Below are 144179 nucleotides of genomic sequence, written 5' to 3' on the forward strand. Positions count from 1 at the left end.
GAATGACGTCACCGACAGGCGTGGAAAAACTCACGCATGTGCACGAGGGTTCAAGCATGTCTGACGTAAAAACATATGAATGAAATCCATATAGTTTTTGAAAAAAATAAAAAGGACCTATACTTTATTGACAGACCTCGTATGTCACATGTCATAGAATCCAATGGACGTCGACATTGCTCTACTTTTACCTTGCAGACCAAGCATTCAACACAGTCAAAACTATTTCATTTATTAATTCTATTAGTTCAACCAATAATTTGCACCACTTTTTACCAAAATTGGAGCAACTTTAACTTCTAACCCCTGTACAAACTGAAATTGACCTTTGTCACCATTTTTGCTGTTTTTACCCCATAACTCCATAACATTCAGTCATAGATAGTCCAAACTATACCTTTTTGGTATCGTTGTGATTAGACAAATAATGTGGTATAGCTGTCAATATGATTGGAGCATTTTTAAATTTTGACCCCTGTGTAATTCTTCAATTGACCCCTACCTGGCCGCCTACTGAAAATTCAAGTGGCTACTCAGTTTTTTCAAAAGAGTAATGTCTACGGAGTATTTGTGCCGACTTTGGTGCTTCTTTCCAGAAATGAACAATTGTTGCAGTTATCTGCTCCACTATGAGTGGTTTTCTTTGTGTCTGATAGGAGTTTCTTTGTTGCTGCCACTAAATTTGTGTCGTCTTCTGGTAATCTGTCCTGTGGCATGCCCCAAGGTTCTGTTCTGGGACCGAAAATATTTACGTTGTGTTTGCTTCCACTTGGACACATCTTGAGTGCCCTTCAGTGCCACATATCATTGGTTTGCAGATGATGTCCAGCTATATATTGGATTTACACCTCAGAATGTAGCTAAATTTTATATTCTTCAGGACCGGCTTAACATTTAAATTTCAATTTATTTTCATTTATATAGCGCCAAATCACAACAAAGTTGCCTCAAGGCGCTTCACACAAGTAAGGTCTAACCTTACCAACTCCCAGAGCAAGCACACAGGTGACAGTGGTAAGAAGAAACTCTGTTTGATAATTTGAGGAAGAAACTTCAAGCAGACCAGACTCAAAGGGGCGACCCTCTGCTTAGATTATAAAGAACTGTATGGCCGCTGATTACCTGTCACTTAATAAAAGGAAAACTAAAGTTCTTGCTTGTGCCCCGGACAACTTTGTTCCCCCTTAGTGATTAAGAATCTTGGCTCTCTGACATCACTAGTTCATTTGACAGTTAGAAATCTGGGTGTTACCTTTGACCAGGCACTCAGGTTTGATAACCATGTTAGTTGTCTCATATGAACTTTTTTTTTCCCCATTTCCAGAACATTGGCATCCTCAGTCACACTGTATCTCCATCTAAATTGGAAATTATTATTCATGCTTCATTTGATCATATTTGGATTAGTGTAATTCATTATTCTTTGGCCTGAGCAAGTATCCTCTGGATTGTTCACAAACCGTGCAGAATGTAGCTGTAAGGCTTCTCATGAGCTCCTCAAAGAGGTCTCATTTGACACCTATTTTGTCATTTTCCCACTGGCTTCCAATAAAGTTTAGATCTCAGTATACCGGTAAAACCATGGTTACCACTTTCAGAGGTCTGGATGGTCAAAGGCCTCTCAGTGACCGTCTGCATCCATATTTAACAAGTGGACACTGTTGAAACTTTTACAATGAAACCCACTCATACAGACTTACTTTTCATTCATTCACAACTATAAGATGTGCTTGTGAAGAGATATTCTATCCTTCTGGCAAACTTTCATATATTAAAACTTAAAAACCATAAAACTTTCAAAATGAAAATCTTTACACTTTAATTCTGGGAGGTCAAAGCTCTGTCTCAAAAAAAATAAAAAATAAAATAAAATAAAAATAATCATGCATGTCTGACATTTATGTGGACAATGCTTTTTTTTTTTTTTACTGAATTGTAGGTGTCAAGTAGGAAATGTACCAGAAACCCTGAAATGCTCACGCCGCCCACTAGATGGCGATGGCAATACATAAATAAATAAATAATAAATTACATGGACTGACTGCCAAAAATCAACCTACAGTTGTGTCCTTTGCCTTTGTGAGCAACTTACTTGTTACTTTTTGTTGTGCTTTAATTTCTGAATTAAATCTATTTTGTTAATTACTTGCTCTTGTGTTTGCTCAGCATGAATCTGTGGGAGGTGGCTGATTTTCTGAAAAAGAACGGCGTGATCAATGCGATCAATCTGGATGGAGGCGGATCTTCAACCTGTGTGATCAACAGCACTCTGACCAGCTATCCTTATGACTTGTGGTGAGCAAATTAAACTTCGGTTCAGTGTTGTGTTTTCTCGTTAAGGGTTTTTTATTACATGTATTGAACAGGTTGAACAGGTTATTTATTTCAGAAACAACACAGCAGCATAAAGACAACATATCAAACAAATCAAAAAAACAAGATCAAATTTAACACCGTGTGCCTGAAAAGGGGGTGGGAAGAAGCAAAGCTTATAAATTACCCACCCCTCATACCCCATCCCAAAAGTCCAAGTCCAACATATAATTACACTTATGCTCACACTCCTATATATACAAATAAGCAAATTAAATACATACATCCACAAATGTATACATCTTTTTTTTTTTTTTTTTTTATTATGATTTTCTTTATATCCAGAAATTATGAATTTCTTATAATGTTTCTTAAAACAGACTAAAGAACTACATAATCTAATTTCCACAGGACATTTGTTCCAAATCTTCACCCCTTTAACTGAAACACAAAAACCCTTGACATTAGTACGTACGGGAGGCTTCTTAAAAACCATACATCCTCGTAAACTGTATTCAGATTTCCTGATCTTGAACAGGCTCTGGACATAAAGTGGCAAGGCCTGGTTATTAGCTTTGTACAAAGTTTATATGGTGATATAATCCACTAAATCTCTAAATTTCAGTAAATTTAAAGTCATAAACAGAGAATGCGTTGGCTCAAGATAAGGTTTATTACAGATGATTCTGATGGCATGTTTTTGTAAAAGAAATACATGATTGGTATTTGATTTGTAAGTGTTACCCCAGAGTTCGATACAATATGTCATATATGGTACAATTAAAGAATGATATAATCTGAGTAGCCCATCCTGGGACCTTTATCCTAGCCCATCCTGGGACCTGGGATCCTTATTTCAATTTAAAATGCTTTTGCTTTGAGCATTTGTCCTGCAGAACATTTTTTTTTACATTTGTTCAAAATATTGACAAAGTGTAAATTATTATATGTTAACAGAGAATTTCCAGGTATCTATGAAGACAATTTGTTTAGACAGTTTTTGGATTTTGTACTTTAAAAATCATAATTTTGCATGTTAAATATAGAGATGTCAATGAAAATTCTCAGTAATCCAGAGTTTTAATCATTCATTTATTTATTTATTGCTATTTGAATCAAAAGAAACTGTAGCTTATATATCTTTTACTACTAATATAAGTGCCTTCTTCAGTCTAAACTAGAGATCACCCACCCTGCTCCTGGAGATCACCTGCCCTGCATGTTTCCCAACACTTCCTGTTCCATCCACTGCGAAAGATCTAAGTCAGGTGTACACAGCCAATCAAAAGACTTGACTGATCAGCTGTGGTTGCAGCAGGTACACAAAGAAAGCATGCAGGGAGGTCATCTCCAAGAGCACTACTGGTTATGACCCCAACACAAGTGACTGACCCAACACAGAAGGACAATGGACATTCCTGTGGAGGAGCACATTTTACTGCAGGCTTTCTGATGAACTCAAGCAAACTGTGATGGCGTTTATTTATTTACCTACTTATTTATTTCATAGTGACAAATCACAACAAAGTTACCTCAAGGCTCTTCACACAAGTAAGGTTTAACCTTACCAAGCCCTAGAGCAAGCACACAGGTGACAGTGGTAAGAAAAAACTCCCTCTGATGATTTGAGGAAGAAACCTCAAGCAGACCAGACTCAGAGGGGTGACCTTCTGCTTGGGCCATGCGACCGTCACAACTGACAATACAAACAATGCATCCACCAAAGTGGCAACAGCGAAAGACACACATGAAGGCCAAGTGAGCAGAATATTGCTCCTGAAAATGCGGTCCTTCTAAAGCCTGGGTCCCAGCAAATAATAACCATGAATAATGAGCCATGCATGGGTGTGTCACCGATTATTCAAAGAATGACCCAAATTTTCACCTATCACGTATCTGCTACTAAGGTGCCTCTATGTGCTTTTCTGTACCCCGCATGTGCCATGTAGCAGCCTCTAGTGAGCCATGACCGACCTGTCATTAGAGCCTCGACTGGCTTGCATCAGCCACGTTAAGCCACATAGTGCCATGATAACGCGATGTTGGCGCACATTTAGGCATGGGTTTGGTCCACACCTCCAGCCCTTCCACACCTGGTTTTCAAGTCACACAGCATTTAAAGATGATACATTTTTTAAAAGCAGTCCAAAAACAGACGCTCCGGTACAGTCCCGTGGTTGTGCACTGTGCGCCAGGTTTCTGTCCAGACCAAGAACCGGACCAAGGCTTCCTGGACAGCCGCCTCTGTGCTTCTCGTTGGCTCCGCGACTCGCTGGCTTTATTTCTTCTGCAGCTTTAAACACACACATCATGATCCCACTTCTTTTTTTTTTTGGCTTGGGACTCCGGCGAGAGTGGTCACATCTCCTCCTCTCTCCCTGTATCTCTGCTCCAACCTTCAAAGTCCCTACTTCACCAGACTGTGAATTCTTCAAACTATATTGGATTAACCATGGAATTGATCAGCTGGTCTCTGAATGCTATTGACACCATTTTTTCTACAATAAGTTCAGGGCCGGGGACCCTGCGTGCCCAGATGGTACCTACCCTGCGGACTATGTTCTCGACACCTGGGAGACATGGCGAGTCGCATGCTTTGCGCCATTCTCTGTGGAGGATGTCGAGGATTTATTTATATTTGGTTTCATAGTAGGAGGGCTGGTACTTATTGGCTTATGTGCTGCCCTGACCTACTGGAAAATTGGCAAGATGGCTGCCACCAGAACCACGACCCCTCACTTATCCGTCATGATTAATGAGTTGGGCAAGACGATACATTCTCAGACTGCGTTAACAAACTCAAACACAAGTTGGATGCCATCTTGGAGCAAATGCACCTTGCAGAAGAAGATTTCAGAGACCAGGGAATATTCATAATTTGGGATCTGGTTTGTTCATGTGAAACTGTAAAAGTGTTTTTCACTGCTCAACCACAAACATGGCAGGCTTATCAGCCTCTGAAGGACAAAATGCCCCGTTGTTTTCCTCCAGAAGAATGTCTATGGCCTTGGTGAACACTCGGCTGCCCCTTATCTTAACTCCCACACGGACAGAACTGACTCACACATGGACAGAGACTGGAAGCATGCTCTATTTCTCCTTCCCCCTTCCTGCTCCCTACCACACACCCCACCCAGGCCCCTGCTCACGCCACTCCCCCCCCAAGCTGATGGTGGCGTGACTCACGTTTGCTGCGGCCTTCACCCACTTTGCCTCAATTCAGATGATGGACTGCTTCAAGTTTAGAGCACATAAACAATGTCAAATGTATATGTGTTGTCTTTAATTTTGATGTGTGCCATAATTACAATAAACAAGTAATAATTTTGGATTATTGCTGTATTTTGTCTGAGGTAATTGGAGTGTAAACGTAATCTCGTTGTTGTTGCATTTGTAATGACAATGATAATAAATCTCATTCCATTCCATTCCATTTCCACTTTTAATTTTATGTTTGTCTGTTTATTTCTGCAAAATCGCTCTTTTGCGAGAGCGCTGCTGTTCTGCATTCCTGGACAGCCGCCACTCTGCTCCTTCTCACAGGCTTCTTTCCATCCGTGGCTCGCTGGCTTTATTTTTTCCCTGGCTTTAAATGTAGTCATTTTGACATTGTGATCCCACTTTTAACTTTGTGTTTGTCTGTTTATTTCTGCAAAATCACTCTTTTGCGCGCAGTGCCGTTCTGCATACAGAATGAGGTGGTTGCTTTAATTATATGCACCTGCTGCCGTAACTCGTGTGTTGTGTGGGCCGCCAGAAGAGGAGGTACTGCTGGCCCACCACCAGAGGGCGCCCTGCCTGAAGTGCGGGCTTCAGGCACGAGAGGGCGCCACCGCCTCAGGAACAAGCCGTGGTGACAGCTGTCACCCATCATCCATGACAGCTATCACTGATCATCTAATCCACATCTGGAATAAAAGCAGGAAGACACCTCCACCACATTGCCGAGATATCACCTTCATCAAGAGGTAATTTCCTCAGCCTTAATCTGTGCCATATCGCACGTAATCGTTGTCTGATTCTCTACAGGAGTTCCTGGTAGCTTGTGTCAGCTGGAGGCTGAGCTGGTCGCGGACGACAGGGTGACAAGCCGCACCCTTCCGGACCCGTGAAGACAAACGTCTGTATCAGAACTGTAGAAAGACTGTGTATATATTTGCGGAGGTGGAGGTGTAATTCCCACCAGGATTGTTACTGGGTGTTCACACACCCACTCTTGACTGTCTTTTGTTTTCTGCCAGCAGTACCAGATCCGACACGCCGAGACGGTGGCCACCTGGGGACTTCGGGACTTGGCGGCTCCAGTATCCCTCGGGTTCGGTGGCGGTGGAAATCGTGTGGTTCCGGTTCGTCTCCGGACGGGCGTCTCCTATTGTCGAGCCTGCCCACACGACACCTTTATTAATTGACTTGTATACATTCTGTGATCTGCTGTGTTTGGTTGTGTCATTCACAACAGTAAAGTGTTCTAATTTAACTCCTTCCATTGTCCGTTCATTTACGCCCCCTGTTGTGGGTCCGTGTCACTACACTTTCCCAACAGGATATCTCGGCCAGCGTCATGGACTCCGAGGGGCGTCACCCGGCTGTTGAACGACCAATGGGAGAGCAGGGAGCGCAGGCGTCTGCAGGAGGCGTGATTGGTGAGCTACAGCACATTCTCACCGCCTTTACGGCTCGGATGGATCAAATAGCCGAGCAAAACATCCTCCTGAACCGCAGGGTGGAGGCTCTCTCCGCGCAAGTGGTGGCGAACGCTCAGGGCGCTGCTGCAGCTCCTCCTCCTGCCGACCCTGTGCAGGATATGAATGTTCCAGTGGTGGTTCAACAACCCCTCCCACCATCCCCTGAAGCATACATAAGCCCTCCTGAGCCGTACGGAGGTTGTGTGGAGACGTGCGTGGACTTTCTCATGCAGTGTTCGCTCGTCTTCGCACAATGTCCCGTCATGTACGCGTCAGACGCTAGCAAAATAGCTTATGTGATTACTCTGCTTCGGGGAGAGGCACGCGCTTGGGCTACGGCGCTTTGGGAGCAAAATTCACGGCTCCTTCACACATACACTGGGTTTGTGAGGGAGTTCAGAACTGTGTTGGTCACCCTAACAGGGGAGAGACCGCCTCAACTGTGCTGCTGTCAATGAGACAGGGACGCCGGAACGCAGCCGCTTATGCAGTCGACTTCCGCAATGCGGCTGCGAGGTCCGGCTGGAATAACGCTGCGCTCCGCGCCGCCTTCGTAAACGGACTGTCGTCAGTCCTGAAGGAGCACCTGGTGGCCAAGGATGAACCGCGGGAATTAGATGGGCTTATCAATCTTGTTATACAGTTAGACAATCGGTTGGAGGAACGCCGTCGGGAACGAGACGAAGGGTGTGGCCGGGCGCGCGCCGTCCCTCTTCCTTCCGGGTCTGAGAAAGGTCCGCCCTTCCCACGCTCCCTGGCCTCTACGTCCCGTGGGGCGACAGCTCCCCCTGCTGACGAAGCTATGGACACGAGCAGGGCCACATTCAGACCACCAAATAGACAGAGGAGTTTTCCCCGCGGGGCGTGTTTTGTTTGTGGCTCAATGGAGCATCAATTGAGCAATTGCCCCGAACGGTTAAACACCAACGCCCGCCCCTAGAAACTGGGCTTAGGGTGGGCCAAGAAATTCACGTGGGACACACACATATTTCCACACGGCTCCCAGTTACAATCCTTAGTGGGGATTTAACCCTTCAGGCCCCAGCACTGGTAGACACAGGGTCAGTGTTATGTGTTGGACGCAGCTCGGAGAACCGACCAGCGTTTGAAGGACCCAGTATGAAATAAGCAGAGCACGGTACAAAGGCTAACTGAATTTAATACATAACAGTGATGTGATACAAAAACAACAAAAGAGTGTGCGGTCTGGCGTGGTGGTGATACGGTGCGCTCCCAGCAGCGCTAACGGTCCGGAGCCAGAAGCCGTTCGGACCCAAGGACCCCGCCGACACCCCCCAGGTGGCCGCAACAAACCGAGTCTGTGAAAGAAGGAACCATTATGTGAGTCCACACTCTACACACAGAGAGACCACTCAAAGGTGTACAAACAGCAAACACTTCCTGGCTTAATTACTAATCAGCTTCCCAACCTACAGGCACGGAACATCCAGTTCACAAAACTCCACTGCAGTGGAAGCCGATACATGACTAACATACAGCTCAATATAATAAGGTGTGAGGGACACCACATTTACTGACTGTATAAACGTTAGTCACAAAATCTGACGTACCTCAGGAAGTGTGCTGACGAGCGTGAGACCTCACCCCCTCCTCTTTCACAGACCGTGCATCAAACCCTGGACGTTCTCTGCATCCACTGATGATGAGATGGCTCTTGAGACGACGATCTCACCCATCTGGTCACAAGGTCGAGTCTCTGGCAAATACACACTGTATACTCCAGTCTTAAATGCCACCATGTTCCGATCCATATAGATGCACCACAGCTGTGAGTCCTGACGAGCCGCAGGTGATCAGGGTGAGGTCCTGATAACCTCAGCAACACAGCCACTCAGTCCCAAATGCAAGCCACCTGGAAGGAAAAACAAAAGACAGAAACAAAAAGGCAGCCAGGCCCCCCAGCCATACAACAGTCAGAAGGGAATCTGCTAGACAGCAGATGGGCCAGGGAGGTAGGGCTCCCTCTGGTGGCGCTACCTTCACCATTGCAGGTGCGAGCACTAGATGGCACCCTACTCCCTTTAATCACACACAGGACACTACCAGTAACTCTGGTAGTGTCAGGGAATCATAGGGAGGAGATTGAGTTTTTTGTAACTCCTTCTACCTCCCGTGTGATTCTGGGGTTTCCCTGGATGCTAAAACACAATCCCCGGATTGATTGGCCGTCCGGGGTGGTGGTACAGTGGAGCGAGACCTGCCATCGGGTGTGTTTGGGATCCTCGGTTCCTCCCGGTTCCCAGGCTAAGGAGCAGTCAATGTTCCTCCCAATCTGTCGGCGGTGCCAGGTGAGTACCACGATCTTGCTGACGTTTTTAGCAAGGATCGGGCACTCACCCTTCCCCCGCACCGTCCGTACGATTGTGCCATCGATTTGTTGCCAGGTGTGGAGTTCCCGTCCAGCAGGCTGTACAACCTCTCCAGACCTGAGCGCGAATCGATGGAGACCTACATCCGGGACTCCTTAGCTGCCGGGCTGATCTGTAACTCCACCTCTCCGTTGGGAGCAGGTTTCTTTTTTGTGGGCAAAAAAGATGGCGGTCTTCGTCCATGCATTGATTACCGGGGGCTGAACGAGATCACGGTTTGCAACCGATACCCGTTGCCTTTGTTGGATTCGGTGTTCACCCCCCTGCATGGAGCCAAAATCTTCACAAAGTTGGATCTTAGAAACGCATACCACCTTGTTCGGATCCGGAAGGGAGACGAATGGAAGACGGCATTCAATACCCCATTAGGTCATTTTGAGTACCTGGTCATGCTGTTCGGCCTCACTAACGCCCCCGCGACGTTCCAAGCTTTGGTTAATGATGTCTTGCGGGACTTCCTGCACCGATTCGTCTTCGTATACCTGGATGATATACTCATCTTTTCTCCGGACCCTGAGACCCATGTACGGCATGTACATCAGGTCCTGCAGCGGTTGTTGGAGAACCGGCTGTTTGTGAAGGGCGAGAAGTGTGAGTTTCACCGTACCTCTTTGTCCTTCCTGGGGTTTATCATCTCCTCCAACTCCGTCGCCCCGGATCCGGCCAAGGTCGCAGCGGTGAGAGACTGGCCCCAACCTACGAGCCGTAGGAAGCTGCAACAGTTCCTCGGCTTTGCAAATTTTTACAGGAGGTTCATTAAGGGGTATAGTCAGGTAGTTAGCCCCCTGACAGCCCTGACCTCACCAAAAGTTCCCTTCACCTGGTCGGATCGGTGCGATGCTGCGTTCAGGGAGTTGAAACAGCGCTTCTCGACTGCACCTGTCTTGGTGCAGCCTGATCCCAGTCGCCAGTTTGTGGTTAAAGTGGACGCCTCTGACTCAGGGATAGGAGCCGTGCTATCCCAGAGCGGAGAGACCGATAAGGTTCTTCACCCGTGTGCCTATTTTTCCCGCAGGTTGACCCCAGCAGAGCGGAACTATGACGTGGGCAATCGAGAGCTCCTTGCGGTGAAAGAGGCTCTTGAGGAGTGGAGACACCTGCTGGAGGGAGCGTTGGTGCCTTTCACGGTTTTTACTGACCACCGGAACCTGGAGTATATCAGGACCACCAAGCGACTGAACCCCAGGCAAGCCCGCTGGTCACTGTTTTTCGGCCGTTTTGACTTCCGGATCACCTACCACCCCGGGACCAAAAACCAGAGATCGGATGCCCTGTCCCGGGTGCACGAACGGGAAGTCAAGACCGAGCTGTCGGATCCACCGGAACCCATCTTACCGGAGTCCACTATCGTGGCTACCCTAACCTGGGACGTGGAGAAGACCGTCCGGGAGGCCCTGGCACGGAGCCCGGATCCCGGAACAGGACCGAAGAACAGACTATACGTCCCACCAGAGGCCAGGGCTGCCGTCCTGGACTTCTGTCACGGGTCCAAGCTCTCCTGCCACCCAGGGGTGCGTAGGACCGTGGCAGTGGTCCGGCAGCGCTTCTGGTGGGCGTCCCTGGAGACGGATGTCCGGGCTTACATCCAGGCCTGCACCACCTGCGCCAGGGGCAAGGCAGACCACCAGAAGGCACAGGGACTCCTACAGCCACTTCCTGTGCCTCATTGCCCCTGGTCCCACATCGGTCTGGATTTTGTCACAGGCCTCCCGCCGTCCCGGGGACACACCACCATTCTCACGATAGTGGACCGATTCTCCAAGGCGGCCCACTTCGTGGCCCTCCCGAAGCTCCCGTCGGCCCAGGAGACGGCGGATCTCCTGGTCCACCATGTCGTCCGGCTGCATGGGATACCTACAGACATCGTTTCGGATCGCGGTCCCCAGTTCTCCTCGCAGGTATGGAGAAGCTTCTGCTGGGAACTGGGGGCCACCGTAAGCCTCTCATCTGGGTATCACCCTCAGACTAACGGACAGGCCGAACGGGCCAACCAAGAGTTGGAGCAAGCCCTTCGGTGTACTACCTCCGCACACCCGACGGCTTGGAGTGAACATCTGGCCTGGATCGAGTACGCTCATAACAGCCAAGTGTCCTCTGCCACCGGCCTCTCCCCGTTTGAGGTGTGTCTGGGGTACCAACCCCCTTTGTTTCCTTTGGTGGAGGGAGAGGTCGGTGTGCCCTCGGTCCAGGCCCACCTGCGGAGATGCCGTCGGGTGTGGCGCACCACCTGTTCGGCCTTGTTGAGGGCCCGGATGAGGGCGAAAGCCCATGCAAACTGTCGACGGTCCCCGGCCCCCGCATACCAGCCCGGGCAGGAGGTATGGCTTTCCACCAAGGACATTCCACTCCAGGTCGAGTCCCCCAAGTTGAAAGACCGATTCATTGGACCCTTCACCATCCTTAAGGTCCTCAGTGAGGCCGGGAGTTGGAGCCTCACTGCGGATCCATCCGTCTTCCATGTCTCCAGGATTAAACCGCATCACACCTCACCCCTCTGTGCACCCGGTCCGGCGCCGCCTCCTGCCCGTATTATCGACGGGGAGCCGGCTTGGACAGTACGCCGGCTCTTGGACGTCCGTCGAATGGGCCGGGGCTTTCAGTATTTGGTGGACTGGGAGGGGTATGGACCCGAAGAACGCTCCTGGGTGAGGAGGAGCTTCATCCTGGACCCGGCCCTCCTGGCCGATTTCTATCGTCGCCACCCGAACAAGCCTGGTCGGGCGCCAGGAGGCGCCCGTTGAGGGGGGGGGTCCTGTTGTGTGGGCCGCCAGAAGAGGAGGTACTGCTGGCCCACCACCAGAGGGCGCCCTGCCTGAAGTGCGGGCTTCAGGCACGAGAGGGCGCTGCCGCCTCAGGAACAAGCCGTGGTGACAGCTGTCACCCATCATCCATGACAGCTGTCACTGATCATCTAATCCACATCTGGAATAAAAGCAGGAAGACACCTCCACCACATTGCCGAGATATCACCTTCATCAAGAGGTAATTTCCTCAGCCTTAATCTGTGCCGTATCGCACGTAATCGTTGTCTGATTCTCTACAGGAGTTCCTGGTAGCTTGTGTCAGCTGGAGGCTGAGCTGGTCACGGACGACAGGGTGACAAGCCGCACCCTTCCCGACCCGTGAAGACAAGCGTCTGTATCAGAACTGTAGAAAGACTGTGTATATATTTGCGGAGGTGGAGGTGTAATTCCCACCAGGATTGTTACTGGGTGTTCACACACCCACTCTTGACTGTCTTTTGTTTTCTGCCAGCAGTACCAGATCCGACACGCTGAGACGGTGGCCACCTGGGGACTTCGGGACTTGGCGGCTCCAATATCCCTCGGGTTCGGTGGCGGTGGAAATCGTGTGGTTCCGGTTCGTCTCCAGACGGGCGTCTCCTATCGTCGAGCCTGCCCACACGACACCTTTATTAATTGACTTGTATACATTCTGTGATCTGCTGTGTTTGGTTGTGTCATTCACAACAGTAAAGTGTTCTAATTTAACTCCTTCCATTGTCCGTTCATTTACGCCCCCTGTTGTGGGTCCGTGTCACTACACTTTCCCAACAATGTGGATCACTTTAAAAAAAAAAAGGTCTTTATTTCTTCCGCAGCTTACAAGTCACCGTGATACAACTTTTAACTTTGTGTTATGTCTTCAAAATTGGTCTTTTTGCGCGCTCTCCTCCTGTGTTGCTGCACAGCTCTACGCTGCTTTTAGCGGCTTCACTGGAGTTATTTCTTCCGCGGCTTTCAGCTTTCATCTTCATTTAGGGAGTGAAGGTGTGGTAAAAATGTAAACGTGCAATACAGCTGTGCCAGTCTTATGTGCTGATTGATCAACATCTCCCACGCTCTTTATCACAGTTTCTCTCTTGGACATAGGGTAGACATCAGTAAAAATGATAACTGTACTACAATGATGAGGAAAAATAGTGAACTGTGAGGATGACATACACAGGGAAAGCTCCTCCCACCTCCTGTGACTTTTTGGACTGAAGAGGCCACTTGGATGAGTGTCCCAATGTTTTGTAGAAAAGAAATCCACACTGCTTTATGACATCACTGTCTGTGTTTAATTGGCCGGGCTGATGGGTCCTGATGCTGCTGATGCATTTTTTGTTGGGTTATTTTTAATGTGCTGGATATACTGAGCATGTGGTGGGTTTGACCCATTGCCTGTCCTCAGTCATTTGGGTAACTCCCAAGGACCAAAGACACAATGGGACTTGTGCTGGAATTATCCAGTAAGTGCCGCACATTTCTAACATTTGACTTAGAAATTTGTATTCTGTGAGTTTTAATTCACTTTTATTCTCACCTTCCAAGTGAGCCAAACAATGTCTGGCGCTGTGCCCGGCGTGTGTCCACCATTCTGTGTGTCCACCAGCGATGTTGCCTGTTGGGAAACTGCAGCGGTCATGGGGACTGTGTGAATGGATGCTGTGTATGCCACCAGGGCTGGCAGGGTGACACCTGTGACACACTGCAGTCTCAGCCACCAGCCTCTGGCCTCCATGGAGTCTGCACCACTCGTAAGTGCAGACATGGAGTTTATGAATGGTACAGTTGTATATAATAATTGTCCATGGGCCAAACAGGTTTTCGGTACCACGTAAAGGGACTAAACAACACTAACAAGTCAGGGTCAGTGTAGCATGGCCTACACAAAATGAATGAAGGCCATCCCAGGGTGGCAGCTGTAACCAGGTTGGGGTTCTAATCATATTGAAATCTATACCACATTATTTGTCTGATCATAAAGATTCCAAAAAGGTATAGTTTGGACTATCTGTGACTGAATGTTATGGCATAAAAAACAGCAAAAATGGTGACAAAGGTCAATTTCAGTGTGTACAGGGGTCAAAAGTTAAAGTTCCTCGAATTTGGTAAAACATGATTCAGACTATTGGTTGAATTGACAGGGTTTTAAAAAGGAATAGTTTACACCATCTGTCATGCTTAGTTATTGCATCACGGGCTAACGTGATAGAATACAATGGACATCCACCTTGTTTGACCTTTAAGGCCCCCTTCACACATAACATGAATGGCGCACGAAGGAGAATTTGAATGGCACTCATGAAAAATCAGAGCCGCACACAAACACCTTGCACAGCAGTCGGCACAACCATTCAGCCACAGCACATGCACTCCACATTTGCATTGTGCTCGTGCTGGAAACCCAACTGAACAGCGGTGAAGATGAGGTTGTACTACCATCTGACCGTGGTCGCAACATTGGTACGGCATGTCATACGCAGGTCAGACCATTTCGACCGCGGTCAAGGGGCTGCACAAAATGATTGGCCATGCCAATCTCTGGCCGAATGTCGTGATCGAGCCAACCTTCAGACCAATGGCCAAAAGAGGGGGAATGGCAGGCAAATGCCCATTCGGCCCCCACTTGGCCACAGTCGAGGTGCTACCCATGAATGTCCAACAGCAGTTGCGTGCACTTAGAAAATGCGGGCCCATTCATAGGCCACAGGAATGTGGTGCCAAGTACACCACTGTCAAGGACAGTCGAGGTGGCAACATGGTCATGTGAGCGCTTTGCTGTTCCGGGCGGGGGGCGTGTCTGTATCACACTCGATCACATCCACTACATTTATGCATTTGTCAGGGGACTGTGGTTGACATGTAATTATGTCATGGGTTGGATGTCATTCAAAATCAAGCAGGGAAGGAGCTGACCATGGCCCACAGCCAGTGACTGCATTCCTGTGGCTCTTTGCACCACTCCACATCACAGCTACCATGTCAGCGCAACACAAAGCTGGAGAACATATTGTCACATATACTCTAGTCACCCATGTACAAGGCACAGTGGTGCATGCATGTCTGCAAACGATGACGACATGGGGAAAAATAAAAAACAAACAAAAAAAAATCACCTTTGGATCACCCCCAACCACTGGGCACTAACACACCCCCATACTATCACAGATGCTGGCTTTTGAACTTTGCGCTGGTAACAATCTGGATGGTCTTTTTCCTCTTTTGTCTGGAGGACACGACGTCCATGAGTTCCAAAAACCATTTGAAATGTGGACTCATCAGACCACAGCACACTTTTCCACTTTGCATCTGTCCATTTCAAATGAGCTCGGGCCCAGAGAAGGCGGCGGCATTGCTGGATGTTGTTGATGTATGACTTTTGCTTTGCATGGTAGAGTTTTAACTTGCACTTGTAGTTGTAGAGATGAACTGTGTTAACTGACAATGCTTTTCTGAAGTGTTCCTGACCCCATGCGTTAAGATCCTTTACACAATGATGTTGGTTTTTAATGCAGTGCCGCCTGAGGGATTGAAGGTCACAGCCATTCAGTGTTGGTTTTCATTCTTGCCACTTACCATAGAAAGTTCTCCAGATTCTCTGAATCTTCTGATTATATTATGGACTGTAGATGATGGAATCCCTAAAATTCCTTGCAGTTGAACATTGAGAAACATTGTTCTTAAACTGTTGGACTATTTTTCACACAGTTGTTCACAAAGTAGTGATCCTCACCCCATCTTTGCTTGTGAATGGCTGAGCCTTTTGGGGATGCTCCTTTTATACCCAATCATGACACTCACCTGTTTCCAATTAACCTGTTCACCTGTGGTGTGGAATGTTCCAAACAGGTGTTCTTTGAGCATTCATCAACTTTACCAGTCTTTTGTTGCCCCTGTCCCAGCTTTTTTTGAACTGTGTTGCAGGCATCCATTTAAAAATGAGCAAATGTTTGCACAAAAACAAAAAAGTCTATCAGTTTGAACATTAAATATCTTGTCTTTGTGGTGTATTCAATTGAATATAGGTTGAAGAGGATTTGCAAATCATTGTATTGTGTTTTTATTTACATTTCACACAACGGACCAACTTCATTGGAAATGGAGTTGTATTTTCTTCCCATTCCGTATAAATTATGAACTTCACTTTTTTTTCTGAATGTAATTTACACTTTGATTTACAGCAACAAAGCTTTAAGAAGCTTCTTCTGCTAACAGACTAAGTGGAGCTGTATCAACATTTTGTCTCTGTGTCCTCGAGGTGTGTGTGGTCCAGTGTGCACCAGAGAGTGTCAGTGTGAAGACCAATGTACATGTGACCATCTGACTGGAAGCTGTGGTTCCAGTAAGAGTCCAGGTGAGGTTCATTGACAGAGCAGATTTACTCTTCTTGTGACAGCTGAAATTTGTTATCTAAATTTTAAAGTCAGAATAAAACAAAAACTGCAAAAGTATTTCTTTTTGTCTACATGTTTATTATTTATTATTGACGTCCACTGTTCTTTGGAGGGTGAACTATTTTCGGGGTGGGGGGGGGGGGGATTCTGCAGAAATGTAGTAATAAGAAATTAGGATATGTGTGTGTGTGGTGTGTGTGTGTGTGTGTGTGTGTGTGTGTGTGTGTGTGTGTGTGTGTGTGTGTGTGTGTGTGTGTGTGTGTGTGTGTGTGTGTGTGTGTGTGTGTGTGTGTGTTTTCTCCCCCTTTTTTTCTTTTCTGTCCAGCTGCACACTGTCTGGCCAAACAGGTGATTAAAGAATACAGACAACTGGATGAACCTTATCTAACAGAGTAAGTGTCAAAGGTCAAGTCACATGATTCCTGAACTCCTGTGTTTGTTTTTTTCTGTCGGTCTTTTTCTTTGCTTTTCATGTTGACCCTCATTTAGGTGTCATTTTTGTTGTTTATTTGCTTTCCTGTCTGCTTTCTCCTTGTGTGTTGTTTAGTGGGCATGCCCTGTCTTGGTTTTGTCTTGTTCACACACCTGTGTGTTGTCTGTAACTGTGCTCCTGTCTCACATTCTGCGTTCTGCCTGAGGTGTTTACTGTCATTCAGTGTGTGGAGCTCCTGATTAACCTTAATTTTAGGAGTAAAAGAGTTTTTATTTACTCAGATAGTCAGACGTGTAGAATCAGAATCAGAATTGAATTTATTGCCAAGTAAGTTCTCACTTACAAGGAATTTGATCCAGTGTCATTGGTGCATAAACAACAATAAAAGTTCATAATTCTGTAAGAAGTGAAGGAGTCAAATAGACAAAATGGGAAAAACTGCTCAAACATGACTGCGTTTTTGCCTGATCCTGACTGTACCTCTGCTCGGCTGATTGACCACGTGTACCAAACCTGAGCCTGAAATAAAGACCATGTTTTCTCTGGGAGTCTGCATTGTGGGTCCAGCTGCTATGGTTGCCAGGCAGTCACCTGACCTGACACTTTAAGAGGTCTTAACTTGTCATCTGATGGTTAATAATCTCATTAATCCATTTGATCGCTTTGGGTGAAGACAATCCATCCACAGGAGCTGCTGAGCTCTGAAATGAAGCCTGCGCGGTGTAGGCAGGGCGGGCCAATTTTTAGGGGAGCTGTTCAGTCAGCGACACCGGTAGAGCTGATTTCACTCTATCATAGAGTGTACTTTATTCTTTATGATGAAATAATGCTGAATTTATGTGGAAATAATTGTTGTATAAAAGCTTCAGATAGATATCTGTCACTAAGACAGATGATGACTGGAGTGCAGTTTGAAGCAGAAATGAGGTGAAGGCAGGGCAGACCGAGTTTTAGAGGGGGCCGTTTGGTCGGTGACACCGTCTCGTCAATGCAAGTAGTTCTTCTCCAATAAGAGCTGATTTTACACTTTGTTGAGTTGATTTAGCTGTGTGGTAGAGTATATTTAACTCTATTTAGACTGGGACCAAATGTTATCCCAGCAGAGTAAATTTTACTCAGCAAAATTTGTTGTGTGGCATGTCTCCATTGAGGTGTTGAAGACATCTGTGAACATCAGGGACAGTTGGGTTGGAGCTGGTTGTTGTTGGGGATGGTAGTAAAGGTGCACTGACATGTGCATCTTTGATTCACGCACTTGCATGACCTGTGATGTGCAGAAGAGTAAACTCATCTTTAACGGGTGTAGATTGAACATGAGAGGGGCGCCGGTGCGTGCAGTTGTGCAAAGAGAATTTTGAAATGTTCAAAAAATCCTTCACGCATAAATGTCATGCTATGTGGCGCGACTTGCTCAACAACACGACGTGCAGCTCGTCAAGTGGGGTAAAGAAGTGAACAGAGTGAGCGGTTGTCAGCGGATCACATCAGAGCGCAGCTCATCTGAATGATTATAACGAGATGTTAAATCTATCATAAACATACTTTAACAACTGCAGACAAGAAGGAAAGAACATGCAACTGTTTTACCAAGCCATGACAATGTAAACATGACAAATTCCCTTTTTAGATGGCTCCAAATGCTTTCTCCAGCTCATTCAGTGCGCACTGAATGAATGGCGCTGCTGGAGCGGTCCTCTGTGATTCAGGAAGCGATTAGAGCTGTTTTCAACAGACAAGTTGCAGAGAAAATGATTAATCCACTACAAAACAACTATTTTATACATGCAGAGTCCAGCGTAGAGCATGTGGTAGGCGGTGGAACAAAGCACGGCATCCAGCTGGGAACACAGCGGGTGGGATCATCGTGATGATGTGCGTGAATCAGAAGTAATGCACGTGTCAGTGCATGTGTCAGACTCTCATTGTCTTTCAAATCTGCAGTAAAAGTTCAACTGATTTGCTAAATGAGGGTTGTTGGCAGAGTGGGGGGAGGTTTGATTTGTTGGTGATTTCTCTTTGAGACTTTTCAAGTGGAGTCGTTGGCTGAGAATTGATGTTGGAGTTTCTCAGAGTACAGCCGTTTAGCTTCCGTGACCGCCTTCCCAAACATGAACTTTGACTCTTTAAACCTAAAGAGTCACAGCTCTTTTCAGGTTTGATCAGGGCGTTTGATGAGCGCACCGACATGCAGCGACGAGGCTTTTATTTTAAAGTCACAGGTTTGATCACACACACACACACACACACACAGAGAGAGAGACTGACTGAGCGCCGTGTTGCACAGACCTGCTTAAAACTGTCTCCAGCGCTCTACGCCGAAGAAAATTAAACATGTTTAATTCCTTCTTCCCTTTTCACATTGGCGTATTCGTAGAGCTGCTCATTGTGGCGTATCATCTGTGCTGAGTTGAGCAGCTCTACGGCCACTTTTAGCAGCTCTACATTGAGTTTTTTCTCCCTTCGCAGCAGTATGTAGAGGGCTACGCACGTAGGACAGAAGAAATTAAACATGTTTAATTTTCTTCGGCGTAGAGCGCTGGACACAGTTTTAAGCAGGCCTGCGCAGCACAGCGTTACTGCAAGTCTGTGCAACACGGCGCTCCTGTACACAACCAAAAACGGAGTGCTGCACCCAGAGGAATCAGTTGAGAACATGATCACACAGCCCACAGCACCTGTGTGCTCAGAACAGGGAATCGAATCTCAACTCAGAAATCCAGAAACAGCAGGTCAGTCGCTCGCTCTCTCTCGCGCGCGCACTCTCCCTCACTCTCACTCTGTCTCTCTCTCTCTCCCTCTGTCACGCTCTCTCGCTCTCTCTCTCTGTGTGTGTGTGTGTGTGTCTGTTCAAACCTGTGACTTTAAAATAAAAGCCTCTTGGCTGCATGTCTGTGCGATTAAGCCCTGATCGATCAGGTCTGATCAAACCTGAAAAGAGCTGTGACTCGTCAAAATAAAAGTCTCGTCGCTGCATGTCTGTGCGAATAACTACAGATGAGTCTGCTCCACATGCAATATCTGGTCGGCGCCCATGCGTTGTGCCTCGTGCACGTTAGCCGGTGGTGGGATGTTAACAGAATGGCCAGAATGGATGAGGAGAACTCACAGGGCGAATTGAACAGTTTGCAGTTAATAAAAAAACATTTCCAGAGCAGGAGAGCAGTGCTGATGGATCACTGTCACGTCGCTGCACCAGCTCTTGATGTAAAAAATTCTACCACCCTTCATTTTTCCAGAGACTTGCGTCTCATTAAGAGCCATTAGAGGGCCACTCAGCTCATCAGCTTTGGTGAGGGAGTGTGCCCAGGTACTTAACAATCTGGGAGACTCAAATGATGTAGCTGTAGTGTGGGTACCTGGTCACACAGGAACTGGATCAGGAAGCAGCACCACAAACGATGGTAGCGTTGGAGTAATCAATCAATCAATCAATTTTTTTATATAGCGCCAAATCACAACAAACAGTTGCCCCAAGGCGCTTTATATTGTAAGGCAAGGCCATACAATAATTATGTAAAACCCCAACGGTCAAAACGACCCCCTGTGAGCAAGCACTTGGCTACAGTGGGAAGGAAAAACTCCCTTTTAACAGGAAGAAACCTCCAGCAGAACCAGGCTCAGGGAGGGGCAGTCTTCTGCTGGGACTGGTTGGGGCTGAGGGAGAGAACCAGGAAAAAGACATGCTGTGGAGGGGAGCAGAGATCGATCACTAATGATTAAATGCAGAGTGGTGCATACAGAGCAAAAAGAAAAAGAAACAGTGCATCATGGGAACCCCCCAGCAGTCTACGTCTATAGCAGCATAACTAAGGGATGGTTCAGGGTCACCTGATCCAGCCCTAACCATAAGCCTTAGCAAAAAGGAAAGTTCTAAGCCTAATCTTAAAAGTAGAGAGGGTGTCTGTCTCCCTGATCCGAATTGGGAGCTGGTTCCACAGGAGAGGAGCCTGAAAGCTGAAGGCTCTGCCTCCCATTCTACTCTTACAAACCCTAGGAACTACAAGCAAGCCTGCAGTCTGAGAGCGAAGCGCTCCATTGGGGTAATATGGTACTACGAGGTCCCTAAGATAAGATGGGACCTGATTATTCAAAACCTTATAAGTAAGAAGAAGAATTTTAAATTCTATTCTAGAATTAACAGGAAGCCAATGAAGAGAGGCCAATATGGGTGAGATATGCTCTCTCCTTCTAGTCCCCGTCAGTACTCTAGCTGCAGCATTTTGAATTAACTGAAGGCTTTTTAGGGAACTTTTAGGACAACCTGATAATAATGAATTACAATAGTCCAGCCTAGAGGAAATAAATGCATGAATTAGTTTTTCAGCATCACTCTGAGACAAGACCTTTCTGATTTTAGAGATATTGCGTAAATGCAAAAAAGCAGTCCTACATATTTGTTTAATATGCACTTTGAATGACATATCCTGATCAAAAATGACTCCAAGATTTCTCACAGTATTACTAGAGGTCAGGGTAATGCCATCCAGAGTAAGGATCTGGTTAGACACCATGTTTCTAAGATTTGTGGGGCCAAGTACAATAACTTCAGTTTTATCTGAGTTTAAAAGCAGGAAATTAGAGGTCATCCATGTCTTTATGTCTGTAAGACAATCCTGCAGTCTAGCTAATTGGTGTGTGTCCTCTGGCTTCATGGATAGATAAAGCTGGGTATCATCTGCGTAACAATGAAAATTTAAGCAATACCGTCTAATAATACTGCCTAAGGGAAGCATGTATAAAGTGAATAAAATTGGTCCTAGCACAGAACCTTGTGGAACTCCATAATTAACTTTAGTCTGTGAAGAAGATTCCCCATTTACATGAACAAATTGTAATCTATTAGACAAATATGATTCAAACCACCGCAGCGCAGTGCCTTTAATACCTATGGCATGCTCTAATCTCTGTAATAAAATTTTATGGTCAACAGTATCAAAAGCAGCACTGAGATCTAACAGAACAAGCACAGAGATGAGTCCACTGTCCGAGGCCATAAGAAGATCATTTGTAACCTTCACTAATGCTGTTTCTGTACTATGATGAATTCTAAAACCTGACTGAAACTCTTCAAATAGACCATTCCTCTGCAGATGATCAGTTAGCTGTTTTACAACTACCCTTTCAAGAATTTTTGAGAGAAAAGGAAGGTTGGAGATTGGCCTATAATTAGCTAAGATAGCTGGGTCAAGTGATGGCTTTTTAAGTAATGGTTTAATTACTGCCACCTTAAAAGCCTGTGGTACATAGCCAACCAACAAAGATAGATTGATCATATTTAAGATCGAAGCATTAAATAATGGTAGGGCTTCCTTGAGCAGCCTGGTAGGAATGGGGTCTAATAAACATGTTGATGGTTTGGATGAAGTAACTAATGAGAATAACTCAGACAGAACAATCGGAGAGAAAGAGTCTAACCAAATACCGGCATCACTGAAAGCAGCCAAAGATAATGATACGTCTTTGGGATGGTTATGAGTAATTTTTTCTCTAATAGTTAAAATTTTGTTAGCAAAGAAAGTCATGAAGTCATTACTAGTTAAAGTTAATGGAATACTCAGCTCAATAGAGCTCTGACTCTTTGTCAGCCTGGCTACAGTGCTGAAAAGAAACCTGGGGTTGTTCTTATTTTCTTCAATTAGTGATGAGTAGAAAGATGTCCTAGCTTTACGAAGGGCTTTTTTATAGAGCAACAGACTCTTTTTCCAGGCTAAGTGAAGATCTTCTAAATTAGTGAGACGCCATTTCCTCTCCAACTTACGGGTTATCTGCTTTAAGCTACGAGTTTGTGAGTTATACCACGGAGTCAGACACTTCTGATTTAAAGCTCTCTTTTTCAGAGGAGCTACAGCATCCAAAGTTGTCTTCAATGAGGATGTAAAACTATTGACGAGATACTCTATCTCCCTTACAGAGTTTAGGTAGCTACTCTGCACTGTGTTGGTATATGGCATTAGAGAACATAAAGAAGGAATCATATCCTTAAACCTAGTTACAGCGCTTTCTGAAAGACTTCTAGTGTAATGAAACTTATTCCCCACTGCTGGGTAGTCCATCAGAGTAAATGTAAATGTTATTAAGAAATGATCAGACAGAAGGGAGTTATCAGGGAATACTGTTAAGTCTTCTATTTCCATACCATAAGTCAGAACAAGATCTAAGATATGATTAAAGTGGTGGGTGGACTCATTTACTTTTTGAGCAAAGCCAATAGAGTCTAATAATAGATTAAATGCAGTGTTGAGGCTGTCATTCTCAGCATCTGTGTGGATGTTAAAATCGCCCACTATAATTATCTTATCTGAGCTAAGCACTAAGTCAGACAAAAGGTCTGAAAATTCACAGAGAAACTCACAGTAACGACCAGGTGGACGATAGATAATAACAAATAAAACTGGTTTTTGGGACTTCCAATTTGGATGGACAAGACTAAGAGACAAGCTTTCAAATGAATTAAAGCTCTGTCTGGGTTTTGGATTAATTAATAAGCTGGAATGGAAGATTGCTGCTAATCCTCCACCCCGGCCCGTGCTACGAGCATTCTGACAGTTAGTGTGACTCGGGGGTGTTGACTCATTTAAACTAACATATTCATCCTGCTGTAACCAGGTTTCTGTTAGGCAGAATAAATCAATATGTTGATCAATTATTATATCATTTACCAACAGGGACTTAGAAGAGAGAGACCTAATGTTTAATAGACCACATTTAACTGTTTTAGTCTGTGGTGCAGTTGAAGGTGCTATATTATTTTTTCTTTTTGAATTTTTATGCTTAAATAGATTTTTGCTGGTTATTGGTAGTCTGGGAGCAGGCACCGTCTCTACGGGGATGGGGTAATGAGGGGATGGCAGGGGGAGAGAAGCTGCAGAGAGGTGTGTAAGACTACAACTCTGCTTCCTGGTCCCAACCCTGGATAGTCACGGTTTGGAGGATTTAAGAAAATTGGCCAGATTTCTAGAAATGAGAGCTGCTCCATCCAAAGTGGGATGGCTGCCGTCTCTCCTAACAAGACCAGGTTTTCCCCAGAAGCTTTGCCAATTATCTATGAAGCCCACCTCATTTTTTGGACACCACTCAGACAGCCAGCAATTCAAGGAGAACATGCGGCCTAAACATGTCACTCCGGTCTGATTGGGGAGGGGCCCAGAGAAAACTACAGAGTCCGACATTGTTTTTGCAAAGTTACACACCGATTCAATGTTAATTTTAGTGACCTCCGATTGGCGTAACCGGGTGTCATTACTGCCGACGTGAATTACAATCTTACCAAATTTACGCTTAGCCTTAGCCAGCAGTTTCAAATTTCCTTCAATGTCGCCTGCTCTGGCCCCCGGAAGACAATTGACTATGGTTGCTGGTGTCGCTAACTTCACATTTCTCAAAACAGAGTCGCCAATAACCAGAGTTTGATCCTCGGCGGGTGTATCGTCGAGTGGGGAAAAACGGTTAAAGATGTGAACGGGTTGGCGGTGTACACGGGGCTTCTGTTTAGGGCTACGCTTCCTCCTCACAGTCACCCAGTCGGCCTGCTTTCCCGGCTGCTCGGGATCTGCCAGGGGGGAACTAACGGCGGCTAAGCTACCTTGGTCCGCACCGACTACAGGGGCCTTGCTAGCTGTAGAATTTTCCACGGTGCGGAGCCGAGTCTCCAATTCGCCCAGCCTGGCCTCCAAAGCTACGAATAAGCTACACTTATTACAAGTACCATTACTGCTAAAGGAGGCCGAGGAATAACTAAACATTTCACACCCAGAGCAGAAAAGTGCGGGAGAGACAGGAGAAGCCGCCATGCTAAATCGGCTAAGAGCTAGTAGCTACGCTAAGCTAGCGGATTCCTAAAAACACGCAAAGCGAATAATGTGTAAATAATTTAGAGGTGATTCAGCAGAAGGAGTGCTTTAGTTAAGGCACGTAAAGATTACACTGGGAAACAAATCGTAATCTAGATAACTAGATCAATCTAACTGCGCAGATCAAACAGCTAACAGATACAGAAAAACACCGCTGTGCTCCGGAACAAGAAGTGATACAACACCGCAGCGAGAGCCGACCACCAGCAGAGTCAAGTAAAAAAGTAAAAAAAAAAAAAAATAAAAAATAAAAAGGTAAAAAAGTAAAAAAGTCTTGAAAAAGACTATTAGTTCAAAGTCCAAAGCAGCAGGTAGCAGTCTCTGTGTAAACAGTCCCAACAGAGAGCCAAAATTCTTTGAAGAGGAGGAGGAGACAACCTTCTGAAGGGGATGGAATCCCACCAAAGTAACTGCAGGCAAGACAGCTCAGGGAAGGACTAACCCTCAGGTTTTCCAGGGAGATAGTTGATCTGCCTAGAAGTACAATAAGTACAGAGGTTCAGAGTCCCACAGGTCAGAACCTCTTGAACAGACACAGAATGGTAATGAGACTCCAACAGGTCAGTACATGTACAGCCTGTGAGGGGGAACCTGAGACGTCGCTCCACTTTTCTGGGTCAGTGTCCAGCATGGGGTAGACTGAAGCAGAGTGCAGCGGTCTTTGCCTCTCCTTATCCCCCTCTTCAGCTCCTTCTGCACCTTTGTCAGCTCCTGCTTGTCCCCAGATCTGAAAACCCTCCACATACAGCAGGGCCTTTAATTCAGCACATTGATGTTGTGCAGCGCTAACAGCTGCTCCCAAGTGTAAACGATGGAGCCGTGGCTGAATGGGTCTACTAATGTCGATTTAAGTCGTTCGGAAAAAATAAGAAAATAAATACACTGTCTCATAAGTTGTACATCCATAGGTGCACACTTCCGACTAGTGATAAAGAAGACACTAAAAGAATGCAAAAACCACAAAAACACAGCAAACGCTCGGTGCTTCTGCGGCAGGCTGCCACACTGTAAAACTCAATGAGTTAGTTGAACTCAAACCATTTGAGGAAACCGATTGCCTTAAACCATTTGAGTTTGCCACCTTAAATAAAATAATTTTCAAAAATTGAATTGTTAGTTTTAGTAACTTAACAATTTATAGTTCATTAAACTTATGTAAATCTAGTTTATGTTTTTCTAATAAAAAAGTGACAAATTTCTGCCTAAAAAATTAGCATTACATTTTGGATTAGATGTTTTGATGCATTCTTTGGTTTACTTGTTGACTCTGCGTTGTGTTGTTATGACTCTGCCCATTCGCTTCCCTCGGGATGCGAACTCATGATCCCCGGCATGGGAGTCAGACTCTCTAACCAGAAGGCTAAAACCCAGGGCTCTGGCCTTGTGTCCAGAGAATTCTTTTGAGCTGTTGGGAGTGAGGTTTACTAACTACATCTGCACAGTGACACCTGCTGTCATAAACTCAATTAAGATGAGTGAATGGAATGCACTGGAAATACATCAACACTTAAAATGCCCTAAAACTTTAAATGCACTTAAAGGAACTGAGTTGTTATGACAACAATTCATTTTTGAGTTAGTTTAATTAATGGAAATGAGTGACTATAACTTTTTTCAAAGTTTGAGTTACATTAACTTAATTATTGTATTAAAATGGAGTGTTTGGTTTAACAGTGCACTTGTGTGGCGCCATCTTACAAATCAGTGTTCTGTTCCCTGCAGCACTCAACACCCCGTATCATGTCCAGAACGTCATGTGTGCACTTCCCCAGTCTGAGCTTCTGCCCATTATAACTGCTCAGTACATGACTAGTTTCCTCCACATGTTCCTTGTTGATTTTTGTCTATTAAGTTTAGTTTTGCTGTAGAACAAGTTGCATTAAATACATGAAAAAGTCAAATCCCTCACTGTCTGTCTGCAGACTGACCTGGGTGATGATTGCTGCCACACTGGCCTCCCTGCTGCTGCTCCAGCGTATGTTCCACCGAGGGTCATCAGAGCAAACAGAGGCACCACAGAAGACTGACAGCTGACTGTCCAACAGTCCACTTGAGTTTTAAGGATAAAGTTCAACCTTGACTGAACTTAATGTGGAACAGAGTGACTGCAAGCTAGATCAGTGCCACATTAGTCAAGATCAGAGTGTGCAGACGACTGTAAAAGCCACTTTAGTCGTTAAGGGTATGTTGGGGCGACATGGGAGCGACAACTTGAAGATTGTTGGCCTGGACGTTCTATTTTTCAAGCAGGCCTCCTTAAGGTTCACTGCAGATGGTCCTGAACATTACAGCACATTTTGGATGGAAGAAGAACATACCAGAAATGATCAGTCAGGAATCAAACTAACCGATTGTTTTTGTCTATGGTTTAATTAACTTCAGTACCAGTCCAATAACACTGGTAAAAAAAAAAAAATTCTTGCCTCAACTTTAAGAACTAATTTAGGGTAATTTTGGGGTGCTGAATCCAAATCCGAGCTCAGATTTCCTCTTATCACATCATGTTTTTTGCAATCTGCATGTTTCTTATGCAAAGGTTGCTCATTCAGTCACGAGTTTGACAGCACTAATTATGCGCAAAGCATAGTTTTTAAACCAGGTTCAGTGTTTCATGCAAGAAATATGTTTTCATATCTCAAAAACATGATGCGATTGGCAAAAACTAACACCAGATTCGAATTCAGCGCCCCAAATGACCCCAAATCTGTTGAAAAACTCCATGCAAGAAAAACTGTGCTGACTATTGCAGCTATATGTCATAGTGAGGCAGCACAGTGGCTTACTGGTTAGCACTGTCACCTCACAGCAAGAAGGTCATGGGATCCGAGCATGTGAGAAGTAAAAAAAGAAAAATTTTTAAAATGGCAGAGAGTCAAGAGGGGCGTAGTCAGGCCCAATAAGGCAAACAAGCTGTTCAATTGCCTGGGGCCCCGGCAACAACTGCTTATGAATTTTATGCAACGACAAACTGTGTGAGCGCCCCTTTAAATTCTGTGACAGTCAGTGCAGGAAACTGCAACTACACTGTTATTCAAATCCCCATCAAGGAGGCCCCTCCCACAGTATCCAGCCACGTGATGTAGCTCTTCTTGGTGGGTGAGGTGTTAAAGTCGGGAGCACAGTTGATTAGACAGGATTAGACTGAACGTTAATGATCCCTTGGGAAGACTCCCTCAGGGAAATTGAGGTTCCAGCAGCGTTGTATAGCAGCACACAGGGTAAGAAGCACACAGAGTATCAAACATGAAAGTAAAAAAGAGAAATGGTTTGCAAATATTAATTTAAGTACACAATATAAATACCAGACATACTGATCAATACTGGTTTACTGGTACTACTGTTCCTCTCATTCCCAACCTCAGAGTCAAGACACTGGCAAAATATAATACTTAAGCAATGATGAAGCGAAGTTATGTGTCAGGAGATCAATTCATCTCTCCACACTTTTCCAAACTATGTAGCCACCTGCCTCTTTAACATAATGACATTTTCAGTGAGAAGCTGCTGGATCTGTACAGTCATTTAAGCGTTGTCTTGCATTTCCTCCTAACACTCCCTGTGTCAGTGACCTCGGGTGAGAGGAGCTTTGAAGCTCTGAAGCTGATAAAAACGTACATGAGGTCCATCATGGGCCCAGAGAGGCTCATTGACTGGCACTTACTGAGCGTGATGCTTTGCCTTTGGACATGAAAGACATTGTGGTTGCCTTTGCTGAAGGCGTGCAAACAGCAGTTTTAGATATTTTGCGCATCATGGCCTTATGTGTATGTACTTTAATTTTTGTTGCATTTTAAAATTACTATGCAGCTTGCACCATTTATAGGTTGTTTGTGAGGAATGTGTGATTTTTTTTTTTTTTTGCATAGGATGGTGTTGGGAAAGTGAATGCACGGACCCACGTTAGGGGGCGTAAATGAGCGTTCAATAGGATACGAATAAATCACAATTTATTATGCAAAGGTGCAAACAGGGTTTCAAATATGCAAAGTCCAATTTAGTAATAATGGTGACACGTGGGCAGGTCCGAGGGTAGGAGACGCCTATCCAGAGAAGAGCCAGGACCCACGTAATCGCACAGCCAGCCGGAGGTCTGCAATCCACCAGAACCGCCAAGACCTGAAACCCCAGGTGGCCACCGTTCAAGGTTGTCGGAAAGGTACTGCTGGCAGGAGCAAAAACAGATTAACGTGGGTGTGTGTACACCCAGCAAACAGTCAGCAAACACAGTAATCCTCCTGCGGGAAAAATCCAATAACTCCCAGAGTGCAGAGGAAAACGTGCAGTGTCAATTGTTATACTTAGTAAATAAGAAGTGAGGAGTGGAGACGCCAACTCCTCCAAACTTCCAACAAACCCAGCCACAAGCTGCAAGTATACAAATCACAACTGCAAAGACTTCAGTAACAATGAATGTGCGTACGGCACAAAAGGCTGAGTTGGGTTACCTGTGAGGTAAGCTGATAACTCGGCAGAGTTATGGTGTCTCTCCCAGGCTTTTATGGTGTGGATGATGATGATGAAAAACAGCTGACAGCCTAACCGTGCGTACCTGGTGGTGTCAAAAGAGGCCAACAGGCCAGTGCGCCCTCTTCAGGGCAAAAAGGTGCCCACATGGCAGGGCACCATCTGGTGGTGGGCCAGCAGTACCTACTCTTCAGCGGCCCACACAACAGGATGGCAGTGTTTTGTTACCTCCGCCAAGGAGGTTATGTTTTCGGTCACGTTTGTTTGTTTATCTGTCAGCAGGATAACTCAAAACGTTTTGAACGGATTTTGATGAAATTTTGTGGAGTGGTTGGAAATGACAAGAGGAACAAGTGATTACATTTTAGTGGTGATCCGGATCACGATCCGGATCCAGGAATTTTTTTAAAGGATTCTTCACCATTGCGGGATAGGGGGAATTTTGACATTCTAGTTTCTAACTCCACAAAAACAAGGCAGAAAGGATTGAAAAAAATTAAGGTGTAACATAGTCAAATGTTCTATCAAACAACAAAGTTTGGTGATGATCGGATCTGAATTCCGGATCTGGTGATCCAGAATATGCAAAAATATAGGGAAAATAGAAAATGTGTCAGTGTGAGTTGACAAATGAAGCTAGAGATGCACAACTAACACCAAATTGTAGCTGAATCTGTACTGATTCAGTAAGGTGTCATCAGATTTGATGTAGCTTCAAATGTTATGGAGCTAGATCCAGAAGAAAACCGCCATTACAGAAAAATCGTTTTTATACAATAACTTTTGAACTAATAAAGACATAAAAGTGATTCCAAGTTCTAGTGGTATGTTTTCATGGTCAAGGATGTCAAATATAAAGTAAAGAAAAGTGTATGTATCATAGTTTTGGTTGTAACACTGAATTGTTGAATAGATCACTGTGCCAAGGAGGGAATCTCTTTAGGGTCAGTGACCCTATGGCCTTGGCGGAGGTTTGCACTCTCTGAGTGCATCTAGTTTTTAATGTTAACAGTTAAATATTGCTTTTGTTAATAACGTATTTTTAATAACATTTTTGTTTTATTTTATTTTTAATGTTTATTTATCAGGGCTCAATAGCAGGGGTGGTGGCCAAGTGGTTAGTGCACTTGGTTTCAAATCCCACCCCTGCCACATTTCTCCATGTGAAGTGGAGTTGTGTCAGGAAGGGCATCCGGCGTAAAACCTGTGCCAATTCAACATGCAGATCCACCTTGGATTTACTGTGGCGACCCCGAGTGCAAACAAGGGAGCAGCCGAAGGGAGTTATTTATCAGGGACAATAATACAACATTGCCACAAAAACATGGAAAATGTGATGTATAAAAGATGTCTAGCTTCAGCTAATTTGCAGTCTTTGGTCTTTGGTTAGTAAAACCCACCAAATAAATAACACAACGCAATGATACAAACACAGTGAATAATACAATGAATAATTATTGTATTGTATTATACTGCAATTGTAGATTAAAGATTAAAACACTGTTGTGTGGGCCGCTGAAGAGGAGGTACTGCTGGCTCACCACCACCGGATGGCGCCCTGCTTGGAGTGCGGGCTTCAAGCACAAGAGGGCGCCAGAACCACTGGGAGTGACAGCCGTCAATCATCCTCAACACCAGCTGTCACTCATCATCTCATCATCACCATCACCATAAAGGCCGGGTGGCGACTCCACCTCCTCGCCGAGAAATCTCCTACGATACAAGGTAATCTCTCTGCTGACTTATACGTCAAATAATAATCTGATCTGTTTTGCAGCTGTTATTTCCTGGTGGTATTCCTTGACTGGATTTTCGGAGCTGCACGTGTGTATGATTGGAGGTGGAGGCTCTCCCTCCACAAGAATCAATAATCAAGGTTGCTGGGTGTGAGGATTCACACTCACTACCTTCTGTTTTTTCTGCCAGCAGTACCAGGGCCGACAACGGAGGACAGAGACCACCTGGGGACTCGGGGCTTGGCGGCTTCAGTGTTCTTCAGGCCGTTGGTGGTAGAAGCGGTGTGGGTCCCGGCTCTTCGTTCATCTGAGGTCTCCTATCTTCGAGCCTGCCCGCAATCCTCTTGTGTATGATTGGCAGTACCTTTGTTTATTTTACGTTGTGTTCTTGTGCAACATTAAATTGTTACTCCTTCCCTTATCCATTGTCCGTTCATTAGCGCCCCCTGTTGTGGGTCCGTGTTACGACACCTTCCCAACAGGATTTCTCGGCCATTCGTCATGGATCCCGAGGGGCGTCAACCACAGCTTGAACAGCCAATGGGAGAACAGGGAGCGCAGGCGTCAGCAGGAGGCGTGGTAAGTGATCTGCAGCAAATCCTTACCGCTTTCACTGCAAGCCTCAATCAGAGGATGGAGGCTCTCACCGCCAGAGTGGAAGCACGCGAGTCAAGCGTCGCTGCAGTGTCTCCTCCTGCTGGTCCGGGGCCTAATGTAGATGTTCCACTGGCCGTTCAACTACCCCCCCCACCGTCCCCTGAAGCTTACATAAGTCCTCCTGAACCGTACGGAGGCTGTGTGGAGACGTGCGCAGACTTCTTGATGCAGTGTTCGCTCGTTTTTGCACAGCGTCCAGTCATGTACGCGGCAGACGCCACCCGGGTGGCTTATGTAATTAATCTGCTTCGAGGTGAGGCACGCGCTTGGGCTACAGCGCTCTGGGAACAGCAGTCATGGCTTCTGACGTCATACGCTGGGTTTATACGGGAATTCAAACAGGTGTTTGATCATCCCAACAGAGGCGAGACCGCCTCGACCGTGCTGCTGTCACTGAGACAGGGGCGTCGGAGCGCGGCCGATTACGCTGTCGACTTCCGCATCGCGGCTGCGAGGTCGGGTTGGAATGACGTCGCGCTCCGCGCCGCCTTCATAAGCGGACTGTCTCCAGTACTGAAGGAGCATTTACTGGCTAAGGACGAACCGCAGACTTTCGACGGGCTTGTCACTCTGGTTATACGCTTAGACAACCGTTTGAATGAACACCGTCGGGAGCAGGCCGGGGGGCGTGGCCGGGCACAAGCCGTCCCTCTCTCTTCCGGGTCTGACGGGGTGACGTCGTCCTCACGCTCCATTGCCGGTGGGCTCCGTGTGGCAACAGCTCCCCCTGCTGACGAAGCTATGGACACGAGCAGGGCTAAAGTGAGATCAGATATTAAACAAAGGAGACTGGCCCGCGGGGAATGTTTTTACTGTGGCTCATGTGAGCACCTGTTAAAAGACTGCCCCAAACGGTCAAACACCAACGCCCGTCCTTAGACACTGGGCTAAGGGTGGGCCATAACATGTGCACGGGAAGTTCCCGCAAATCAGCACGAATCCCAGTGGTAATCCTGAGTGGGGATTTAACCCTTCACGCCCCAGCACTGGTGGACACGGGGTCCGAAGGGAATCTGTTGGATAGCAGATGGGCAAAGGAAGTGGGGCTCCCCCTAGTGGCTCTGCCTTCGCCCTTGAAGGTACGGGCACTAGATGGCACTCTACTCCCGCTAATCACACACCGGACCCAGCCTGTGACCTTGGTTGTGTCTGGGAATCACCGGGAGGAGATAGTGTTTTACGTGACATCTTCTACCTCCCGAGTGATTTTGGGTTTTCCTTGGATGGTGAAGCACAATCCCCGGATCGATTGGCCGTCTGGGGTCGTGGTGCAGTGGAGCGAAACCTGCCACCGGGAGTGTTTAGGATCCTCGGTTCCCCCCGGAATGACGGCTAAGGAGGAGGTTAAACCCCTCCCAATCTGACGGCGGTGCCAGGGGAGTACCATGATCTGGCTGACGTCTTCAGCACAGATCTGGCGCTCGCCCTTCCACCACACCGACCGTACGATTGTGCCATCGATTTGGTTCCGGGCAGTGAGTTCCCGTCCAGTAGGCTGTACAATCTCTCACGTCCGGAACGCGAATCAATGGAAACCTACATCCGGGACTCCTTGGCCGCCGGGTTGATCCGGAACTCCACCTCCCCGATGGGTGCTGGTTTCTTTTTTGTGGGCAAGAAAGACGGCGGACTTCGTCCATGCATCGATTACAGGGGATTGAACGAGATCACGGTTCGCAATCGATACCCATTGCCCCTCTTGGATTCGGTGTTCACACCCCTGCATGGAGCCAAAATATTCACCAAACTCGATCTTAGGAATGCGTACCATCTAGTTCGGATCCGGAAGGGAGATGAATGGAAGACGGCATTTAACACCCCGTTGGGTCATTTTGAGTACCTGGTCATGCCGTTCGGTCTCACTAACGCCCCCGCGACGTTCCAAGCCTTGGTTAATGACGTCCTGCGGGACTTCCTGCACCGGTTTGTCTTCGTGTATCTGGATGATATACTCATCTTTTCCCCGGATCCTGAGACCCATGTCCGGCATGTACGTCAGGTCCTACAGCGGTTGTTAGAAAACCGGCTGTTTGTGAAGGGCGAGAAGTGTGAGTTTCACCGCACGTCTCTGTCCTTCTTGGGGTTTATCATCTCCTCCAACTCCGTCGCCCCGGATCCGGCCAAGGTTGCGGCGGTGAGGGATTGGCCCCAACCAACGAGCCGTAGGAAGCTGCAACAGTTCCTCAGCTTCGCAAACTTCTACAGGAGGTTCATTAAGGGTTACAGTCAGGTCGTTAGCCCCCTGACCGCCCTGACCTCCACCAAAGTCCCCTTCACCTGGTCGGACCGGTGCGAGGCCGCGTTTAGGGAGTTGAAACGCCGGTTTTCATCTGCTCCAGTTCTGGTGCAGCCTGATCCTACTCGCCAGTTTGTAGTAGAGGTGGACGCCTCAGACTCAGGAATAGGAGCCGTGCTGTCCCAGAGCGGGAGTCCGATAAGGTTCTCCATCCTTGTGCCTACTTTTCCCGCAGGTTGACCCCCGCTGAACGGAACTATGACGTGGGCAATCGAGAACTCCTCGCGGTGAAGGAGGCTCTAGAAGAGTGGAGACACCTGTTGGAGGGGGGCTACGGGGCCTTTTCACGGTTTTTACGGACCACCGGAACCTGGAGTACATCCGGACCGCCAAGCGGCTGAACCCAGGCAAGCCCGCTGGTCCCTGTTCTTCGCGCGCTTGACTTCCGGATCACCTACCGCCCCGGGACCAAAAATCAACGATCTGATGCATTGTCCCGGGTGCACGAAGAGGAAGCCAAGGTCGGGTTGTCGGACCCCATCGACACCATCCTTCCCGAGTCCACTGTCGTGGCTACCCTCACCTGGGACGTGGAGGAGATCGTCCGGGAGGCCCAGACTAAGAACCCGGACCCGGGAAACGGTCCGAAGAATAGACTCTACGTTCCACCAGAGGCTAGGGCTGCCGTCTGGACTACTGCCACGGATCCAAGCTCTCCTGTCATCCTGGAGTGCGTAGGGGCCGTGGCAGTAGTCCAGCAGCGCTTCTGGTGGGCGTCACTGGAAGCCGACGTCCGGGACTACGTCCAGGCCTGCACCACCTGTGCCAGGGGCAAGGCGGACCATCGCAAGACCAGGGGTCTCCTCCAACCCCTGCCTGTGCCTCATCGCCCCTGGTCCCACATCGGTCTGGACTTCGTCACGGGCCTCCCGCCGTCCCAGGGCAACACCGCCATACTGACGATAGTGGACCGGTTCTCCAAGGCGGCCCACTTCGTGGCCCTCACGAAGCTCCCAACGGCCCAGGAGACGGCAGACCTCCTGGTTCACCACGTCGTGCGTCTGCATGGGATACCGTCGGACATCGTCTCGGATCGTGGTCCCCAGTTTTCCTCGCAGGTCTGGAGGAGTTTTTGTAAGGAACTGGGGGCCACCGTGCGTCTCTCGTCCGGGGTACCACCCACAGACGAACGGCCAGGCAGAGCGGGCGAACCAGGACTTGAACAGGCTCTTCGTTGTGTCACCTCCGCTCACCCGGCGGCCTGGAGTAACCATCTGGCCTGGATCGAGTACGCTCACAAACAGCCAAGTATCCTCTGCCACCGGCCTCTCCCCCTTTGAAGCGTGTCTGGGCTACCAGCCCCCGTTGTTCCCACTTGTGGAGGGAAGAGGTCGGGGGTACCCTCGGTCCAGGCCCACCTGCGGATGGTGCCGCCGGGTGTGGCGGGCCGCCCGCTCTGCCCTGGTGCAGGCCCGGACGAGGGCCAAGGCCCATGCAGACCGCCGGCGGTTCCCCGGCCCCTACATACCAACCAGGGCAGGAGGTGTGGCTATCCACCAAAGATATCCCGCTCCAGGTGACCTCCCACAAACTCAAGGACCGCTTCATCGGGCCATTCCCCATCGCCAAGATCCTCAGTCCGGCCGCAGTGAAGCTAACTCTCCCGGCTTCACTGCGGATCCATCCGGTTTTTCATGTTTCCAAACTCAAGCCATACCACACCTCACCGCTCTGTTCCCCCGGACCCGACCCACCTCCTGCCCGGATCATCGACGGGGAGCCGGCATGGACCGTTCGTCGGCTCCTGGACGTCCGTCGGATGGGTCGGGCTTTCAGTACTTGGTGGACTGGGAGGGTTACGGACCCGAGGAACGCTCCTGGGTGAAGAGGAGCTTCATCCTGGACCCGGCCCTTTTGGTCGATTTCTACCACCGACACCCAGACAAGCCTGGTCGGGCGCCAGGAGGCGCCCGTTGAGGGGGGGGTCCTGTTGTGTGGGCCGCTGAAGAGGAGGTACTGCTGGCTCACCACCACCGGATGGCGCCCTGCTTGGAGTGCGGGCTTCAAGCACAAGAGGGCGCCAGAACCACTGGGAGTGACAGCCGTCAATCATCCTCAACACCAGCTGTCACTCATCATATCACCATCACCATAAAGGCCGGGTGGCGACTCCACCTCCTCGCCGAGAAATCTCCTACGATACAAGGTAATCTCTCTGCTGACTTATACGTCAAATAATAATCTGATCTGTTTTGCAGCTGTTTTTTCCTGGTGGTATTTCCTTGACTGGATTTTCGGAGCTGCACGTGTGTATGATTGGAGGTGGAGGTTCTCCCTCCACAAGAATCAATAATCAAGGTTGCTGGGTGTGAGGATTCACACTCACTACCTTCTGTTTTTTCTGCCAGCAGTACCAGGGCCGACAACGGAGGACAGAGACCACCTGGGGACTCGGGGCTTGGCGGCTTCAGTGTTCTTCAGGCCGTTGGTGGTAGAAGCGGTGTGGGTCCCGGCTCTTCGTTCATCTGAGGTCTCCTATCTTCGAGCCTGCCCGCAATCCTCTTGTGTGTGATTGGCAGTACCTTTGTTTATTTTACGTTGTGTTCTTGTGCAACATTAAATTGTTACTCCTTCCCTTATCCATTGTCCGTTCATTAGCGCCCCCTGTTGTGGGTCCGTGTTACGACACCTTCCCAACAAACACAAGCTAAATTTAACATTAAATATTAGTAAAATGGTACTGCAATGAAAATGTTCACATTTCTGTTGCTGCTTAAGTCAATGATGCTTCAGTTCTGTTTGAGATTTAATTTCTAATGGTAAAGAATTCCATAGCTGTGTGTCTTGCACTGAGAGGGATAATTGGCCAAATGTTGTCCTGCACCTTTGGATTTTACACTTTTGATTGGTTGTGCTCCTTGTCACTGTCCCATTGAGGAGGCAAGAGTGTCAAAGCCATTAAATCTTTCATTATGAATAATCTGCTCCGTTTGTTTATATTGATTCAATATAAAGTTTGCCTGAACCTTAACTGAAATAAAGCAGGTGACTTGATTACATCATCAAAAAATCAGTTTGTTTGGTTGACTCAGAGTATGACCTGTGGGAGCTTGTGTACCACTGGTGGTATAGTATAGTTTTAGAATGAGTCACCTTAATATCAGAAAAAAATTACCCCTCTTAAGAAATTTTTCAGGATCCACCACTGTGTAGTGTAGTATCATCATCATCATCATCTTATTATTATTATTATCATTTTTAATTCCTTAATATTGTTATTCGCTTTTCTTTTTTGTTTTAGTAAACTGTATTTATATTTTAGGTTTTAGTTTATATCTTTGTTTATATTTTTGGTTTCAATAAAACATTTTAGTTTTATACATTCATACATGTTTCGGCTTTGCTTTTTTAATTCAGTGTTCAAACACACACACACACACACACACATTGTCAAGATCTGAAAATGGAATAGATGTCGGAATACATTTCTACACATATAACAAAATATCACATAAACCCACAGAGGTTTCTTCCTGAATAAAACTGTCACAGCTACACGTCAATTCAATAAGCCAATAATCCGGTTGAGGTCATTCACTTTATTCCGGAGACATTCAGGACCACAGTTGTGTTGTGGGCACTGTGATCTTTTATTTTGAAAGAAAAAAATCTACCGGATGTAGTTTTATGTGCCGTTGAAAGCTGAATATGAGGAAACAGGAGTTTCTAGCAGTACTGTGACTATATGTCACACTTTTCCCTGGTCCTCTGGTTGTCCTTCTCATATGGCAGCAGTGAGGGGAAAATTTCCGTGCTCGTGGCTGCTGCTGTGGCTCTTTATCCGGCTGTCAGAGACTGAAAACGTCCGGTAAGACTGCATCTTTTTTTTCCGTGGAAGCTAACGGCTAATGTTAGCCCGTTAGCCGAGGAAGAACTTTGTTCGTTCATTTCTGCCTTAAGTTGTTTCTCTTTAGTTTAAGCGTTCTGTTAAACAAGTGGCGTCGAGTAAGCTAAATTAATTAAAAAACATAAAACAAAAACAACTAATAGTGACATTAACACTGTTGTTGTTAAAATTTGGATTTTAATCACTTTCGTTTTAGTTACAGCACGTTAGGCTTAACTCAATCAAATATATTCCTTATTAATTTTAAATTGTCATTTATTATATATACAGGGAGAGAGGCTTATAATGCCTCCCCATAGATCAAAGTGAATTTTTCAGGTGACTTATTTTCTGCACAACTCTCAAAACTCCAGTGATGGCTAAATTACAGTCTGAAAAACGTCAGATGTTTGAGAGGATTGTCAGCCAAATTTGGGCCTTTTCCTTTGATAACAAAACTACAAGGATTTCTAGATTCTCTAAAGTTTAAAGTAAAAAACTTTATGACGTTTTTGGTTAGACATGTGGGCCACACGATGGCGCTGGTTTACAAAATAAACTGAATTCAAGATTATGATGGTGGAAAGTTTCCAATACTTCACAGGAAAATGCCTCATCTGTCTGTTTTAGCCATTTCCTTTTTAGTGTTTTCTCTGCCCCAAAATGCTGATTTTCGAAAATGGTCTCCAGAGCAGATCAAAAACTGGTGGAGTGGTTTCGGTGACTTTTGGTAAACTATACAGCTCCACTAACAGCTTTTTTAAATATCAGCTTTAGCGATAAATCCTGCACCTGGCAGAAAGCATGGTGCAGACCCTGCTTTTTTGAGCGGGCCTAGGCCTTTGTGCACGCTGCTGCCACCAAGCACAGGTTCTTTCAGGGCAAATCCAAAACTGCCATTGTTGATGTCAGTTTTGGATTTGCCCTGAAAGAACCTTTGCTGGGTGGGATAATTTTGTTCAGGAACAAAAGCAAATGTCTCAGAATTCTCTGCTACAGCTGAGCGAGCACAAACCGCATGCGTTAGGACACTGGTCAGTGTGGTGAAGAAGGTTGCTTGCACACTGATGAACTATGGAAAAAATGCCAACATGTTTGGATTATCAAGGCAAGTTGTTTCAGAAGTATTCAATCAATTGACCAAGGCAATCTCAGTGCATCTCAGCCTGCAGTATATCAAGGTCCCACGGACAGAGACAGATGTCATAGAGCTCATGGTGTAATTTTACACAGCGCATGGTGTGCCACAGTGTCCGTGAGCTCTGGAAGGCACATACATTGTCCACTGAAGAGGTAAATGTTTTTAAATGTTCAATCTTCATGTGATTATGAACACATTTTTGATGTTGTAATACAGTGCCCGGAAAGTGTATATGATGCAAGAGTGTTGGCAAATTCAGCTCTGAATAAGGTCTTGAAGGAAGAAAACAATTCCGCCATGTCATCATGTGCTGGTTGAAGGGGAGGAGCCTATTTGGTCTTTCAATTTGGAGACCCACATATTTTCTTTTACTGTACCTGATGGAGTACACAGGTGGTGGAGCAAGCCCACAGGAACAGTATTTTGGACTGTCCCTGATGCAAACCCAGAATAGTGATGGCGTGCCTTCGGTCACCTGAAAGCAGGCTTTGGCGCATTATGGCAGCCAATAGACATAAATCTTGATGACCTGCCCCTCGTTATATACCCTGACTTCATGCTGAACTGACTTGGTGAACAAAGAGTTGCTACAACCGTTCGGTATGATGGAGACTTCCAGCTGTGCATACAGTCCAACAAATCCAGCACAGATTGTGATGAGACCTAAAGGATGTGTACTCTACCATTATTTAGACCCCTGATTTCAGACAGATTTTTTTTTTTGTTTGTTTTTGTTTTGGTGGGGAGGGGTTTTCGTCAGGACCTGAGAACGATAAAACTGACCAGAATTTTTTCTTTTATAGTTTTTTAACATACAATGAAGCTGTAATACTGCTTATGCATTTGTCATTCATGCAGTGCATCAACATAACAATCTACACATAATAGTTTTGATTAGTTCTTTTACCCCTATTTTAGTTGTTTGAATTGTATGTTATTGTTGTTTTATCTTTATTTATTTTATTTTTTTGCCTCATTGCGGTTAGTTGTAATCAAATCTCATGTATGTTGTGTTGCTTTGTGTTTATGTGTTATATTGTTGCAGTTCTCAGAATGGATGGTCGCCCAACTGAGTTGGGACCTCTCTTTTGGACACTGCTCTTGTGACACGTTATACAAATAAACTTAAATTTTCTGTGTCTGATGTATGGAGGAATGAAACAAATCAGACTGTCAAACAATATGAAGTAGGAAATACAGGCCATTAGTAAATGTACTTTGTCAGAATTATGTTCGCTGTAAACATCCACAATATATGGCCAATGAAGCAGTCGGTTCATCATTTACATGGGCATTTTCTGTTAAACTTATGGCCCAGTCACACGGCATACAACGATTTGAAGGGGGAAAAGTAAAAAAGTCACAATTTGTTGAGAAAAGGTGGACGAAAGCAACGAGCAAGAGTGCAAAAGGGACGAAAGAGGAACTAAACAAAACTGAACATTGATCTTGACGCTTTAAACATAACGTGCCTGGAGTGTGTGTGTCTGCATCTATGAGTTCCAGGACTCGGCGCTGGGACGGAGCTCATAGCGCCTGAGTCCTGGAGAAACTGCAAACAGAAGCTGTGGAGATCTGTGTGCACGTCACTGAACCCATCTGCTCTGGTTCCTCATCCAGAACAAAAGAGGGATCATCTCCTCATCATCAGTATTCACACTGTCAGAGGACATGCTGCGCGCTACGTCTTGCTCCAATTAAAAAAAACAAAAAAAAACAACTTCTTTTTAAAGCTATTAATTATTTTAAAATTCATTTTAAAGCTATTAATTGGCTTTGCACCTTCCTATTTGTCTGAAATTTTAACTTTCCGCACTTAAAGAACATTACGGGCATCTGGACAGTTTTACTAAGATGTTCTGGGGTCAAAATACAAACTCTGGGGTGATTGTGCTTTTGCAGTAGCTGAACCCAGACTGTGGAGCAAGTTGCCTCCTGATTTACGCACCATTTCTGACCCAGCAGTTTTTAATAAAGCTCAGGACTTATATATTTAAACTGACTTTTAACACCTAGTGGTGCTCTGACACATTTTGTTTTTATGGGCCACTTTATCTCTCGTATCTTTGTTTAATTTTTGTGAATTCTTTATTTTTGATTTACTGTAAAGCACTTTGGACACCATCTGGCTGCTGTAAAGGGCTGTAGAAATAAATGTGTGTGTGTGTGTGTGTACGAGGGCTGTCAATAAAGTAACGGTCCTTTTTATTTTTTTCAAAAACTATATGGATTTCATTCATATGTTTTTACGTCAGACATGCTTGAACCCTCGTGCGCATGCGAGAGTTTTTCCACGCCTGTCGGTGACGTCATTCGCCTGTGAGCACTCCTTGTGGGAGGAGTCGTCCAGCCCCTCGTCGGAATTCCTTTGTCTGAGAAGTTGCTGAGAGACTGGCGCGTTCTTTGATCAAAATTTTTTCTAAACCTGTGAGACACATCGAAGTGGACACGGTTCGAAAAATTAAGCTGGTTTTCAGTGAAAATTTTAACAGCTGATGAGAGATTTTGAGGTGATTCTGTCGCTTTAAGGACTTTTCACGGTGCGAGACGTCGTGCAGCGCTCTCAGGCGGCGTCATCAGCCTGTTCAAGCTGAAAACCTCCACATTTCAGGCTCTATTGATCCAGGACGTCGTGAGAGAACAGAGAAGTTTCAGAAGAAGTCGGTTTCAGCATTTTATCCGGATATTCCACTGTTAAAGGAGATTTTTTTAATGAAAGACGTGCGGACGGATCCGCGCGTCGGGACGCAGCCGACGCGGTGCGGCGGCACAGGAAAAACACCTCCGTGTTGATAACCATTTGTAAAATCCAGGCGGCTTTTGATGGCTTTCAGTGGAGTGAGTATATGAGAAATTGTTTAACAGGCAGGACATGTTCCAACTTGTCCTTAAGGCTTTCAACAGAGGTGTTTTTCCTGTGGCGGAGCGTCACGGCGGCTGCGTCCCGACGCGCGGACCCGTCCGCACGTCTTTCATTAAAAAAATCTCCTTTAACAATGGAATATCCGGATAAAATGCTGAAACGGACTTCTTCTGAAACTTCTCTGTTCTCTCACGACGTCCTGGATCAATAGAGCCTGAAATGTGGAGGTTTTCAGCTTGAACAGGCTGATGACGCCGCCTGAGAGCGCTGCGCGACGTCTCGCACCGTGAAAAGTCCTTAAAGCGACAGAATCACCTCAAAATCTCTCATCAGCCGTTAAAATTTTCACTGAAAACCAGATTAATTTTTCGAACCGTGTCCACTTCAATGTGTCTCACAGGTTTAGAAAAAATTTTGATCAAATAACGCGCCAGTCTCTCAGCAACTTCTCAGACAAAGGAATTCCGACGAGGGGCTGGACGACTCCTCCCACAAGGAGTGCTCAAAGGCGAATGACGTCACCGACAGGCGTGGAAAAACTCACGCATGCGCACGAGGGTTCAAGCATGTCTGACGTAAAACATATGAATGAAATCCATATAGTTTTTGAAAAAAATAAAAAGGACCGTAACTTTATTGACAGCCCTCGTATGTATGTATATATAGGTGTTGGTCATATAATTAGAATATCATGAAAAAGTTTCAGTAATTCCATTCAAAAAGTGAAACTTGTATATTCATTCACTCCACACAGACTGATATATTTCAAATGTTTATTTCTTTTAATTTTGATGATTATAACTGACAACTAATGAAAATCCCAAATTCAGTATCTCAGAAAATTTGAATATTGTGAAAAGCTTGAATATTGAAGACACCTAGTGGCACACTCTAATCAGCTAATTAACCCAAAACACCTGCAGAGGCCTTTAACTGGTCTCTCAGTCTAGGCATGTAGGCTACACAATCATGGGGAAGACTGCTGACTTGACATCTTGCCTGGCCTAAAGATAAAAAGGACTGGACTGCTGCTGAGTGGTCCAAAGTTATGTTCTTTGATGAAAGTAAATTTTGCATTTCCCTTGGAAATCAAGGTCCCAGAGTCTGAAGGAAGAGAGGAGAGGCACAGAATCCACGTTGCTTGAGGTTCAGTGTAAAGTTTCCACAGTCAGTGATGGTTTGGGGTGCCATGTCATCTGCTGGTGTTGGTCCACTGTGTTTTTTGAGGTCCAATGTCAATGCAGCCGTCTACCAGGAAGTTGTAGAGCACTTCATGCTTCCTGCTGCTGACCAACTTTATGGAGATGCATATTTCATTTTCCAACAGGACTTGGCACCTGCACACAGTGCCAAAGCTACCAGTACCTGGTTTAAGGACCATGGTATCCCTGTTCTTAATTGGCCAGCAAACTCGCCTGACCTTAACCCCATAGAAAATCTATGGGGTATTGTGAAGAGGAAGATGTGACATGCCAGACCCAACAAGAGCTGAAGGCCACTATCAGAGCAACCTGGGCTCTCATACCACCTGAGTAGTGCCACAGACTGATCGAGTCCATGCCACGTCGCATTGCTGCAGTAATTCAGGCAAAAGGAGCTCCAACTACATATTGAGTGCCTGTACATGCTCATACTTTTCATTTTCATACTTTTCAGTTGGCCAACATTTCTAAAAAAAAAAAAAAAATCAATTTTTGTATTGGTCTTAAGTAATATTCTAATTTACTGAGATACTGAATTTGGGATTTTCATTAGTTGTCAGTTATAATCATCAAAATTAAAAGAAATAAACATTTGAAGTATATCAGTCTGGTTGTAATGAATAAATATAATATACAAGTTTCACTTTTTAAATGAAATTTTTCTGAAATCACTTTTTATGATATTCTAATTATATAACCAACATGTATATGTATGTATATATATATATATATATATATATACACACACTTAACCCGAATTAGTTGTTTACTAGAAAATTGCATGGAAACCCCTTGCCTTAAGCCACTTTAGTTTTTACACAAGCTAAAACTAATCAGGTTAAGCTGTATTAACACACCACAGTAGTACTTGTTACTCAAATCATTAGTTCACATAAATGATTTCTCATTGGTGCAGAAAATAACTATTTTAAGTTAAACATACATAAAATATATAACAAATAACATAATAAACATTATTAATCAATACTTAAAACAATTTGCTAATATAAGTAATGTCTTTTCTTGTACTTTAATTATACCAGTTTGATTTTGAGATTATAATGCTTTGTTTCAACAAAAGTGTATGGAAGGGAAGGAATTAAAGAACATTGTGGTGAGCAGTGCGGAAGAATGAGACACTGAGCTTTTCTGCACTCTGCCGCAAGGAGGTGCGATTTTATTTTCAGCCCCAACAACACAGAAAGTGGTGGAAAGCATCAAACGCAATACACTTTTCACTTATGGTGGCAACAGAACACTTAACCAAACTTGACTACCCCAATTGAACTATTCGAAACAATAAATCAATAACACTAACCACACTATTAAACTAACATGAAATACATTAACAACACTTAAAACTCCCAAAACCCCGTACTCCCATGATGCATTGCAGCATAACAGTCCACAGTCTTAGCGACCGGCCTGGCGCTTGCTACAATACATTTAAATGTTCCAAAGACTTTTATTTAAAAAAAACATTACAAAGGAACACTTCATGAACACCTTGCCAACCAAAAGACAAGTAAAAACAGGTAAAATCTGAAGAATACTGACATGCATTAAAACTGCACTGTAAAAAATGCGACATGTTTACTAAAAAAAAAGGCAACAAAGTGACACATAATATAATTGAATAGATTTTAAGTTCTACAATTTGTTTAAAAAGTATTGAATACATTAACTAAATCTAAACAAAAAACTTATTGAATACATTAACTAAATCTAAACAAAAAACTAAGTGCATGTTAATTAAAGCAACAGTTGAAATGTGTTTGATTTAGTAATAGCATGGCAAATGATGAGTTATATTGCCCAAAAATAACTTTAGTTTAGCTAACATGTTGTCACTGGACCAGTCTTTTGGCGAAACTCATTTCCAGAAAGTTATCAACAAACAACTAGCTGGAAGCCTACATTCCACTTTCTTTAAGTCAGTGTTTCTTTCAAAAACCCACAGCGAAGTGTACACTGCATAGAGCGGAGAAAAAAAAAGAAGCAGCACTTAAACACTAAGCTAATTTCAGCATTTAGCTAACTTGTTGTCACCGAACCGTCTTTTGACCAGAAAGTTATGTGTTGCTCTCCAAGCCATGTGCAGCAGAAGCAGCAGGATGAGTGGAGTCTTCACACTGGACACGCCCACACCGGTTGCTAGGTAGAATTTCAAATGGGCCTCTCCCCTCCCTTCCAGAAACTTAAGACAAAAAGTTAACTCTGCTTGACATGATCATTGCACTGAAAATTTCGGTTGAATAGTGCAATCAGCTAATTTAGTTTGGTAATGAGAATTTTTTTTTTTTTTTTTTTTACAAAACATGAAAGAATAATTAATAACTCAGAAATTTAAGTTAAAATCTGGGTTAAGAGTGTGTATATAAAATAGCAGAAGAGCAGATGCAATTTGTGGTGCATTATCTTAAACATGTCCTTTTAATTTTGTGGATTGTGATGCTTGAGCAACTGTGTTGCTGGGTCTGGTTTGTAAGGCAGCCCTGTATTTTGCTTATTTTGACTTTTTATTGATTTTATTTATTTGGTAACATTTTTGCTTGTCACTACATGAACTAAATTGCTTTAAACTGCAGTGAAGTAGCTTCTTGCAACAGAGAAGACATACACTTTGCATGAACAAGGACATAGTTGGTCTACAGTAGATTAAAATAATTGAAAACCACTTTGTCAAATTTGAAAGTATCAAATTTTGACATTTAAAAAAAAAAAAACTTGAACAATTCATAATTTGGTGTTTTTATTATTAAAGAAATTATAAAAGATTTACATTGATCCCCACCCTTGCATTTTGAGTTGTTCAAACACTTTCATTTTGGTTAAAATGTGTTGAATAATCTTGAGGTGTGTGTGTGTGTGGATATGCTAGGTTAGTTGCTCACGTTCACCTATGTCATACATTTTTAACAATTATCTCATGGTAGATGCTAATGATGCACAAATGTCTTTTACTGTAAATACTTCTCCTCTGTGTAGAATTTCCATGGATGATGATGTTCTGCTGCCATATGCAAATGGCCATGGCCCCTCCCATTCTCATCGCCATGTCAGAGACTGTCAACCTGTCGCCCACGGCAAAGTCACCCATGAGATCTGGCCTTCCAGTAACCGCAGCGGGCTCCCGGTGGCCCAGTCTTCAGTCCTTGTGACCAGCGTACGGGGCTCGAGCTGGGTGTACGGTCAGTGATGAAGTGCCACTGAACATTTGTGATCCAAAATATCAAAAAAAAAAAAAAAAATCAACTGTAAACTATTTGTGCACAAACCCTGTTAATATTTTTAATTACTATCTTACCAGTATTGTAAGCTTGAATAAAAACAGCTAATATCTGTTCTTAAAAAATAGCAAAACCCAATTTGATTGAACAGCCATTTTATCAGTTCTTCCTGCAAGTTATGAACTTGTAATAAAATTAATACAAACAAAGCCATACCCTCCCCCATTTTTCTATCTCTGTCCTGCAGGTTCTCTGTGGTTTCCAGATACATTTCGAAATGTCCTATAAATGAGTGCCACTACAGTGTAACATTAATGTAGTTGTTGCATCCTAAGCAGTCACCTTTCCTTTCACAGAAGGACAGCATGTCTTTCCAGTGTGTTGGCATGATTCCTGTCTCCCAGATGGAAAGAAAGATTGCTTTCAGTGGCAGGTGAACAGCAACTCCACCCATCTGAAGGAGTTCGGTCCCGATTAAACAGATCTCTGCAGATTTCGCCGCTCTAAGCTGTTGCACCAACGGTGCAGTCTCGCTAAGATTTGGTGCTTCACAGCTGACTGGCAGATCTGTCACCTGAACCCTGGCACCAGAGACTGCTAATGTCTTTGCAGGAGGATCAGCTGTATATACATCTGGTCAAAGCACCCAGTCCAATGGGACACAACAGAGTCACCGTCCAGAGTTCACACTGTGAAAACCTGCTTCTCCTGTGTGTCCAGGTCATATGACGGTAGTCCACGACCCTTTGAGGACTGTGTCGGTGTTGGAGCCCGGTGGGCCAGGTGGCTGTGGGATGAAGTACAGGGGAACAGTGGAGGACACAGCCAAAGCTGCGGAGTGTCTATACGCTCAGAACGCTGGCTTCTTCGACATGGACACTGGCGAGTGTCTGGGTAACGTGGTGAGCAATGGCAGGTTGATGAAGAACAGTGGCGGTGTGCAGAACGCCCAGTTTGGCATCCGGAGGGATGGAACGCTGGTGTTTGGGTAAGTAGCCATAAAACAACAAATAATTCAGATCCTAGTCAATTATGACCTCCTCCACCCTATGTTTTTAGTTACTTTGTCCACAGAGACGGTCAAAATGAGACAGAAGACGTGAACTCGCTGTCATGTGAGCTGATAAATAACAACCAACAATGCTCCTCGTAAATGTTGCTTCTGTGATGATCTAACTGGATTGAGGGTTGTAGATGTTTTCAGTTTCTCAGTGAACTGGGTTTTGTAAACTCTGTTCAGCTGCCTACACAAACACACATGCACATGTTTTTATCTGTAAAACCATGATTAAATCAACAGAGTGCTGTTTGTTTGGTAGACATGGTCACTAATCCTAAAAATGTAGACATGATGCAACACACTGTGTGGGTGCTGTGGTCCAAACACCCACAGAAACTCAAGGTGAGGGGGGAAAAAAACAACTAATGCATTCCAAGAAAACCACTTAGTTTTCTGTTTTCAGCCTGCAGGTGTTTAAAAAATAAAAGTAGCTCCAGTTAAAATAGATCTGCAGAGAGTCAATATTTTGGTCTGGTGTGATAAAGCGGCTCAGATGTTCCAGGTAAAAGTGGAACAGCTCAACCACAGTGTCTGTGGATGAAAATGAATAGTTATCAGTAATAAATCTGAGGCTTGGAATAATTTCATTCTCATTAATATGCAAATTTATGCCTCAAAAAAATGTTAAGAAGTAATCAACTCAAACCCATGGTGCCAGTACCAAGCATGTTGTTAACAAGTAAGTTGTCCTTAAGAGCAGAGCAACTTGCAATCAGCCCTTCTTATTTTCACCAAAAGTTATCTTCTCAAATGAATAAACAGCTGAGAACTTGCTGTACATTTGAGTAGCTTTTGTCACCACCAGTGGTAGCATTTCAGGGCTTCTGGTACATACATACTCCAGTCACGGGTCATGGGGGGCTGGAGTCTACCCCAGCAGGGTAAGAGCTACACCCTGGACAGGATGCTGGGCTACCACATATAGACAGACAAACATCTACACTCTTTTGCGCACACCTACACTCATGTTTATAATGTCCAATTCACCCTTTGAAAGTGTGAGGAAGCTGGAGCACCCAGAGCGAACCCACCTCAACACTGGGAGAACATGCAAAGTCCACACAGAAAGGACCAGGTGGGAAGCGATCCTATAACCTTCTTGCAGTGAGGCAACAGTGCTGACCACTTAGCCGCTGTGTCACCCCTGTCAGCAGTTCTGTCTTTTAAATATGAAGTTCCTGTTCAGGGCAAAGCAGCATTTTGTTCAGTTATAAAGCTGCAGTGGGCACTGATGAAGGGGTCAAAGGGCATCACAGTGTGTGTGATTAATAGGTGTTTTTTTTAAATAAATAAAATAATAAATAAATAGGTTTGAGCTCAGACCATCACACAAGTGCAGCAGTACCACACGCAGCTCATTTATTATGATGTCCTGGTTATTGGTCTCTTCATTCCCTCATTTTTCTGCACAGGTATTTATCAGAAGAAGACGTTGTGGACCAGATCAACCCATTTGTCCAGCTGGTCAGCGGTGTGGTGTGGTTGTTGAGAAACAGTGAAGTGTATATAAGCCAGAGCCTGGAGGCGGAGTGCAACAAATCACAGAACACAGGTACATACAGAGTCCGTAACCATAGCAACAAGAGGCTCAAAGGACATTTTGGACACTTTTATTTCCATATGATTTCAGTGCTGCCAAAGGTCTCCAATAGTGCTCCATCTGTTTTAGGAACAGCGAGAAAGTTGAAAGTATCAAATCGTTTAGAACTGCAAACATAAAGTTTTCATCGTTTCATCGTGCGTCTTAAGTCTGGACTTGAAAATCTCCACAGAACCTGATTGTTTTATTGACGCAGGGAGATCATTCCACAGAACAGGGCATGACAAGAGAAAGCTCTGTGACCCGCAGACTTCTTATTCACCTTAGGGACACAAAAGCCCCGTTTACACATAGACGGTAAGAGGTCCCGGAAGAGTTTTTGGCCGTCTTAAGGATCACACGCCGTTGTACATGCCGGCACTAGGGGGCGAGGCTTAGTTCCGGCTTTACCGGGAATCGTCGAAAAAATTATTCAACATGTCTAATAATTCCGGGAGCGCTCCCGGAGAATTCGCTTGATGACGGAGACAACGCGAACAACGGCGTTTGATACTTTTTAATGGCCGTTTCATCTTGCCCCTTCCTGTAGTGCCACAGTTTACACTGCCGTAATTGGCGGCCGGCGTTATATCCCTAATCAAGGGCATTTTAACCGGTGACAGAGGCAGACAAAACGGCGGCGCTAGCGGACAGTACGCCGTTCTAAACGCCGTCTCCCGGTTAACGGCGTTCCAAACGGCCGATAGGTGGCGGTCAATATAAAAACGCTAGCGCGCTGCATGCAGGCCTCTCACTCGCGGCCAGCTCCAGATATTTTTGCAGAGAAGCTCCAGTATGCCTCCTAAAAGAAAATTGGCAGCGGCAAGGACTTACCAAAAGGTCTGGTTCAGAAGCAGAGGGTAGCCCTGTGGTGGAGACGAGCAACACGTTGAGGAGGGGAAAAGGAAAGAGAAGAAAAGGCTGAGGATGATCTCCCTCCCTCTGCAGTGACAGGCATGTATTCCTGCTGCTTCAGCCAATTATACTCTGGGGGCAGTGCCTATATGCAAAAGTTCCTGGAGTAACGCAGGATTTGCCTGCATAAATCCAGCAGTACACAGGGCATTATCGGCGGCAGCAGAACACCGACGTTGTCATGCGCATCTTAACCTGCGATTGTAAATGATAGAACTGGCATTAACCCCCGTTGCCTGTTGTGTGCCGGATGCTGCGGCGTCAAAACGCCGATTTATTCGGCAGATTTAGCGCCGTTTTATCCGCGTATTTGCGGCTAGTACGGTGGTACGCCGGCGAAATGCTCCGCCCCTTTCCACCGTGAAAACAGCTGGAACTACCGCGAACTTCGGTCTACGTACTATCCGCCGACAAAACCGTCTATGTGTAAACCATGCTAAAGTAGTCCTGCACCCTGAGAACGTAAAGCCCGGGCCGGTACGTAAGGTTTAATTAGGTCAGCTAGGTAGGGAGTTGCCAGTCCATGAATAATTTTATAGATTAGTAGCAGAACCTTAAAATCTGATCTCACTGGGACAGGAAGCCAGTGAAGGGATGCCAAAATGGGTGTAATGTGGTCGAACTTTCTGCTTCCTGTAAAAAGTCTTGCTGCAGAATTTTGAACCAGTTGGAGAGCCCTAATGCTAGACTGCGGTAAACCAGAAAATAGAACATTGCAGGAGTCCAGTCTAGAAGAGATGAACGCATGGATCAGGGTCTCAGCATCAGCCATAGACAGGATGAGACGAATCTTCGCTATATTTCGCAGGTGGAAGAAAGCAGTCCTAGTAATACCATGCCTGAAGGTGATGCAGCACAGTGCAGTCTGCATTTTGGAATAAACTGCCACAGTGACAGGCCCACTGACAGCACGTACTCTGGCTCTGCACCCCGGGTTGGTAGATGACCCCCTGCCTGCAGCGTAAATGCTTGCGCGGTCATCTCACTTTGTTTTTTGCTTTGATTTCCTGTTTTCTGTTTCTTCAGTTTTGTAAAACTTTATAAAAACCTTGTAACTGTTAGAATGGCCCAAGCAGTGGCTCACCCCTCTGAGTCTGGTCTGCTTGAGGTTTCTTCCTCAAATCATCAGCGGGAGGTTTTCCTTACCACTGTTGACTGTGAGCTTGCTCTGGGGGTTGTAAGGTTAGACCTTACTCGTGTGAAGTACCTTGAGGCAGCTTTCTTGTAATTTGGTGCTTTATAAATGCAATAAATAAATAAAGTTCTTTGTAAATACTGATTCTTGAAAAAACATTATTTTCTGAATATCTTCTGTTCATGAATGGATGATTTTCCTGTTGATTCTGGCTTTTTGCTGAAAGACCAGTCATTTGTTTTTCATGTGTTGACTGTGATTAAATAGGCGGTCGCCCACTCGCTTAATGGCTGAACTGCTGAAAAGGATGATGAAAGTTAAATTCGGACCGAACTGGTTCAGATGTCATATTGGCTCAGTAATATCTTAGATCAGTCAAAGCTGTTTCATTTTCACTGATGCATGATAAAACAGCACTGACATGAATTTTTAAAATTATTTTACCTCATATCATCTAGAACCTCATTGATTTGAATCTTCGCAGCTATGAATGACAGATTTATTCTGCTATTGAATGCCAGTTCAAATAAGTTTAATTGAATATTGTTCAGTCAGGTTACATGCATTACTGTGCAGTTTTAAATTTTGCATAATTGTATTATGGCTTGATTCTGTGTCATGAATGGAAAGTTGTTGTAATGGAAATTATTTTTTTTCCCTGTTACCTTGTCCCTCACTCTGTGTAAATATGTAAAATAAACAGTGGTGGGCACAGATAACCAAAAAATTAACTTCGATAACAGATAATCAGATAACTGAAAAGTTATCTTCGATAAAGATAAAACAGTAAACCACCCAAAAATGTATCGGAAGTTACAGATAACCGATAACAGATAAATTCCAATATTATCTCTTACACATTTACAACTACTAGTAAAACAAATATAATAGCTTCCAATAATATTAAAAATAACAAGAAACCCAAACAATAAGACCACACTTTTTTTCTTTCAACAGTCTTCCCCTGCTGGTAGCACTTATTTACTACAGCGCTTCGAGCACAGAGGCACCCTGAGACCCAAACAATGAGACCACACTTTTCTTTCAGCAGTCGGCCTCCGCTGGAAGGTCTTGTTTATTAAAGCCCTCCCAACACAGAGGCACTCTAACAGCAACTGTAAAGCCAGCTTTCTATCAATTACAAAGCTCCAGTCATGCGTAGGTCTTGAAAAATAGTCATATTGAGTTATGGTGTTTATTTATAAATAACATTAATACCGATAGAATAACTCCATTAATGTCAATTCTTTCATTTGTACAAAGTTAAAATATAACATATATCTTTTAATGTTTAATAATGCACTAATTGAGGTTTTGTAACAAAGAGACAGATCGCAAAGGATTCTGGGTAAAGGTGCCTCTCCTAAACACTGATTGGTTCAGTCAGTCATTATGTAAACCAACACGTTAATGTGATGTCTGTCGTGTGTTGGTGTTTAAATGTGCTTTTGTAAAATATTCAGTTTTTTTATTTGTAAAAACAGGCATTTTTATGGAGCCCTGGAAGTGTCATCGCAAAATGTTTTGCACATTCTCTCTTTACAACATTCATTTGATGTTGTAAAATGTGCTTTACGCTGTGTGAGATGATTTTTCATGGAGGAGTTTTTTTGGACCAAGTTTCAGGTTAATTGTGCGTCCTGCATCGTGTAGTGTTCATGGAGTATCAAGCTGCGGTCAACATCTGACGACCACCTCCTGATCGCCGATCGTACGGTCGAATGAGAATCAAACCTGTTTGATATATTATTGTGGTTGGCCGTCGTGAGGGTTTCCTGCTGCTGAAAGCTACAAGCAGCATCCAACCGTTCGCACTGTGCCTGTGCAAACACTGCAGAGCTGTCTTGTAATAATGTTGTTGTTGTTGTTGTTATTATTATCACTATTTTGCAGTTGTTTTGTTTTTAAACTTTAATTTGTAAAAAAAAAAGCCATTTGCAAAGCAAAAAAGTTGATTTGACAATCATCTGACATAACCGGGGTCAAAATAAATAGAACACTGCCATCTACTGGTTCCCAGACACTGCCATGAACACTACTGTCCAGTAGATGCTAGATGGCAGTAGAGGCCTTCAAAACAAATTCTAGATAATCTCTGTCTGCTCACATTTAAAATGCGTGGAATTTAACAAACGCAATTAAAATATCAACGTCTATAAACGCAGAGAATATATTCAAGAGAGTTTTAGGCACTAGAGTTTAATGCTGTTGTCCGTGGAGCCTGAACAGAGTGTCTGAAATGCATTTGTCCTGTCGTGACGTACTGAGATTACATCATCCTACCCAAAATGCACTGCGGGGCAGAGCATGTGCTCACAAAACCTTAAAAATTAGCACATTACTTTAAAACTAAAACATATATCTGATATTTTTACTTGATGAAACTTCAGATATGACGTAATTTTACATAACTTGTCCAAAATTAGTTTGGTTAAAATTTAAACCACAAGTTAAAAATGTATGCCTCTGGATGACTTGGGTCATATTGCCAGCATATCGGTATGGTGTTAAAGGAAATGTTTTTTTTTTGGGGCGGGGGGCTGTTTTTCCTTTGTCTGCAGAGGATTGAGATGCTTCTTATACAAGCAGTTCTCTTCTGTTTGCAAAGGTTATAACTTTGCGTCTGTTACAGAACTTTTAACAGGTGGGTGCTCAAGTACTTTTAAAAATGCTTGTGGCTGTTCAGCTTTGTTTATTTTGTTTATCGGCTTAAAAGTTATTGGACAAAAATTAATCGGAAGATAATTGGTCTGATAATGGTTTTTAAAGTTATCTAAAAAGATAATCCAATGCTGAAAACATTATCTTCGATAATTATCTGTTATCGGAAGTGTGCCCACCACTGAAAATAAATATGGAATTTTTGTTGTATTCATCCTTAAAAAAAATGTGCTCAAAGTTGGTCCCTCATTTAAAAAAATTTTCCTTGGGTAACCTCCTCCCACACCCTCCCCAGATTTGGTGCTCACAGTCCGACAGTCTTAGATTTTTTTAACCTCAACCTACTTATTTGTCTGGAATAAGATAAAACTGGTCATTTTTATTTTAAATTTTTTTTTCTATTTGCCAGTGAGTTTATTTTTTATTAGTCTATTCTAAATATGAAGAGAAAATCAAACCTTTTTGGGACACACAAAGGCTCAGGCAGGAAGCGACCTCACAACCTTCATGCTGTGAGGCAACAGTGCTAACCAGTAAGCCACTGTGCTGCCTGTCCCATCATTCAAATTAAATGTGAAAAATTCACTCTGGAAATACTGCAGCACAGACTTCTTAGATGATCCATTAGTACAATTAACCACAGAGGGAGCCATATGATCATAAATACTAGCAATAAAATGCTCAGAAAGGACAGACACGGTCGGTCCACAACAGCTAACAGCCTCTACTAGCGGAGCTCTGAAGATTGCTCAGTCTGCACACGCTACCTGTGACTCAGAGTGACCCCCACTCCTAATTTTATCTTAAAAATGAAGTAGTTATTTAAGCTAAATAAATTCAGCTCTGTACATTTGTCATGGAGGGGAAAACCAGCTATAGTGACCACAACTGTTTTTATTTCTGCTCTAAAGTTAGACATTTTAACATGGTTTCTGTGAGAAACTGTTCACTTTTGGGTGCAGCCTCAAGTGGCCATTCAAGGAACTGCAAAATTTGGCATTTTGGGATTTGCTTCCTATAGCCGGTCCGGAGGTTGGAGCTCGGCTGCCACGCAGTATTAAAGACAAAACTTCAGGCAGTTTTTTTGCTGTTTTTTCTTGTTGCATTCTAATTTACAGAGCTCCCCCTACAGCTCAGGAGTTCATATGTCACAAAAAAAAACGCACTATGCTGGCTCACACTGCTGGCTCTCCCGCTCCGCTCTCCCCTGCTCTCCATGTGCATTTGTTTTCAATGGAACTGTGTAATACACAGAGAACAGTTTTTCTCAGTAGCAGAGATCAGGCGGAGAGCTGTCCCACTGCCTGCATGTTTGTTTACTGAAATATACTCATGAGTTTCCAGTATATCCTACGGCTGTCCGATAGATCAGTCTGGGCTTCAGATTGGATAAAGCTTCAGCTCAGGGTGTGAGAGAGGACCAACGCAGCTGTATCAGGATTGAAGAAAAGAGACAGAGGCTGTGAGGTTTTATTTATTATTATTTTTATTTCTAATTTTATTTATCTGGAGCGCTCGCTGTCTCTCTCTCTCTGATGAGGCATAGTGGAGTTGTTTGATGTCCCGACAGTGCACAGTCAGGACATATGACATCATGTTTTCAGACCATGGCAAACTGCTCAAGTCCAGCTTGTCCCAACAGCAAGAATGCCTGGGGCCTCATGTACAAAGGCTGCGTACGCACAAAAACGTGACATATGTCTCTCTCCACGCCAGCATTCAAATGTATCAAAAGTGGAATGATCGTGGAAATGCGGAGTGTGCCACGCCAAAATTCTGGCTGGCGTACACACGTTTCTACAGCTATTGTTCCACTGCCGACACATAGAGGTGACGCTGGGAAACGTTAATAGTGTAAAAACATGAAGTCATCAGAGTGATGTGCACACCAGAGACACACTGATGAACATTTAACATACCCACGTGTTTCAAATTATATGTGTGGATATAAAAGCATGCAAGGTGATGCATAAAATGGCCCTAACAATAGCTGCATTGTCACAGGATCTTGGAAATGGTGCAATCTGAGGTGAGCGTGTATTCAGGGAATATGAGGATTTACCTGTGCATGATGATAATTGGCTCATAAACCGGTGTTGATTACCAAGGCTACTGTTACTGGAGTTGCACACAGAACTGCGGTCGGTCCAGAGTACAATACTCTGAGGAGCCAGGGGTTGTCTGTGCTCACACAGGTGCTGACCACTCTGGGCTTCCTGGCAACAGGGGCATTCTGGCGGGAGCTGGCTGATCGCTCAGGAGTGTGCCAGTCACCCTTGAGCCGAGCCGTGCCAGCTGTGTGGAACACAATCATCCAAATGTCATCCAGGTACATCATTCCAACATTAAAGCACAATTTGCAGAGAGTACCTGTTTCCCAAATGTAATCAGCACTATTGACTGCACACATATTGCTATAAAGGCACCATCAAATGATGAATTTGTTTTTGTTAATAGGAAACAATTTAATTCCATCAATGTTAAAATCAGATGTGATGCGCAAATGCAATGGGTTGGGTTTGGAACAGGCAAGGGGCTGGCACGGTGTGCGATGTGTGGCTGCTTGGTGAGTAAATAGTTTGTGTAATTGTTCCGAACAAAAATCAGCGTGGGCGCATTTGGGCATGTGTGCATTCAAATATGTTTATTATTCTTTCTTTTTTTTTTTCTCAGTGGTGAAACTAGAGCTGCAGAGCTTGTTAACAAGCCCCCTATTATCTCTCTGTGTTCAGTATTTGTCAATAAATGCATGCGTAAAGTTGTCGTCACACAGTGTCAGCTGCGGCACACCTCATTTCTTTTAACTTCATTGTGTGTGCACTGCTTCCATTTCATGTTTATTCTGGTTCATTGGGTACCAAATAAAATATCCATGCATATCTCCATTTACTTCATTTACTCCACTTCATCTGTAGTTTTTCTTACCGTGACAGAGAGGGGAATCCCCAGATCCCACCGCCTATTTACATACATTTGAATATTTAAATTGGTGCATGGACAGGGAGGAGCTTGGTACGTCTGCATGTACGCTCATTTCCATGTTGATTGGGATGTATAAATGGAACGTGCTTGGATCCATGCGTACGCAAACTTTGATCAATCTGGATTTTTTTTTTTTTTTTTTTTGCGTATGCCAGTTTCTGGGTTTTAGTGTACAGCATATTTCAGTAAGAAATCCACACAAGTCTTTGTACATGAGGCTCCTGGTCTGTAAATGTTTTGCACATTTCTTCATCTTCCAGCTCTCACTGTTCCAACAAACACTGAGGTTGACCTGTGTGTGACCTCTTGCTCGGTCATGTGCTCTTTTTCTTTTATTCTATTCCTCAGACAGCATTTTTTATTTATTTTTGCTTTTTCACTGGCTGTGCTGTGATGATGAACATGTAAGAAATGAAGCCTTCGATGGCTTTGTCATATACCCACTTATTCGCCGGTGCCTTAGTAGGCAGGCGTGTATGTGTTGTTGTGTTGTAAAGTAGCTTGTATGCGAGACCCAAGATTCTTGTTCTAAGGACCGTAGGTCAGCATCTCTGAAGTTGAAAGGCTGGATTTCTGCTATGAGATCCGTGGTGGGGGAGAGAGAAAGCCCCCATTCTCCCCAAAACAAGTCATTTAGTGATTTACAATTACTCCCAAACTGTAACATTAAGGGAAAAAATGTTGCGTAGTTCCCCTCTAACCTGATTGACCTGATGTGACTCCCAGCGTTACTCTCAAAACAACACCCTCACTTTTTACCCTGACAAACCTCCTGAATTGGAGTGTGATACACACGTATGAAAACACAGAAATAACAGAAGGATCATTTTTCCACAGTTTTTCTCACACTGTGGGTTTGTAAGACTGGCACTTTTTCTGTAGCTCTGTGTCTGGACCCAGTAATTCAGGAATACTAACTCTTTCAGGTTTCTGGGTAGTAGATGATACAATTAGGTGTTCGGGGAGTTCTGTACATAAAGTCATAAAGTTGCATATCTGTGAGAATGACGTGATTTGTCTTTTGAGTTACTACGTGCAGTGTTTTTAATGGATAGACCTGGTGGGTTGTTGGATAGTTAAACCACTTTCTCCACTGAACTCACCTGGTGACGCAGTCAGTAGGAATGAGAATCTGAACCCTCTGATCTGTCTGAAAGACAACATTTTTGCTTTCATAACAGAAAGTGTCTGGTTTGTTTTATTTATTTCCTAATCGGTGAAATTGCTGTCACAGGGTCATTGCATTATTTCACAGACGTGATATCCGCCAGAACTGCAGTGGGTCACAACGCTGAGGGCGAACTGATCCTGTTCCACATCGATGGGCAGACTGAGCACAGAGGGTAAGAAAAGAACTGAACAAGAGAGAGAGAGAGAGCGTTTCTTTTATCCAGAAAAACTACCTACAGTAGAATAGGCTGAAGGGGTTAACCCTCTGACCGCCACAGGCCATGGGACGCACCCTGTCACGGCTTTTTTTTTTTTTTTTTCTTCATGATGCACCACAAAACATTTGTCTTAATTAGGTTGCAGTGTGTTGGCAGTAAAAAAACAAGCACACTATAGATACGACAGGAGATCGCGTTAGCTGCACGTCACTGTGGCATCCAAAAGAGCGGAATTTTATCATAGAAAGTGCCCCTCCCTCGCAGTAAAATGGACAGCATTGGAATGGCTTGTTTTTGGTTGAACTCACACACACTGTGCACTGTAGTGCACACTCTGGGACATGGCTGGTGCCGGCCTGCTGGCACGTTTGTCCCAATTTAGAGGTGTTCTGTGGTGCAGTACAGCCCGCAGACAAATAAAATACTGATAAGTCCTTTTTTTTGGGGGGGAGGGGTTTGTTTTTGCTTTTTCTCTTGTGCAGTGCTTGATTAAAGGAGTTTTCTGGGGTGGTGCACAAACACACAGGAGAACCTGTAACTGACATGACTGTAAATTCAACAGTAATGACTAATATTATTAATACTGCTTGGATAATGCAGTCTCTTCTCAGCAGCATTAAAACTGCTCTGGTTTCTCACCTTGTGAAAATGCACAAAACTGTAAAATATTTGCTTTTCTGTGAGTGCTGCACAGGTTATTTTCCCTTTGCAGCATCTTTGTGCCCAAAACTGTGTCTCTGCACAACAATCAGAGGACTTGAAGCAAACGTGGTGGTAAATAAAATAGACACGTGAGTAACGGGTTCACCCCCACCCCTGCCGCTAATCTCTCCACCAATCAATGCCACTGATTGGAGTTTTCAGTGCTGTGACCCTGCAGGTTAATATGATGCAACCTCAAATAAGACAACAAGCTGCATTTTTGAACATGTTCACTGCACATGAAATCAGACTGTAAAACTCAGATCACATCCAGCAATGACCTTTCACCTTTAAATAACAATGCCTGTCTTTTTCCTGTCTGTGCAGTATGAGTCTGTGGGAAGTGGCTGAGTTTCTGAAGAGTTACGGCGTGATCAATGCCATTAATCTGGATGGAGGCGGGTCTTCTACTTACGTAGTTAATGGATCACTGGCCAGCTATCCTTCTGATCACTGGTGAGCCAATTTCATCAGACATAAAGAAGTCTTGTATATTTTTATAGTACATGCGCTGTTATGCATAGCTGATGTGATGCAAAGTAGAGCTTCAAATAAAAACCAGATACCATAATTTCTGGACTATAGAGCGCACCTTAATATTGGTCACACCCACCAATTTTAAAAACACAAAAGAAATTGTACATAAATAAGCTGCACTTGTCTCTAAGCTGCAGGTCTCCACATTGTAACATGAGATATTTACACAGAAAGATGTTAGACAGAAATTTTTTAACTTTTAATTATCGTAAATACGTACCGTAAATGCTTTTTACCCTTAAGTGTTAGACATAAATATTGACATGCACGCCACCGAGCTTGCCCGCACGGTGTCTCTGCCCCACACTAAGAACTGAGTAATTGTAACTTTTCTTGAGATTTCATCGCGTGCTGCCCGGATCGGATGGAGTCTGTGCTAAATGAGACGTTAGCGGTAACTTTTTCTACTTGTTGCACCAAGATAGAGAACCGTTTTGGAAGGGTGGTTGGAGAAGGCTCCGCTCCGCTGAGTGATCTGATGGCGCAACTCTGGCACAAAGTGCCGGAGAGGGACTTTTCTTTGCTAAAATGAACAAGTAAGACCTTATATTTACAGTGTGTGTGAGTTTACACCGCATGAGGAGCGCAGCTTTCAGGAAATCAATTGACAGCATCAATTGACGTATTTCGACTTATAAAAAAGCCTCTAAAAATCCAAAAATTAGCTGCATCATTGTAAAAGCCGCAGTGTTCAAAGCGTGTGAAAAAAGTAGTGGCTTATAGTCTGGAAATTACGGTAGACAAAATGAGTAATTGTTGGAGATCTGCAAAAGGGAACAAAAAAAAAAGATAGATGACATATGTGGCATTGGATCCAAAGTAGCTGGTGCTGTGAGTATTTCACACAGTGAATGCACCATTCAGCTGCAACGTTGACAGGTGTGTGTAAAGTGGGAAACATTGCACTCAGAAGAAAGGGTTACCTTGATTTTATTGTTTTGTCTTTGTAACTGTAACGAAACACATGATGGAGTGAATGTTTGTAGCATCTCTGTGAAGATGGAATTTGGTCAGAGTATTTCATATTAACAAACATTACGTAACGACAAACACGGAGCAGTGATGGTGGGGCTTGGCCTCCTTCCTTCTAGCCAATTGCTTCACCAAAAGTTTCATTACCCGAAGCCTTATTTAACAGTAAATTAGAGACTTCTGACATCTACAGATCGGCTAATGTATAATCAGTGATGCCGGTAACGTGTAACTCTAATCTGGCCGCTTTTTTCAGTAACAAGTAATCTAATGTATTAATCTTTTCAAATCTGTAATCAGATTCAAGTTATTTCTCCAAGTCACTGTGCGTTACTATTATTTTTGCCTTGTGGGTCGATCGCAGCATTACACTTGCCCTCTGGGCAAGTTAAATATGAGGTCAAGAAAGATGTCTATTTTATTTTTTATGTTCATTGAAGTCAAGAAAGGGAGACTATAAAGTGAATATTAGCAAAACGGGTTATCGTTTTCATGTTGAGGTGGCGGGGTGGGGGGGGGGGTTGTTGTCGGCAGATGCTTAAAGTAACTATTAATCTAACTTGGTTACTTTTAAAATTGAGTCATCAGAGTAAGTTACTTTTTCAAGGAGTAATCAGAAATCAGTAATTGTATTTCTTTTTCAAAGTAACTGTGGCAACACTGTGTATAACTGACTTGTCTTATGGACAAGTCCAAAAGCCTGAATTTCTGACAAACAAACCAGCTTGTAAAAGTATAATTTTTTATGTTCTGTTTATCAGAAGTTGTTTTTAGTCCTTTTCAGAGTGTTGGTGGACTCAAACCAGTTTGCACTTCATTGGATGAGCTCTGCTGTTGTTGCTTTGAGAATTGAGCCACTGGCCTTTAAAAATAAATAAATACTAACCTCTTTTTAACCATTCTTCTCAGTAAACCAGACAATAGGTGGCGCTGTGGCCGGCCTGTCTCCACTATCCTGTGCATCCACCAACACGGTTGCCAGCCGGCAGACTGCAGTGGTCACGGCGTCTGTGTGGGTGGTCACTGTCAGTGCCAGAAGGGTTGGCAGGGTCACGCCTGTGACACCCAGATGTGTCAGACACAGACCTGTGGCCCTCATGGAAACTGCACCTCCAGTAAGTGAATGAACCAGAGCGCTGAGATTCACATTGAAATGTGGTCGAAAAGCGTGACATGGGAGTTAAAAGATGTTCTCCCTTTTAAGTAACATCCCGGTGGTGTTGCGGGTTTGACAACAGTCTGTACAGTTTGTATACATGCTGTGTTAAAACAAACAATTTCAATCAACATACGACTGAAACTGTGACGTTAACCTCATTTTTTCTTTGCCTTTTCAGCGTCTCACTAGGTTCTGTTAATTAACAGTGTACAGTTGTAGAGCAGGTGGCTGAGAAGATAAGGAGCCGGCCTGCCAATATTTAGACTTTGGTTGGAATCCTGCTCATGCTACCTGTCTGTCAAGGCACTTAATCTGCATTGACCCATCCCGCACAGCTGTATGTGGGTACCAGCCTTAGCTGGGGAAGTAACCTACAAGGGACTGGTGTCCTGTCTGGGGGAGTTGTAGACTCTTATCCACTCAGGCGTCCAGAGAGGAGCACCGGCACCAGCGGGCCGCAGGGTGTATGTAGGACGTCTTAGGATTCAATTTTATTTATGTAACCAAAAAAAAAAAATCTCAAACTGTCACAGCAGGCTTTAGGCTGTCCAACACACAACAGGATCTGACCCTCGGAAGTCTTCAAAGGATGAGGACAACTTTTGGAACACGGCACAGTTACAGAAATCTACTGTAGTGTCAGTAGTAGAAATACAACATAAATTGTGAAAATGGGGGTGTACGGAGCAAATATTCTGCCAAAGGTTTGCGAACAAAAGTAACATGTTGTAAAATACTCTAATATTTATCAAGACAGCGTATTTAGCATATACAAAATGTACATTCCAAGCAAATACACAAAGTATTTCTACTGTGTCACCCTTCAGAAAAAAATTACTGTTACAAGTTCAAAAATTATATCCCATATTTTATCCTTAAAATACAAAAGTATCATGTGACTTCTGGCCAGTCATTCTTCTGTGAGTGCTGAGGATCTTCTCATGAATGTGCAAGTAATTTGCACTTCACAACAGCAGATGGCGTTTAAATGGGCTCATTAGAATCATGTTTGTGAAGTTGTGAATTCTTGTTGAACGCAAACACAAATATCGGCAGTGATTCTTCCTAAATGATGGTGATGAAAAAGCGAAGGGTTGGTATAGGGACTAACTCCAAACAGTTACCTAAGGCCATGGCTGGATGTCTTTGGTACGAGGTCTCTATGGGTCCTTGGGTACCACCAGCATGTCTCAAAGAAGTGGTTACTTCGAGAGGCTCAGTTCAGTATTTTTTACATGTATTGCATTTGTCTGGACATGCATTCAGGTGCCTCAGTGTTGTGATAAAGGTCGAGGACATGCCCACATCTCACCAGGCTGCAGCAAATGGATACTTTCAAGAGGTGGGCATGGACCAGTTGTCTGCCTGGGTGGTTGCCATCCAGGACACAAGTTGGTCCCATGATGTAGCGAGGCAGCACCAGCACGTTTCCAGATCTGAGCTTTAAAGTTTCAGGCAAATATTAGCTCCAGGGACCAATCAGAGAAGACCAACTCCAGATGTCTCCCTGGACACCAGGACCTCGTTAGGAAGAGGATAGTGATCTTCAGCCTCAGACACGAGGAGGAGACGGGGTGGAATGAGTGAGGGGTGAGGGAAAGGGGTTTGGGAAAAGGTCTTCAATCACACGGAGGTGGGGGGGGGGTGTTCCACAGTGTGTAACTGATCAGTGTTTCAACTTGGATTCAATTAAAAACCTGAGGAGGCAGCAGAATAACTATCTTCTTTGTGAGTAGTTAAGACTATGTTGTGTTGACTTACTGACGAAGCTGTAACCTTTCGTCTGCAGATGGCTGCGTGTGTGACGCTGGATGGAGAGGAGAGAACTGCAGTCGAGGTACTCGTTCACACGTGCAGTGTGATAACTGTACTGCTGTGAGGCGTGTTCTCACCACTTTAAAAATATCACATTATTCACAGCTGTAAGTTGTGCTCATCTGAAGAAATTCTGTCCTTCTGTCCATCCTTCGGGCAGACTTTTCTATCTTAAAACTTAAGAACCGTTAAACTCTCAAAATCAAAATGTGTATATATTAATACTGGGAGGTCCAAGCTCTGCATGCCAAAAAAAAATCATGCACTTCTGACATTTAGCTAAGCAGTGTGGGACCTGGTTAGTACGTGGATGGCAGACCTCTTCCATGTACTTCTCCAGGTAAAAACTAGAGGGCATCCGGCATAAAACATCTGCCATATACCAGCGCAGATCTGGCTGTGTCCACTGTGCTGACCCTGAACAAACACGGGAGCAGCCGAATGGACAGTAAATAAATAAATAAACTACCTTTTCACTGAATTTTGGGTTTCAATTCAGTTTCAGTTTGTTTTATTTGTATAGAGTCAAATCACTACAGTACTGCGTCAAGACGCTTCACATGACTAATGTCAAACCTTACCAACCCCCCTTACAAGAATACTCAAGCAGACCAGACTCAGAGGGGTGTCCCACTGTTAAGGCCATTCTAACAGTTACAAGGTTTGTACAAAGAATTTTTTAAACAGAAAAAACAGAAGAACAAAAACAGTCCTTAATTGAAACAAGACAAAACAAAAAGCTCACATTGCCTGCTAGATAGCAACAAAACCTGCTCAAATGTTTGGCAAGGTCTTGTCTGTTTATTCATTTGACCTTTTGATGAAGGTAGGATGGTCATACGGACAAAAATCAACTTACAGTTGTGTCCCTGCCCTCATGGGCAACTTAGTGTATCCAGAAAGTATTCACAGCGCCGCACCACTTCCACATTTTATGTTGCAGCCTTATTCCAAAATGAGTGGAATTAATTTTTTCTTCAAAATTCTACACACAATACCCCATAATGTCAATGTAAAAAGGTTTTTGAGATTTTTGCAACTTTATTAACATTTTTTTTAAAGGAAAAAACTAAGAGGTCATATGAGCTCAGGTACCTCCTGTTTCCACTGATCATCCTTGAGATGTTTCTACTGCTGAATTGGAGTCCACCTGGGGTAAATTCAGTTGACTGGGCATGATTTGGAAAGCCACACACCTGTCTACATATAAGGTCCCACAGTTGACAGTGCATGTCAGAGCTCAAACCAAGCATGAAGTCAAAGGACTTGTCTGTAGACCACCAAGACAGAATTGTCTCGAGGCACACATCTGGGGAAGGGTGCAGAAACATTTCTGCTGCTTTGAAGGCTTCATTGAGCACAGTGGCCTCCATCATCTGTAAATGGAAGAAGTTTAGATCCACCACTCTTCCTAGAGCTGGTCACCTGTCTAAACTGAGCGATCAGGGGAGACGGGCCTTAGTCAGGGAGGCAGAGGTGGGACGAACTCAGTGTCAAGTCATTCTCAAGTCACCAGTCTGCAAGTCCCAAGTCAAGTCTCAAGTCAGCTAGCAAACAATTGGTGGTCATTATGACTTGAGACTTGACTTGGGACTTGCTTATTCATGACTTGAGAGTGACTTTGTCCCACCTCTGCAGGGAGCTGACCAAGTGGTCCCAGTGGTCATTCTGTCAGAGCTCCAGCATTCCTCTGTGGAGAGAGGAGAACCTTCCAGAAGGTTTGGAGGAAACCAGGCACCATCCCTACAGTGAAGCATGGTGGTTGCAGCATCATGCTGTGGGGATCTTTTTCAGCAGCAAAAACTGGGAGACTAGTCAGGATTGAGGGAAAGATGAATGCATCAATGTACAAAGACATCCTGGATGAAAACCTGATCCTGAGATATCGACATCATCAAACACCTCTGTCCAGTGACCTCACGACTCTACATGATCGACCTAGGTGCCTTTTGATCTCAAAAAGTCAGATGACCGAGAGACATATGTCACTACTGAGATAAGCAAATGTCTCTTCAAGATCGACTCCTTCACCACATACATATATTCTTCTGATGGCAGGATCCAGGAAGTTGTTAAAAGCCTGAATCTTAGTTTTGATAAATGGACTGCATTAATGTAGCGCTTTTCCATCTGCATCAGATGCTCAAAGCGCTTTACGCATCCATGCCTCACATTTACCCCAATGTCAGGGTGCTGCCATACAAGGCCCCCCTCTACACACCGGGAGCACCTAGGGGATTAAGGACCTTGTCTGAGGGCTCTTAGTGATTTTCTGGTCAGGCTGGGATTTGAACTGAGGATCCTCTGGTCTCAAGGCCAACGCTATCCACTAGACCATCACCTTGATCCAGGACCATCTCAATTCCAGGCACTCGGATTCCTCACTCAGCTTCTCAAGTGCTTCAATCAACATATCCATTGATTTTGCAAAGATCAGTGTTGTCTGCAAAGTCGAGGTCAGTAAACTTTTCCTCACCAACAAAAGCACCCAAGTCACTGGTGTCCCCAACCCAAACCAACACCCAGTCTATGCAAGCATTGAACAATGTAGGCGCAAGAACACACCCCTGAGGAACACCAGTTTTCACTGGTAAAGCTCACTTTGCCTCCAGTCCAAACAGCACTCACAGTATCTGTGTATAGGCTAGCTATGATGTCCAGTAGCTTCTTGGGATCCTGTGAATTCTCAGGATGTCCCAGAGAGTAGTCTGAACAACTGAATCAAACGCTTTGCAAAAATCAACAAATGCTGCATTCTACAAGTTCCGACAGGGTTAAATGTGGTCAACAGTTGACTTCTTTGGTTTGAAGCCAGACTGCTCTGGTCGCTGAGCCACAAGTGGCTGAGACTGAATCCTATTGAGAAAGATCCTTGACACAGAGAGCAGAGTGATACCGCGATAGCTGTTATAAACCATATGAGCACGCTTTGCTTTGCAGACTGGGTCAACAGGGATAACACGGTTTACCAGATTGTACAGGGAGCTGAGGAAGTGGAATTAATGAACACGTGATTATTGTTAGTATTTTTGTGTTTATGTGTGTACAAGTAGCACCAAAGTATAAGTCAGAGGACCTTCCAAACTAATAAAAAAGTGACTTATCCTCCAGAAAACACAGTAGTCACTTTGGTTACATACTGTAACAGAAATTTAAAAAAAGGCAAAAATTAGGTATAATGAAAATAAGGTTGAAACCCAGTTTGCTACAGATGATCTCAGAGCAACTTTGAAACACATTAAATCCATAACATCACTTAACTATTCTGACTATGAGCCCAAACAGCTCATTAGTGTTACTAGTATAACTGACAGCGATCTTCCTAATGCTTTTAATGAATTTTTCTGTAGGTTTGAAAGGACAGACCTACATAAAACTGCTTAAATCTAAATAATAGCCATAGCCCTCACATCCCTTGTCATGAAAAACGTTGAGAAAATTCTTAAGGAAATCATGCTTGGCCTTCTTGACAGCAATCTCAATCCTTTGCAGTTTGCATACCAGGCAGAGAAAGGTGTGGATGATGCAAAAAAATTTTTTAATTTGGATAAAATCCATGAACATTTAGTAACACCCCGGTCCTATCTGAGAATTTTAGTTGCTGATTTTTTTTCTTCTGCTTTTAATAAGATGCAACCCCATATTTTAATTGATCGTCTTGCATCTCATTTTAAATTCTCTGAGCCGATTTTATTGGTGCTGTTAAATTTTTTAAGAGTTCAGTAGGTTTTTGTGAATGGTCGCATGTCTGACTGCATCACCTCTCTCACCCTCGCTGTACATCATGTATATAGACACCTGCAGAGTCAACCCGGAGGCAGCTATTTGGTGAAGTTTTCATATGATAGTGTTCTGTTGTCCCTTCTACAAGACCCTGGGTCAGGGCACGGCAAAACTCTGTCTGACTTTGTTCAGTGGTGTGGAGACAATTACTTGGACCTCAGTGTATCAAAAACCAAAGAAATGACTTTAGACAAAAGGCTTCAAATCATCATGACAGCATCATCAATGGAGAAAAGGTTGAAATTGTGGACTCCTACAAATACTTGGGCACAATATTTGACTCAGAATTGAAATTCACTAAAAACACTGAGGCTATTGTAAAAAGTAAAAAAAAAAAAAGTCAACTTGCTGAGGAAATTGAATTGACCCGTTTACATGCTTAAGCAGACAGTTACTCCTGGTCATTGGTATCATTTGGAATATCCCCATCTAAACAGCGACGCACATCTTCCACCGGTGCTTGATTTGGTCTGGCGTTCGTGTATATCCTGCTTCGTGTAAAACCCCTCACTACACACTTTTCTCAAACAGACATTAGCATTTTCTCATTTTTCTCTCCTGCGGGCTGCCTCCGCATCAAAACAGCGAGCGTAGTCTCTGGACCTGTTGCCAGATTTGGCGCAGTTATGCACAGAAGAGAGGGGGGCGGTGTGAGTGGTCCGCTGTGGCGTTTACCGAGCCCACAGACACGGTAAGCGCATCGGAGGCAGAGCAATCGCGGTGATATGCCGACCGGTGCCGCAACCGGCCCGCCTGATAAGGGAACACAATGTGCTGTTTATCTCTGCTTCTGTGGTGTCCGGTGGGTTGCGCGCGCCGCATACTAGTAGTTGCTGTACTCAAAAGACCAAGATTCCTTGCGGATAGGACATGCGCAGAACACAAAATAATGTTCCTTTCTATGGGGATATCCCGATGCGCGTTTATATGACCTGATATTCAGGTTAGAAAAGGAGTAAACCAGGGGTCTTATTTGGGTTTTAAAAACCGGAATATGAGCATACGAGGTCTGTCCAAAAAGTATCAGACCTTTTTATTTTTTTCAAAAACCTTATGGATTTGAATCACGTGTGCTTGCATGAGCCAACCTTGAACCCTCGTGAGCATGCGTGAGTTTTTTTCACGCCTGTCGGTTGCGTCATTTGCCTGTGAGTAGGCTTTGAGTGAGCACTGTTCCTCCCCCCTCGTTGGATTTTCATTTTGAGGAAAATGTCTGAACGATTGGAGCAGCGCTGAATCAAATTTTTCCAGAAACTGTGAGAGACAGCCAGGTGGAAACCATTCGGAAGATTCAAACGGCTTTCGGTGGCTTTTCAGTCGAGTGAGTATCGGAGGAATTGTGTAAGAGCTGGACATGTCACAACATGTCCTGTGAGACTTCCAACTTCCGCACGTCTTTCATTACAAAATCTCCTGTAACAGTGGAATGTGCCGAAAAAGTGCTGATGTCCACCTCTTCTGCAATTTCTCTGGTAGTCAGACGACGTCCCGGATCAACACAGCGTTCACTTTGGAAATGATCTGGCCGTTTCAGCCTGTCGATGGCCGCTTGGAGTGCGGCGCACCCTCCACCATTGTGCGCCGTCTTTAAACCGGTTGTAACACTCCTTAATCTGTGTGATGCCCATAGGATCGTCACCTAAAGCCGTCCGAATCTTCCGAATGGTTTCCACCTGGCTGTCTCTCATAGTTTCTGGAAAAATTTGATGCAGCAAAGCTCGAAATCGTTCCACCTCGCAATGAAAATCCAACGAGAGGGGAGGACCAGTGCTCACACAAAGCCTGCTCACAGGCGAATGATGCAACCGACGGGCGTGAAAAAAATCACGCTTGCGCATGAAGGTTCAAGGTTGGCTCATGCAAGCACACATGATTCAAATCCATATGGTTTTTGAAAAAAATAAAAAGGTCTGATACTTTTTGGACAGACCTCGTATTCGGGTTTTTGCGGGTGTTTACATGGCCGTGCGCAACTGGGTTATTGCTAATATTCCAGGTATGAAAGGGTTATTGGCTGCATGTAAACATAGTCAGTGAAGGACCAATTCAGCTTGTCCAGCATTGTGAAAACGTTCCAAAATCATGGGTGTGCGGGTCCCTGATCTACACTCTTTGTGGAGCAGGCAGGTCCTGCAGAAAGCAAGAAGGATTATTGACCACTCAGACTAGGTTTATCTTGATGGAGGTGCTATCTCACTCCCAGCAGGAAAACAAACAGATAGGCGAATTCCTTCGTCCCTTCTGCTATCAGACTTTTAAATGTTAGTAACAGTGCGTATATAGTGTGTGTGTGTGTGTGTGTGGGGGGGGGGGGGGGCATTAATTTAACCAGTAGCTGGCGGCTCCTCACACGCAGCCCCAAACCCACATGAGGGTGGAACCTGCTGTGGTGCTGCGTTGCATCCTGAGCTTGCTCACTGCCTCTGAAAGTGTGTGTGTGTGTGTGTGTGTGTGTGTGTGTGTGTGTGTGTGTGTGTGTGTGTGTGTGTGTGCAGTGAAATATTACATTTTCTTGCTTTATTTCTCTGTCTTCAAGAATGTGACCCGGGTTTCTATGGTCACGGCTGCAATCAGACCTGCACCTGTGCCAACGGTGCTTCCTGCAACCCCGTCCATGGCCAGTGCACATGCCTGGCTGGTTTCCGCGGAAACTCCTGTGAACAAGGTATCTCCAGATTGTACGGAGATCCAACAGAAGTTGGAACCAGATTTAAATGCAGCTGTTATCTGTAATTTAGCAGCTGTAATGTAAAATCGGAGCGTGTCTCCATTCCTCAGTGTGTCCTCTGGGTTTCTACGGTCCATCTTGTGTCAAGGAGTGTCACTGTGACGACCAGTGCCTGTGTGACCCAGGGACAGGAAGCTGCAACATCACACTGCGAGGGGAGACCACCCGGACCCTGCAGAGAGGTACGCCTTTGGTATGGGGAGTCTGTGGTTTCTAAAGTCACATTGGATAAAAAGCTCAATTTAAGATGCTAATGTGGATCACCAGCAGTTCTGTGAGTTAGAGAATCTGTAGAACCAGTACGTGCTCACAAACCCAACCTGATTCAAGTACACTGTCTTGTTTTTGCCATCTGTTCTTCTTTTTTCCTCCTGTTCACTGCTCTTTATGATTTGTTCACTGTTTTTAACACCATTTGGTGTGCTTGTCCGAGTGGTCGGCGTGTGAGTGATATTTTGACGCGGACTCTCATATCAAAATAAAACATGGTGCACAAGGTCACTTCAAATGGCCACAGGCAAGTTCGGTGTTGGGCACATTTTGTATCTTATCATGGCCACGTTGTCTGAAGCATGGTGTACTTGATATTTTCATGAAGAACGATGTGGTGAAAGATGGTCACCTCACTTTAGACCTCAGTCGACACTGAAATCTATTCTAATTATGGCCAGCAGGAGCCATGTTTTTGAAACCTTGTATAAGCGATACCATAAAGCCCCTTTCACACTGGGCACACTGAATTGCGTCATGACGACGGCGAGTTAGGCAGCCTAACGCCACAGTACGCTGAGGGATGCAAAGGGCGACATTAAACGGATACAAAAAATTTAACATGTTTAAACATGTTTAATTTTTTTTGTGAATTTTCGCAAGCCTACAGCGCTGCACGAGAAGAACGAAGAACTAGAAGACAAATCAGTAATAAAGAACATTGACTCCTGGAAATAATATATTCTGACTTTTTCCAGTGTTTCAACTCCATCTGCGTGTCCAGGCAGTCTGCTCTCCAGTTTGTTCTCCCCCCCTGCTGCGCGCAGCTGACACAGACATTCATGCGTATTAGATACACAGCATATGCAACTCGAAACAGGCCCGGTGTCGCTGGCCGAATGGTTCCCCTAAAAATCGTTCCTCCCGATGACGTGGTTCATAGATTATCACCTCGTTTCTGCTTCAAACTGCACTCATCATGTCATCATCTATCTCAGCGACTGATATCTGAAGCTTTTGTATAACAATCATTTCCACATAAATTCAGCATTATTTCATCATAAAAGACTGAGGAAGTGATCAGAGTGCTGCGGCTAAACGAGCTGCTAGCTTATGCGTTCCCTGTCCGTCAGTCATTTTAAAGCATCACAGAATTTTGCTGAGTTTCTGCTTCAAACTGCCTCTACTCATCATCTATCTCAGCTACAGATATCTGAAGCTTTTTTACAACAATAATTTCCACATAAATTCAGCATTATTTCATCATAAAAGATGGATGAAGCGATCAGAGCGCCGCAGCTACATGAGCTGCCAGTTGATGTGTTCACTGTGCATTGGTCATTTCAAAGCGTCACAGAGTTTTGCGTCGTTTCTGTGTGGTCGGCCCCGTCGTATACGACGGTGGAACACAAGTTTTATTTAATGATACAGATTTTTAATGAAATTAGATAGAAACTTTTTTTTTTTTTGCTGAAAAGTACACTCCACGGACCTTCGAACCAGCACTCCTCCATGCTTGTAGTCCTCATAGAAGCTGTGTGATGACGTGCGCAATGTGTCCAATCAGGAATTGATTCACCGTCACATGGTTTTCCAGTATCCAGTCGTAGGGCAGAGCAAAATCACGTGGTGCACCAAAGAGTGTCAGTAGAAGAGATGTTACTAGTTGGCCCGTGAATATTGTAGAAATAAGTCTCTCGCTGCAGTGCGTAAAGCACCGTTACACATATGAATGGAAGTGATGAGATTAAGAGGGCCTCATACAATCTCACGTGGTGCACCAAAGAGTGTAAGTAGAAGAGATGCTTCACTACTTGGCCTATGAATGTTATTGAATAAGCCTATGGCAAGCTCTCTCACTCCAGCAATTCACACGTAAAGCACCGTTTATGCATATGAATGGAACGAGGGGAGGGGCCCGCCCCTCAAAGTGTGAAAGGTTGTTTACAGTGCAGGAGCACATTCCAAAGTCACAGTCAACTTCATGGAAGTGCAAAGTTTGTGATGTAGCCCTTTGTGTAATAGCAGACCAAAACTGCTTTGAGATGTGGCATGAAGACCAACAAAACACATAGACCATTTTGTATATATTGTTCAAAATGTGCATTTGTGTTTATTGTTAGAACCTTTATTTGGTACATTCTTTTGTACAAGACCCCAGACTTTGACGAGACCCCAAACTACCTTTGGGGTCTTGTCAAGTAGTGTCAAAATAGTTGATAATTATAGTTTGCTGTGTGTTTTGAATAAATGTGCGTGAAAATTATTTTCCGCTTTTTTTTCCTTTCCTATTTTTAATTGTAAACCTTTATTACACTTATAAAACACCACTATAGCATATATTCTGAAAGTACAGGCTGTCCCGAAAAAAAGACATACAACTTGATTGTGGGATGCAGGGTGAGCTTTTAACAGCAATAATAAAACATTTATGCCAGGTGAGTGAACTGTCCAAAAAATGCCCTCGGACCCCAGAGGGTTAAAATTGATTTTACAATGATTTAAGAGGTTTTAATTTGTCCCCTGATAGCTAATAATCACATTAAACTGTTTGATCGCTTTGGGTGAAGACAGTCAGACTCAGACTAGGAATGCACCAGTCCACAATTTTTCACTTCCCATCCGATCCATCCATCCATTTTCTTCCGCTTTATCCGGAGTTGGGTTGCAGGGGCAGCAGCTCAAGCAAAGCCGCCCAGACCTCCCGATCCACACACACCTCCCCCAGCCCCCGGGGGAACCCCAAGGTGTTCCCAAGCCAGCCGAGAGATGTAGTCCCTCCAGCGTGTCCTGGGTCTTCCCGAGCCACCTCAACTGACTCCTTTCGATGTGGAGGAGCAGCGGCTCGACTCCGAGCTCCTCCCGAGTGACCGAGCTCCTCACCCTATCTCTAAGGGAGCGCCCAGCCACCCTGCGGAGGAAACTCATCTCGGCCGCTTGTACTCGCGATCTCGTTCTTTCCGTCATGAGCCAAATCTCATGACCATAGGTGAGGATCGGAACGTAGATCGATCGGTAAATTGGGAGCTTTGCCCCCCTACTCAGCTCTCTCTTCACCACGACGGTCCGATACAGAGACCGCATCACTACAGATGCTGCACCGATCCGTCTATGGATCTCACGCTCCATCCGTCCCTCACTCCTGAACAAGACCCCGAGATACTTAAACTCCTCCACTTGAGACAAGGACACTCCACCGACCTGAAGAGGGCAAAGCACCTCTTTCCGGGTCGAGAACCATGGCCTTGGATTTGGAGGTGCTGATTCTCATCCCGGACGCTTCACACTCGGCTGCAAACCGCCCCAGTGCACGCTGAAGGTCCGGATTTGACAAAGCCAACAGAACCACATCGTCCGCAAACAGCAGAGACGAGATTCTGTGGTTCCCAAACCAGACCCCCTCTACACCCTGGCTGTGCCTAGAAATTCTGTCCATAAAAATAATGAACAGAACCAGTGACAAAGGGCAGCGGTGGAGGCCAACGTGCACTGGAAACAGGTTTGACTTACTACCGGCAATGCGAACCAAGCTCCTGCTGCGGTCATACAGGGACCGGACAGCCCTTAGCAAAGGACCCTGTACTCCCGGAGCACTCCCCACAGGGTGCCCCGAGGGACACGGTCAAACGCCTTCTCTAGATCCACAAAACACATGTGGACTGGTTGGGCAAACTCCCATGAACCCTCGAGCACCCGATGGAGCGTGTAGAGCTGGTCCAGTGTGCCGCGACCAGGACGAAATCCACACTGCTCCTCCTGAATCCAAGGTTTGACCATCGGTCGAATTCTCCTCTCCAGTACTCTGGAATAGACCTTACCGGGGAGGCTGAGGAGTGTGATCCCCCTATAGTTGGAACACACCCTCCGGTCCCCCTTCTTAAACAGAGGGACCACCACCCCGGTCTGCCAATCCAGAGGCACTGTCCCCGATTGCCACGCGATGTTGCAGAGGCGTGACAGCCAAGACAGTCCCACAACATCCAGAGACTTAAGGTACTCAGGACGGATTTCATCCACCCCAGGAGCCTTGACATCGAGGAGCTTTCTAACCACCTCGGTGACTTCGGCCTGGGTAATGGATGAGTCCGCCTTTGAGTCCCCAGTCTCTGCTTCCTCTTCGGGAGACGTGACAATGGGATTGAGGAGATCCTCTGAGTATTTCTTCCACCACCCGACAACATCCCGAGTCAGGGTCAACAGCTCCCGACCCGCACCATAAACAGTGCTGGTGGAGAGCTGCTTCCGCCTCCTGAGGCGCCGGACGGTTTGCCAGAATCTCTTCGAGGCTGACCGATAGTCCTCCTCCCTGACCCGAGTTTTTGCCTCTGCGACCGCACGGGCTGCGGCACGCTTCTCCTGCCGGTACCTGTCAGCTGCCTCCGGCGTCCCACCTACCAACAAAGATAAGTAGGACTCCTTCTTCAGCTTGACGGCATCCCTTACTTCCGGCGTCCACCACCGGGTTCGGGGATTGCCGCCGCGACAGGCACCAGAGACCTTGTTCCATGACCTCCTCCATGACCAGTAAAAAAAAAATCAAGGACCGAGACGTCGCCTGGTATGGCAGAGCCGGGGCCCCACCCTGGAGTCAGGCCTGGGGTTGGGGCTCGTGCGCGAGCGCCTGTTGGTCGGGCCTTAGCCCATGGGGCCCAGCCGGGCTCAGCCCGAAAGAGCAACGTGGGCCCGCCCTCCTGTGGTTTCACCACCTGCAGATGGGGCCATGGGGGTCGGGTGCAGAGAGGATTGGGTGGCGGTCAAGGGCGGGTGGCGCAGTCCATGCTCACAGCCCCTGGCTGTTGGGACGTGGAATGTCACCTCGCTGGAGGGGGAGGAGCCTGAGCTTGTGCGGGAGGTTGAGAGATACCGACTAGAGATAGTCGGGCTCAACTCCACTCACAGCTTGGGCTCTGGTACCCAACTCCTGGAGAGGGGCTGGACGCATCATTTTTCTGGCGTTGCCTATGGGGAGAGGCGGAGAGCTGGCGTCGCATTGCTTATTGCTCCCCAGCTCAGTTGCCATGTGTTGGAGTTTACTCCAGTGAACGAGAGGGTCGCGTCCCTACGCTTTCTGGTCGGGGACAGGTCTCTCACCGTTGTCTCGGCCTACGGGCCGAGCGACAGTGCAGAGTACCAGACTTTCTTGGAGTCCCTGGGAGGGGTACTAGATAGCACTCCGACTGGGGACTCCATTGTTCTCCTGGGGGATTTCAACGCCCACGTGGGCGGCGACAGTGAGACCTGGAGGGGGGTGATCGGGAAGCACGGCCTCCCCGATCTGAACCCGAGTGGTGTTCAGTTGTTTGACTTCTGTGCTAGTCACAGTTTGTCCATCACGAACACCATGTTCGAGCACAAGGGTGTCCATAAGTGCACGTGGCACCAGGACACCCTGAGCCAGAGGTCGATGATCGACTATGTAGTTGTATCATCTGACCTTTGGCCACGTGTCTCGGACACTCGAGTGAAGAGAGGGGCAGAGCTGTCGACCGATCACCACCTGGTGGTGAGTTGGATCCGCTGGGAGGGGAGGAAGCCGGTCAGACCTGGCAGGCCCAAACGTATCGTGAGGGTCTGCTGGGAACGACTGGCGGAACCCTCTGTCAGCGAGGTCTTCAACTCCCACCTCCGGGGGAGATTGGAGACATGGAGTCCGAGTGGACCATGTTCTCCACCTCCATTGTTGATGCGGCCGCTCGTAGCTGTGGTCACAAGGTCCGATCCCGATACGTGAATTTGGATTTCTTCCGATACCGATATTTTTCCGATCTGATACCAAAGCTCTGTTTACTTTAGTATTATTATTGTTGATTTTCTGTGAAGATTTTAGATTTGATGTTTTGGTGAAAAGAATTAAGTACTTTTATTTTTATATAGACTTAAAGAGAAAAGACAGCACTCCCTTTCTCTGTCTGTCTCTCTGCCCGTCTGTCGCTCGCTTTCTCTCTCTCTTACTCGCTTTCTCTCTTCCTCTTTCTCTCTGTCTCTCGCTCTCCCCTCGTCTCACTTTCTCTCTCACTTGCTTTCTCTCTCCCTCCGGCTCTCTCTTTTTCTCTCTCGCTGTTTTTGTGCTGCATAAACTTCAAACTTTGGGAAACACGAACCCTTTCGACTGTAAAATAAATGTGTCATCACTGACGCTCACATGGACGATTTTAATGGAGACTTTTTCTCCCTTTCAGTAGACAGAATCTCTGTTCAGCTCCTCGGCTGCACGCTGAGCTGGTGTTTTGCAGCCTCGGGACAGTGAAGCGGCTAACGTTTTAGCACACACTTTCAGCAGCAGTTCAGTTAATTTTTCGGAAAATATGTTCTCGATGAATAGACAGTTTGAACCCGACAGCCGCACAGAAATTTGATGCGAACCGCAGCTAGAACACTGCGGAAGAGAGCTCTCTCAAACAGCCCGTCTTCAGAAACCTCCCCCCTCCACCTGCTTGGCAGCAAACAAGCAGAGAGCAAACAACAGCAGTTGAGAGGATTCACAGTGGCTGTTCTCCGGTGTTGGAAAATGGCGCAGGTTGGATCGGTATTTTCCGATACGTTAATTAGGTATGTGTCGGAACTCGATACCGATTTGAGATCAGATCGCTCCCATCCCTAACTCAGACAAGCTGCTGTGGTCCCAAATGGACCGAATTTTGGGGGGGACCATTCGGTCTGCGACACTGGTACAAATCCACATGTTGATTTGATGTGTGAATTTGCAGCAGTCATGTTATCAAATTAACGTGTGTGTGCGCGCGCATGCATGTGTGCACACACGCCCCGCAGGTTATATTTGTGTCAGGATCTGTGGTGACGTGGCGTGGCAGGCAGGTGGACACCAGTGCAGACTCATAACTCAGATGGAGGATAAGTAACGGTTTAATCAGAAACAGGCTTGGTCGGTGCACAGGTAGACAATCAGACAGGCGGCGGTACAGACGGTCGTCAGGCAGAGGTGTGGTCAGTAAACAAGCAGAGTTCCAGCGTGGGCAAACAGGTACATAGGAGGTGGCAAAAAACAGAGTCAAAAACAGGCTGGGTTCAGGCACGGAAAAACAGGTTAATTGGCTTAGGCAAAAGGCAAGGCCAAGACAGGCGAAAGTCATACACGACAAGGAAACAGACTATGGCAGAACGAGAGGCTTGGAACGAGGCAATATGCACAACGAACTAGCAGTGAGTGGTGGAAGACGAGGGGTTTAAAAACAGAGGATAATCAGGGCATGATCAGATGCAGGTGCAGGAAAGAAGGCGTGGCTGAGTGAGATGAGTGGAGTGACAGGTGGGCGTGTCAGACAAAAGCAGCAAAAGGAGGAATGTGACAGTGACAGAACAAATGTTAAACAATTAGGAAATAATGATACCTAGAATACAAATGTGAGAAACAGAATAAACAAATGAAAAGGCAGAAACAGAACAACAGAAAATTAAAGACTGAATCTAAACTAGATGAGAACTCAACATGTGGCAGGAGAGTACAGAAAAAACTGAGGGACTAATGTGCTCAAAACAGTGTGACTGAAAAACCAGAAAATAAAAGACAAAGACTAAACTAATAAGTGGCTGACGTGACATAATTCTCAAAACCTAACTTGATAACACAGAATGACTAAATAACAAACAGAGACTAAACTACACTCAACAAAAATATAAATGCAACACTTTTGGTTTTGCTCCCATTTTGTATGAGATGAACTCAAAGATCTAAAACGTTTTCCACATACACAATATCACCATTTCCCTCAAATATTGTTCACAAACCAGTCTAAATCTGTGATAGTGAGCACTTCTCCTTTGCTGAGATAATCCATCCCACCTCACAGGTGTGCCATATCAAGATGCTGATTAGACACCATGATTAGTGCACAGGTGTGCCTTAGACTGCCCACAATAAAAGGCCACTCTGAAAGGTGCAGTTTTGTTTTATGGGGGGGATACCAGTCAGTATCTGGTGTGACCACCATTTGCCTCATGCAGTGCAACACATTTCCTTCGCATAAAGTTGATCAGGTTGTCAATTGTGGCCTGTGGAATGTTGGTCCACTCCTCTTCAATGGCTGTGCGAAGTTGCTGGATATTGGCAGGAACTGGTACACGCTGTCGTATACGCCGGTCCAGAGCATCCCAAACATGCTCAATGGGTGACATGTCCGGTGAGTATGCCGGCCATGCAAGAACTGGGACATTTTCAGCTTCCAAGAATTGTGTACAGATCCTTGCAACATGGGGCCGTGCATTATCCTGCTGTAACATGAGGTGATGTTCTTGGATGTATGGCACAACAATGGGCCTCAGGATCTCGTCACGTTATCTCTGTGCATTCAAAATGCCATCAATAAAATGCACCTGTGTTCTTCGTCCATAACAGACGCCGGTCCATACCATAACCCCACCGCCACCATGGGCCACTCGATCCACAACATTGACATCAGAAAACCGCTCACCCACACGACGCCACACACGCTGTCTGCCATCTGCCCTGAACAGTGTGAACCGGGATTCATCCGTGAAGAGAACACCTCTCCAACGTGCCAGCGAATGTGAGCATTTGCCCACTCAGGTCGGTTACGACGACGAACTGGAGTCAGGTTGAGACCCCGATGAGGACGACGAGCATGCAGATGAGCTTCCCTGAGACGGTTTCTGACAGTTTGTGCAGAAATTCTTTGGTTATGCAAACCGATTGTTTCAGCAGCTATCCGAGTGGCTGGTCTCAGACGATCTTGGAGGTGAACATGCTGGATGTGGAGGTCCTGGGCTGGTGTGGTTACACGTGGTCTGCGGTTGTGAGGCTGGTTGGATGTACTGCCAAATTCTCTGAAACGCCTTGGAGACAGCATATGGTAGAGAAATGAACATTCAATACACAAGCAACAGCTCTGGTTGACATTCCTGCTGTCAGCATGCCAATTGCACGCTCCCTCAAATCTTGCAACATCTGTGGCATTGTGCTGTGTGATAAAACTGCACCTTTCAGTGTGGCCTTTTATTGTGGGCAGTCTAAGGCACACCTGTGCACTAATCATGGTGTCTAATCAGCATCTTGATATGGCACACCTGTGAGGTGGGATGGATTATCTCAGCAAAGGAGAAGTGCTCACTATCACAGATTTAGACTGGTTTGTGAACAATATTTGAGGGAAATGGTGATATTGTGTATGTGGAAAAAGTTTTAGATCTTTGAGTTCATCTCATACAAAATGGGAGCAAAACCAAAAGTGTTGCGTTTATATTTTTGTTGAGTGTAGAACCAAACTTAATGTGGCTGAAGTGTAACAAATCACCAAACCAAGACTAAAGTGTAAGAAGCAGAAAACACTCAGAGCCGAACAGAAGGACCAAGACAGGGAAACGGACGAAGACTGTGGGACAAAACCTTATTCTGAGCAGGTCCAGGGCCAAAGCATGACAAGGCATGTGTTTCAAACTTTTTTTTTAGTATCCAAGATGTTTTTGATGTAGCTGCTTGTTGAATTGATGCAAATGTCGTTGATTTTTAAAAAAATATATATTTTCATACATTTGTGTCTCTCTCTCTCTCTCTTGCTCTCTGCAGCTGGACATTGTCTTGCAAAACAGATGTTTAAATCATGGAAACAAGGAGAAGCTCACAAAGATGAACCCTTTCTATCACAGTAAGTGTCAGAAGTTGATCCTTTTCTAACGGGAGTGTCAAAGGTCAAGTCACAGGCCCATCATGCAGTTAAGCTTATTTCTACAGCCCCAAATCACAGCATAAAGGTGCCCTGACTTTTGCATGACTTTGATCTGCACACTTAACACACATCGTCATGACGATCCCACCCACTGTGTTCCCAGCTGGACGCCGTGCTTTGTTCCACTGGCTGCCCCGCATTGTGCGCTGGACACTGCATATATAACATAATTATTTTGTAGCGGATTAATGATTCTCTCTTTGAGTTGGCTGTTGAAAACGGCTCTAATTGCTTCTGGAATCACAGACGGCTGTTCGAGCTGCGGCTTTTCTCGCGCACGTGGTGAACGAGGTGGAGAACGCAATTGAAACCGTCTAAAAAGGTAATTATTTGTCATGTTTACATTGTAATGGCTTGGTAAAACAGTTGCATGTTCTTTTCTTCTTGTGTGCAGCTGTAAAAGTACATTTATGATAGATTTAAGATCTTGCTGATGCAGTCCCTTACACTCACGCAGTGTTTTTGACTTGTTTGTGCAACGTTCACATGAAGTTCACGTCATTAATGTGTGATGGAGATTTTGATTTTCAGAATTTTCTTTGTGCACGTGCATAAAGCATGAAGGGGCTTTAAGCCTGGTTCACATGGCAGGATTTTAAAATTATCTGTAGGTTTCCAAAACCACACACATGGAGATCAGTGTGGTATTAAGCCACACGGTGAAGTCAACACACCACACTTGAACAGATTTCACACACGAACATTCCCAGGTCAGACAGGAAATCTCACAAAATCTCTCAAGATTAAACGTGACTTCAAAGTAAACAAACAGAGATACTTTGTGGACTATTTAAAACGGAGGGAAAAAAAATGACACACAGAAAGAAAAGGCGTTCTTCAGACCCTCCTGTCCTGTGCACCAACACCATTTTCTGTATATTCATTTTGTGAATTGTTCTGTAATTTGTCTGTAGCATGGCCCAAGCAGAGGGTCACCCCTTTGAGTCTGGTCTACTTGAGGTTTCTTCCTCAGAGGGAGTTTTTCCTTACCACTGATGCTCTGGGCGGTAGTAAGGTTAGACCTTACTTGTGTGAAGCACCTTGAGGCAACTCTGTTGTGATTTGGGACTATATAAATGAAAATAAATTGTTCTTTAAAGGAGTGGAGACAGCGCGACCACCGGACTTTCTGGTAAGTCAGAACAGCTGTTTTGATTTTAGATTTTGCTCCGTGCGTCCATCACCTCTCTTTCTGATTGGCTACACATCACATTCAGCAGGCTGCGCACTCGTTTGTGGTTGGAGGACACAACACACGCTGCGATATCGGGCCAAAACAATCCAACATGTTGAATATCCATGATTTGCGATCGGAGTGCTCCAGACGTCCATCTGAGCAGATCAGAGCGCTCTTAATGCACCACACACGGCAGGAATATCTGATAAGATTATCTTTAGCATTATCACGATTGTCGAGCCATCCTTAAAATTGTCAGAAGGGGAAGATTGGATCTGATATCGGCCTAATTATCTTGCTGTGTGAACCAGGCATTAGGAGAAATTTGGCTTGGGGGGACTTCTATTGCACAAACAATAAAACAAAACAAACATTTAAAACAATAAAAACCACAAAGATAAATATAACCAACAATAAAATAATCTTTAAAACAGTGAAAAATGAACATGAAAATCACTACAACCAACCAGCTATAAGTTGCTAAAATGACTAGTGATTAAGTGAAACTTTGTCACTACAGTGGTGGACAATCCTGTTGCTTTTAACTGAATTTTCCAAAGCTTCTTCTAGCTTTCCTTTGAAATATGTTCTGCAAACAGATACGTGTGAATGTTGTATTGTCTCTGCACATTAATAAAATACTGCAAGGGGATTACATAGAAGTCTATTACATTGGAACTAGCGTGTTGCCCATGGGGATCCATGGGCTCTAGATTGGGTAGTGTTTATAAAATAAATAGCTGACATTTTTCAAGGGTAGTAATAAATTAAGAAAAATTTCTATAATGAGTTGGAATGCATGCAACTTTGATCAGGGACAAACAGAGCATAGCTGACATTTGCTGTTTGGTATGCTTATGTGTTTTGGGTCAAGGATGAATGCCACCAAAACGCAACACTGATAGGACTATTAGTTTTGGAGAAGCTACGAATATTAGCAAATGTTGCTAATTACATATATATATATATATATATATATATATATATATACACGAGGTCTATTAGATAAGAAACCGACACTTTTATTTTTTTTTTAACTATATGGGTTTGAATGACGTGCGATTACACCAGTCATGCTTGAACCCTCGTGCGCATGTGTGAGTTTTTTCACGCGTGTCGGTGACATAATTTCCCTGTGAAAATCAATGTTAATATTTGGTACAGTAGCCTTTGTTTGCAATTACAGAAGTCAAACGTTTCCTGTAGTTTTTCACCAGGTTTGCACACACTGCAGCAGGGATTTTGGCCCATTCCTCCACACAGATCTTCTCTAGATCAGCCAAGTTACTGGGCTGTCGCTGAGAACACGGAGTTTGAGCTCCCTCCAAAGATTTTCTATTGGTTTAGGTCTGGGGGACTGGCTAGGCCATTCCAAAACCTTGATATGCTTCTTACGGAGCCACTCCTTGGTTATCCTGGCTGTGTGCTTCTGGTCATTGGGTTGTCTTCAATGCTCTAACTGAGGGAAGGAGGTTGTTCCCCAAATCTCGCAATACATGGCCCCTTGTCATCCTCTCCTTAATGCAGTGCAGTCGTCCTGTCCCATGTGCAGAAAAACACCCCCCAAAGCATGATGCGTCCACCCCCATGCTTCACAGTAGGGATGGTGTTTTGGGATGGTACTCAGCATTCTTCTTCCTCCAAACATCTTCTTGTTCTTCTTCTTTGTCTTTCGGCTGTTCCCATTAGGGGTCGCCACAGCAGATCAATCGTTTCTATCTCACCCTGTCCTCTGTATCTTCCTTTGTTACACCAACCACCTGCATGTCCTCCCTCAGCACATCCATAAACCTCCTCTTTGGCCTCCCTCTTCTCCTCCTGCCTGGTGGCTCCATCCTCAGCATCCTTCTCCCTTTATACCCTGGGTCCCTCCTCTGCACATGTCCAAACCGTCCCACCTGAGCTGTCCCTCTGATATGTTCATTCCTAATCTTGTCCATTCTTGTCACTCCCAAAGAGAATCTCAACATCTTCAGCTCTGCCACCTCCAGCTCTGCCTCCTGTCTTTTTGCTAGTGCCACCGTCTCTAAGCCGTACAACATAGCTGGTCTCACTGCTGTCTTGTAAACTTTTCCCTTTCACTCTTGCTGATATTCTTCGGTCACAAATCATCCTGCCACCTTTCTCCACCCACTCCACCCTGCCTGCACTCTCTTCTTCACCTCTCTACCGCACTCTCCCTTACTTTGAACAGTTGACCCCAAATATTTAAACTCATCTACTTTCACCACGTCACTCCTTGTAACTGGCACTATTCCTCTGGCTCCTTCCCATTCTCACACACATGTACTCAGTCTTGCTTCTACTGACTTTCATTCCCCTTCTCTCCAAAGCATATCTCCACCTCTCCAGACTAGACTCAACTTGCTCTCTACTCTCAGTACAGATCACAATGTCATCTGCAAACATCATAGTCCATGGGGACTCCTGTCTGATCTCATGTCAACCTGTCCATCACCACTGCAAAAAAGAAAGGACTCAGAGCTGATCCTTGGTGTAATCCCACCTCCACCTTGAATGAGTCTGTCATTCCGACTGCGCATCTCACCGCTGTCACACTATTCTTGTATATGTCCTGCACTATCCTAACGTACTTCTCTGCCACTCCAGACTTCCTCATACAATACCACAGCTGTTGTCTTGGCACCCTGTCATAAGCTTGTTCTAAGTCCACAAACACACATGTAACTCTTTCTGGCCTTCTCTGTACTTCTCCACAGTAGTGTCAGAGCAAACATTGCATCTGTAGTGCTCTTTCTCGGCATGAAACCATATTGCTGCTCACAGATTTTCTTCTGTTTTCTAAGCCTAGCTTCTACTACTCTTTCCCATAACTTCATGCTGTGGCTTATGCCTCTGTATTACTGCAGCGCTGCACATCACCCTTGTTCTTGAAAATAGGAACCAGCACACTTCGTCTCCACTCCTCAGGCATCCTCTCACTTTGCAAGATTTTATTAAAGAATCTGGTTAGAAACTCTACTGCCATCTCTCCTAGACATTTCCATGCCTCCACTAGAATGTCATCTGGACCACCTGCCTTTCCACTCTTCATCCTCTTCATAGCAGCCCTCACTTCTTCCTTACTAATCTCTTGTACTTCCTGATTTACTCTCACCACATCATCCAGCCTTTTCTCTCGCTGATTTCTTTATCAGCTCTTCAAAATATTCCTCCACCCTTCTCAGCACACACTCCTTACTTGTCAGCACTGTCTACTTTCTTCATCTCTCCGACTATCCCAAAACTTTTTTCGCCAACCTCTCACCTCCAACCAGTGCTTCTCTCACCTGCTTGCTAAATTTCACACAACAGTCCTTCTTCCTTCAGCTTCCACCATCTGATCCTTTTGTTGAGCTCTCACTCTCTTCTTCTTCACTTCTAAACTCATCCTGCAAACAACCATCCGATGCTGTCTAACGAAACTCTCCTTGGCCACCAACTTACAGTCCTCTGATTTCTTTTGGCTGCATCTCCTATGAAGAATGTAGTCCACCTGTGTGCACCTTCCTCCACTCTTATATGTTACACTGTGCTCCTCCCTTTTCTTAAAGTAGTATTCACCATAGCCATTTTCATCCTTTTTGCAAAATCAACTACCATCTGTCCTTCCCCATTCCTATCATTGATACCATACCATATCTACCCATTACTTCCTCATTACCTCTGTTCCCTTCAAACCAACATGCCCATTGAAGTCCTCTCCTATCACCACCTTTCAGGCTTGGGCACACTCTCCACCACCTCATCTAACACACTCCCAGAACTTCCAACTTCACACTCATCACCCTGTCAGACACTCGCTTGACCTCCAACACGCTTTTAGCATACTCTTTCTTTAAAATGACCCCAACATCATTTCTCTTCCTGTCCTCACCATGGTACAGACAACCTTGTACCCACTGCCGATGCTCCTGCTCTTACTTCCCTTCCACTTGGTCTCTCAATATGTCTACCTTTCTCCTCTCCAGCATAGCTCTCTCTCTTTACCAGTCATACTACCAACATTCAAAGTCCCCACTCTCATTTCCACCCTTCTAGTTTTCTTCTTCTCCCACTGTTTGTGGAACGTTCTCCTCCTCTTCTTCGTCATCTTCGCCCAGCAGTAGCCCAGTTTCCACCAGGACCCTGTTGGGCAACAGCACCGGTGGTAGACGTTGTTAACCCGGCCGCGACCGATCCTGTATGGAAATTCGATTCTTAGTCTGCATAGTTGGGTTGGCTTGTTTTACCAGCCAGATGCCCTTCCTGACGCAACCCTCCTCATTTATCCGGGCTTGGGACTGGCCATCAGAATTACTGGCTGCACACCCCATGGGACTGAGTTCTTCCTCCAAATATGGCGAGTGGAATTAAGACCAAAAAGTTCTATTTGGTCTCATCTGACCACATAACTTTCCTCCCATGACTCCTCTGGATCATCCAAATGGTCATGGGCAAACTTAAGACAGGCCTGGACATGTGCTGATTTAAGCAGGGGGACCTTCCGTGCCATGCATGATTTTAACCCATGGCGTCTTAGTGTATTACCCACAGTAACCTGGAAACAGTGGTGCCAGCTCTCTTCAGGTCATTGACCAGCTCCTCCCATGCAGTTCTGGGCTGATTCCTCCACCGTTCTTAGGATCATTGGATATGCCAACGAGGTGGGGGATATTGCATGGAGCCCCAGTCCGAGGGAGATTGACAGTCATGTTTAGTTTCTTCCATTTTCTAATAATTGCTCCAACAGTTGATCTTTTTCACCAACCTGCTTGGCAATTGCCCCGTAGCCCTTTCCAGCCTTGTGGAGGTCTACAATGTTGTCTCTGGTGTTTTTGGACAGCTCTTTGGTCTTAGCCATGTAGTAAGTTGGAGTCTTACTGATTGTGTGGGGTGGACAGGTGTCTTCACAAGACCTCAAAGACCTCAATAGGTGCTTCTAATTTGGAATAAGTGGAGTGGAGGTGGACTTTTTAGAGGTGGACTAACAGGTCTTTGAGGGCCAGAATTTCTGCTAATTGGCAGGTGTTCAAATACTTATTTGCAGCAGTAACATGCAAATATATTATTAAAACAAATCCTACATTGTGATTTCCAGATTTTTTTTTTAGATTATGTCCTCTCACAGTGGACATGCACCTAAGACGAAAATTTCAGACCCCTTCAGGATTTCTAAGTGGGAGAACTTGCCAAATTACATGGTGTTCAAATATTATTTTCCTCACTGTGTGTGTGCGTGTGTATATATATATATATATCTATATGTATATATATATATATATGTGTATATATATATATATTGTGTGTGTGTGTAAAATCGTTTTTGTTTTTTTTTTCTTCTTCAGCTAATGAATCATTTTGCTCAGTTTTCTGTTTGTCGTGGGTAACAGACTCGTACCTCTCTTCCTCAGGCGTATTTGGCTGATCATCACTGTCACACTTTTCTCTCTGCTGCAGTCAGCGTGGCAGTTCACCTGGTGCAGCGGTGTCGGGGGTCAGTTGAGGTTCGCTCTCCTGAACGCCGCAATTATGCCTATGGGCCGCTGGGTGACATCAGCAGATCCTCCGCGCACCCCGGACACTCTGCCGAGTCACACTCTGGGAAAGGCGCTTTTGAGTTGGGAGAGTCGGACCTCTCAGGATGAAGTCTAGGAACCGCCGATCATGGCGACTCCTAGACTGTAGGGCATCAGCAGGAAAGCCATCAGAGGCCTGACGACTGAGTGAAGACTGAATCTTAAGATGTTTTCTGCTTTCAGCAACAGAAATGACACATATTCTTGCCTGCAGAAATGAAACACAAGACGAGGACAGAGCACAAGTTATGTTTTGTACTCTGCTGATATCAGCAATGTTTCAGGTACTTAAGTAGAAGCTTTTGGCAGCTGATCAAGTGTTTGTGAGTTTTCTTAGAGCTGAAGAATCAAGGCAACAAATGTAATAATGATAACAATAATTCTATTCAGCTGGTTGTATATTGTTGCATAATGTGAATATTACATTATGAATAGACAGTTGGATTTCAGAATTGAAATTCAGATCTCAAAACACTTTTTATGCTAAAAGTGAGAGTTTTAAGATGGTTTCCCATTTTGCACAAAGCGCTCTGTGATGTAAAACTTAAAGCTGTATGGGCTTTCAATTTCAGAAAACTGTCAAAATTTAGTTTCTACTGAATCTAAGCATTTGTTTATTTTGTAAGATGTTGCAGAATTAGATTTATTCTAATGACGAGAAGATATTTATCTTGGTGGGGGGGGGATTCCATTTTCCTTCTGGTGCCTCCTACAGGAGGAAGTGGTGTCTGAGCATGCCTGAGGTTTGAGAAGACCTGTACCTGACCCACTTGCGTCATACTTGTTCCCAGGTCATGCACAGCTAAGATCCATAGGAAAAAGTCCCTTCAGTTGCTCCCTTGTTTCACTCGGGGAGGGTCCCACAGCAAATCCGAGGTGTGATGTGCATGTTGAATTGGCACAAATTTGATGCAGGATTCCCTTCCCGATGCAACTCCACATTATGTGGAGAAATAGGGCAGCGTCGGGGTTTGAACTGGGAACCTTACACACTCACTGGCCACAACCTCTACCACGTTGAGATCCATAGAAATCTTGTAGATCACATTATTAGTGTATCTTGGTTTCAAAAAGAGTTTTATAATGTTAGAAGTGTTTATTTTAACTTTTAACAAAATATTACAGAAACAGATTTATACAGAAATAGCGCTCTTTGGAGCATTTCCCACCATCTTGGTGTATTTTCTTCGAGCGAGACAGTCAGCTGCATCGCCCTGCTTTCTTGAGTCTGATTTGGCAGTTACTAGTTTTCTTCCCACATCCCTCGGGCAGATCGGGGGAAGCCCCCACGTGATCTATGATGTCGCTACCAAATGTTGGTCATGTAGTCTGACTGCTTGAATTTGTCCCATCAGGGGTTGAAATTGTAAATTGTTTCCAGACAGTGTGAATTTTGCTATTATTGGTAATATCATATTACGATCCCTTATTTAAATAAGGAATAAAATTACAGTGGTGCCAAAGAAATTTTTTTATGACTTAAATAAAAAAAAACATCTGGAGGTTGTACAGCTTTAACCCCCTACCACACGCCTCATTTTGGCTTGTCAGTATCTCAATTAAAAAGTGAAATTTCCTATCGATGAGATATACAGGCTTAGAAGGGTTAAATTAAGTGCTGTGACTCCTGTCAAGGATGGGATCCCAGCTGGATCTGAGCTTTGTGATGTTATAAGAATAGGATGCTAAAGAGGCCAGAGTAATTAAAGGGCCACGTTGTGACCAAAAGAAAAAAAAAAAAAAAACCCAAACAACAAAGACCTAAACATTTGTTAAATTAAGGTTGAAGTCAAAAGTGAGATTTTGGAGGTTTTTTCTTGTTTGAATGCTTGTATACTTGTTGCCATGATGACCAAATGCTGCAGTGACACTTTGCCTTCGGTTGGGGGCAGTCTTTGTTTTTTTTTTTCTTTTTTTTTTTTTTTTTTTTGGTAACTGGTGTCATGTAAATGAGGCTCTCTGTTACTATAGAAACGCTCGTCCATCTGTCCCACTCTTACATTGGGGTAAAAAAGTATTTAGTCAGTCCCTGATTGTGCAAGTTCAACTTAGAAAGATGAGAGAGGTCTGTAATTTTCATCATAGGTACACTTCAACTATAGAGACAAAATGAGAAAAAAAAAATCCAGAAAATCACATTGCAGGATTTTTAAAGAATTTAATTGTAACCATGGTGGAAAATAAGTATTTGGTCGCCCACAAACAAGCAAGTTTCTGGCTCTCACAGACCTGTAACATCTTCTTTAAAGAGCTCTTCTGTCCTCCACCCGTTACCTGTATTAATGGCACCTGTTTGAACTCGTTATCTTTATAAAAGACACCTATCCACAGCCTCAAACAGTCAGACTCCAAACTCAATCATAGCTGTTGAAGGACACAGGAAGAAAATTGTAGATGTGCACCAGGCTGGGAAGAGTGAATCTACAATAGTCAACTCTGGGAGCAATTGTAAGAAAATGGAAGACATACAAGACCATTGATAATCTCCCTCAATCTGGGGCTCCATGCAAAATCTCATCCTGTGGGGTCAAAATAATCATGAGAACGGTGAGCAAAAATTCCAGAACTACACGGAGAGACCTGATGAATGACCTGCAGAGAGCTGGGACCAAAGTAACAAAGGCTACACACTACGCAGAGAGGGACTCAAATCCTGCAGTAGAGGTGGGCAGATTGATCCTAATATCGATAATATTGATACCAACGCTGGTATTGATATTGAACAATCCTCGTGTAAAAAGATTGATACTCAAGCTTTTTTCTCTCCCGCACGCACTGACTGCTGTGCACGCAGATTCATCAAAGTCTCTGTCTGTAAGAGCAGTGCTGTCACACATGGATCAGCGCACCCTCCCCCCTCTGGTCCTTTGTTGTTGCACCGTCACATGGCTCAGCAGCGCCAGCCAACAGTCATGCAGGTAGTCTCAGCCTGGCCCACCCACTCAGCGCTCCTCGAGTCAGCCTTCTACCTCAGGAGATTTTGTTTTAAGTTGTGTTGAGTGATATTTTTTTTTAAACAAAAATGTTGATTGTGATAATAAAATATTTGTTGTCAGTACAATGTTTGGCGAAATTCTATTCTAGGTCTTTTGGATCCTTTGAATCTATGAAGCTTAAATATGAAAAAGTATTGGTATTGATATCGATGTCGGAGATACTGGGCCTGTATTTACTTGGTATAGGATCAATACCAAAATTCCCGGTATCGCCCACCTCTATCCTGCAGTGCCAGGCGTGTCCCCCTGCTTAAGCCAGTACGTGGTCCAGGCCTGTCTGAAGTTTGCCAGAGGGCATATGGATGATCCAGAAGAGGACTGGGAGAATATCATGTGGTCAGATGAAACAAAAATAGAACATTTTGGTAAAAACTCACTCGTTGTGTTGGAGGAAGAAGAATGCTTAGTGGCATCCCAAGAACACCATATCTACTGTGAAGCATGGGGTGGAAACATCATGCTTTGGGGCTGTTTTTCTGCAAAGGGGACGGACGGCTGATAGGTGTTAATGGAAGAATGAACATGGCCATGTATCATGAGATTTTAAGCCAAAACCTCCTTCCATCAGTGAGAGCATTGAAGATGCAATGTGGCTGGGTCTTCCAGCATGACATCCCAAACACACCGCTCGGGCAACGGAGTGGCTCCGTAAAAAGCATTTCAAGGTCCTGGAGTGGCCAAGCCAGTCTCCAGACCTCAACCCCATAGAAAATTTGTGGAGGGAGTTGAAAGTCCGTGTTGCCCAGCGACAGCCCCAAAACATCACTGCTCTAGAGGAGATCTGCATGGAGGAATGGGCCAAAATACCAGCTACAGTGTGTGCAAACCTGGTGAAGACTTACAGGAAACGTTTGACCTCTGTCATTGCCAACAAAGATTGTTACAAAGTATTGAGTTTAATTTTTGTTATGGACCAAATAGTTATTTTCCGCCATAATTTACAAATAAATTCTTTATAAAATCTTACAATGTGATTTTCTGGATTTTTTCCTCATTTTGTCTCTCACAGTTGAAGTGTACCTATGATGAAAATTACAGACCTCTCTCATCTTTCTAAGTAGGAGAACTTGCACAACCAGGGACTGACTAAATACTTTTTGCCCCACTATATACACTCAACAAAAATATAAACGCAACACTTTTGGTTTTGCTCCATTTGTATGAGATGAACTCAAAGAACTAAAACTTTTTCCACATACACAATATCACCATTTTCCCTCAAATATTGTTCACAAACCAGTCTAAATCTGTGATAGTGAGCACTTCTCCTTTGCTGAGATAATCCATCCCACCTCACAGGTGTGCCATACCAAGATGCTGATTAGACACCATGATTAGTGCACAGGTGTGCGTTAGACTGCCCCAATAAAAGGCCACTCTGAAAAGTGCAGTTTATCACACAGCACAATGCCACAGATGTCGCAAGATTTGAGGGAGCGTGCAATTGGCATGCTGACAGCAGGAATGTGAACCAGAGCTGTTGTTCGTGTATTGAATGTTCATTTCTCTACCATAAGCCGTCTCCAAAGGCGTTTCAGAGAATTTGGCTGTACATCCAACCAGCCTCACAACCGCAGACCACGTGTAACCACATCAGCCCAGGACCTCCACATCCAGCATGTTCACCTCCAAGATCGTCTGAGACCAGCCACTCGGACAGCTGCTGGAACAATCGGTTTGCATAACCAAAGAATTTCTGAACAAACTGTCAGAAGCCGTCTCAGGGAAGCCTCATCCTGCATGCTCATCGTCCTCATCGGGGGTCTCAACCTGGCTCCAGTTCGTCGTCGTAACCGACTTTAGTGGGCAAATGCTCACATTCGCTGGCATTTGGCATGTTGGAGAGGTGTTCTCTTCAGGATGATGCGAAGGAGAGTGTTGCACTACATGAGGCAAAGGTCGGTACACAGATACTGACTGGTACCCCCCCAATAAAACAAAACCCTTTCAGAGTGGCCTTTTATTGGGGCAGTCTAAGGCACACCTGTGCACTAATCATGGTGTTAATCAGCATCTTGATATGGCACACCTGTGAGGTGGGATGGATTATCTCAGCAAAGGAGAAGCGCTCACTATCACAGATTTAGACTGGTTTGTGAACAATATTGAGGGAAATGGTGATATTGTGTATGTGGAAAAAGTTTTAGATCTTTGAGTTCATCTCATACAAAATGGGAGCAAAACCAAAAGTGTTGCGTTTATATTTTTGTTGAGTATATTTCATTTGCAGAGATTTCAGGCTGCAGACAGAAGTCACTTGTCTGAGATGTGGCTGGTTTATTGGTCCTTTTCACTAGCTTCTCTCTGTTTCCAGACTTTGGACGCATTTGGTTTTTTCTTTGTTTTGTTTCTCCTGGTATTGACTTGAAGACATGATGTGGTGATTCAGACGTCTGTGACAGAGTTATGACTGAAGCTGCTGTTACACTGAGGCCTCGTGGGGTCAGAGGTCACACAGTCACTTTTAAGGTGCCTGACATTTGCACAAATTTGATCTGCGTACTGGTACGCAATCTGCCGTGCAGGAGAGTAACTCGTTGTAAACCGTTGAAAATTTTGAAATGTTCAAAACCTCTGGCACGCATTCATTTGTGAACTACACGGGAACATTGCGCAAACAATTCAAAAACAGTGTGCCACCGTGAGTCATTGCGTTGGTGCAGCTCATCTGAAAGATTATAGCGAGATGTTAAATCTGTCATAAACATAGTTTTGCAGATACTCATAAGAAGGAACGAAAATGCAACTTAATAAGCCATTACCATATAAATAGTATAAATAATTACCTTTTAGATGATTCCAGATGGGTTCTCCACCTTGTGAAGCGCACGAGAAATGCTGCAGTTGTAGAAAATTCCTGATTCCGGAGCAATTAGAGGTGGTTTCATCAGTCAAACTCTAAGAGCAAATGATTAATCTGCTACAAAATTATTTATATAAAACGCAGCGTGCAGCGGCACAACGCAGGTCACATTGGCACGAGTTGCGTGGCAGTATGGGGGTTAAATGCGTGCAAATGTCAAGGTGCCTTTAGTGTTTGGTCCATGTAACCGCAGCTTGTGTTTTGTTAGCTCGGGGGTTGTAACGGTTCTGCCGCACTGGCTGCCGTTTTGATGAGTAGGAAATGAAAGTTTTAACTAGAGCACAGCACTCATAGAGCGCAAACCCCCACAAAATTCCACAAATTTTTACCTTGGATAAACTTTTCAAGGTCAAAGTCCTGTTAGAAGTAAGTAAGTTCTTTAGTTCTTTTTTTCGATTAATTTCACAGATCATTGTTTATCTCTGCTGTGCACAATTTGTCGTTGCTTTTGGCACTTGGTTTCCGACTGATAACTGGAAGACCAACGGGCATAAAATTGGAACCTTTATCCAATATTGGTGGTCCATAAGATAAAGATGAGTGACTGAGGCACTTTTGATGCAAAATGTGCACCAAATGGGCTTTTCAATATTAAATTCAAATGAACCCATAATCCAGATCAAACTTTGTCAGGTGATAGTGCCAGTCTGCACCTCATGTTCAATATGAGAGTGATTGAGGCACATTTGATTAAGCTATAATGTAAAATACATTAAATTTGGTTTTCAATGTTAAATGTAAATGGCCACAAAATTTGTAATCTGGATCAGATCCGGATCAAACTTTGTCACTCTATAAAGGAGACCATCCTACATAATGCTGTCAAATATGAAAGAAACTTGATCTTTTTTGACAGTTAAGAATTTTTAATATTGGTTCAATGTTAAAGATGGGGATTTTTCCAAGATTTTTCCTGATTTTGGCCTTTGACCCTTGACCTTGAAAACTGAATCAGTTCTTGCCTGTTAGGATATGAATCTTCAGGAAAAATTTCATAACGATATTTGAAAAATTGTGGATTACAGACTGTTCACAAACAAACAGAGGTGAAAACATAACCTCCAAATTTGTTGGCGGAGGTAAATGTAAGAATTTAGTTACCTTTGATTCACTGATGATGAGATTTTTGTTGTCTGTCTGCCCGTCACGTGTGTCACATGGCTGTACCTGTTTTCACGTTCTCCTTCTTCCTTCTGCAGGTCAAGAATGAACAACAAAATTTATATTGTTCAGACCTGGAGTTAAACCTGGACTCTTAACTGGCTCACTGTGTAATCCAGTTTTATAAATCCTCTTCGGCTGAAGTGTAAACCATAAAAAAAACCAAATAAATAAAGAAATAAATAAAAACCCTGAAATTTAGAGTAAGTTTTAAGACAATACAGCATAAATCCATCGTCTTTGTATTTTTAACATTTTTAAGATCTTCCAGGCAGCACTTGAGACTCCTGGTATGAGCTGAATGATTAACACTCAAACATCTGCTTTAGTTATTGTGATATACCGACAGAACATCCCACACTTTTATCAATTTATTTTATTTAAATCTCATAAATAAGATTGTGGAAAAAGACCCTCCAGGTTTTGTCTGATTTGTTGGAATAAACGTGCATTTTCTGATGTTGCACAAACGTGGTCCAAACAGTTCCTGCTCAAACAGCCCTGAGTTCTGTTTTGGGTTCTAAACTTTGGCTCCAAAATAAATAAGTAGTGTTTCTCAACTACTGCAATACAGTCCATTAGTGAGCCATGTAGCACCATCTAGTGGTGTGGTGTGTGTGTGTGTGTGTGTGTGTGTGTGTGTGTGTGTGTGTGTGTGTGTGTGTGTGTGGTGTGTGTGTGTGTGTGTGTGGTGTGTGTGTGTGTGTGTGTGTGTGTGTGTGTGTGTGTGTGTGTGTGTGTGTTATATATGTATGTGTATGTGTGTATATGTGTGTGTGTATATGTGTGTATGTGTTATGTGTGTATGTATGTATGTATGTTGTATGTATATGTATGTATGTATATATATATGTATATACTCAACAAAAATATAAACGCAACACTTTTGGTTTTGCTCCCATTTTGTATGAGATGAACTCAAAGATCTAAAACTTTTTCCACATACACAATATCACCATTTCCCGCAAATATTGTTCACAAATCAGTCTAAATCTGTGATAGTGAGCACTTCTCCTTTGCTGAGATAATCCATCCCACCTCACAGGTGTGCCATATCAAGATGCTAATTAGACACCATGATTAGTGCACAGGTGTGCCTTAGACTGCCCACAATAAAAGACCACTCTGAAAGGTGCAGTTTTATCACACAGCACAATGCCACAGTCGCAAGATTTGAGGGAGCGTGCAGTTGGCATGCTGACAGCAGGAATGTCAACCAGAGCTGTTGTTCGTATTGAATGTTCATTTCTCTACCATAAGCCGTCTCCAAAGCTGTTTCAGAGAATTTGGCAGTACATCCAACCAGCCTCACAACAACAGACCACGTGTAACCACACCAGCCCAGGACCTCCACATCCAGCATGTTCACCTCCAAGATCGTCTGAGACCAGCCACTCAGACAGCTGCTGAAACAATCAGTTTGCATAACCAAAGAATTTCTGCACAAACTGTCAGAACCGTCTCAGGGAAGCTCATCTGCATGCTCGTCGTCCTCATTGGGGTCTCGACCTGACTCCAGTTCGTCGTAACCGACTTGAGTGGGCAAATGCTCACATCGCTGGCGTTTGGCACGTTGGAGAGGGTTCTCTTCACGTGAATCCCGGTTCACACTGTTCAGGGCAGATGGCAGACAGCGTGCGTGGCGTCGTGTGGGTGAGCGGTTTTCTGAAGTCAATGTTGTGGATCGAGTGGCCCATGGTGGCGGTGGGGTTATGGTATGGGCAGGCGTCTGTTATGGACGAAGAACACAGGTGCATTTTATTGATGGCATTTTGAATGCACAGAGATACCGTGACGAGATCCTGAGGCCCACTGTTGTGCCATACATCCAAGAACATCACCTCATGTTGCAGCAGGATAATGCACGGCCCCATGTTGCAAGGATCTGTACACAGTTCTTGGAAGCTGAAAATGTCCCAGTTCTTGCATGGCCGGCATACTCACCGGACATGTCACCCATTGAGCATGTTTGGGATGCTCTGGACCGGCGTATACGACAGCGTGTACCAGTTCCTGCCATATCCAGCAACTTCGCACAGCCATTGAAGAGGAGTGGACCAACATTCCACAGGCCATAATTGACAACCTGATCAACTCTATGCGAAGGAGATGTGTTGCACTGCATGAGGTAAATGGTGGTCACACCAGATACTGACTGGTATCCCCCCCCCCCAATAAAACAAAACTGCACCTTTCAGAGTGGCCTTTTATTGGGGCAGTCTAAGGCACACCTGTGCACTAATCATGGTGACTAATCAGCATCTTGATATGGCACACCTGTGAGGTGGGATGGATTATCTCAGCAAAGGAGAAGTGCTCACTATCACAGATTTAGACTGGTTTGTGAACAATATTTGAGGAAAATGGTGATAATTGTGTATGTGGAAAAAGTTTTAGATCTTTGAGTTCATCTCATACAAAATGGGAGCAAAACCTAAAGTGTTGCGTTTATATTTTGAGTGTGTGTGTGTGTATATATAATATATTATATATATAATATTATTATTCCAAAATGGAGTAAATTTATTTGTTGTACTCACGACACCCTATAATGAAAATGTGATTTTTTTTTTTTTTTTTTTTACTTTGTCTCTTGACAATTGTGTTGCAGCATATAGGTCCTGTCCTGTGATAGTGGAAAATGGAGGGGTTCTTGCAATGAAAAAAATGACAGCAGTTTTACTATTTTTACCTAAAACTACTAAAGATCTGCAAAAACACAATCCATATTAGTTTATTATTACTGTATTTATTGAATTCTTGGTCTTCCGTCTGTGACGGGCAGTGATGCTGTTTGTTCTAGTAAGACTCTTTACAACAGATTATTAGAGTAAATTAGCCCAAATAATTGGGGGTCTTTATTTAAAGGACCTTGACCCCTTACAGTAATGAATGGGGGGGTCCTTAATGCAGAAAAGATGGTGAACCCCTGACCTCAAGACTCCACATTTTGGATCACTGAAATTGTTGAAAATGCTGAAAGCTGCCGTCCATCTTCAGGACGTTTCCTCGCTCACATGCTGTGTTTGGCTGAAGCTGCGTCTCTTTGAGGTGTCTTTTGTGAGGTTTAGCATCTCGTCTTCCTCGACTGTTCACTCTGATGGCAACTGAGGATTTGCACATGATGTCATCACTCTGTAGGCTCCCGTGCAGCGCCATAGAGCTTCCTCACAGGAGGTCTCATCATTTGTTGCTGCATGAATTTGAGGTTTGTTTGTTTGTTTTGAAGAGTAAAAATTCAGCAGCCTCTTGATCAATACTTGGCTGTTGAGGCCTGTCACCAGGAGCTGCCAGCAGGTTTCACCATGTGGATTTGAACCAGATCTGCTGTGGTGACTCTGACCAACCAGAGGCAGCCAAAAGAAGAAGAAGAAAAAAAAACAAACCCATCGAGCGTGCTGCTGTTGTGATGAGTGTTTGGAGGATGTGTGTTGCACATTTTTGTGCTGTGGTGATTCTTTGTTATTGAATAAGCCTATGGCAAGCTCTCTCACTCCAGCAATTCACACGTAAAGCACCGTTTATGCATATGAATGGAACGAGGGGAGGGGCCCGCCCCTCAAAGTGTGAAAGGTTGTTTACAGTGCAGGAGCACATTCCAAAGTCACAGTCAACTTCATGGAAGTGCAAAGTTTGTGATGTAGCCCTTTGTGTAATAGCAGACCAAAACTGCTTTGAGATGTGGCATGAAGACCAACAAAACACATAGACCATTTTGTATATATTGTTCAAAATGTGCATTTGTGTTTATTGTTAGAACCTTTATTTGGTACATTCTTTTGTACAAGACCCCAGACTTTGACGAGACCCCAAACTACCTTTGGGGTCTTGTCAAGTAGTGTCAAAATAGTTGATAATTATAGTTGCTGTGTGTTTTGAATAAATGTGCGTGAAAATTATTTTCCGCTTTTTTTTCCTTTCCTATTTTTAATTGTAAACCTTTATTACACTTATAAAACACCACTATAGCATATATTCTGAAAGTACAGGCTGTCCCGAAAAAAAGACATACAACTTGATTGTGGGATGCAGGGTGAGCTTTTAACAGCAATAATAAAACATTTATGCCAGGTGAGTGAACTGTCCAAAAAATGCCCTCGGACCCCAGAGGGTTAAAATTGATTTTACAATGATTTAAGAGGTTTTAATTTGTCCCCTGATAGCTAATAATCACATTAAACTGTTTGATCGCTTTGGGTGAAGACAGTCAGACTCAGACTAGGAATGCACCAGTCCACAATTTTTCACTTCCCATCCGATCCATCCATCCATTTTCTTCCGCTTTATCCGGAGTTGGGTTGCAGGGGCAGCAGCTCAAGCAAAGCCGCCCAGACCTCCCGATCCACACACACCTCCCCCAGCCCCCGGGGAACCCCAAGGTGTTCCCAAGCCAGCCGAGAGATGTAGTCCCTCCAGCGTGTCCTGGGTCTTCCCGAGCCACCTCAACTGACTCCTTTCGATGTGGAGGAGCAGCGGCTCGACTCCGAGCTCCTCCCGAGTGACCGAGCTCCTCACCCTATCTCTAAGGGAGCGCCCAGCCACCCTGCGGAGGAAACTCATCTCGGCCGCTTGTACTCGCGATCTCGTTCTTTCCGTCATGAGCCAAATCTCATGACCATAGGTGAGGATCGGAACGTAGATCGATCGGTAAATTGGGAGCTTTGCCCCCCTACTCAGCTCTCTCTTCACCACGACGGTCCGATACAGAGACCGCATCACTACAGATGCTGCACCGATCCGTCTATGGATCTCACGCTCCATCCGTCCCTCACTCCTGAACAAGACCCCGAGATACTTAAACTCCTCCACTTGAGACAAGGACACTCCACCGACCTGAAGAGGGCAAAGCACCTCTTTCCGGGTCGAGAACCATGGCCTTGGATTTGGAGGTGCTGATTCTCATCCCGGACGCTTCACACTCGGCTGCAAACCGCCCCAGTGCACGCTGAAGGTCCGGATTTGACAAAGCCAACAGAACCACATCGTCCGCAAACAGCAGAGACGAGATTCTGTGGTTCCCAAACCAGACCCCCTCTACACCCTGGCTGCGCCTAGAAATTCTGTCCATAAAAATAATGAACAGAACCAGTGACAAAGGGCAGCGGTGGAGGCCAACGTGCACTGGAAACAGGTTTGACTTACTACCGGCAATGCGAACCAAGCTCCTGCTGCGGTCATACAGGGACCGGACAGCCCTTAGCAAAGGACCCTGTACTCCCGGAGCACTCCCCACAGGGTGCCCCGAGGGACACGGTCAAACGCCTTCTCTAGATCCACAAAACACATGTGGACTGGTTGGGCAAACTCCCATGAACCCTCGAGCACCCGATGGAGCGTGTAGAGCTGGTCCAGTGTGCCGCGACCAGGACGAAATCCACACTGCTCCTCCTGAATCCAAGGTTTGACCATCGGTCGAATCTCCTCTCCAGTACTCTGGAATAGACCTTACCGGGGAGGCTGAGGAGTGTGATCCCCCTATAGTTGGAACCACCCTCCGGTCCCCCTTCTTAAACAGAGGGACCACCACCCCGGTCTGCCAATCCAGAGGCACTGTCCCCGATTGCCACGCGATGTTGCAGAGGCGTGACAGCCAAGACAGTCCCACAACATCCAGAGACTTAAGGTACTCAGGACGGATTTCATCCACCCCAGGAGCCTTGACATCGAGGAGCTTTCTAACCACCTCGGTGACTTCGGCCTGGGTAATGGATGAGTCCGCCTTTGAGTCCCCAGTCTCTGCTCCTCTTCGGGAGACGTGACAATGGGATTGAGGAGATCCTCTGAGTATTTCTTCCACCACCCGACAACATCCCGAGTCAGGGTCAACAGCTCCCGACCCGCACCATAAACAGTGCTGGTGGAGAGCTGCTTCCGCCTCCTGAGCGCCGGACGGTTTGCCAGAATCTCTTCGAGGCTGACCGATAGTCCTCCTCCCTGACCCGAGTTTTTGCCTCTGCGACCGCACGGGCTGCGGCACGCTTCTCCTGCCGGTACCTGTCAGCTGCCTCCGGCGTCCCACCTACCAACAAAGATAAGTAGGACTCCTTCTTCAGCTTGACGGCATCCCTTACTTCCGGCGTCCACCACCGGGTTCGGGGATTGCCGCCGCGACAGGCACCAGAGACCTTGTTCCATGACCTCCTCCATGACCAGTAAAAAAAAATCAAGGACCGAGACGTCGCCTGGTATGGCAGAGCCGGGGCCCCACCCTGGAGTCAGGCCTGGGGTTGGGGCTCGTGCGCGAGCGCCTGTTGGTCGGGCCTTAGCCCATGGGGCCCAGCCGGGCTCAGCCCGAAAGAGCAACGTGGGCCCGCCCTCCTGTGGTTTCACCACCTGCAGATGGGGCCATGGGGGTCGGGTGCAGAGAGGATTGGGTGGCGGTCAAGGGCGGGTGGCGCAGTCCATGCTCACAGCCCCTGGCTGTTGGGACGTGGAATGTCACCTCGCTGGAGGGGGAGGAGCCTGAGCTTGTGCGGGAGGTTGAGAGATACCGACTAGAGATAGTCGGGCTCAACTCCACTCACAGCTTGGGCTCTGGTACCCAACTCCTGGAGAGGGGCTGGACGCATCATTTTTCTGGCGTTGCCTATGGGGAGAGGCGGAGAGCTGGCGTCGCATTGCTTATTGCTCCCCAGCTCAGTTGCCATGTGTTGGAGTTTACTCCAGTGAACGAGAGGGTCGCGTCCCTACGCTTTCTGGTCGGGGACAGGTCTCTCACCGTTGTCTCGGCCTACGGGCCGAGCGACAGTGCAGAGTACCAGACTTTCTTGGAGTCCCTGGGAGGGGTACTAGATAGCACTCCGACTGGGACTCCATTGTTCTCCTGGGGGATTTCAACGCCCACGTGGGCGGCGACAGTGAGACCTGGAGGGGGGTGATCGGGAAGCACGGCCTCCCCGATCTGAACCCGAGTGGTGTTCAGTTGTTTGACTTCTGTGCTAGTCACAGTTTGTCCATCACGAACACCATGTTCGAGCACAAGGGTGTCCATAAGTGCACGTGGCACCAGGACACCCTGAGCCAGAGGTCGATGATCGACTATGTAGTTGTATCATCTGACCTTTGGCCACGTGTCTCGGACACTCGAGTGAAGAGAGGGGCAGAGCTGTCGACCGATCACCACCTGGTGGTGAGTTGGATCCGCTGGGAGGGGAGGAAGCCGGTCAGACCTGGCAGGCCCAAACGTATCGTGAGGGTCTGCTGGGAACGACTGGCGGAACCCTCTGTCAGCGAGGTCTTCAACTCCCACCTCCGGGGGAGATTGGAGACATGGAGTCCGAGTGGACCATGTTCTCCACCTCCATTGTTGATGCGGCCGCTCGTAGCTGTGGTCACAAGGTCCGATCCCGATACGTGAATTTGGATTTCTTCCGATACCGATATTTTTCCGATCTGATACCAAAGCTCTGTTTACTTTAGTATTATTATTGTTGATTTTCTGTGAAGATTTTAGATTTGATGTTTTGGTGAAAAGAATTAAGTACTTTTATTTTATATAGACTTAAAGAGAAAAGACAGCACTCCCTTTCTCTGTCTGTCTCTCTGCCCGTCTGTCGCTCGCTTTCTCTCTCTCTTACTCGCTTTCTCTCTTCCTCTTTCTCTCTGTCTCTCGCTCCCTCGTCTCACTTTCTCTCTCACTTGCTTTCTCTCTCCCTCCGGCTCTCTTTTTCTCTCTCGCTGTTTTTGTGCTGCATAAACTTCAAACTTTGGGAAACACGAACCCTTTCGACTGTAAAATAAATGTGTCATCACTGACGCTCACATGGACGATTTTAATGGAGACTTTTCTCCCTTTCAGTAGACAGAATCTCTGTTCAGCTCCTCGGCTGCACGCTGAGCTGGTGTTTTGCAGCCTCGGGACAGTGAAGCGGCTAACGTTTTAGCACACACTTTCAGCAGCAGTTCAGTTAATTTTTCGGAAAATATGTTCTCGATGAATAGACAGTTTGAACCCGACAGCCGCACAGAAATTTGATGCGAACCGCAGCTAGAACACTGCGGAAGAGAGCTCTCTCAACAGCCCGTCTTCAGAAACCCCCCCCTCCACCTGCTTGGCAGCAAACAAGCAGAGAGCAAACAACAGCAGTTGAGAGGATTCACAGTGGCTGTTCTCCGGTGTTGGAAAATGGCGCAGGTTGGATCGGTATTTTCCGATACGTTAATTAGGGTGTCGGAACTCGATACCGATTTGAGATCAGATCGCTCCCATCCCTAACTCAGACAAGCTGCTGTGGTCCCAAATGGACCGAATTTTGGGGGGGACCATTCGGTCTGCGACACTGGTACAAATCCACATGTTGATTTGATGTGTGAATTTGCAGCAGTCATGTTATCAAATTAACGGTGTGTGCGCGCGCATGCATGTGTGCACACACGCCCCGCAGGTTATATTGTTGTCAGGATCTGTGGTGACGTGGCGTGGCAGGCAGGTGGACACCAGTGCAGACTCATAACTCAGATGGAGGATAAGTAACGGTTTAATCAGAAACAGGCTTGGTCGGTGCACAGGTAGACAATCAGACAGGCGGCGGTACAGACGGTCGTCAGGCGAGGTGTGGTCAGTAAACAAGCAGAGTTCCAGCGTGGGCAAACAGGTACATAGGAGGTGGCAAAAAACAGAGTCAAAAACAGGCTGGGTCAGGCACGGAAAAAAACAGGTTAATTGGCTTAGGCAAAAGGCAAGGCCAAGACAGGCGAAAGTCATACACGACAAGGAAACAGACTATGGCAGAACGAGAGGCTTGGAACGAGGCAATATGCACAACGAACTAGCAGTGAGTGGTGGAAGACGAGGGGGTTTAAAAACAGAGGATAATCAGGGCATGATCAGATGCAGGTGCAGGAAAGAAGGCGTGGCTGAGTGAGATGAGTGGAGTGACAGGTGGGCGTTGTCAGACAAAAGCAGCAAAAGGAGGAATGTGACAGTGACAGAACAAATGTTAAACAATTAGGAAATAATGATACCTAGAATACAAATGTGAGAAACAGAATAAACAAATGAAAAGGCAGAAACAGAACAACAGAAAATTAAAGACTGAATCTAAACTAGATGAGAACTCAACATGTGGCAGGAGAGAGTACAGAAAAACTGAGGGACTAATGTGCTCAAAACAGTGTGGACTGAAAAACCAGAAAATAAAAGACAAAGACTAAACTAATAAGTGGCTGACGTGACATAATTCTCAAAACCTAACTTGATAACACAGAATGACTAAATAACAAACAGAGACTAAACTACACTCAACAAAAATATAAATGCAACACTTTTGGTTTTGCTCCCATTTTGTATGAGATGAAACTCAAAGATCTAAAACGTTTTCCACATACACAATATCACCATTTCCCTCAAATATTGTTCACAAACCAGTCTAAATCTGTGATAGTGAGCACTTCTCCTTTGCTGAGATAATCCATCCCACCTCACAGGTGTGCCATATCAAGATGCTGATTAGACACCATGATTAGTGCACAGGTGTGCCTTAGACTGCCCAACAATAAAAGGCCACTCTGAAAGGTTGCAGTTTTGTTTTATGGGGGGGATACAGTCAGTATCTGGTTGTGACCACCATTTGCCTCATGCAGTTGCAACACATCCTTCGCATAAAGTTGATCAGGTTGTCAATTGTGGCCCTGTGGAATGTTGGTCCACTCCTCTTCAATGGCTTGTGCGAAGTTGCTGGATATTGGCAGGAACTGGTACACGCTGTCGTATACGCCGGTCCAGAGCATCCCAAACATGCTCAATGGGTGACATGTCCGGTGAGTATGACGGCCATGCAAGAACTGGACATTTTCAGCTTCCAAGAATTGTGCTACAGATCCTTGCAAACTGGGGCCGTGCATTATCCTGCTGTAACATGAGGTGATGTTCTTGGATGTATGGCACAACAATGGGCCTCAGGATCTCGTCACGTTATCTCTGTGCATTCAAAATGCCATCAATAAATGCACCTGTGTTCTTCGTCCATAACAGACGCCGGTCCATACCATAACCCCACCGCCACCATGGGCCACTCGATCCACAACATTGACATCAGAAAACCGCTCACCCACACGACGCCACACACGCTGTCTGCCATCTGCCCTGAACAGTGTGAACCGGGATTCATCCGTGAAGAGAACACCTCTCCAACGTGCCAGCGAATGTGAGCATTTGCCCACTCAGGTCGGTTACGACGACGAACTGGAGTCAGGTTGAGACCCCGATGAGGACGACGAGCATGCAGATGAGCTTCCCTGAGACGGTTTCTGACAGTTTGTGCAGAATTCTTTGGTTATGCAAACCGATTGTTTCAGCAGCTATCCGAGTGGCTGGTCTCAGACGATCTTGGAGGTGAACATGCTGGATGTGGAGGTCCTGGGCTGATGTGGTTACACGTTGTCTGCGGTTGTGAGGCTGGTTGGATGTACTGCCAAATTCTCTGAAACGCCTTTGGAGACAGCATATGGTAGAGAAATGAACATTCAATACACAAGCAACAGCTCTGGTTGACATTCCTGCTGTCAGCATGCCAATTGCACGCTCCCTCAAATCTTGCAACATCTGTGGCATTGTGCTGTGTGATAAAACTGCACCTTTCAGTGTGGCCTTTTATTGTGGGCAGTCTAAGGCACACCTGTGCACTAATCATGGTGTCTAATCAGCATCTTGATATGGCACACTGTGAGGTGGGATGGATTATCTCAGCAAAGGAGAAGTGCTCACTATCACAGATTTAGACTGGTTTGTGAACAATATTTGAGGGAAATGGTGATATTGTGTATGTGGAAAAAGTTTTAGATCTTTGAGTTCATCTCATACAAAATGGGAGCAAACCAAAGTGTTGCGTTTATATTTTTGTTGAGTGTAGAACCAAACTAATGTGGCTGAAGTGTAACAAATCACCAAACCAAGACTAAAGTGTAAGAAGCAGAAAACACTCAGAGCCGAACAGAAGGACCAAGACAGGGAAACGGACGAAGACTGTGGGACAAAACCTTATTCTGAGCAGGTCCAGGGCCAAAGCATGACAAGGCAGTGTTTCAAACTTTTTTTTTAGTATCCAAGATGTTTTTGATGTAGCTGCTTGTTGAATTGATGCAAATGTCGTTGATTTTTAAAAAATATATATTTTCATACATTTGTGTCTCTCTCTCTCTCTCTTGCTCTCTGCAGCTGGACATTGTCTTGCAAAACAGATGTTTTAAATCATGGAAACAAGGAGAAGCTCACAAAGATGAACCCTTTCTATCACAGTAAGTGTCAGAAGTTGATCCTTTTCTAACGGGAGTGTCAAAGGTCAAGTCACAGGCCCATCATGCAGTTAAGCTTATTTCTACAGCCCCAAATCACAGCATAAAGGTGCCCTGACTTTTGCATGACTTTGATCTGCACACTTAACACACATCGTCATGACGATCCCACCCACTGTGTTCCCAGCTGGACGCCGTGCTTTGTTCCACTGGCTGCCCCGCATTGTGCGCTGGACACTGCATATATAACATAATTATTTTTGTAGCGGATTAATGATTCTCTCTTTGAGTTGGCTGTTGAAAACGGCTCTAATTGCTTCTGGAATCACAGACGGCTGTTCGAGCTGCGGCTTTTCTCGCGCACGTGGTGAACGAGGTGGAGAACGCAATTGAAACCGTCTAAAAAGGTAATTATTTGTCATGTTTACATTGTAATGGCTTGGTAAAACAGTTGCATGTTCTTTTCTTCTTGTGTGCAGCTGTAAAAGTACATTTATGATAGATTTAAGATCTTGCTGATGCAGTCCCTTACACTCACGCAGTGTTTTTGACTTGTTTGTGCAACGTTCACATGAAGTTCACGTCATTAATGTGTGATGGAGATTTTGATTTTCAGAATTTTCTTTGTGCACGTGCATAAAGCATGAAGGGGCTTTAAGCCTGGTTCACATGGCAGGATTTTAAAATTATCTGTAGGTTTCCAAAACCACACACATGGAGATCAGTGTGGTATTAAGCCACACGGTGAAGTCAAACACCACACTGAACAGATTTCACACACGAACATTCCCAGGTCAGACAGGAAATCTCACAAAATCTCTCAAGATTAAACGTGACTTCAAAGTAAACAAACAGAGATACTTTGTGGACTATTTAAAACGGAGGGAAAAAAAATGACACACAGAAAGAAAAGGCGTTCTTCAGACCCTCCTGTCCTGTGCACCAACACCATTTTCTGTATATTCATTTTGTGAATTGTTCTGTAATTTGTCTGTAGCATGGCCCAAGCAGAGGGTCACCCCTTTGAGTCTGGTCTACTTGAGGTTTCTTCCTCAGAGGGAGTTTTTCCTTACCACTGATGCTCTGGGCGGTAGTAAGGTTAGACCTTACTTGTGTGAAGCACCTTGAGGCAACTCTGTTGTGATTTGGGACTATATAAATGAAAATAAATTGTTCTTTAAAGGAGTGGAGACAGCGCGACCACCGGACTTTCTGGTAAGTCAGAACAGCTGTTTTGATTTTAGATTTTGCTCCGTGCGTCCATCACCTCTCTTTCTGATTGGCTACACATCACATTCAGCAGGCTGCGCACTCGTTTGTGGTTGGAGGACACAACACACGCTGCGATATCGGGCCAAAACAATCCAACATGTTGAATATCCATGATTTGCGATCGGAGTGCTCCAGACGTCCATCTGAGCAGATCAGAGCGCTCTTAATGCACCACACACGGCAGGAATATCTGATAAGATTATCTTTAGCATTATCACGATTGTCGAGCCATCCTTAAAATTGTCAGAAGGGGAAGATTGGATCTGATATCGGCCTAATTATCTTGCTGTGTGAACCAGGCATTAGGAGAAATTTGGCTTGGGGGACTTCTATTGCACAAACAATAAAACAAAACAAACATTTAAAACAATAAAAACCACAAAGATAAATATAACCAACAATAAAATAATCTTTAAAACAGTGAAAAATGAACATGAAAATCACTACAACCAACCAGCTATAAGTTGCTAAAATGACTAGTGATTAAGTGAAACTTTGTCACTACAGTGGTGGACAATCCTGTTGCTTTTAACTGAATTTTCCAAAGCTTCTTCTAGCTTTCCTTTGAAATATGTTCTGCAAACAGATACGTGTGAATGTTGTATTGTCTCTGCACATTAATAAAATACTGCAAGGGGATTACATAGAAGTCTATTACATTGGAACTAGCGTGTTGCCCATGGGGATCCATGGGCTCTAGATTGGGTAGTGTTTATAAAATAAATAGCTGACATTTTTCAAGGGTAGTAATAAATTAAGAAAAATTTCTATAATGAGTTGGAATGCATGCAACTTTGATCAGGGACAAACAGAGCATAGCTGACATTTGCTGTTTGGTATGCTTATGTGTTTTGGGTCAAGGATGAATGCCACCAAAACGCAACACTGATAGGACTATAGTTTGGAGAAGCTACGAATATTAGCAAATGTTGCTAATTACATATATATATATATATATATATATATATATATATATACACGAGGTCTATTAGATAAGAAACCGACACTTTTATTTATTTTTTTAACTATATGGGTTTGAATGACGTGCGATTACACCAGTCATGCTTGAACCCTCGTGCGCATGTGTGAGTTTTTTCACGCGTGTCGGTGACATAATTTCCCTGTGAAAATCAATGTTAATATTTGGTACAGTAGCCTTTGTTTGCAATTACAGAAGTCAAACGTTTCCTGTAGTTTTTCACCAGGTTTGCACACACTGCAGCAGGGATTTTGGCCCATTCCTCCACACAGATCTTCTCTAGATCAGCCAAGTTACTGGGCTGTCGCTGAGAAACACGGAGTTTGAGCTCCCTCCAAAGATTTTCTATTGGGTTTAGGTCTGGGGACTGGCTAGGCCATTCCAAAACCTTGATATGCTTCTTACGGAGCCACTCCTTGGTTATCCTGGCTGTGTGCTTCTGGTCATTGGGTTGTCTTCAATGCTCTAACTGAGGGAAGGAGGTTGTTCCCCAAATCTCGCAATACATGGCCCCTTGTCATCCTCTCCTTAATGCAGTGCAGTCGTCCTGTCCCATGTGCAGAAAAACACCCCCCAAAGCATGATGCGTCCACCCCCATGCTTCACAGTAGGGATGGTGTTTTTGGGATGGTACTCAGCATTCTTCTTCCTCCAAACATCTTCTTGTTCTTCTTCTTTGTCTTTCGGCTGTTCCCATTAGGGGTCGCCACAGCAGATCAATCGTTTCTATCTCACCCTGTCCTCTGTATCTTCCTTTGTTACACCAACCACCTGCATGTCCTCCCTCAGCACATCCATAAACCTCCTCTTTGGCCTCCCTCTTCTCCTCCTGCCTGGTGGCTCCATCCTCAGCATCCTTCTCCCTTTATACCCTGGGTCCCTCCTCTGCACATGTCCAAACCGTCCCACCTGAGCTGTCCCTCTGATATGTTCATTCCTAATCTTGTCCATTCTTGTCACTCCCAAAGAGAATCTCAACATCTTCAGCTCTGCCACCTCCAGCTCTGCCTCCTGTCTTTTTGCTAGTGCCACCGTCTCTAAGCCGTACAACATAGCTGGTCTCACTGCTGTCTTGTAAACTTTTCCCTTTCACTCTTGCTGATATTCTTCGGTCACAAATCATCCTGCCACCTTTCTCCACCCACTCCACCCTGCCTGCACTCTCTTCTTCACCTCTCTACCGCACTCTCCCTTACTTTGAACAGTTGACCCCAAATATTTAAACTCATCTACTTTCACCACGTCAACTCCTTGTAACTGCACTATTCCTCTGGGCTCCTTCCCATTCTCACACACATGTACTCAGTCTTGCTTCTACTGACTTTCATTCCCCTTCTCTCCAAAGCATATCTCCACCTCTCCAGACTAGACTCAACTTGCTCTCTACTCTCAGTACAGATCACAATGTCATCTGCAAACATCATAGTCCATGGGGACTCCTGTCTGATCTCATGTCAACCTGTCCATCACCACTGCAAAAAAGAAAGGACTCAGAGCTGATCCTTGGTGTAATCCCACCTCCACCTTGAATGAGTCTGTCATTCCGACTGCGCATCTCACCGCTGTCACACTATTCTTGTATATGTCCTGCACTATCCTAACGTACTTCTCTGCCACTCCAGACTTCCTCATACAATACCACAGCTGTTGTCTTGGCACCCTGTCATAAGCTTTTTCTAAGTCCACAAACACACAATGTAACTCTTTCTGGCCTTCTCTGTACTTCTCCAACAGTATTGTCAGAGCAAACATTGCATCTGTAGTGCTCTTTCTCGGCATGAAACCATATTGCTGCTCACAGATTTTCTTCTGTTTTCTAAGCCTAGCTTCTACTACTCTTTCCCATAACTTCATGCTGTGGCTTATGCCTCTGTAGTTACTGCAGCTCTGCACATCACCCTTGTTCTTGAAAATAGGAACCAGCACACTTCGTCTCCACTCCTCAGGCATCCTCTCACTTTGCAAGATTTTATTAAAGAATCTGGTTAGAAACTCTACTGCCATCTCTCCTAGACATTTCCATGCCTCCACTAGAATGTCATCTGGACCACCTGCCTTTCCACTCTTCATCCTCTTCATAGCAGCCCTCACTTCTTCCTTACTAATCTCTTGTACTTCCTGATTTACTCTCACCACATCATCCAGCCTTTTCTCTCGCTGATTTTCTTTATCAGCTCTTCAAAATATTCCCTCCACCTTCTCAGCACACACTCCTTACTTGTCAGCACTGTCTACTTTCTTCATCTCTCAGACTATCCCAAAACTTTTTCGCCAACCTCTCCCTCCAACCAGTGCTTCTCTCACCTGCTTGCTAAATTTCACACAACAGTCTTCTTCCTTCAGCTTCCACCATCTGATCCTTTGTTGAGCTCTCACTCTCTTCTTCTTCACTTCTAAACTCATCCTGCAAACAACCATCCTATGCTGTCTAACGAAACTCTCTTGCCACCACTTTACAGTCTCTGATTTCTTTTGGCTTGCATCTCCTATGAAGAATGTAGTCCACCTGTGTGCACCTTCCTCCACTCTTATATGTTACACTGTGCTCCTCCCTTTTCTTAAAGTAGGTATTCACCATAGCCATTTTCATCCTTTTTGCAAAATCAACTACCATCTGTCCTTCCCCATTCCTATCATTGATACCATACCATATCTACCCATTACTTCCTCATTACCTCTGTTCCCTTCACCAACATGCCCATTGAAGTCCTCTCCTATCACCACTCTTTCATGCTTGGGCACACTCTCCACCACCTCATCTAACACACTCCAGAACTTCCAACTTCACACTCATCACCCTGTCAGACACTCGCTTGACCTCCAACACGCTTTTAGCATACTCTTTCTTTAAAATGACCCCAACATCATTTCTCTTCCTGTCCTCACCATGGTACAACAACTTGTACCCACTGCCGATGCTCCTGCTCTTACTTCCCTTCCACTTGGTCTCTCAATATGTCTACCTTTCTCCTCTCCATCATAGCTCTCTCTCTTTACCAGTCATACTACCAACATTCAAAGTCCCCACTCTCATTTCCACCCTTCTAGTTTTCTTCTTCTCCCACTGTTTGTGGAACGTTCTCCTCCTCTTCTTCGTCATCTTCGCCCAGCAGTAGCCCAGTTTCCACCAGGACCCTGTTGGGCAACAGCACCGGTGGTAGACGTTGTTAACCCGGGCCGCGACCGATCCTGTATGGAAATTCGATTCTTAGTCTGCATAGTTGGGTTGGCTTGTTTTACGCCAGATGCCCTTCCTGACGCAACCCTCCTCATTTATCCGGGCTTGGGACTGGCACTCAGAATGTACTGGCTGCACACCCCATGTGACTGAGTTCTTCCTCCAAATATGGCGAGTGGAATTAAGACCAAAAAGTTCTATTTTGGTCTCATCTGACCACATAACTTTCTCCCATGACTCCTCTGGATCATCCAAATGGTCATGGGCAAACTTAAGACAGGCCTGGACATGTGCTGATTTAAGCAGGGGGACCTTCCGTGCCATGCATGATTTTAACCCATGGCGTCTTAGTGTATTACCCACAGTAACCTTGGAAACAGTGGTGCCAGCTCTCTTCAGGTCATTGACCAGCTCCTCCCATGCAGTTCTGGGCTGATTCCTCACCGTTCTTAGGATCATTGATATGCCACGAGGTGGGATATTGCATGGAGCCCCAGTCCGAGGGAGATTGACAGTCATGTTTAGTTTCTTCCATTTTCTAATAATTGCTCCAACAGTTGATCTTTTTTCACCAACCTGCTTGGCAATTGCCCCGTAGCCCTTTCCAGCCTTGTGGAGGTCTACAATGTTGTCTCTGGTGTTTTTGGACAGCTCTTTGGTCTTAGCCATGTTAGTAGTTGGAGTCTTACTGATTGTGTGGGGTGGACAGGTGTCTTCACAAGACCTCAAAGACCTCAAATAGGTGCTTCTAATTTGGAATAAGTGGAGTGGAGGTGGACTTTTTAGAGGTGGACTAACAGGTCTTTGAGGGCCAGAATTTCTGCTAATTGGCAGGTGTTCAAATACTTATTTGCAGCAGTAACATGCAAATATATTATTAAAACAAATCCTACATTGTGATTTCCAGATTTTTTTTTTTAGATTATGTCTCTCACAGTGGACATGCACCTAAGACGAAAATTTCAGACCCCTTCATGATTTCTAAGTGGGAGAACTTGCAAAATTACATGGTGTTCAAATATTTATTTTCCTCACTGTGTGTGTGCGTGTGTATATATATATATATATATATATGTGTATATATATATATATATATGTGTATATATATATATATTGTGTGTGTGTGTAAAATCGTTTTTTGTTTTTTTTTCTTCTTCAGCTAATGAATCATTTTGCTCAGTTTTCTGTTTGTCGTGGGTAACAGACTCGTACCTCTCTTCCTCAGGCGTATTTGGCTGATCATCACTGTCACACTTTTCTCTCTGCTGTCAGTCAGCGTGGCAGTTCACCTGGTGCAGCGGTGTCGGGGGTCAGTTGAGGTTCGCTCTCCTGAACGCCGCAATTATGCCTATGTGCCGCTGGGTGACATCAGCAGATCCTCCGCGCACCCCGGACACTCTGCCGAGTCACACTCTGGGAAAGGCGCTTTTGAGTTGGGAGAGTCGGACTCTCAGGATGAAGTCTAGGAACCGCCGATCATGGCGACTCCTAGACTGTAGGGCATCAGCAGGAAAGCCATCAGAGGCCTGACGACTGAGTGAAGACTGAATCTTAAGATGTTTTCTGCTTTCAGCAACAGAAATGACACATTATTCTTGCCTGCAGAAATGAAACACAAGACGAGGACAGAGCACAAGTTATGTTTTGTACTCTGCTGATATCAGCAATGTTTCAGGTACTTTAAGTAAGAAGCTTTTGGCAGCTGATCAAGTGTTTTGTGAGTTTTCTTAGAGCTGAAGAATCAAGGCAACAAATGTAATAATGATAACAATAATTCTATTCAGCTGGTTGTATATTGTTGCATAATGTGAATATTACATTATGAATAGACAGTTGGATTTCAGAATTGAAATTCAGATCTCAAAACACTTTTTATGCTAAAAGTGAGAGTTTTAAGATGGTTTCCCATTTTGCACAAAGCGCTCTGTGAATGTAAAACTTAAAGCTGTATGGGCTTTCAAATTTCAGAAAACTGTCAAAATTTAGTTTCTACTGAAATCTAAGCATTTGTTTATTTTTGTAAGATGTTGCAGAATTAGATTTTATTCTAATGACGAGAAGATATTTATCTTGGTGGGGGGGGGATTCCATTTTCCTTCTGGTGCCTCCTACAGGAGGAAGTGTGTCTGAGCATGCCTGAGGTTTTGAGAAGACCTGTAACCTGACCCACTTGCGTCATACTTGTTCCCAGGTCATGCACGCTAAGATCCATAGGAAAAAGTCCCTTCAGTTGCTCCCTTGTTTTCACTCGGGGTCGCCACAGCAAATCCGAGGTGGATGTGCATGTTGAATTGGCACAAATTTGATGCAGGATGCCCTTCCCGATGCAACTCCACATTATGTGGAGAAATATGGCAGCGTCGGGGTTTGAACTGGGAACCTTACACACTCACTTGGCCACAACCTCTACCACGTTGAGATCCATAAGAAATCTTGTAGATCACATTATTAGTGTATCTTGGTTTCAAAAAGAGTTTTTATATTTAGAAGTGTTTATTTTAACTTTTTACAAAATATTACAGAAACAGATTTATACAGAAATAAGCTCTTTTGGAGCATTTCCCACCATCTTGGTGTATTTTCTTCGAGCGAACAGTCAGCTGGCATCGCCCTGCCTTTCTTGAGTCTGATTGGCAGTTACTATGTTTCTTCCCAGCATCCTCGGGCAGATCGGGGGAAGCCCCCACGTGATCTATGATGTCGCTACCAAATGTTGGTCATGTAGTCTGACTGCTTGAATTTGTCCCCATCAGGGGTTGAAATTGTAAATTGTTTCCAGACAGTGTGAATTTTGCTATTATTGGTAATATCATATTACAGATCCCTTATTTAAATAAGGAATAAAATTACAGTGGTGCCAAAGAAATTTTTTTTATGACTTAAATAAAAAAAAACATCTGGAGGTTGTACAGCTTTAACCCCCTACCACACGCCTCATTTTGGCTTGTCAGTATCTCAATTAAAAAGTGAAATTTCCTATCGATGAGATATACAGGCTTAGAAGGGGTTAAATTAAGTGCTGTGACTCCTGTCAAGGATGGGATCCCAGCTGGATCTGAGCTTTGTGATGTTATAAGAATAGGATGCTAAAGAGGCCAGAGTAATTAAAGGGCCACGTTGTGACCAAAAGAAAAAAAAAAAAAACCCAAACAAACAAAGACCTAAACATTTTGTTAAATTAAAGGTTGAAGTCAAAAGTGAGATTTTGGAGGTTTTTTCTTTGTTTGAATGCTTGTATACTTGTTGCCATGATGACCAAATGCTGCAGTGACACTTTGCCTTCGGTTGGGGGCAGTCTTTGTTTTTTTTTTTCTTTTTTTTTTTTTTTTTTTTTTGGTAACTGGTGTCATGTAAATGAGGCTCTCTGTTACTATAGAAACGCTCGTCCATCTGTCCCACTCTTACATTGGGGTAAAAAAGTATTTAGTCAGTCCCTGATTGTGCAAGTTCAACTTAGAAAGATGAGAGAGGTCTGTAATTTTCATCATAGGTACACTTCAACTATAGAGACAAAATGAGAAAAAAAAAATCCAGAAAATCACATTGCAGGATTTTTAAAGAATTTAATTGTAAACCATGGTGGAAAATAAGTATTTGGTCGCCCACAAACAAGCAAGTTTTCTGGCTCTCACAGACCTGTAACATCTTCTTTAAAGAGCTCTTCTGTCCTCCACCCGTTACCTGTATTAATGGCACCTGTTTGAACTCGTTATCTTTATAAAAGACACCTATCCACAGCCTCAAACAGTCAGACTCCAAACTCAATCATAGCTGTTGAAGGACACAGGAAGAAAATTGTAGATGTGCACCAGGCTGGGAAGAGTGAATCTACAATAGTCAACTCTGGGAGCAATTGTAAGAAAATGGAAGACATACAAGACCATTGATAATCTCCCTCAATCTGGGGCTCCATGCAAAATCTCATCCTGTGGGGTCAAAATAATCATGAGAACGGTGAGCAAAAATTCCAGAACTACACGGAGAGACCTGATGAATGACCTGCAGAGAGCTGGGACCAAAGTAACAAAGGCTACACACTACGCAGAGAGGGACTCAAATCCTGCAGTAGAGGTGGGCAGATTGATCCTAATATCGATAATATTGATACCAACGCTGGTATTGATATTGAACAATCCTCGTGTAAAAAGATTGATACTCAAGCTTTTTTCTCTCCCGCACGCACTGACTGCTGTGCACGCAGATTCATCAAAGTCTCTGTCTGTAAGAGCAGTGCTGTCACACATGGATCAGCGCACCCTCCCCCCTCTGGTCCTTTGTTGTTGCACCGTCACATGGCTCAGCAGCGCCAGCCAACAGTCATGCAGGTAGTCTCAGCCTGGCCCACCCACTCAGCGCTCCTCGAGTCAGCCTTCTACCTCAGGAGATTTTGTTTTAAGTTGTGTTGAGTGATATTTTTTTTTAAACAAAAATGTTGATTGTGATAATAAAATATTTTGTTGTCAGTACAATGTTTGGCGAAATTCTATTCTAGGTCTTTTGGATCCTTTGAATCTATGAAGCTTAAATATGAAAAAGTATTGGTATTGATATCGATGTCGGAGATACTGGGCCTGTATTTACTTGGTATAGGATCAATACCAAAATTCCCGGTATCGCCCACCTCTATCCTGCAGTGCCAGGCGTGTCCCCCTGCTTAAGCCAGTACGTGTCCAGGCCTGTCTGAAGTTTGCCAGAGGGCATATGGATGATCCAGAAGAGGACTGGGAGAATATCATGTGGTCAGATGAAACAAAAATAGAACATTTTGGTAAAAACTCAACTCGTTGTGTTTGGAGGAAGAAGAATGCTTAGTGGCATCCCAAGAACACCATATCTACTGTGAAGCATGGGGGTGGAAACATCATGCTTTGGGGCTGTTTTTCTGCAAAGGGGACAGGACGGCTGATAGGTGTTAATGGAAGAATGAACATGGCCATGTATCATGAGATTTTAAGCCAAAACCTCCTTCCATCAGTGAGAGCATTGAAGATGCAATGTGGCTGGGTCTTCCAGCATGACATCCCAAACACACCGCTCGGGCAATGGAGTGGCTCCGTAAAAAGCATTTCAAGGTCCTGGAGTGGCCAAGCCAGTCTCCAGACCTCAACCCCATAGAAAATTTGTGGAGGGAGTTGAAAGTCCGTGTTGCCCAGCGACAGCCCCAAAACATCACTGCTCTAGAGGAGATCTGCATGGAGGAATGGGCCAAAATACCAGCTACAGTGTGTGCAAACCTGGTGAAGACTTACAGGAAACGTTTGACCTCTGTCATTGCCAACAAAGATTGTTACAAAGTATTGAGTTTAATTTTTGTTATGGACCAAATAGTTATTTTCCGCCATAATTTACAAATAAATTCTTTATAAAATCTTACAATGTGATTTTCTGGATTTTTTTCCTCATTTTGTCTCTCACAGTTGAAGTGTACCTATGATGAAAATTACAGACCTCTCTCATCTTTCTAAGTAGGAGAACTTGCACAACCAGGGACTGACTAAATACTTTTTTGCCCCACTATATACACTCAACAAAAATATAAACGCAACACTTTTGGTTTTGCTCCCATTTTGTATGAGATGAACTCAAAGAACTAAAACTTTTTCCACATACACAATATCACCATTTCCCTCAAATATTGTTCACAAACCAGTCTAAATCTGTGATAGTGAGCACTTCTCCTTTGCTGAGATAATCCATCCCACCTCACAGGTGTGCCATACCAAGATGCTGATTAGACACCATGATTAGTGCACAGGTGTGCGTTAGACTGCCCACAATAAAAGGCCACTCTGAAAAGTGCAGTTTTATCACACAGCACAATGCCACAGATGTCGCAAGATTTGAGGGAGCGTGCAATTGGCATGCTGACAGCAGGAATGTGAACCAGAGCTGTTGTTCGTGTATTGAATGTTCATTTCTCTACCATAAGCCGTCTCCAAAGGCGTTTCAGAGAATTTGGCTGTACATCCAACCAGCCTCACAACCGCAGACCACGTGTAACCACATCAGCCCAGGACCTCCACATCCAGCATGTTCACCTCCAAGATCGTCTGAGACCAGCCACTCAGACAGCTGCTGGAACAATCGGTTTGCATAACCAAAGAATTTCTGAACAAACTGTCAGAAGCCGTCTCAGGGAAGCTCATCTGCATGCTCATCGTCCTCATCGGGGTCTCAACCTGGCTCCAGTTCGTCGTCGTAACCGACTTGAGTGGGCAAATGCTCACATTCGCTGGCATTTGGCATGTTGGAGAGGTGTTCTCTTCACGGATGATGCGAAGGAGATGTGTTGCACTACATGAGGCAAATGGTCGTCACACCAGATACTGACTGGTATCCCCCCCAATAAAACAAAACACCTTTCAGAGTGGCCTTTTATTGTGGGCAGTCTAAGGCACACCTGTGCACTAATCATGGTGTCTAATCAGCATCTTGATATGGCACACCTGTGAGGTGGGATGGATTATCTCAGCAAAGGAGAAGCGCTCACTATCACAGATTTAGACTGGTTTGTGAACAATATTTGAGGGAAATGGTGATATTGTGTATGTGGAAAAAGTTTTAGATCTTTGAGTTCATCTCATACAAAATGGGAGCAAAACCAAAAGTGTTGCGTTTATATTTTTGTTGAGTATATTTCATTTGCAGAGATTTGTCAGGCTGCAGACAGAAGTCACTTGTCTGAGATGTGGCTGGTTTATTGGTCCTTTTCACTAGCTTCTCTCTGTTTCCAGACTTTGGACGCATTTGGTTTTTTCTTTGTTTTGTTTCTCCTGGTATTGACTTGAAGACATGATGTGGTGATTCAGACGTCTGTGACAGAGTTATGACTGAAGCTGCTGTTACACTGAGGCCTCGTGGGGTCAGAGGTCACACAGTCACTTTTAAGGTGCCTTGACATTTGCACAAATTTGATCTGCGTACTGGTACGCAATCTGCCGTGCAGGAGAGTAAACTCGTTGTAAACCGTTGAAAATTTTGAAATGTTCAAAACCTCTGGCACGCATTCATTTTGTGAACTACACGGGAACATTGCGCAAACAATTCAAAAACAGTGTGCCACCGTGAGTCATTGCGTTGGTGCAGCTCATCTGAAAGATTATAGCGAGATGTTAAATCTGTCATAAACATAGTTTTGCAGATACTCATAAGAAGGAACGAAAATGCAACTTAATAAGCCATTACCATATAAATAGTATAAATAATTACCTTTTAGATGATTCCAGATGGGTTCTCCACCTTGTGAAGCGCACGAGAAATGCTGCAGTTGTAGAAAATTCCTGATTCCGGAGCAATTAGAGGTGGTTTCATCAGTCAAACTCTAAGAGCAAATGATTAATCTGCTACAAAATTATTTTATATAAAACGCAGCGTGCAGCGGCACAACGCAGGTCACATTGGCACGAGTTGCGTGGCAGTATGGGGGTTAAATGCGTGCAAATGTCAAGGTGCCTTTAGTGTTTGGTCCATGTAACCGCAGCTTGTGTTTTGTTAGCTCGGGGGTTGTAACGGTTCTGCCGCACTGGCTGCCGTTTTGATGAGTAGGAAATGAAAGTTTTAACTAGAGCACAGCACTCATAGAGCGCAAACCCCCACAAAATTCCACAAATTTTTACCTTGGATAAACTTTTCAAGGTCAAAGTCCTGTTAGAAGTAAGTAAGTTCTTTAGTTCTTTTTTTCGATTAATTTCACAGATCATTGTTTATCTCTGCTGTGCACAATTTGTCGTTGCTTTTTGGCACTTGGTTTCCGACTGATAACTGGAAGACCAACGGGCATAAAATTGGAACCTTTATCCAATATTGGTGGTCCATAAGATAAAGATGAGTGACTGAGGCACTTTTGATGCAAAATGTGCACCAAATGGGCTTTTCAATATTAAATTCAAATGAACCCATAATCCAGATCAAACTTTGTCAGGTGATAGTGCCAGTCTGCACCTCATGTTCAATATGAGAGTGATTGAGGCACATTTGATTAAGCTATAATGTAAAATATACATTAAATTTGGTTTTCAATGTTAAATGTAAATGGCCACAAAATTTGTAATCTGGATCAGATCCGGATCAAACTTTGTCACTCTATAAAGGAGACCATCCTACATAATGCTGTCAAATATGAAAGAAACTTGATCTTTTTTGACAGTTAAGAATTTTTAATATTGGTTCAATGTTAAAGATGGGGATTTTTCCAAGATTTTTCCTGATTTTGGCCTTTGACCCTTGACCTTGAAAACTGAATCAGTTCTTGCCTGTTAGGATATGAATCTTCAGGAAAAATTTCATAACGATATTTGAAAAATTGTGGATTACAGACTGTTCACAAACAAACAGAGGTGAAAACATAACCTCCAAATTTGTTGGCGGAGGTAAATGTAAGAATTTAGTTACCTTTGATTCACTGATGATGAGATTTTTGTTGTCTGTCTGCCCGTCACGTGTGTCACATGGCTGTACCTGTTTTCACGTTCCTCCTTCTTCCTTCTGCAGGTCAAGAATGAACAACAAAATTTATATTGTTCAGACCTGGAGTTAAACCTGGACTCTTAACTGGCTCACTGTGTAATCCAGTTTTATAAAATCCTCTTCGGCTGAAGTGTAAACCATAAAAAAAAACCAAATAAATAAAGAAATAAATAAAAACCCTGAAATTTAGAGTAAGTTTTAAGACAATACAGCATAAATCCATCGTCTTTGTATTTTTAACATTTTTAAGATCTTTCCAGGCAGCACTTGAGACTCCTGGTATGAGCTGAATGATTAACACTCAGAACATCTGCTTTAGTTATTGTGATATACCGACAGAACATCCCACACTTTTATCAATTTATTTTATTTAAATCTCATAAATAAGATTGTGGAAAAAGACCCTCCAGGTTTTGTCTGATTTGTTGGAATAAACGTGCATTTTCTGATGTTGCACAAACGTGGTCCAAACAGTTCCTGCTCAAACAGCCCTGAGTTCTGTTTTGGGTTCTAAACTTTGGCTCCAAAATAAATAAGTAGTGTTTCTCAACTACTGCAATACAGTCCATTAGTGAGCCATGTAGCACCATCTAGTGGTGTGTGTGTGTGTGTGTGTGTGTGTGTGTGTGTGTGTGTGTGTGTGTGTGTGTGTGTGTGTGTGTGTGTGTGTGTGTGTGTGTGTGTGTGTGTGTGTGTGTGTGTGTGTGTGTGTGTGTGTGTGTGTATATATATGTATGTGTATGTGTGTATGTGTGTGTGTATATGTGTGTATGTGTATATGTGTGTATGTGTATGTATGTATGTATGTATGTATATGTATGTATGTATATACATATGTATATATACTCAACAAAAATATAAACGCAACACTTTTGTTTTTTCTCCCATTTTGTACGAGATGAACTCAAAGATCTAAAACTTTTTCCACATACACAATATCACCATTTCCCGCAAATATTGTTCACAAATCAGTCTAAATCTGTGATAGTGAGCACTTCTCCTTTGCTGAGATAATCCATCCCACCTCACAGGTGTGCCATATCAAGATGCTAATTAGACACCATGATTAGTGCACAGGTGTGCCTTAGACTGCCCACAATAAAAGACCACTCTGAAAGGTGCAGTTTTATCACACAGCACAATGCCACAGATGTCGCAAGATTTGAGGGAGCGTGCAGTTGGCATGCTGACAGCAGGAATGTCAACCAGAGCTGTTGTTCGTGTATTGAATGTTCATTTCTCTACCATAAGCCGTCTCCAAAGCTGTTTCAGAGAATTTGGCAGTACATCCAACCAGCCTCACAACAACAGACCACGTGTAACCACACCAGCCCAGGACCTCCACATCCAGCATGTTCACCTCCAAGATCGTCTGAGACCAGCCACTCAGACAGCTGCTGAAACAATCAGTTTGCATAACCAAAGAATTTCTGCACAAACTGTCAGAAACCGTCTCAGGGAAGCTCATCTGCATGCTCGTCGTCCTCATTGGGGTCTCGACCTGACTCCAGTTCGTCGTAACCGACTTGAGTGGGCAAATGCTCACATTCGCTGGCGTTTGGCACGTTGGAGAGGTGTTCTCTTCACGGATGAATCCCGGTTCACACTGTTCAGGGCAGATGGCAGACAGCGTGCGTGGCGTCGTGTGGGTGAGCGGTTTTCTGAAGTCAATGTTGTGGATCGAGTGGCCCATGGTGGCGGTGGGGTTATGGTATGGGCAGGCGTCTGTTATGGACGAAGAACACAGGTGCATTTTATTGATGGCATTTTGAATGCACAGAGATACCGTGACGAGATCCTGAGGCCCACTGTTGTGCCATACATCCAAGAACATCACCTCATGTTGCAGCAGGATAATGCACGGCCCCATGTTGCAAGGATCTGTACACAGTTCTTGGAAGCTGAAAATGTCCCAGTTCTTGCATGGCCGGCATACTCACCGGACATGTCACCCATTGAGCATGTTTGGGATGCTCTGGACCGGCGTATACGACAGCGTGTACCAGTTCCTGCCAATATCCAGCAACTTCGCACAGCCATTGAAGAGGAGTGGACCAACATTCCACAGGCCATAATTGACAACCTGATCAACTCTATGCGAAGGAGATGTGTTGCACTGCATGAGGTAAATGGTGGTCACACCAGATACTGACTGGTATCCCCCCCCCCCAATAAAACAAAACTGCACCTTTCAGAGTGGCCTTTTATTGTGGGCAGTCTAAGGCACACCTGTGCACTAATCATGGTGACTAATCAGCATCTTGATATGGCACACCTGTGAGGTGGGATGGATTATCTCAGCAAAGGAGAAGTGCTCACTATCACAGATTTAGACTGGTTTGTGAACAATATTTGAGGAAAATGGTGATAATTGTGTATGTGGAAAAAGTTTTAGATCTTTGAGTTCATCTCATACAAAATGGGAGCAAAACCTAAAGTGTTGCGTTTATATTTTTGAGTGTGTGTGTGTGTATATATATATATATATATATATATATATTCCAAAATGGAGTAAATTTATTTGTTGTACTCACGACACCCTATAATGAAAATGTGATTTTTTTTTTTTTTTTTTTTTACTTTGTCTCTTGACAATTGTGTTGCAGCATATAGGTCCTGTCCTGTGATAGTGGAAAATGGAGGGGTTCTTGCAATGAAAAAAATGACAGCAGTTTTACTATTTTTACCTAAAACTACTAAAGATCTGCAAAAACACAATCCATATTAGTTTATTATTACTGTATTTATTGAATTCTTGGTCTTCCGTCTGTGACGGGCAGTGATGCTGTTTGTTCTAGTAAGACTCTTTACAACAGATTATTAGAGTAAATTAGCCCAAATAATTGGGGGTCTTTATTTAAAGGACCTTGACCCCTTACAGTAATGAATGGGGGGGTCCTTAATGCAGAAAAGATGGTGAACCCCTGACCTCAAGACTCCACATTTTGGATCACTGAAATTGTTTGAAAATGCTGAAAGCTGCCGTCCATCTTCAGGACGTTTCCTCGCTCACATGCTGTGTTTGGCTGAAGCTGCGTCTCTTTGAGGTGTCTTTTGTGAGGTTTAGCATCTCGTCTTCCTCCGACTGTTCACTCTGATGGCAACTGAGGATTTGCACATGATGTCATCACTCTGTAGGCTCCCGTGCAGCGCCATAGAGCTTCCTCACAGGAGGTCTCATCATTTGTTGCTGCATGAATTTGAGGTTTGTTTGTTTGTTTTGAAGAGTAAAAATTCAGCAGCCTCTTGATCAATACTTGGCTGTTGAGGCCTGTCACCAGGAGCTGCCAGCAGGTTTCACCATGTGGATTTGAACCAGATCTGCTGTGGTGACTCTGACCAACCAGAGGCAGCCAAAAGAAGAAGAAGAAAAAAAAACAAACCCATCGAGCGTGCTGCTGTTGTGATGAGTGTTTGGAGGATGTGTGTTGCACATTTTTGTGCTGTGGTGATTCTTTTATCATGGACCTGCTTGACGGCGATGGTGTAAATGATTCACTCTGATCGGAGCGTTGTAAGGTCGCTCAGCCCACCATCTAACCACACACACTGTGTTTATGTTCACGTTGTGTAAAGGTGCCACAGACGGCGACAGTGTGCATTGTCATCGTGGCACTGTGTCAACACACACACAGAACACTGAGTGCATTCACAGAATTAAACACGCATCAGTTTGTGCTTTTTTTTTTTTTTTTTTTTTTCTTTCTCCAATGCAACAAAATGAGATGCCACAGTGTACAGTTTAAATTTAAAAAATAACTAGAATGGCACTCACAGGTGATACTTTGAACTTTTGTGTTAGAGTATTTCACTGTCGTGGATCCAGGTCTCTTTTTTGTGCAACAAACCAACACCACAACAGATAATTAAAATAATAATAATTACGAGGTCTATTAGAAAAGTATCCGACCTTATTATTTTTTCAAAAACCATATAGATTTGATTCATATGTTTTTACGTCAGCCAAGCTTGAACCTTTTTCCGGCAGATTTCACTTTTATCAAGAGATTTTGTCATGGAAAGCCGCGCGGAGGCTTCGTAGGTCACAGCCGATTCGCTGATCGAGCGAGACAAAGGAATACCTCCATTTCGGAGTGCCAGGGGACAAGTTGGGACATGCCTATCTCGGCTTTCAATGCTTACCAGCCCAGTGAGTATAAGAGAAATTGTGGAGAGCTGGGAAATGGCTGATGTCCAGCTCTTGTGATAACCAGAGAAATTGCTCACGACGGTCCCAGCTCCACACAGCCATCCATTTAGAAATGATGTGGTGTTTTCTGCCTCTCGATGGCGGCTCGGAGCACGGCACGCCGTGCGCCAGTGTGGGGCGTCCTTAAAGCTGTAGTAACACTCCTTATTCTCTGTGAAGCCCGTAAAATTTTCACCGAAAGCCAGATAAATTTTTCAAATGGTTTCCAGCTGCTTGTCTCAAACAGTTTCTGAAAAAATTCTGATGGAAAAAAAAAAAGCCCAAATCATTACGCCATTTCCTCGCAATGAAACAACGATGAGAGGGGTGGACCACTCCTCCCACAAGGCATGCTCACAGGCGAATGATGCAACCGACAAGCGTGGAAAAACTCACGCATGCGCACGAAGGTTCAAGCTTGGGTGACGTAAAAACATATGAATCAAATCCATATGGTTTTTGAAAAAAAGGTGGTCGGATACTTTTCTAATAGACCTCGTAAACAAATTGAATGGACTTTTTAACATTTGTGTTGGAATATTTCATGTCGTCAGTCCAGATCTCTGTATGGGGGTGGGGTTGCTGTTTTTACTTATTATTTATGTATTTTTTATTACGCTTATTTCTTTCTTGGTGTTTCCGTGAGTTTCATTAAGACTGAAATATCAAAAAATGCCCTGGCACACTGTTGGGGTGGGGTGGGGGTGGGGGGGGCAGTGAAAAGTTTCTGAATCCACATGTGGAGGAGTTCTTCTTCTTTTGAATTGAATTGAATTTATTAGACACAAGGGTGATTCTTTAACTGCGGGCACTATTGGCCTTGTAAATGTAATTTCCACCACACCATTGCCTTACAATATAAAGCACCTTGGGGCAACTGTTTGTTGTGATTTGGCGCTATATACATGTGCTCTGATGTCACTGTTTATCTCCGTAGAAACTACCCAAACAATCTTTCATACAAACTGTTTAGGGACATTACAGTGTTGTGGTGGAAATTACGGCAATAGTGTGGGACAACTACATTTTGTTTAAAAAAATATTACAACAGTTGTATGACATTGAATACCCCAATTATGTTTTGATTATTTTACTGATATTTTACTCAGAGATATTTTAAAACATTAGAAAAAACGTTTCTTTACCATTCATTTTTATCATTGAAGATCAAAAGTCTGGGTGTGGGACAAGCACAAAATGGCAATATTTGCATATAATGATGCTGAAAAAATGTGAAAAAGTCACAGACTACTAGAACAAATTTCTTAACACACTTTCATTGTAAAGATAACTATAAAAGTGTGAAATTTACCCTTTTTTCTGTTTTTCATACAATATGATCAAAGGACATAAGTGCCCGTAGTCTAAGAATCACTTACAAATGCATAACAGAAATTCACTCATATACAAACAACCAAACTCTTAACAGAAAAGTCAAAGGTGAAAAGAAATATAAGAAAATAAACAAAATACATGGTGCCTAAAGGCGTAGGCAGAAGCAACGCTTATCAACGCCTACCCCCCTGTCTAAAATCAAATCAAACCAGGCATATATGCCTGTTCATAGACACTTATATCCAACACAATCTGAACAACAACAGCACATAGCTACAGATAAAAGAAGTCAAATATTTCTCCAGACAGCACCTTAAAAAAAAAAAGGTTCCAGTATAACAGCATCTACATATAACACAGCTCAACCATATTCATCTAATACATATCTAGAAAATACAATTTCTCTGTATAAATATTTGAACTGGCTAATATCTGGACATCGCTTAAGTTTCTCCGGTAAATTATTCCATTTTTTGGGGGGGGGCACAAATGGAGACACAGAAGCACCTCCTAGTTATCCTGGCTCCAGCAATTTTAAAATAAAACGAACCCCTTAAATTATGCATTCCTTCTCTCTGCGTAAAATATTCTTGAATTATGAAAGGTAATTGTTTATTTCTCGCTTTATGCATCAACTGAACAGTCTTAAATGAAATTATATCATAAAGTTTTAATGTCTTTGATTTAATAAACAACAGATTGGTATGATCCTGAAACCCTGAATTGTGAATTATTCTTAATGCTCTTTTTTGAAGGATGAATAATGATTGTAATGTAGTTTTATAGTTATTACCCCACACTTCAGCACAGTAAGTCAAATAAGGTGCAATCAATGCACAGTACAAAGTATGTAGTTATTTACCATCTAGAATGTACTTTGTCTTATTTAATACTGCAATACTTTTAGAAACTTTCCTTTGGTTATGTTGAATATGCTCTTTCCAGTTAATTCTATCATCACTAATCACACCTAACAACTAATTCTCCTTGACACAATCTATATTTACCCCAAGTATATTGAACTGTATTTGTACATCCTGTTTATAATTTCCAAACAACATCATTTTAGTTTTAGACCAATTTAATGACAATTTGTTTGTCAAACCAACTCTTCAACTTTATCATTTCAGTTCTCAAATCAAACAATTGCTGCAAATTATCTCCACAACAAAACAGGTTTGTGTCATCAGCAAAGAGAACTGCTTTAAACACATTGGAAAGTTTACATAAAACATTAATATATAAAATAAATCATTTTGGTCCCAGCACAGAGCCCTGGGGAACCCCGCAAACGATGTCCAGATATGCAGAACAGCAGTCCCCAATTTTAACAAACTGCTTCCGGTTTTGCAAATAACTTTTAATCCAATTCAGAGCCACTCCTCTAATCCCATCAAGTTCCAACTTTTGAAATAATATGATTTGATTGTGTCAAAAGCCTTTTTAAGTCAATAAATAGACCTATTACTAATTCCCTTTGGGCTACATGTTTATTTTTATTGATCTCTTCGATTGCATTGCACAAAGCCAAAGCAGTGGACCTGAGTGCACCTGATGCCCTTCGTGACGCAACTTCATATTATGTGGAGAATGGGCAGGGCTGTGTTTGAACGAAGAACCTTCCATACTGAGAACATTGCGCACTAACCACCCCTGTTTATTCTTCTAGATAATGTTGATTATTTTGCAAAGTTTGGGGTCGAGTGACTGAGCACATTTTAAGTAATCCTGCCAAAACAAACAAACACCAGTGATCAAATCAACACCTGAAATAATCAGCTCGCATCCTTTTCCAGCTGTGTAGTCACCTGAGGTCACCTGATCCGTTAACAATTTCATTTTTTTTTTTATAACTAAGTGTAAAGTAAAAATTGAAATGTGCACTTTAATTTTCTCATTTTAAAAAATAAATAAACGTCATAAAACTAAACTGTGAACATTTTTAAACCTACATCGCTGTTCGTCCGAAGTGATTTTCCATCATAACAATGACACCATCCTTTAATAGTCTCCTCAACGACCTGCTGTGGTTTCCGTGGCAATGCCATGTTTGCAATAAAAACCTTGTTTGTATTTTGTCCTTCAGCTTATTTTGTCAGATTTTGTGCAGTTAAAGTTGATAGTTATATTTTTTTCTTGCAGCATATATTTTTTTTAAACTGTGATTTAAAAATACTCAGAAAATGTTGTTTGTTTTGAGGGACTGCAGATGAATGGATTATTTGATCAAATTGAATTTCAAAGTGGAGCTTGTTTTTTCTTCTTAATGTAAACCTGTGGGTCTTTTTTATTTTTTTACGGTGTCTGTGATATAACCCGTCGTAAAGAAAACAGGAAGTGAGCGGTGCAGGGCATCTTATCAGTCACTGTGACATCACTTCAGGTGTGACCTTGTGGTCTGGGATTGGGTAAATGGAAGGGGAACGCCTTGTTCCTGTTATTCGCATGTTTTACTGTTGAGGAAAGACGGACAGTTCAGTACACAGAGAAACACTTTGACCGCGGTTGGGCTCGGGCTGATAGTGTGACCACTGATGGTTTGAGTCCCTTCACTGTTCTGGGGGAACAGAACGCTCAGAATGTTTACTGAAACTGAGCTGGACCATAAATGTTTATGATCCAGTCCAATAAAACTGAAATTGCTGCTACTCCATGTGTGGCAGGAAAAAACAAAACAAAACTATATTTTATAAAATCCATATGCTGGTGTTTAATTTTATTTACTTTATCAGGTGTCTGTTTAAATTGTGTGTTGCCTTATAAATGGACTGCATTTATAAAGCGCTTTTCCATCTGCATCAGATGCTCAAAGCGCTTTACATAATGCCTCACATTCACCCCGATGTGAGGGTGCTGCCATACTAGAGTTGGGCGATACCGGAAATTTTGGTATTCATCCGATACCAAGTAAATACAGGCCCAGTATCGCCAATATCGATACCGATATGATACTTTTTCATATTTAAGATTCATAGATGCAAAGGATCCAAAAGACCTAGGATAGAATTTCACCAAACATTGTATGTGACAATAAAATACTTTATTATCACAATCAACATTTTTGTTTAAAAAAATATCACTCAACACAACTTAAAACAAAATCTCCTCAGGTAGAGGGCTGACAATCCACAATACAAGGGTGCGCTGCTCCGTGTTGTGTGACACAGCGTAGCGCTGCTCTTACAGACAGAGTAGACTTTGATGAATCTGCGTGCACAGCAGTAAGTGCGTGCGGGAGAGAAAAAAGCTTGAGTAGCGATCTTTTTACATGAGGATCGTTTAATATCAATACCAGCGTTGGTATCGATATTAGGATTGATCCGCCCACCTCTATGCCATACAAGGTACTCACTACACACCGGGAGCAACTAGGACCTTGCCCAAGGCCTTTAGTGATTTTTCCAGTAAGGCTGGGATTTGATCTGAGGATCCTCTGGTCTCAAGCCACTACTGGACCATCACCTCCCCTTGTTGTCTTGGTGGCTTCCCTCACTTATCTGAGTTTTTAAGGCAAGCTTGCACTCGGCGGATTTGCCATATGCTGTCATACGCTTTATATGGCAAGTTGTGTAAAATGTAAATAAAAACAATACAATGATTTGCAAATCCTCTTCAACCTATATTAAATTGAATACACCACAAAGACAATATAATGTTCAAACTGATAAACTTTATTGTTTTGTGCAAATATTTGCTCATTTTGAAATGATTTTGAAAATTATGAACCCCGCCTCACCCTGTGATGACTGGGATAGGCTCCAGCCCACCGTGACCCAGTCTTGCATAAGCGGTTGAAGTGTGTGTGTGTGTGTGTGTGTAAAAGTAAGACCCTTAAAACCAACTTATTTCTTGGTTTTATTTACTTTTTGTTTTGGTTGTGAGGAGTGCTTTGTCTGGACATGCCCTTTTTCCTGAAAAGGGGGTGGAACGGTAAACCAGATTGCTAATGCGTCGCTGTGATTGGCCGAGACCAGGACTAGATTGAAGACGTCACCTCGATCAGCTGTTGGACGAGCAGAACAACAACAAAAGAGCAGCAGTCCGGACTGACGACGAAACGCCAACCTGCAGACCCCCCAAACACACACTTTTATCTTATTTCTTCCGAGAAGAAGCGACGCATTTTTTCCTGTTTTTCTAAAACAACGTAATCTACCTCGTTTTCGCGGACTTTAAGGACGGTTTCGGCTCGTGTTTGTCGCAGGTGAGAATCTCTTCCTTTGTTTCTTACAGCGGTTTTTGTGACGGTGAATCTTTGTCCTCATCGACGAAAACGATGCGGAAAAACACGCAAAAAGCAGAACAAGTGCAAGGATGCAGTGGACATATTTGTGGTTATGAAAAGTTAAGGAGACATTTTGTTCCTGTTCGGGTTGTTGTGCGGAGTTAGCGTAGTCTTGCTAGGCCGTTAGCCGCTTTACATATAAACACAAATATACGTACAAACACACACACACGTGTGTGTGTAAGGCAAGTTGTTTGCAAATTTGGCAAGCTGGTGTTATGTAATATTTTTAGTACATTACATCACACATCGTTTTGTCATTCTTTTGTGACGTCATATGGCTTTTCCTTTGTTGAGTTGCGATCAGCTGCTCCACTGTGCCGTTGTGCTGTTTGCCTTCATTCTGATTTTTGTCACTGATATTTTTATTTATTTGTAAGTTCTGTTGGTGGGTTTTGATTCCTGGACAGAGATGTTTAAATGTCTGCGTGCTGCAGTGGGCTGATGGGGATTTGAACCCACTGCACTCTGGACTCAGCTCATCTCTTGCACTCCATGACTCATGAAGTCAGTCAGTCTGTCTCAGTGTGTAAACAAAACTTTATGGATATTATAAGGGGGCGCTGTAGGACCAGAAATCTTTTTTCTGCCTGTGTTGGATGGAGTCAACACTGGGCCTGTGCAGAATATCTTCATGCAGGCAGAAAACTTTGATCATAACTGTTTTTTATTTGTAGAGTTGTTAGATTTGTGTGGGTTTTTTTTTAACAGTTGGCTGTCTCGATGTATCAAAATTGAGTTTCTTACAGTTTTGTGTTTCCTGTTATGAAAATAAAGGCATGCCATGATCTTATCTCAGCATTGACCCAGTGACCCATTAAACCGAAGCAGTGGCCAAACAAAAGCTGCTCTGTGTTTATTGCTGACATTTAATATTTGGCACTGAACAGGCTCAGCAGGTTGCACAGGAACAGGTGTGGCTCACAATTGTCCTCTTCAAATCTTTTTCCTCTCTTCTGCCTCAGCTGCTCACACAAACACCTTTTCTTGCTTTCTGTGAATTCTTTGCTGTTTGTGGAAGAAGATAATGAAAAATCACTGAAATCAAAGATTAAATTAAGCTGTGTTTCCTTTTTTCTCTTGTTTTGTTCACAGCACAGAATGTGACCTCAAGGATGGAAGTAACACAGATTGTGAAAATGCATGCAAATTTAATTTTCTGTCCCGTTTCCACTTCTGGTCTGCTGCCTATTGGTCGTGCTCTGTGAAACCACTGCTCCTCCGCGTTCCTAAAGAAACAGCACAGCAGACAGCAGCTACTTCCCCCAAATGTGTCCAAAGATCACATTTAGAGGCTGAAAATCTGTCTGACCAAGAAAGGAAAGTGGTTAGACTAGAATCCAAAGAATTGTTGGAAGGGATTAAAAAAAAAAAAAGAGGCTTCAACTGCCCTTCTGCTCAGTCTGAGTGTGGATGTGACGGTTACTAGGCAACTCAGGTTTTGAGTTTTAATTCATTGAACTACAGTGGTGTGAAACACTTCACGGCATCATCCAAATCTCCCAAACGTGGTACATACACATGGTCCTTTAATGTTAAAGTAGCATTTTTTGATCAAGTTTTTGCTATGTTGTTGTTGTTTTTACTGTATTACATAAAACTTGCTGAAACTATTTCAGGTTGTGTATCAGTGCTTTTTGAACATATTTTAACAATACCAGAATAATACTGATAATAGTGCTAATTTTGGTCACTATAATAATGTAAAATTTTCATATAGTTATATCTCTACCAAGGAGCGAAGCTTTGTTTAAATCCTGTAAGTGGTACTAGTGTGACATCTAGTGGCAGGGGAAAAATCATTCACACCACTTTTATATGTTGAATGTTAACATTTAACTGACATTTTTTTCCATTTGCAGCCAGTAAGTTTTGGCAATTCTGTCCTATTGGGGAAAAAAAAATCCCTTCTATTTTTTTTTTTTTTTTCAATAAACTTTAATTTTCACCTTTTAAGGAGATTTTTCTGAAATATCAGTTTTATGGCAGAGGTGGCGGCCAAGTGGTTAATGTAATTTGTTTCAGTGTGGAAGGTTCCTGGTTCAAACCCCACCCCTGCCACATTTCTCCATGTAATGTGGAGCTGCGTCAGGAAGGGCATCCAGTGTAAAACCTGTGCCAAATCAGCATGCGGATCCACTTTGGACCTACTGTGGTGCCCCCAAGTGGGAAAACAAGGGAGCAGCTGAAGGACCTGACAAATAAATATCAATTTTATGTTGAGAAAGATTGAGACAAAGCAATATATTCAGAATAATATGTTAATATTCTGAATATATTATTAATATATTCAGAATTCATCACCTCAATTTTTACAGTTAATTTTTGTTACTTCTAGCCCTGATATCATGATTATTGCAGGATTTAGTTGACTGAACCTTTTCTTCTCTTGTCTCCTCTCAGGGCTGGTATTTGTACAGTTGCGCTCGTCAAAGTGGTCCAGACGTTGACTGATGTCCAGCCTGCGCCTGCTAGTCCTCAGATGATCCACAGCCGCACCGTTTTTATGCACTTTAGTTCCTCCTGCTGTGACCCTCACAGCTGATGACCACAGCACCCGCTGCAGCACGCCGTCGTCCCCACCTGCGCAACTCTCCAGCCCTGTTCTCAGTCTCGGCACAGTGCTGCCCCCGCAGGACATCCTGGGATGTTCCAGAGGTTTGCTAGTGCTCTGTTCGGGGGCGATGTGGGCGAGCTGAGTTCTTGCAGCCGACCAGGAGGTGGCAGCAAACATGTGGAGGACGAGGACGAGGACTGGATTCTGGTAAACTACTTGGGTAGGTGTCATCCAGAGAAACTAACCCACTGATAGTCAGCAGAGAGAGGAACACGTGCCATCTGTGATGATGTGATTAGTTGCTATGCGCCATCTTCTTTTTTTTTTTCTTTTTTTTTTTCCTTTTTCTCCACTTAAGCTGTTGCCATGGTGACAAACACAGGGCAACGTATCTGCATTAGCGACACCAAAACGCAATAAGATGCAGCTTTTCTTGGTGCAGCCTAGTGGTTTCTCCATGAGTTCAGCTTTCAGTTCTTCTCTTAGTTCCTGGTTCTGTCGGCACAATGGCTATGAATTATTCATTATTTCAGGCTGGTGCTGGAGGTTTGAGGTTGAACATATTTTCTGACCACAGAGAAGCAGAAAGCAGATTGTTTGAACAGCATAGAAAAGTCCGGAAAACTTAACTTTTTCAGGCTGTCTTTTTTTTTTTTTTGACACTCAGAATTCACCAAGTAGGGAGTGACAGACATGCACAGTGTGTGCATGTGGCTGAGCGTGCATGCTGGCCTGTCCCAACCTGACCTGCTCCGCTTCCGTTGGTGTGTGATTATTTCATTGGGGGGGTGGCAGTGAGGCAGGTGCTCTGTGGAGTTGATGTTCGGGTCCAAATGTAAGCGGATCAAACAGAAGCAGGCGGAGAAGTAAAAATAGCTCCTGAGGGAGCTTCTCCTCTGGGCCTGCAGAGAGTCACACAGCTCCCCAAACTCTCACAGATTAAACTATTCACACGTTTAGATGGTTTAAAGTCAACACTTGGTCTAATCTGTGTCTTTTGGGGGCCCGGCTGGACTCGGCCCCTCCTGCTGTGAAGCAGCTGTGCTGACCCCTTCAGGTCATGTCAGGTTTGGGAGCATGTGTTGGTTCAAGCAGACCTGCAGGTGTTCTGTGGGTGTTAGCCAGTTCTGGTCCTGGTCCTGGTCCTGACGTTGGTGTCCTCAGCAGTCAGGTGCCCGTGTGTCGGATGGTGCCGGCGAGTGCAGCTGGCTGCTGTTGTGGGTAAACAAAGCCTCTTGGGAACTAGCGGCACTCGGTGGCATTCAGGGGGCAGGGCGTGTACTGTAAACCCGAGCATGGACTGCTTCAGGTTACTGAACCTGGTTTTCCTCATCAGTTCATGTCAGTTCGCGTCTGTCGACTGCGACAGCTGTCTGTTTATTTTTAAAAATAAAACACTGCAGGCTTTAAGCGGTAACCTGAAATTATTATTAACCTTGCTGCGCTCCCTATCGGCCGGCCCACCTGTCTGTGTCTGCTGAACCTAAATACTCACCAGGACTCGGTCCTCGACCAAGACCAGACAGATCTGAAACTGGACCTGGTTCTTCTTAAACTCTAAAATATAAAGAGACCAAAATCAGAGTCCGTCTCATCGTCTGCGGGACACGAGTCTCACGAAGGGTTGAGAGAGCAGAAAAAAGTCTCTGATAGTCCCTATGTGGATCCAGAGCCACTGAGCTTTTAAAACATTCCACTTTTTTGTCTGTTTGTTTGTTTTTAAATAAAATGAGTCTGGCTGTGAGTTTGAGCTGCTTTAGAACTTTTTCTCTGCTTGCTTTGTTTCCTGTCAGATGAGTTTTTGATGTTTCTGCTCTGATCGCTGCTTCATCAACCCTTTGATTTTGATTCTGATTCAGGACATGTTGTAAACAACTTTTTTTGCACCAGACACACAACTAAACATACAACATGCCCCCTTAACACATCAACATGTCTTATGTACAAAAACATTTATTTATTGTTTTATTAAACATGGTTATTTCACGCAGAGTGTCTGTGTGTGGGGACACACACACACACACTGTCTGCAGCAGCAGCTCCCTGTTTACGTCCTTCATCACTGACGCTTGCATGTCGCCACCTGCTGGCAACTTGGGGATTTACTGCATAAATTCAGCGGCTGTTGGAGATTTTGTTTGTTTTGTGTGTCACACACGTGAGCGGAGGATTGGTTTTACTGCCAGTTTTCATTAAATCTGTCTGTGGATGGAGATGTGAACATTTGAAAATCAAGTGTAATCTTGTTCATTTAAATCATTCGTACAGAAATGTGAGCAGTTTGACACTAAATCTGTGTTGGACAGGTTGCCAGACTTTCAGGCTTCAGTGGCTGTGATTGAAGACTGCAGCATGAACTACAAACAGTGTTGCACAAGAAAACAAGCAGGTGCATTTGTGAGGCCCAAAAGAAGCATTTTGGCTCTTCAGAAAAAGCCCAAAATTGTTTTTCAGCTCCTCTGTGTCATGACCTCCAACAGCGTGCCGACAGTTTTGTGTCAAACTAAAGCTTTTTACAGAATCAGCCAAATGAATGTCAATTTTAAAAAATATGAAGTGACGCATACATTCCTAAATTCAAGAATTTAAGAACGCAGAGGCCCACTTTGAAATCTAAAATGATGTCGTTTTTTGCATTTATAAGTGTATATAATTTATTTAATGCAATAAATTATGGAATTTTAAGCTTCATTAAACCACTGGAAAATGAAAGATATTTTTCGTAATTTTTTTTGTATCGACCCCCTCATGGCCCGCGCCTTGGGTACCACTAGTTTGATGCGTTACATGAAAGCTGGGGCTCTTTAGTTAAACTTTGATTGTGTTTCTGCAGCTGAAACCTGCTCCAGTCAGCACGGCGATGACCTCTCTGAATCCACAGTTGTGCCTGACGAAGAGGACGAAGACCTGGTGATGATCCCGTCCCCAATCGCCAGTCCGCCAGTCCGCTATGCCTCCTCCGTCTCCCTCAACTCCACGGCTGACACGGACCTGGACGGTGGGCCTGAGGAAGATGAATACGGGGAGGAGGAGGAGGGTGGCTTCCTGCGTTTGAATGCCTCCTCTCTGGAGGAGAGCTGGTTTGTTACGCCGCCACCATGCTTCATGGGCCGCGGCAGCCAGCCTGTCCTCCTGGAAACCAGCCCTCTGGAGAACCTGCTGATCGAGCACCCCAGTATGTCAGTCTACGCCCACCATAGCCCACCACGGCTGCCCCTGGACCCCCTGCCGCGCTCCCTTGATGTGGAGCGTGGCTTGTTTCCTGCCAGTGGACCCGTTGTCTCGGCAGCCTCAGCGGCGAAGGAGAGGGGCAGATGCTCCCTGGAGACTCCTCATCACAGGTAAATCAAAATGAGAAACTCCTCAAACCAACTCAGTCTAGAAACTCTGCGTCACTGTTAATGTCAGCGCTCTGGATTTGGGCAGCACATTAGCATCACTGTCCTTGGTTCAAAGCCCACATGTGTCCATTCTTCTTGTAGATCTGGAGTTGCACCAGGAAGGGCACCCAGTGTAAAGTTTGTGCCAAATCAAGGTGCAGATTCATCCTGTATTCCTGCAGCCCCCCCCCCCCCCCCCCCCCCCCCAAGCAGGATCCACCCAATATTGTATTGTTTTTTTTATTGACAGATATGAATGTCTAATTGGGGGAGTGCATGTTTCCCCTATAAAACAATGAGATGCATATCTCCATACATGTACTACCCTACCATTCAGGAACTATATTTTTACCAGGGGAGCTGCGGCTAGTGATGGGATGACGATTCCTCAAGGAGTGTACTGACACACTACACAAACTGTATTGACACTGTGTTGGTCACTCAAAAGTGACTCCTGCAGTAGTTATAAAATCCATCCATCCATTTTCTTCCACTTTGTCTGAGGTCAGGTCGCGGGGGCAGCAGCTCAAGCAAAGCCGCCCAGACCTCCCAATCCACACACACCTCCCCCAGCTCCTCCGGGGGTACCCCGAGGCATTCCCAAGCTAGCTGCAAGACATAGTCCCTCCAGCGTGTCCTGGGTCTTCCTCAGGGCCTCCTCCCGATGGGACATGCCCGGAACACCTCTCCAGCAAGGCGTCCAGGGGGCATCCGAAAAAGATGCCCGAGCCAGGAGCCAGTTATAAAATCATTGCAGGTAAATAAAATGAAAATAAGACAGAAAAGCTAACATGCCGCAAACCCAACATCAGCCTGACCAGAAGGCTAAAACTCGCGTTTTGGCCTGTGTGGCCAGAGTCCTTTAGCTGTCGGGGAGTGAGTTTTACGGACTACCACATGCACAGTAACTCCTGCTGGCCTCGATCACACTAGCATAGCATGAATAGCATAGCATAAATTTCACATTCTGAATGGGTATGACTGTATTAATAAATTGTGAAACCAACATAAAATTCAAAGCGGTACATTTATTTATTATACCGCCTCCCGTTGCCAGACATGTTGGCTGTTCTGCTAAGAGTCAGGCACTGATATGTAATTTTTAACAAGAGTCTGAGAATGATGAAGTAGCAGGAAAACAAGATTAAATCAAATGACTTATAACAGGGGTTTTCAAAGTGTGGGAGAGTGAGCCCCCCTCAGAGAACAAATGAATAGCTGCCCCCCCACGGCACACATACACACAATATCAATATCTTCGTGTGCTTCTTTTTATTTTTTTTTACAAATCTTACGCATTTTTCAAGTATTTGTGCATTTTTAAGGAACTGTCTATGCATTTACACATTTGACAGCCTATGTAAACGTTTTAAAGAACTTTCTATTCTATTTTTATCTTTTGTCATATTTTAAACATTTTCTTTTAACATTTAAACATCTCTGTGTTTTAAACATCTTTGGCATAACTAACACATTTTGACATGAATAATAAGGGATGGGTATTGATAAGATTTTATCAATACCGATGGCATTATCGATTCCAGTTATCGAGCCGATTCCTTATCAATTTCATTATTGATACCTCCTGTGAATTTTCTGTGTGTACTACAAGTAGACTTTACATGTTTTCTATGTCAATAACATTTTACTGAGTCTTAAAGTGAATAAATATGAAATTGGTCACTGGATCCTTGATCTCTGGACATAAATAGAAATAAACAAAATCTATAGTTTTTCCCAAAAGCATTTCCTTTCAGACATTAAACCCTCTGGGTCCGATGCCATTGTATATAGGGGCTGGAAACAAGCTTTACTAAATTATAAATAACTTTTTAATGATATGAGATAGAACCTTATTTTTTTTGCTGAAAATTTAACTCCGCGGACTTTTGATCCACCGTCGGCCATCTTTGTACTCCTCATAGAAGCTGTGTGATGACGTGCGCAATGTGAGTGTCCAATCGGAATTGGTTCACCGTAACATGGTTTTCCAAAATCCAATCGTAGGGCAGATTTACCTCACATGATAAACCAAAGATTGTTTTCAGGAGTGATATCTTACTTGTTTGCCCATTTGAGTAGCCCCTACCTCCTCCAATGTGCCCTGCGCCATTACACACAGCAAAAATGAAAGCAGACGGAGAGCCTCGCATGACAATCTCACGTGGTCAAATAAAGAGTGTGTAACTATCAGGATTGCTCCTCTAGTTTGCATTTGAATGTTACTGGATTACTCTGTGGCTCTCTCACTCTGGCATAAAGCACTGTTTACCATATCTATGAGGTGAGGGAGAGGGGCCACTCCTCAGACTGGAGCATAAACGCATAGATCATTTTGTATATATTGTTCAAAATGTGCATTTGTTTGTTTGAACTTTTTTGTTGTACAGTCTTTCACACAAGACCTCAAATTACCTTTATAATGTGTCAAAACAGTTGTTTATTATAGCTTGCTGTGTGTTTTGAATAAATGTATGTGAAAAATTATTTTTCACTTTACTTTTTTCTTTGTGATTGTAAACTTATAAAACACAACAAAAGCATATATATTATGAAAGAACAGGTTATCCTGAAAAAAGAGACATAAAACTTGATTGTGGGATGCAGGGAGAGCTGTTAACAGCAATAATAAAACATTTATGCCAGGCGAGTGAACTGTCCAAAAAATGCCCTTGGACCCCAGAGAGTTAATGGCATGAATGTCGCTCCATGCATCTGAGCTGAGCTCTTACAGCTGGCTGTGCTGCAAGTCAATATCAGTGTAATTCATAAAGAACGCAGGATGTCTCATTTTGGGAGGAAAAAAACATTTTAGTCTGTCTGTGTTACAACGTTTGGAAACTGGTGTCATTTGATTTAAAGCGGCGGTTCACTTTGAAGTTATTAATTCCGACCAGATTCTGTCTCTGCAGAGAGTGACGCAGTGTTTGGAGCTGTATGAACGGAACGGAGGATGATTCTCGTTTCTTGTCTGCAACAAGACAAGAGTCTGAGTTAGTGAGTTAGTTGCCATATTTTAATGGCTTTGAGAGGGGTTAAGAAGCGGACTTGTTGCTTCTGAAAAGCAGCAAAGCAACGAACCAACAAAGCAGTGGATTGGATCACTGCTTCGTTGTTTCAAGATTCAAAGTGGAGTCATTACAGAAATGGTTGATTACAGACCCACTGCAGGGTCTGTAATCAATGTAAAGAAATGATCATTTTCCCGATGACCCTGCCTACTGCTACAAAACAGGCTTCTTTTACTTTCAACATGTATCGACTCAGACAGTGGGCAGGAGACATGAATCGCAAAGCACTTTTCACTTATGGTTTCATTTAAAAACAACTAATTCCGGACAGTTTATCAACATTAACGGCAACTCTGTCATTTTTACAAAGTGAAAATATGATATTGCACATATCTTTTAAAGTAATGTGCTAATTCTGAAGGTTTGAGCGTGAACAGACACACATGCCAAAAGGCATTATGGGAAATTCAAATGATCTCCTCTCATCACTTTCTCCTTCCCCTCGTCAAAATGCATAGAACACTGCTGGATGGGAGTATGAATAGACCAACATATTTGTGAATCTCAAACGCAGTTTTACACTCAGAATGTCTTAAAATAAGTGGATCACCGATCATACGCATTGTAAAAACCAACAAATAACTAACTTTACAGAGGGTGTCAGTAAATGACTTTTCTTTTTTTCTTCTTCTTTGCAATAGCAGCTGGTCTGCCTCCTTCTGCTGGGGAAGGACTGAGCTTCTCACAGCAGTCTGATTATTGCAAAACATGTGACAGGAACTAACCTGTAAGATTTTAGGTTTTACAGATGTTTTTGACTAAGTTTTACTCACTGCCAGCAAAAAAAATTTTAGTGCACTGAAAGTTAGTGGAACTAAATTTAGCAGATGCTGAGTGACACGCTGATGGTTTTCAAAGTGAGCTGAAAGAAAAGCTAATCCACTAACAAAACAGTTAGCTTTGCTAATTAGCAGTTAGTGGATTAGCGGAACTGTGCCCACCACTGGCTAATGCTGAACTATGACATCATCAGAACATGTTTTTCTCAGTTTCTCTGTCGTTCTCTGCAGGTTGGAGGCTTCAGTGGTGCAGCATCAGTCCGCCATCCACACGGGTTTCTACTCCGCGGCACTGTCCATGAACACCAGCCTCCTACAGCAGCGGTTGGGCCACGGCGCTCAGCACGTCCAGCCACTGTCTCGTAACACGCTGCGACGCCTCAACCTGCTGCGCCTCCCGAAACCTGGTGCTGTTCACCTGCACCAGCCCAGCCAGAGACACGTGAACTTCTGAGGCCAAGGAGTCCTGGCAGAGTCGCCATCAGCATGCAGAAACTAAGACTCGCCACGCACACTAGCATCACAAAGAAGTGCACGTTGACGCCACACCTCTGATGGGATAAATAGGGAAAGTAGCAGCAGATTTTTTTTTTTTTTATCATCTGTTTGATCTGTTCTTTTTTCTGATGCTGAGAAGGAATGTGACAAAAACATCATGTCTCCACAGTTGTCTGTCTCTCCATCAGTCTAGTTTGTGTCCAGTCAACACGAGGTGAGAAGCCACACCTCCTTCTGTGTCTGTGGACAACACAATCTGTAGACTCAATGCTGTAGGTCACTTTACTCAGTGGTGGGATTTCCGTGGCCACCGCAGGACGACCGAGTCGTATGATGTCACACAGCAACAGTTTCCTGCTGCGCTCAGGGCAGCGGGTGACGTGCCAAGAAATGACTCACGCCCGTTTAATCTGTTACCTCAGTGTTTTTATCTGGATAGAACAAGGATTTGATTCTGGACCAGATTGGGTGGTTTAGTTTTTCTGGATGGTCATGTGAGCCAAAAACACAGACATGCACTCACTCATCTTTAACCACTTACTCCAATGAAGGGTCGCGGGGGACTGGAGCCCAGCAGTCAGAGGGCGTGAGGCGAGGTTCACCCTGGACAGGACGCCAGTCTGTCGCAGGGCCACATACAGACAAACAAACACATTCACACCTAAGGGCAATTTAAAGTTTCTAATCCACCTAACCTGTGTGCCTTTGGATGTGGGAGGAAGCTGGAGCACCCGGAGGGAACCCACACAAACACGTGGAGAACATGCAAACTCCACACAGAAAGGCCACAGGTGGGAATCGAACCCATGACCTTCATGCAGTGAGGCAACAGTGCTAACCGCACCCACAGTTAAAGAAAAAAAAAACATTCCACATGTCTCGTACCGTGCTTAACCTCGTTAGTCTGTGACATTCAGGGTGTTGTAGGAAACGCAAGTTGTTTTTGCCACTGTAGCACCGCGGCTTGTTGGTCATTATGTCACTCTGGTCCAGAGACAACCTGACCACTTTAAGACAGGTAGAGACGACAGCATCGCTGCTGGGTAATAATCTGCCTTCATCCAGCGACACCAGCAGATGCAACCCTCACACATCCAACATTTAGGCCTTTTTCAGACTGCCAGTAAAAATCTGATTTCTGTGCGTGTACAGTTTGAAACTGATTCCGTGTTGCAAATCTGAACAGTCATAAGTTGCATTTTTTTTTTCGTTCTTTCAAAATTCAATTTAAACCTCAATCGTAGGTATTTTTGAAATGAAACTCAAGTCACATTTGTGCAAATTACTCTTTTTGGTCTGAACTCTCAGATGTGTATTGTTACATCTGTTGCACTTCATGCCTGAAATGGATTGCATGCCATGTTGAAGATGCTTGTCACGTGCACGGGTCCCATGCGTTTCTGTATTTACACCTAGCTGCTGAATTTTTCCACTTTGTAGCGTTGTTTGTCCAGCTCGTTTAGTTTATCCAGTCATCACCTGACAGTATGCTTCGTGTTAAAGGTCTTATAACATACAACCTTTGATTATTTTCATAATCCATATCCTGTGAGTCTCAGAGCTCTGTGTGGATTTAGCCACAGCGTTCAGAGACCGGACAGCAGTCGTGACTTTCATCACTGTAGCAACCAATCTGGCAGGCGATGATTACAAAGTGGACACACAGATCAGATCTCCTCACTTGCTATATATATATATATATATATATATATATATATATACTGTCCACATATATATATGTGGACAGTCAAATATGCAATAAATCCAGTTTGATCTCACAGTCTGACCAAAGCTTTAGTTTATGACAAGATAAATGGAAACTTGTGGCATGGTAATGCTAAATTTTTAATCCCTTCAGAGTGGAGGTGGCATTACATTGGCAGTACACCAGTGTCACAGTCGTCACCGGTGTAATATAGCTGAGCAATACAGTCAAGACTGAGAAATCAGGCTAATGAAACTCTGCCAGGCCAGAATTTTTTTTAAAGACTGAAATGAAAAATAACCAACAGTATTCCAAATAATAAAGCCATGAATCCCGTTCTGCTCAGCTCATAACACCAGTTAAATACTTTTCTTATAACTTACAACTTGCCATTAAGTCATTTTCACAAGAAGACATAACAGTCATGGAAATATATAAAGTGTGGTTGTGTTGCGTGAATCGGATTTGTGGCCTTAACCATTAATTAAACATAGCCAAGTTTGTTAAATAAAAAATAAATCTTTGATTCATCACGTTTTTCATCCAGATTTTAACTTTGGAGGCGCAGATTTTGAAATTAAGGTAGTGCAGATTAAATTCTTGCCCAAATAAGATAATAAATAATTTGTGCAAAAGCAGTAATAGCTCATCACTGTCGAACAAGTGAAAAATACCGTGAAGGTAATGTGAGGTTTTATCGCCCAACCTGACTTCAGAATGATGATGTTATGATCACAAACAGCTGGTTTACCAACACGACCCTCCTCTTTAATCTGGTCATACTTGCCGAGTGTCTCCATATCCAAACCTCAGTTGTTACGGAGGCCTGCATCTGAAGTGTCGAACACGATGTGCCCTGCATACCTGAGGCGGCTCCTCTGAGATCCTTCAACAGGTCCGTTCAGATACACACTTAAAACTGTTGCATTTTCATCATTGCTCTGTTGCTAAAAACGACGGCTCGTCCTGTGGCGCCGCCTGATTCCGCCTTTGACTTTATAATTCAGTACTTTTCACAAGATTGTGTTTTTTGGAAAGAAAAAACAATGGTAAAATTTACTGGGTTGAATATCACTAAATGCCTTGTTTTAACGGTAGCTTTGAATAGAAATGTAAAAAAAAAAAAAAAAAAAAAAGTATTAAAACTTCCTAAATATTTTTTTGAAAATGGGGAAAAAAAAAGACATATCAGTATGAAGTTGGTATATGTATGTGTGTGCGCATGTATGTGCAGGTTTTTGTAGAGTTGTGTCAGTGTCATGATGGCAGAATTTCTTTTCTTCTTCTTTTTATATTTATTAGTGTATCTGCAGTCCACTTCTCAGGGTCACCACCATTTGTCTTTTACACTTTAGGAAAATGCAGATTTACTTGACGGTTGATGATTCTGTGTGCAGATGTTTCCAGAAATATTTTTCCTTCATTGGAGAAGGAATTTTTTAAAACTTTTTTTTTTATAAGCGATAATCGACTTAGTCACGTCTCTTCTGTGCCAGGACTGTGAACATGAACTCTGACAACTGTTGGAATTCCATCAAAATAGAGAGAAACTTTTGCATTTTTTCTCCTCTTTTTCTGTCTAACAGGATTTAAAAGTTGAATTTTTATGCGTTTTAACATTAACTTGGTTAGTTTGTTAAATATTTGAACCTGAAAACAGCATTAATCTTTACAGCTTCTATACATTTGTGATGATGACTTTAATGTTGTTTCTTTTGGTTGGACTTGGTGGACTACTGTAAGGAGAACACGTCCAGGTCTCGAGTACCTGAATCTTATACTTTGAATGTTGTTTTTCTGAAGCTTATGGGCTCATCTGCCGGTTTAATCCTATCCAAGTTATTATTATTATTATTTTTTTTTCTAATCATTCCTGTAAGATCAGCAGGGGACGGTACTGCAGTCATCCATCTGTTTGTTGGCAGTGGTCACATAGCTGCGAGACGGTGTTGGTTAACTGGATGACATCATCTCCTTGTTGAATTGGTAGCAAATATTTATGTGTAAAACCAGTAGAGATGCTGTGTCCTCTCCAGCAAAGCAGTTTTGTTTGTTTTGTTTTTTTTAATAATAAAGTGTGGGTGGGGCCTCATACCAATAAATTTGGAGGTCCAACAGCTGACTAATGTCAACCTGAACCAACTCTCTAAAGTCCAAGTAGAAACTTCCATCCATGGCACAAAAATGCACATTTGATCCTTGACTGTCAAGATTTGACCCCATAACTGTCTTCTGCCTGCAGTACCTAAAAACAAAGTCCAAAGCTCAGTAGCAGCATGTCCTCCACACGATCCGATAGTCCCACAGTCTCAGTAGCAGCATGTCCTCCACAGGATCTGATAGTCCCACAGTCTGAGGATGACATCAAAACCTCAACTTTACTTTGAGGAAAAGCCTTGTTCCAAACATTGCTTTCCTTCAGCTGAACTTCATCTTTCAAAAATCAAAAAGTGAACTGGTAGGCTCTTTCACCCCCAGGGAGAATTTTAGACTCTAGTAATTCAATACAAACTCTGTAAAGTTTCTGCTTCGTCAGTTCACTCCTTAAAGGCGAGAACTTCCTGGTCACACCCGCTGACATAAATTACATCTGCCTTTTACTGCGGTCTTTGCTGTTTCTGATACGTATTCCTGCACCCGCTTGGATATACGTAATAGCATTTTTCTTTGATATATTGATAAAGTTGATTATATGTCTATGGAGCAGGAAGAGGAATTTTGAAAAGTATTCCGAAGTACTCTGGACGGCTGGTACAAACAAGTAAGAGCTCAAACAGCCTTAGTTTATGTTTTCACACCAACTGTTATTTGAACCAATGATAAAGTCCAGATGACGTTTTGAACTCGGTATAGATTCAGTCCCTCGTGACAGTGATGTCAGTGATGTTGACTGTTTTCTCTGTGGTTGCGTTGATAACGTAGCGCGCCGCGTTGTGCCTGTAAATAATCGTGCTGACAGCTAGCTTTTCTCTGGTGTTTTGATGCTTTTTATTTCTCACATGTCTGAAATGGGAACGGTGGCGTTTTTAATTTTTTTTACTTTTGGCGTCTCGTTGCTCTGTCTTCTAACTAACAGGGATTTGTAATGTTTGAGTTTTATGCCTTGAAATTTGTGGATCATGTGCCTTCCAGGTTGAAATATTGTAAAGACAATGCACCGATGAACAACTTGAACTGTCTTTTTATGTCCACTGCAGTGGACATAAAAAGTAAACACACAAACCGACTATGCACCACTCAGAAGAATCTTCTTCTCTCACCACCTCTTCATCATTTCTACCTTCACAAACCAGACAGAATGATGTAGCAAAACCTCTTATCTCCTGTGTTTATTTTGAATGTGTGAAGAATGTTCTGTGGCTTTTATTATTTTATTTTATCCAGTGTTGAATAAGTTGCCTTTTTTGTGTAGTTTACTGGAATAATGAATGCAGCATTTTGCCAAAATAAAAAAGTCTAGTAATTGTTGGGTTAACTTTTTAATCAAGATAAACGTTTCTCTTTCTGTTTTTTGGATGAACGACAGATCGATTTGTTGTTCTGATGCTCAGAAAATTATAAACGGGGTCATCTGTTTTCAAACTGTAATAGTCTATGTGTGATCTTTTATTAGCTGAAAATAAATGTTTTCATATGCAGCTTTACCGTCTATTCAAATTTTTTTTTTTCTCCATGAAAACTACTTTTAATGGGATTTAATGTTACATCTGCTTATAAATCACATATCATTAGATTTACAGGTTTTCTGTCAAATATTCAGTTCATTTTATTTATACAGCACCAACATGCTGCACATGAGTGAGGTTCAAACCTTACCCAGCCCATGAGCAAGTATATCAGCAGTGATGATGAGAAGAAACCTCAAGCAGACCAGACTGAGGGAAAATTTTTAAATATGCCCTTTAAGGCACTCACTAAATTAG

At 44.0% G+C, this 144179-nt stretch overlaps 2 protein-coding genes across 3 annotated transcripts; both read left to right on the top strand.

The window, feature by feature from the left end:
• The first annotated feature begins 37627 nt into the window (after positions 1 to 37627).
• Positions 37628 to 113135, top strand: nagpa (N-acetylglucosamine-1-phosphodiester alpha-N-acetylglucosaminidase). The gene is made up of 12 exons (XM_034173914.1): positions 37628 to 37794; positions 46007 to 46209; positions 46969 to 47236; positions 48721 to 48860; positions 57815 to 57923; positions 58998 to 59126; positions 61089 to 61294; positions 63128 to 63175; positions 69473 to 69601; positions 69715 to 69846; positions 79416 to 79494; positions 111217 to 113135. Exons 1-12 carry the CDS (start codon positions 37712 to 37714, stop codon positions 111455 to 111457), a joined length of 1767 nt encoding a protein of 588 aa, XP_034029805.1. The 5' UTR covers positions 37628 to 37711; the 3' UTR covers positions 111458 to 113135.
• A 14859-nt stretch (positions 113136 to 127994) lies between these two features.
• On the top strand, positions 127995 to 139263 carry tp53inp1 (tumor protein p53 inducible nuclear protein 1). Of its 2 annotated transcripts, none has more exons than XM_034173915.1 (4): positions 127995 to 128185; positions 130670 to 131043; positions 133657 to 134164; positions 138285 to 139263. In XM_034173915.1, exons 2-4 carry the CDS (start codon positions 130914 to 130916, stop codon positions 138505 to 138507), a joined length of 861 nt encoding a protein of 286 aa, XP_034029806.1. In that variant the 5' UTR covers positions 127995 to 128185; positions 130670 to 130913; the 3' UTR covers positions 138508 to 139263. The 2 variants fall into 2 exon arrangements, with proteins under 2 accessions (XP_034029806.1, XP_034029808.1); XM_034173917.1 differs by lacking the exon at positions 127995 to 128185 and adding an exon at positions 129142 to 129180.
• The last annotated feature ends 4916 nt before the right edge of the window (positions 139264 to 144179 follow it).

Source organism: Thalassophryne amazonica, chromosome 7 (genome assembly GCF_902500255.1).
Source record: "Thalassophryne amazonica chromosome 7, fThaAma1.1, whole genome shotgun sequence".
Lineage (NCBI taxonomy): Eukaryota > Metazoa > Chordata > Actinopteri > Batrachoidiformes > Batrachoididae > Thalassophryne > Thalassophryne amazonica.

Coding starts and splice junctions, on each gene's coding strand:
- nagpa (XM_034173914.1), top strand. CDS start 37,712: ATGGCAGCAGTGAGGGGAAAATTTCCGTGCTCGTGGCTGCTGCTGTGG. Junction 37,795..46,006: donor TCAGAGACTGAAAACGTCCG/GTAAGACTGCAT, acceptor TCCTCTGTGTAG/AATTTCCATGGATGATGATG. Junction 63,176..69,472: donor AGGAGAGAACTGCAGTCGAG/GTACTCGTTCAC, acceptor TCTGTCTTCAAG/AATGTGACCCGGGTTTCTAT.
- tp53inp1 (XM_034173915.1), top strand. CDS start 130,914: ATGTTCCAGAGGTTTGCTAGTGCTCTGTTCGGGGGCGATGTGGGCGAG. Junction 131,044..133,656: donor GATTCTGGTAAACTACTTGG/GTAGGTGTCATC, acceptor GTGTTTCTGCAG/CTGAAACCTGCTCCAGTCAG. Junction 134,165..138,284: donor CTGGAGACTCCTCATCACAG/GTAAATCAAAAT, acceptor CGTTCTCTGCAG/GTTGGAGGCTTCAGTGGTGC.